At 43.4% G+C, this 134028-nt stretch overlaps 1 long non-coding RNA gene across 3 annotated transcripts; it reads left to right on the top strand.

Moving 5' to 3' along the window:
• The first annotated feature begins 89305 nt into the window (after positions 1–89305).
• On the top strand, positions 89306–129077 carry LOC135972505 (uncharacterized). 3 transcript variants are annotated; one of them, XR_010588968.1, is made up of 4 exons: positions 89306–89446; positions 125471–125576; positions 127956–128106; positions 128523–129077. It is a non-coding gene; the product is annotated as an uncharacterized LOC135972505 (long non-coding RNA). The 3 variants fall into 3 exon arrangements; XR_010588967.1 differs by adding an exon at positions 102028–102116 and having other exon boundaries at positions 127956–129077; XR_010588966.1 differs by having other exon boundaries at positions 127956–129077.
• Positions 129078–134028: the final 4951 nt, after the last annotated feature.

Raw genomic sequence — 134028 nt, 5'->3', positions numbered from 1 at the left:
ACCTGCAGATCTCTTGCAAGTTCTGTCAATCTTTATCTTTCAGTTAACAACATTTAACTCTCATGATTTCTTTTTAAAACATTTCTCTTCTAATTGCAAATCTCTAGTGAACAAAATCCTACCCAAATAATTGTTGTTTTGTTACTGCTCCCTCTCTCAGCCACAGCTAAAATGAATCAGAGCGCCCATCTCAATGCCTGAAGAGACAGGAACATTTAATTTTAAACAATTTCCTTTTCATTTCTTTCAGTGCCTTTTGCTAAATAAAACATGATGGAACACAACCTCCATTTGCATTTATGCTAAAATGGGAGCAGAACAATCAATACCAACTGCAGCACAATGCTGCCCAGAGATGAACAGCAGCAAAGAAAGCAAACTACATTGGCAATCTCTCCGGCACAGTAAGCCAGCCAGTTAGTGAGCAACAGCTTATATCCCTCTATTTATCTCTTGCTGTAGTAATGGAGCGCCTTTCAAGTATTGTTAAAAAGAAACCAGAAGCAGCTGTTTCCCTTCCTTCCCAGCATGTAACATGGAGGGTGGGGAAGGGAGAGAGGGAGAGAGCTGGATTTGTTTAAAAGGTTGCTTTTTGTATGTGATTGGGTGTCTTGCACGTCTCTGTGTCTGGAGATCTGGAGATCCCACAGGCAAAGAGCCCCAAGAAGCCAGAGGGACTCCCCCAGCCATAATAGGGGCAGTTGGTGAGGCTTAGGTGGGACCCCATTATTCAGCCCCCACCTGGACCAGACCAGAGGGGGCACCTTTTCATTCAGAGATTCCTCCCAAGACCACCACGCCCCATGCCATGTGACAGACTCTTTTCTTCAGTTGGGATTCTGGATATTACTTTGTCTGCTGGTATTTACACCAGCCTCTCTCCTGGTCCCTTTCCTTCAATGTTCTCCCCCACCCCAAGGCTCACTCTCTCTGGTTGCTACGTCCCTTACTCTCCTATTCATTTGCTCCTTTTAATTCACCCTGTCCTGCATTCCCCTCTCACCCATCACTGAAAGCTCTTTGGGAAAGGGGCAGTCTTCTTGACGTGTTTGTGCAGTGCTTAACACCGGGGGACCCTGGGTCATGACTGAGTGCTACTGCAATACAAATAATGAATAAATTATAGAATAAAGCTAAAACTGGTTTAAACTGCGTTAAGGGATTTTTCTTTAGGGGTTTGCATCAGTGTACCCAATCCATTTAAAATCAAAGTGGTTGCACCAGCATAACTTTTCTACCACAGAGTAGTGTGCTCATGCTTCCAGGTGGGCAAACTAATATATAAGAATGACACTATGAGACCGTAATGCTTGTAGTTATTCTTCAAATGTAAATACCATTGTCCAGTACATCAGCGTAAATTCTGGGTAACTCCACTAGAGTCAAAGGAATTTTTCTGAGAGCAGAATTTGGCAGTTTTGGGTTTTTAAATGCTAAACAGGCCTTCTTCATGCTGTGAAATATCCTACCTGCCAAGAATTCATGGAAAAACTATAGACCTTTAATCTTTAGGCCTTGTATATTGAAAAGATGGCAGTTGTTCACGGCAACCTCTCCATATACTACAGTATGTAGCTGTTCCTCCCATTTTCCCCAGAGCCCAGGAATCAGCAACTGCTGTTATGAAACAGCCACTACCTGGGATGCCAATGAGCACATGAATCTTAGGATGACCATGTGCACGTCACTCCCCAGAATGTATGCAGTGTTGCTATATACTCCTTCAGCTCTGCTACCTCACAGCACTTTGAGCTCTGTGGGCCCACCTTAAAGGTTTGCCCATATTTGTAAGTGCACTGCATTCTTTTCCTCTTGTACACAACCTACATGCCAGAATTGGGGAGGTCATTTTCCTCTTTAGCCTCCATACCAGAATTGAGCTTAAGCCGACATTAAGAGCAATGCCCTAGTGTTGCAATCACTGACTATGTCCTGTTGAGAAGTAGCAACTACTTGAATTAACGCTACTCCAGGGGCCTCCCTGCAGCTAATAGATAGATATTGGTCCTAATGAAAGCAGCACCGAGAAAAGAACTGACACAACAGCAGCAAGCATCATTTTATTTTAATGACAACGTAAGCGATTTAAAAGCAAGCTCAGTATATAGGCAGCAGCTCTCATGCACATCCTTCATCAGAAAGGTCTGTGAAGTGGTAACTTCAAATACTACGGAAATAAGGCTTAGGACATCCTTATTTCCTAGCAAAGGGTCATTTTATTATTAACTCAGGCCTTGAAAGCTGTAACATCTGTCCCCCATGCAACTTTAATAGGGAGTTTTCACGCTGGCTCAGAGACGGGCTAAACAAAATGTTATAAACTAATCATTCCCCTATAAAGCGCTGCTTATTACCATGGCGCTTCTCCCCTGCGATCTCTTCAGCTGATACAGAAGGACTTTATTCCCTACTGTGATGAAAGAAACTGAACCCAAACCAGTCCAGCAGTACATGCAAGTCATCAGGGCAAGTCTGGGCGATTGCACAGGCCACTTAGCCTTTTAACTCTTAAAACGGTTGACTGTCCGAGGAACACGGTACAGAAATGAAAGTCAGCATGATTAAAGATGTATTACAACAAGCCTTGCATCCCTAAAAGAAAGCAAGGTTTGCAGTCCTGGTTTTTAAAAATGTGTGGATTTACTGTTGGTAAAAGGCAGAAGTTTATGGCTACCTATAAATTATTTGCAGATATGCAAATTAGACCAGTTAGCAATTTGCATAATAGGGTCATGGGCCAAATTCCTCCACCCAGGTGCTGGTCAGATGTGCAGGAACTGGGGCAATGGGATAATCCTTCCCCCCAGCCACAGAACTGCTACAGAGATTCTATACAGGAATCCAGTCTCATACGTGTGTAATGGGATTGCCGTCCTTCCAATGCCCAAGGAGCATCCAATTCTGCACCTGTGGTGGAGGGGCCAGATTTGCCTGTGGGTGCATGTGTCCTCAACTCCCTGCAGGGTGCACGGATAGCCTCTCGTAGTACATCCTGGCATAGGGTCAGGCTTCTTAATTTTAGATTTCATGTAAAAAACCCAACTCTTTTAACAAGACAAATCCAGTGAGTTTAAACAGTGTATCCTTCCATTCTGAAAAAATAGTTCCTAATAGGAGGACACAAGAAAGTAGGGAAATGGTTGTAAACACTTTTTTTTTAAAACTAGTCCGAATGCATGCTTTTGCTTCTGATTTTTCTCCTTCCTGAGCTTTTGTGACCATTTTCTGGACTGTTTGGTTTGTTCTCCCATCCCTCAGAAATGTGGTGGTTCTGTCTGCAACTGTTACAGGATCACTCTACAAAAAGAGAAATCGGTATATACAAGTAGGTAAAGTACAAACACAGCACTCAGGAATATGCAGTATTAATAATCCCAGGTTTTGTAGGACCAGTAAGACGATTTGTTGTGCACTTGAAATGGTTTAATATTGTACTGTTTTCAGTTTAATTTTGACAAGAAGAAAGAGCTGGAGGGCCACAAAGTTCTGTGAAAGGAATGCTGGGTACTTGGGGAGAGAAGGAAGTTTACTTTAGCACATTTCCCTCCTCCTGTGTTCCCACCACCAGCCTGTCTCTTTTTACAGCAGGGGTCGGCAACGTTCGGCACGCGGCTCGACAGGGTAAGGACCCTGGCGGGCCAGGCCAGTTTTATTTACCTGCTGACGTGGCAGGTTCGGCCGATCGCGGTCCCCACTGGCCGCGGTTCGCCGTCCCAGGCCAATGGGGGTGGCGAGAAGCGGCGCGGGCGAGCGATGTGCTGGCTGCGTCTTCTCGCCGCCCCCATTGGCCCGGGACGGCGAACCGCGGCCAGTGGGGGCCGCGATTGGCCGAACCTGCCGCGTCAGCAGGTTAATAAAACTGGCCCGGCCCGCCAGGGTGATTACCCTGTCGAGCCGCGTGCCGAACGTTGCCGACCCCTGTTTTACAGGTTGCTTCTTGTACTTAATTCCTCCCCCACTCCACACACCTCCACCTATTTAACACAGTGGAGGATGTGATTTTTTGTAACGGTGAACATTTTTCATGTGAAAGTTGACTTATTTTTTGTAAATCATTTTAATGGAAGTGGCAATAAATAAAAATACTTGACAATTTTGCAGAGCAGATTAAAATTGAATTCAGATACCGAACAGCAGAAAACAAAATACAAAGACCTGGAACACTATTAATAGAGCCATCATTTAGCAGCAAGGGAAGACCATGCTAGCTGAGCTGGGTCTCCTCAAGTTAAATTATAGGCCACCTTTGTAGTATTTGAGACACATGCTGGAGTTAGGTTATGCAGGTGATAAAACACAGAGCATACTAAACTGCACAAGTACCTGCTCAGCTGAATATGCTCAGGTTTTTTCAAACATCCAGTTCACATTGGGCATGCTTAGAGGTTTAACACAGGTAGTAGAAGTCTGATTCATCATTGGCTTGCACCTTGTACCATCATTTATGCCAGTGGAAAACACTGCCATTATGAATGGGTAGCATGTTACACGCTCTTTGCACTGACGTAAATAACTACACAAGGTACAAAGGTGAATCAGGCCGTTAATCCGTACTAACACTACATCACTGCTCTTGCACAGACACTCCCATACCCATAGAATTGATACTGGGTCTTACAATCATTGGCATTAACTTTACATTCAGTAGCAAAACCGTTTTTGCTACTGTGGAACCTTGTAGTTCTTTCAGCATTTGCTCCAGTTACTTGTTTTGACTGAAACATACACATTTACTACTAGATATGAGTCAGCAACCACCATGCAAGTTGTAACCTAGGAAGTGCTGATGTTTTAACTGCAGCATGCTAGCCTGATCCAAAGCCCACTGAAATCGAGGGGAGTCACAGGACTGATTTTCATGGGTTTTGCAGGAGGCTCTCAGTGAATATAGAAGAGGTTGTAGAAAGATAATACATTTACTTTCACTTAGATGTCTTCTAAAGCAAGAAGAATTTTCTATAAGGCAATAATCAAGGATTGGAACAATAGAACCAAACCATTACTTTTATTGGCTTCTTTTTCTTGAACAGCAGATTTTCTATTACAATAATTTTCTTTCAATGTGATGTGTTGGAACTCATTATTTTAAAACTAACACTAAGTAAAAATCTTCCAGAACGTATAGCAGTAGATTTCTTGTACATTTTCTGAATTAAAAGCAATTGCTTTTAAAGACTGAAGACAAATTCTTTTCATATATATTCTAATTAAGTTATGTTGGCTCAGCAATGGAACACACTGCATATTTCTATTCCATTCATGTTTTACATTTTATCCAGGTTAAGAGTTACATCTGTCATATTTCAATAATACAGTACAACAATACAGCAGATTAAAATGTACCAGAAGGCATTGTGCTTTACTGGTTTGAACAAAGGGGGCAGTTTATATCTGTGGAAAGGAAAGGTTGCTGTAAACTGCTACTATTATGATATGGTAGCATTTTATGCTCTTTTTACACTGGTGTAACTGACTGCATCATGTGTAGTCAAATCATGTGGTTCTCATATTAGCTTATACAGGGACTTACTGTGTGACCTTGGTCATGTCACTGACCTCCCTGTTGCCCCATCAGTAAAAAGAGATTGTAATACCTAAAACAAGTGGCTTGTGGGATGCTGTGACTGCTAGACTTAATCCATTAATGTTTGTAAACTACTTTGAGATAATGAGATGGAAGCTCCATTAAAAGAGCTGTATATATTTTATTTTGTGCACTGAGCCTCTTACCTGTATTTCCTTTACAAAATGCTTAATTCTTATTTAAGCACAGAAATGACTGAGAAGGACATAGTGGTCTCTGCTATCCATTTCCCAAAGTCAACATCCTTTACAGCCCTCAGCTCTTCTAAGCCTGTCTACAAACGCAGGTGGAAACTTTAATCTATTGACCCCATAAACTTTTAGCCAATACAGATGCAGTAACTCAGGTGATTCTTTTTTAGCCCATGCACATAAAAATCACAGAACTAATTAACTCTTTAATTGCTGGCATATAATATTGTGCACAATGAGCACTTCATGGAATCATAGAAGATTAGGGTTAGAAGAGACCTCAGGAGGTCATCTAGTCTAACCCCCTGCTCAAAGCAGGACCAACCCCAACTAAATCATCCCAGCCAGGGCTTTCTCAAGCCGGGCCTTAAAAACCTCTAAGGATGAAGATTCCACCACCTCCCTAGGTAACCCATTCCAATGCTTCACCACCTTCCTAGTGAAATAGTGTTTCCTAATATCCAACCTAGACCTCCTGCACTGCAACTTGAGACCATTGCTCCTTGTTCTGTCATCTGCCACCACTGAGAACAGCCGAGCTCCATCCTTTTTGGAACCCCCCTTCAGGTAGTTGAAGGCTGCTATCAAATCCCCCCTCACTCTTCTCTTCTGCAGACTATACAAGCCTGGTTCCCTCAGCCTCTCCTCATAAGTCATGTGCCCCAGCCCCGTAATCATTTTCGTTTCCCTCCACTGGACTCTCTCCAATTTGTCTACATCCTTTCTGTAGTGGGGGGCCCAAAACTGGATGCAGTACTCCAGATGTGGCCTCACCAGTGCCGAATAGAGGGGAATAATCACGTCCCTTGATCTGCTGGCAGTGCTCCTACTAATGCAGCCCACTATGCCGTTAGCCTTTGTCAAGGCTGATTCCCCACTCTGGCACTTCAAATGCAGAAGTTGGGGGCCCGCAAGGATTTTAAAAATTAATACTTGCCACTCCAGGCTTGTATTAAACTCCCAAGGTTACAGCTTCTCTCTGATCTTGGCTTGGTAAACGCTGCCACCACCCAAATGCAACAAAAAACCTTGGACCCAGGAAGGAGCACTTGGGAATTTCTGCCTGTGGGGTACCCTCAAGTCCTTTCACCCCCCCAGCGCCTGCTTCGGGGAAGAGCTGAGAAAGAAAACAAAGGAAATTAGCTGTTGCTACCAGCTAATCAAACAACATGCACAAACCAAAAATTCAATCCTGTTCTTAAAAAAGGTAAATTTTATTAAAAACAAAAAAGAAAGAAAAGAAAAGAAAGAAAATACATTTGGAACTTTGCAAGTTTTAAAAGAGCAATTCCAAAAGTTAAGCAGATAAGTAGTTCTAGGTATGATCTGATGATTTATGATCATACCTGGCTTAAAGCTGCTTACAGTATTGCTGCTCTGTGTCTCTGCTCTCCGGAGAACCACCACAGACACAAAGGGAAAGCCTCTTTCCCAATTTAAAAAAGTTCTAGCCTTCCCACTGGCTTTTTTGGTCAGGTGCCCTTTTTTATACCTGGGGGACAGGTAAAGCAAGCAGAGAACAGCCACCAAGAGGGAATTTATAGCTAACTAACTGGCTGGCTGGGTGTCTATAAAAGGGAGCTACCTTCCCTCCCCCCTTCATTTATTACAGCCTTCTTGGCAACATGGGCACCCTGCTGATTCATATCCAGCTTCTCATCCACTGTAATTCCTAGGTCTTTTTCTGCAGAACTGCTGCTTAGCCAGTCGGTCCCCAGCCTGTAGCAGTGCATGGGATTCTTCCGTCCTAAGTGCAGGACTCTGCACTTGTCCTTGTTGAACCTCATCAGATTTCTTTTGGCCCAATTCTCCAATTTGTTTAGGTCACTCTGGACCCTGTGTCCAGCTTAGTGTCATCTGCAAACTTGCTGAGGCTGCACTCCATCCCATCATCCAGATCATTAATAAAGATGTTGAACAAAACCAGCCCCAGGACCGACCCCTGGGGTACTCCGCTTGATACCGGCTGCCAACTAGACATCGAGTTGTTGATCACTACCCGTTGAGCCTGACAATCTAGCCAGCTTTCTAGCCACCTTGCAGTCCATTCATCCAATCCATATTTTTTTAACTTGCTGGCAAAAATACTGTGGGAGTCCATATCAAAAGCTTTGCTAAAGTCAAGATATATCACGTCCACTGCTTTCCTCATATCCACAGAGCCAGTTATCTCATCATAGAAGGCAATCGGTTGGTCAGGCATGACTTGCCCTTGGGTGAATCCATGTTGGCTGTTCCTGATCACCTTCCTCTCCTCCAGACTGCCTCTGAGTGCATCGTAGATCCCCAACAGCTGGCGCTGCTGTTACAATGACCAGTGAAATATTACTATTAAGCATGTCATCTTGATTAGATTTTTGTCAAGAACATGGAAATAAAAGGTGAGAGGGGTGTACTGGGGTTCCTAATTGATTGCATTATACTTTATGGGCCTGCTTCTCAATGCCTTGCTTTTTGTGAAGTCATTTACACCTGTTAAAAGTGGGTGTAAAATGCTACCACATCAGAATGGTAGTGTTTTGCATGAGTGCTACACAGATGTGAATACACATCTTTGGTTTCCAAAGCGCTCTCTCTCATACACATAATTATATATATTAAATACAGAAACCAAAGAATCTGACCATCATTGCCTCCTACAGGAAAACCAACAGATGGTAGTTATGAAGAAAAGTCTCTGTAAGAGTCCCCTTTTCAAGTTTCTCCCCAATTTTTCCCCTGCAGGGAAGTGAGGTTTGTCCCTCCTATGGAATAGGGTATAAGACCATGTCCAGACCCCATGTATTCTCAAAAGGTTGGGATGGATCCTTGGGAAGTGTCACGAGACCAGAGCCAACCAGCACCAGGGCCCATACATTGTTCCCACTCCGGGTCTCTATCCCACACCTCCCTGGCAGAATGTCTGCAATGGTGCCACTTTGTCAAAGATTTTCCCCATTGGTGGCTGTCCCTCAGGCAACTCCACTCATTAGGAGTTTCAAATGATAGATCAGGATGCACGGAAAAGTAATATAGCAACTGCCCAACACCTACTATAATTCAAGCAGCTTTATGAACAACAAGTATTTGTGTAGCAGCATAGACATGCATGGTATTTATAAATCACTAATTGAATTAGTTTGTCACTATTTATTTATTTTTGGTGTAATTAAACCTCTTGTATGCCTGGCCACAGTCCTTAATGACAAGAAATCATACCTTAGGAAAGAAGCATCAGGCAGCAAGTCAGGTATGAGCCTTGAAGTCACAAAGATTTGCTTTAATGCCTACTTAAAACAACGGAACTAATCCTGTAGGTTTTGCCTGGGACTGTGCTACTGATACCAGACAAGTTCCTGTCAATTATTTTAAATGCCTAAATTACTAATTAAATGAATTTTCACTTGGGTTCCAGCAATTAAAGCTTGTGCATGGAAGCTTCACTGAGTTCATAGTATGTGGCAAGAGAGGGATGATGTGAAATGTGATACCTGGGGTCTGTTACTACAGAATTAGATGCCTGGGCTGTTCTTGGGGGAAAGGAAATTTGATAAGCCAATGAAATGAGGGCATTGTGACACTTATTGGAACCTTGGCACTATCTTTAGCTAGTGCTTTACGCTGGGAGTAACTGCTGTAGTTAAGGCTGCTTAATAGTTTCCATTGTAAGAACCTGTATTCACTCATTTATAATTTTCCAAATCTTTCACTTTTTAGAGTGGAAATTCCAAGTTTGGGCTCTGCAGGAAAGTAATTTAAAAAAAAAAATCTGAGTAAAAAAGTTTCTACCATTTTTGAGAGCAAGGAGATTGTGGGGGGAGGGATATACTTTTGCTACTATAAACAAATCCTTATGACTTCTTTTGGACTAGCTTTGCAGCTGTTACTGCAGGGGGGGGGGGGTAGAAAGATGAAATATAGAACAAGATAGCTTACTCTGAAGAACCTTTGAGCATTCCAGTAAAAATTGGGTTGTATCTGACTGACTTGCCACTCTGTAAAAATTATATGCTGCACATGCATTAGAACATTTTCCATAGGGGTTTTCAGTATGGCTCCAATCCAGCAAATCACTTAAGTATGTGCCTACCAATAACAATGTGAGTAGTCCCATTGACCTAATTTCTGATCATTTCAATTTATGGCTGCTAATGGGCTAGAGCAGCATAGATGGGTTAGGTTGGGGACCTACCTGTTCCTTTAGTTATTCCTTCTAAAAATGGGGATTAATATTAATGGGATAGTGATTTTTCATTTGTAGTTCTCCAAAGATGAGCACATGTGTAGCTCAGTTTTGCAGATGGAGTAACTGGCACAAAGAGGTTAGGTGTTATGTCCAGTTACAAAAAATAAAAGTCTGACTCAGGACTAGAACTCAGGTCTTTTATCCATCTGGCAATCTGCATCTATTAATATTGCAAATACATGCTTAATTTAAAAACCTGCTTAAATCCATCCCTATTCAGACAAGTTGCATCATGTTCAGACATGACTGCACCTTGCTTTCCTCTGCTCTGAGGAATAACATTTATAGCAGAATTTGGGAAGCAGAGGCTCGTATCCCTACAGGGGCAAAGTTAAAGATGTGGTGTGTAGTCTTGTGCTGACTCCCTGCACAGGGTTACATTTCATCCATAATTCTTGTTGTGTGCAGATAATGTAAATATGTGTATACAGCATTAATGAGATGCGATAAAGGATGAGTCTTTGCTATAGCACAGTGGGGAAACCAAAAGGTTAGAAGGATAAAGCAGAAAGAAGAACCTTCACTTAGACAAGAAGGTGAGTGTGAATGGTAAGGACAAGCAGTGGGGCCCTCAAATGTCATGCCCTACCTAATACTGCAGCCAATCCCCTGGAGTTTTTTAACATGGATTTCAATTTTGTCCATTTACTTATTAAATGACATCAAAGGTCCGGGTGAAATGCACAAGATGCATGAGACTAGATGTGAGGATGTATGTGTAGGTGAAGGCATTAAAGGTCACTGACAGTGTTGTCTAGCTGATGTGCTGAAAGGTATCTGTGGAGGCAAGGTTTGGTGGGTGCATGTCGTGCAGTAGGGAGACGGAGAGAGACCACCATGATTGGAGCCACCTGCATGAACTATAAATCACTCAGCATGTCTCACATTATGCATTTTAAAATTCAATTGGGACCCATTTCCCGTTCTCCTTATCCTCATGGCCAGAGCTCTACATCCCACATGTCCGTTCTGGTTGTCATTACAATCAATCATGAAAACGAGGAATCAAATGAAGATTGTGATGAGAAAGAGAAATGGAACTCAGCTAATCTGTTCTTGTCACAATCCTGTAATTTGTGGTCCTGCTCATGTTTTGCTTGAGAACCCAGGGTATATTTTCTCACAATATAAAGACAGAGCAACTTTAACAACCACAGTCTGTGAAAAGAGAAATCTCAGTACTTGGGTGTATGCTTCAAACAATATCTAGTCCTAATGTAACACTGACAAACCCTGGTTGTTAGCAGGTAGGATTGAACCTGGGACCGCTGGAGCTTAGTGCATGAGCTGCTCCCACAAGAGCTAAAGGCCAACTGGCTGTTAGCTAAGGCCGTAGAGAACACTCATTTTATATCTCTCTCTAAGTGGTCTCAGTGCCACTGGATGGCACAGAACACCACACCTAGAAGGTGTGTGGGTTGCACTAATAAACCCTTTTTTTCCCACCCAGGACTGAGAGTTTAGGTAAAATTTCATAGTCAATATTAAAGAAATCCCTCCCTGCCTACAACCATGTTGTAATTCACTATTTATTTCTATGCTCATCCTGATCCCTCTTGCTCACTCCTGGGAACTTGTGTCTGAGGAGTATAAAGCAGAAGAGAACAGACTATGCTGCCCATGTCAAATGGTGCAGAAGATCTGGGGCAGGAGAGGAAGTAGGAACTGATTTAGTTAACATAGTGGCAATCCTCTTGGTGTTGCTGGAATCTTCACCAAGCTAGGGCTGGCTGGAATTATTTTTGGGGGTAAGAATTTCCTAACGTTCTTAAGATCTGAAAACAGTTCCAGGGAGAGGCAAGGGTGGCGTGTGCATGGGGGGTAGGGAGAAGAGGTGGAAGTCTGCCCCACATTAGGTGCTGGGCTCTTTACAAACATCTGGCCATTGCTGCCACAGCAGCAGCTTCTGGGGGACTGAGTTCTTTTGAAAGCATTGCCCTAACTGTGGGTACTGAGGGCTGGGAAAATCCAGGCTGGCTCTGCATGGGTACCTTTACAGATTCTCAAATCGCATGTGTTACATACCAATACATGGTACTTGGAGTGTCATGGAGGGAGTATCTTATTATCTTCCATGGGAAGATATCTAGCCTGATAGTAAGATAATTTTTGCATCTGAAAAACCTGTGTTTAAATATTCAAATTCTAAAACAGTTCAGAGCCTATCAAAATGAGACCATAGAAAAAGCAGATAAGCTGATGCATGGCCAGAGGTTTCCATTCACTTTGTCATTCAACAGGAAGATGACCTTCAAGTACCAAGCTGATTCAGTCATTCTGGCTAGTGCACCACGGGAAAATGGTCATGTAAATTGAAAGTAACATTTCTGCTATATGCCAGCAAAGGAAAAAACGGCAATGCTGATGACACATATTTCATACTCATTGGCCAGATTGTGATCTGTTACACAGGAGTAAATCCAGAGTAAGGTCATTGAAGTTAAGGGAGTTATTCAGGATTTACACTGGAGTAACTGAGATCAGAATGTGGCCCGCTGCATATGTTCTTACACAGGCAAAACTCCCACTGACTTTAGTGCGTGGGCTTCCCTTTAGATAAACTTGAATGGGAATTATGCCTGAGTAAGGACAGCTGGCTCAAGCCCTGCTGTGAGTAATTAGTACACAGGAAGAGATTGTTTTGCTTGCACTTTATCAAACCTCTTGGTAAGATTACATACTCAAGATAATTAATCATTACATTTCCCTATATACATAATTACATCCACCCTCTCGCTCCCTCACCTCTGCACACACAAACAATTCTTATACGTGTACTTAGAGAGTAATTACATGGTGAGTATGCTGTGATTAAAGGCAATATAAACTGTGTTGCCTAATTAAAAAAAACCAACAAAACAAATTAGAACACGGGTAGGAAACGGCAGAACTTGTTTAGGTGAATCCAAAATGTCTTTCTTTTTTCACACTGAGAAATAATCCCAGCTGTGTGTCTGACACAAAAAACTGTCACGTGCTTGTGAAAGAGCCATCCCCGCAAGTCTTTTGTTTGTAAATAATTTAATATGAGGGATGTAAATCAGAAAGTAACATCACATGAGACAGGATGAAAGAAATGTCGTCAGAGCAGATTCCATGCTGCTTGGGCCCAGTTCTCTCCCCACAACATGGAAGTCATTCCCATTGATTTCACTTCACCTGGAAATACTTGCATCCTACATGGAGAGAATAATGATCCTTGTGTTTTGTGCCTTGTTTCCCTTTCCCTTGAGTCTTGTGATTCACTCGAAAGTACAAGGAAACAGAGCCCAGAATGCATAGTTATGCATTGGGAGGGGGTGGGGTGATAAATGAAAGGGGGGGAGTAGCTCCCTTTTATGGACACCCAGCCAGCCAGTTAGCTACAAAATCCCTTTTAGTAGCTGTTCTCTACTTGCTCTACCTGTAAAGGGTTAAAAAGTCCATAGGTAAAAGGAAGGGAGTGGGCACCTGACCAAAAGAGCCAATGGAAAGGCTAGAACTTTTTAGATTTGAAACAAGACTCCCCTTTTGTCTGTCTACTCCCTGAGAGTAGGGACAGGGCTGGAACTATGCTGTAAGAGCTTGCGCCAGGTATGAAAAAAATCATCAAATCATACCTAGAAACTACTCATTTGAAACCCCAAATATGTAAGTAGATCAGGAAATGTCTAGGAAGACGTGATTAGATTTATCCCTTTTATTTCTGTAAGGCTTGCAGACTCCTCTGTGCTAACCCTCAAATGCTTTTGTTTTGCTTGTAACCATTAAACTGGACCTCAAGAAAACCATTCTTGAGGCTTAATTATTATATTTTCTCTTTTTAAATCTAGCAATAGCCTAAGTTCCAGATATATTTTCTTACTTTTTGTTTTTAATAAAATGTACCTTTTTAAAGAACAGGATTGGGTTTTTGTGTGTGTCCTAAGAGGTTTGTGCATGTTATTGAATTAGCTGGTGGCAACAGCTGATTTCCCTTGTTTTTCTTTCTCAGCTGTTCCCTGGGGATGGGGTGTGTATGAAAGGGTTTGAGGGTACCCCATAGGAAAGAATTCTCAAGTGCGCCTTCCTGGGTTCCAAAAGGGGTTTTTTTTGCACTTGGGTGGTGGCAGCATCTACCCATCCAAGGTCAGAGAGAAGCCGTAACCTTGGGAGTTTAAACCAGCCTGCAGGGGCCAGTATTAATTTTTAGAATCCTTGCGGGCCCCCACCTTCTGCACTCAAAGTGCCAGCGTGGGGAATCAGCCTTGACAGAGGGTACATCCATAAATTAAAAACACTACCCACCAACAAATCTTTTGCATAAGTACGGAAGACCTTTTATTTTCCTAGTGAAGCTTTGAGGGATGTGGTGAAAATGCCAGCGTGATGAGGGTATCAGCACTGAGATTAGGGAAAAATACTTTGTTTTGCCATGTAAAAACATTCTCACTACTGTTTTAATTGAGAAGCTCTAGCGCACCTCCGTGCTTTGGGGCAGGACATTCAATTTGACACGGAGTCCACCTCGGTATCAGGAATGTGCCTTTTGCTATCCATGTGAAAATTCACCTAAATCTGACCACATTATAAACCTCTGGGAAATCTCAGTTTACACATGCTTAATACAGACTTGTTAGTTTGGCAGCAAAATTCTTCAAAGACTTCATCTGCACTGAGCATGCTCCATCCCCTTTGTGCTCCTACGTGTAATTGGACTGTACATGGGCCATCCCCATGGACCAACTGAGCATGCTCCAGCCCAAGGCTGCAGGGGCTGAGCCGGACTTTCCCTGCAATTGCTCCTCCCAGCTTATGGGGTCTTCTGTGGGTTTGGGCACCAGAACTAAGAGCAGGGTGCCTGTCTCTCTTGTGCTCTCCTTGCTCTGCTGCTGGTACCCAGGCAACATGGAGGAGGAGAAGGTGGTGGTGGCCTGATTCTTGTAACGCAGAGGGATGAGGAGCAGTAAAGTATGGGTGGGAAAGAGAAGCTGGGGGGTGGGTCAGGAGCTGGGGATTGGAGGGTAAGAGTTTGGTGGTGGTGGTGTGGGGGGGCAGGGAAAGGGACACGAACTCAAGGGGAAAAGAGTGAAAAGGCGGGAAAGGGGGTACAGCAGCTGGGGCAAGAACACGGGAGAGAAGGAATAAGGCAGAAGTCGTGAAGGGCCATAGGAGTAGAGGGGTGGGGAACCAGGGGCAGGACCTCAGAGGGATAGTAAATAAGAGCAAAGGAGGAAAGGGACATGCTGGAGGCATTGGGTATGAAGAATCCATAATTACTAGAGAACCCAGGATTCCTGTCTCTCATCATTCCTTTGCAGATAGCAGTGAAACTCACTGGCAAAGTGCCTTTATCATTCTCCTCCAGTGGCTGGTCCACATAAACAAGAACTGCCAACTACTGCTACCAGTTATTCAGTTCAAGCAGGAGATGTCTGTGGGGTAGATCTAAAGGTCCCAACCCAGCTGATGATCCAGGTCAGTGTTAATATGATTCCACATGATGGAATGTATTTGTTCCCCAGTTTGCTTTCTTTAAAGACTTAGGAAATAAATAAATAAAAAACCCACGTTAAATGAACATTACAGTTGAAAAGTCAAGCACTGAACATTTAGTAAATGCCAGAATAAGGATGTCTGTGCATCATGATGTAGTCTTTAATTACATGATAATGTAATTATGTAATCACATGTATCATGATACAGTATTTAATTACATGATCACGCACTATATTTTTTTCCCACTGGACCCCTGACTCATTCAGTGCACCAGGACAGATGATGCTCACTGAATAAGCAGATATTTAATATTTCATTTTATCTTCACCATTTAGTGTGTGACTGTCACAGGCTCATCTGAGCCAAGGGGCATCTCACTAAGTGAGCTCACCTAATTTTCAGGAGTCCAATTGATCTCTAACTCAGGATGGCCCCCTTGGACTTTACACTCCCCCAAAATAAATCAGAAGTCTCTCATTGACCTAACTGAAAAGTGCAGTCAGAATTAGCCTCTGACCAGGCCTTCTTGGGTTGAAGCAGAGGGAAGATGGATCATTCGATTTCCAGCACTGCCATTGGATAGAAATATCTTTTTATCTGGTGGAGTGGGCCCTGATTGGTCTTTGCCAGTTCCCAGCCCTTTTAGCCTCTGGAGGACTAAGTTTTGCTGGTTCCACCAGCAGCTTACCCTTGGAGGCCTTTCTAGGCAATCCCAGATGGTCAGAACTCTCTGCTCTTCTCTTCTTAAAGGACCACTTACTATGATGGGGTGTACCAAGTGTGTCCATTAGAAGGCAGTGAATGCCTGTTATACCCCATGATACTAGCCTCAGGTTATTTACCACACTGTGCTCTGAATATAGAGTTATTAATTTCCTAATGAGCTTTTCTATGGCATTCATCACCACTGTATCTGAGTGCTTCACAAACAACTAATGACTTTATCTTCATAACACCCCAAGGAGGAGAGTGGTATTAATAGTCACATTTTATAGATGGGGAATGGAAGTCAAAATTGTCAAATCTCCACTAAGTTTGGGCACCCAATTTGAGACACCTACAGCCTGAGTTTTGAGAGTGCTTACAAAATGCTTTAAAATGCTACGTTCCGAACAGAACGCTTGTGGCAGCTATGAGTGCTCAGCACGTCTGTAAATGAGACCCCAGGGTCTCAATTTGGGCATCCAGAAAGTGGGGAACACACAATTAATGACCACCTGTTATTTTAATGTCTTGCCCACCATCACAGGAACTCTGTGGCAGAAGAAGGGATAGAATCCAATTCTCAGTCCAGGGCAGCATTCCACGGCCTTATCCATGAGATCTTCCTTTCTCCTTCTGCAGTCCCCTATCTCATTCACTACCATCTTCCAGCTTCGGCAACAAAACGAGGCTGGAGGTGCTACAAACAATATCTTGAGTCACTTATAAAAGTCTGATTCATTCCCAGAGTACAGTTCTGCTTGTGCGCCTAATAAGACATGGCTCCTTTGGGGGGGGAAAAGTAGCATGTGGTCACGGAATTAGACTGTATCATATAATGCATACACACAAGGAGGCTGAATTAAGATTGCACAGGCAGCCTTAATTCTGGCATTTCCTATTTTTCAGTGCTTGACTTTGCAAGCTTAATAACATAAGATTTTTTTTGTATGTAATATTCCAGAAAGCAAACTCAAAACCAAACAGAAATCCCATTACGTGAAAACCATATTGACTCCCTTGATGGGGGTCACCAGCAGGACGAGATCCACTGCACAGACCTCTGCCACTTGAAGAAACAGAGTAACTAGTAGAAAGTGCTTTATAAACTGATATACAAACAGTACACAGGGTTCATTACATGATGGTTTGAAATGCAGGCACCAGCAGGGTGAAATGCAGCATTGTTTTACAGTGCACATATCAACACTGCACAGCAGGGCCGCCCAGAGGATTCAGGGGACCTGGGGTCTTCGGTGGCAGGGGGCCTCCGCTGCCAAATTGCTCCTGAAGACCTGGCACTTCGGCGGCGGGTCCCGGGGTGGAAGGACCCCCCGCCGCAGGTCTTCAGGGCACTTCGGCGGCGGATCCCGGAGCAGAAGGACCCCCCGCCGCCAAACTGCCGCCGAAGACCCGGAGCAGAAGAAGCTCTGGGGCCCTGGGCCCCGTGAGAGTTTTCCGGGGCCCGTGGAGCGAGTGAAGGACCCCGCTCCAGGGACCCCGAAAAACTCTCGTGGGGGCCCCTGCGGGGCCTGGGGCAAATTGCCCCACTTGCCCCCCCTCTGGGCGGCCCTGTTGCACAGCTGTTTAGGAGACAACATGAAGAATGCTCTATCCAATTGAAATCTAGAACAGAAACTGTTCACAGTTGGAACTGGGGGAGGGGTGGAGGGCAATTTAAATCAGTAGAAGTAATTACCTGAGACGGAAAACTTGGCCAGTAAACAAGGGCTAACAAACCTACACTTGCAAAAAATGCTGGAGATCTTTATCACAGCAGAACAGGAGCTCAGTTTTAAAATTCATCCGGAAGAGGACATAGCAGCCTATTGCCCTCTCTCCACCAGGCGGTGCCATTAGCCCAGTAAAGAGCTCAGAGGAAGGGGTATATGTACACTATAAAAAATAGGAAGTTTTTCTTTAAAAGATCCTCATTGTTAGATGCTGGGACTATACATGATTAATACTAGATATTATTTTAAGCAATTCATTGTTTATCTGGGTTCATGCATAATGTTTATACTGCTTGAAAATCTTTAGTAGGGATTTATCTGTTTACAGATAATACATATTGGACACTGAACATGTAAATCTTTTCTTTGCAAAGTGTGGATTTATTTATAGTAAGGAATTTTTCCAGCCAATTAGATACAGCGTATAGTGGTTTTCCTTCTCCAGCACAGAGGACAACTGAGTATATTTCTGCTAAACATTAATACCTTCTCTAATAAACTTCAAACTGTAAATTTAAAGAAGAAACAGCAGACCAACTTCATCCTTGGGTTTACACCAGAAGTGAATTTGCTCAAATGCTGTTCAATTTTTGTCAAACATATTTGGACACATACTCACAAACAAACAAAGCCAAAACAAAACAGCATCGCCACTAGCAGCCAAAAACAAAAAAACAAAAAAGAAGACATGGGCCCAATCCTTCTTCCATTGAAGTCAATAGGAGTTTTTCCAATGGGAGCAGACTTGCAAAGAGATAGGCACATGTCAATGTGGGTATAAATATGCGCAATTGTATGCATAAATCGCACACAAACTTACCACAATTGCATGTTCTAATTGGTCACTAGCAATAATTTTAAGCAAGTCCTTCATCCGCGGTGACCTCCCTTGTTTTGAGACCAGCACTGAGAGAAGGCAGCAGCCAAACTTGGTCAGAGGCTGACAAGAACACTGTAATTCATAAGTATATCCACCCAATATTAGAAGGTCTTGGTGATATTTTCAGATATACACTAAGGTATCTCACCAAACAGTAGCAGACACTTAGTCTGAGAACCGTATGGGATGGGCTCTTCTGCTTTGAAAATGTGTCCAATTCCTATTGCTTCCAGCTTGTTCACATTTTTTTAGCTATCAGTTTCCTCTCTCCTCGACAATGTTCAGCTTCCATCTAAAGGGAAGACAGAGAATCTGGTTAACAGCTCTTCAGGCTTTGTGTTTTAGAAACAATGGAACTGATCCTGTGAGGCTGAAAGCCACCTGCAAGGTGCTTGAACTGTGGTAGTTGGGGATTGCAGAACCTAGGAAGATTAGGCCCTATGGTGATCCCTCTCTAAGGACTGCAGCTAAAACCCCAGTCCAGACACTGAGCCACAGTGCGTTCATAGCCCTCCTTGTCTCTGCAGGTGACAGTGCTAATTTCTGAGGAGGAAGTCTCCTCTCTAGAGTGGCCACAGAAGGCCTGATTAGGCATTCCTTACAACTCCTTTCCCAAGAGTAGAGTTTGAAGATTGACGCCATGTGACCCACCTGATTGAATCAGAGCAATTATCTAATGCCAGTCTTAATGAGCAGAGCTGGGTGAATACCTCCCAAGTTTTCTCATGAATATTCAGTTGTAAAACCTGAACTTGCTTCTGCTATATTGATGCCCCTTTTGCATTAGCTTTCAGTAGATATTGCTGCCTGTGGATTTACCGGCAGGAACGTTCACAGAAACAGTGAGCTGTAAGTACGAGTATTTGTGCAAAGTTAATTTGGAGCTCATGCATGTGTGTATTTACTTTATTGACTTGGTAAGAGTTACAGTCATCCAGCAGGTAACAGAAACAATGTGATGCGACTTACGTGTCCAATCAAAATAAAAAACACAGCTCAAACTTTCAAATACCAAATATATTACAGAACACTGCTTGGAAGCAATTAACAAACTAGGAATTATTTTGTGAATACATTTTGAATATTGAAGTAGAGTAAACTAAGTTGGTCATGGGATAATTTGTGACCATCCTTGGCTAACTTGAACGTCAGCCATCTGAAATATCTATATATAATTCCTGAAGCAAGTCCTGGAGAACTATTTCATACCATCCATTGGCTATTAGGTTTCCTGGTGAAGATGGGGAGGTAAAGGTTAAATAGCTTTACTTTGAATGTTAATGAAGTTACAGTACAGGCACATCAAAGAAGTTGGGAAATACCTTACATAACAGTATTATTGCAAGTGCAGTTTATTTTGGAGCACCCAAATTTGTGGTAGATATCTTTCAAAACAAGGTAAGGCAGCATCCCTGCCCCGGGGAGCTTACAAACCCAAATTTGGTGACATTTTAAATGTTTTACTATTTTACAAATATTTCTTATCTACTCAAACATTTGATTCAAAGTCCACTGAAGTCAATGAGGGTCTTTCCACTGACTTCAGTAGGCTTTGGATCAGGCCTCAGGTGCATAGCTTGCATCAATATGAGAGCTATTTTACACATGTGAACTATGGGAAGTATTATTCTATTCTATGATTCTATGATTATAGACCACATAATTTGTTTTTCCAGGAGTTTGGAAAATGAGTTGTGTAAAATCTTACCCTATATATTAGTTTTACATGCACATATGTAAGTGATTATAGTGATGCAAAAATATTTGCAATTTATTGTGAGGAAAGGTTTAAATTATAGAATAATTGGGGTAAGTCCAGAACTGGAAGGTAATGCAGTAAAGGTCTCTCTTAAGAAGGAAGATTAAAAGCAATGCTTTTCTATAATCCATGCAAGACTTTGAAGTCAGAAGTACTGGGAATTTAGGGTTATGCTACAAATAATCCTATAATAGTTTGTGCAGGTTTTATAATCCATAGTTGTCTCTGGAGTTTTGACCATATTAACAAACACTGAATGGATATATTGGCAAGATAGTCTATAGCTAAGAGTGTTTGAAAATGGGGATTTATTAGACCTCCTTCACGCCACAATGATGAGGTTTGTGGATTATAATCACGTTTACTATGAACAGGATGATTAAAAGTTATGCTCGGTAATAATAATTTTTGGTAGAAATAATTTCCTATTGTTAACTAAAATTCAACTGACTTTGCACCAGCAAAGCTGAAAAATGCTAATGAAATGCCTCTCCCTGACACCCACTCCCTTGAATACTTTTTGGAAATTACTCAATACAGTATAATAATAAATGCCGATGTAAGGGTTTTTGCAAAGAATGGAGGAGATAGAAACTATCATTGAGTTCAGTGCCAGAGCAAAACCAGGGACAAAAGATAATCCTCGTATAAAGAGGTTCATTCATTTTGGAGTGAATACCAAAAAAAAAAAAAAAAAAAGACAGATGATCCCTGTGGAGAAGAAGCTCTTAATAAAGTTAAAAGGGCTATGAATTAAAATGACCCTTTGGGGTATGAAAGGGAAAGAATTACATGGAGAATTGCTAAAAAGACCAAGAGGATTTCTTGGTAAAACTGCTGCAATGGAATAATTAAAGGTAGACCCTCTGTTAGTGCACTCTTCTTGTCCCAGAATGCAAAGACTAACAGATTTGAACAGTTACAAATAAATGAAATATGCATCTACACAGCAGCTTTCATCCAAGGATCTCCAAGCACCTTCCAAACTTTAATCTCCAAGTATCCCTGTGAAATAGAGATCAATAGTGGCATTTTATAGACGTTATGTGATTTGCCCACAGTCACACACAGAATCCGAGGCAAAGTAAATGCTCCTGACTCTCAGTGGCCTGCTCTACGCGCTAGACAATGATCCTTCCTTTTCTGGTCAAAAGGCAAAACTTTGTAAATACTGTTTTGGCATGATCACCGAGAAGTCTTTGCTAGAGTTCTGCCTTCAAGGAGGTGGATCTTCTCCTGGAAAGGAAACTTCCTATTCTTTACCTGCTCCCATTATGAATCCTGATGCAGAGCTGTGTTGTGGTTCTTAGGGTGGTATGTACTGCCAAATCACCCCATCTGGAGCAGAGGGAGGCATTGTACCTTGTGGAAGCACTAAGACTCTCAGAGCTTTCTAGTCAGCAGGACAAGTACCTCCATGGCTGAGACCAGTGGCTCTTGAACTCTATTGGTTCATGTACCACCTGGAAAAAATCATTGTGAAATGAACTGATAGAACATCGAGCTCATGTACCAGTAGTGGCACACGTACTACAGTTTGGAACCCCCTGGCCCAGGCCATTACTCCACCTCCTTCTTGCCAGCTTTGGGATGGCTGCTGCCTTTGCATGGGCGCCTCTTCCCAAGATGGAAGATTTCTTGAGTCTCATCTACCACCCGCCCTAAGAAGAGCCAGCCACAACCTGGCCCATTCGATGGCAACATAAGCACTTAAAAGAACCCACCTTCCTCTCTCTGCAGCACAAAGGCTGCAGGAGATAGCCAGCAATGATAGGGTTAAAGAAGATCTGGGAGACAGCAGAAGAAGGTGCCACAATGTGGTGCACATGCTGAGTCTGCGCTCCAAACAGAAAGCACTTTAGCACAGAGACTTGAGATATCTTTTCAAAAGACGTGCAGTATCTTTCTTCCTGCTGGTGTTCATTTCAGAGTCCAGTGCTATCTTAAAGAAAAGAAGAAGGGGGCGGGGGAAGCCCCTCTTTTCTTTGCAACACATTGCACCAACATTAATCAATGTTTGGAGGATCATTCTCCCTAGCCGCCCCCTAAAACACCTTGGTTTTGGCCCATGCTGAAAATATTCTGCGCCAGGCTGATGCATGAACTGTGCAAAAATCTCTGTTGAGATTCCCCCGACCCTCCCGTAAACTTGGCCATGAGTAAAGGCATCAAGCACTCGAAGATACTTGGGATACTTGGTAAAAACTTAAGGAAATGTTCTGTACCTGTTCAGCATGTTGGGGCTGAAATGAAAATAATTATTACTGCCAAATCTTTATAACTACTGTGCAGTCCCCTCACCCTGGAAAACAGCAAATACATTTGGATAATAATAAGTTTAATTAATAGATACTGGAAGACACAACCCTGTTTCAGGCATAGAAGTCTGGGAAAACTGAGGTTCAGAGAACAGAGGTTCTGAGGTGATTGAATGGCTGAATGACCTGCAAAAGTGGGATGATTTTTTCAGACTGCTGATGGGAAGAAGCAGGCATCAAACTGAGAAATATCCAGGTACTTATTTGTCTTTTCTCATCAATGTAAAACTGAAATAAGTGAGAGGAGAATCACGTCTACAATTTCATAAAGAAGTTAATATCATGATTAGATCTGTGTGAATATTGGGTTTTGGTGCATTGGCAGTTCTGAAAGAAATGTAAAACGTTGTTTTGGGTCAACCTGAAACAATATCTGGGGCAAACTTAAAAATTTAAAATAAAAGTAATTTTGAGTGAAACAAAACATGTCATTTGACTCGAAAATGAACATTTTTTTAAATGTCAGACCTTTTCTCATTGTTTTGCATTTAAAAAAATTAAATTGAAGCAAATTTCTAAATGAAAAAGCATTTCAACTCCAAAAATTGAAATGCTTTCACTTTAGAAACTTTTTTTGTTTTTTGTTTTTTCTGGCCAAAACAATTTGGTGTCACCAAAACTGCAATTTTTGCTGCAAAAAGGTTAGACAAAAATATTCACCTGGCTCTAATTATGATGGTAACTTTTGGAAAAAGTACTCCGTCAAATCCATGAAGTTTGACATTGAAGCTGGGAGTTTTGCATGGGATCTTGGCTAGTATTCTCCCTTCATAGTTTCTAAAGTCTGAGGTAGTGGGGAGCTTTTGAAGAGCACAGAATGGCTGCTGTATTTGCGCACATATGGCCTGCTTTTCAGAGTAGCAGAGTACCAGGAGCTCCCAGTCAAGTAAAAGAACAGCCATTATATTGCTAATTGACGTATCAAGCGGGTTGAGGCACCAGGAGCATGAGAGGAGTTATAAAACCCAATTGAGGATCTGTAACCCAACATCTTTCTTTAGAGTGGGTTTGGTCAATCATTTCACTGTCTGTTTGAAGACAGCTCCCTCTGGGGAGGATTATTAGCCTCTGTGCTCAAAGTGATGATGGAATTTATATTGATATCAATAGGATTTAAAATGATGCCCGTTTTAAGGCAATGGAAGGATACCTATAGAAATCAATGGGCCTGAGCAAACACCCATTAGTTCACCTGGGTAGTAAGCTAGGTTTCAGAGAGAGAGAGAGAGTAACATGGGACTTAGCAACATAGCTTTTTTTTTTTGACAGATAGTAACCCCGTCATTGGACTGGTACACCCCATCACCCTTTGGGAGAAGGGTGAAGGGGAATTATGGCCCCACAGCTGAGTTTGAATGACCGTCCCTAGTCTTGGGGCAGTGTGGTCTAAGGTTCGGGGACTGTCCAGGTAGTCCTTCAATGCCGGGTTGGGCGGCTCAATGGCCAGATTCAGTATGGTTGCCCTCCCAGCTGGGGCTGTGTGGCCTAATGGCCAGAGTCCATAAAGCTGCCCTGGTGGTTTGGGCTGTGCAGCCTAACAGCCAGATCCATATAGCTGCGCTCTTGGTCAGGGCGGTCTGGCCTAAGGGACAGAATCACTATAGGTGCCCTCTGCCTTAGGGTCACGTTGGTTGGAGGGGGTGGGTCGCCACCTCAGGGCAGGTGGTGGCCAGGGTAGGGGTCTTGGGCCCTCTCTACTCCAACAGTTCCCAACCCAGGGCCCTGGAGATGGCAGGATTGCCCACTACCAGCTCAGACGGGATCCCACTGAACCACACCGAGCTAAGCCCAGTTCTACGACTGATTCCCCGTTAAGTTCCCCTGTGTCACTTCCTACCCATTCCTCCGTAGCTTGTCATCTCAGGATTCCCACAGCCTCTCCTCCCTCTGTGGTGTCGGGTGCCTGGGGGTCGTAGGTTGTCACAGTCTGGCTTGCCTCCATGTTCTGAAGTGCCGACAGTCCTTTCACAGGAACCTGCAGTGCACCTCCATTCCCTTGTGCGGTCAGCTGCGAGTGAGCTGAGCTGCTCCCTTTTATATCTGTCTTCCATCTGGAGCATGCCTAGCAGAGCTGAGGGGGTGTGGTCTCCTTGGCCCTCAGAGTCGGATTAACATCTGCTGAGCCAGTGTGGGGCTGGTACACCCCATCGCACCCTCATACATAAGCATTTGTGAGGACATATGCCTGCCTGCTGAATTGAATCCAATCTGCAGTTGCAACACCTGTTGGTAACCTTTCATAGAAAAGCTAGCCTCTCCCCCACAAAAGACGCCAAGAACAGTTAAATTGCAATGACTGGGGTGTTTCTGACAAGATGACCTTAAGCAAGGATATTCATTCACTGGGACTGTGGGAGCACGGGGGAGGCTGATTGATCTTCTACTTCAAGGATCAAATGGCCTTTCACAGAGTGGAGTACGATGCAAATAAAGCAAAGGCTAACATAGCCTCTATGGAGTGGAGGATTCTCCTCTGCTCTTGATGTGGGAGACAGGACTTTAACCTGGATTAAGTCCCTGGGTGGATGCATCATTTTAACTCGTTCTGCTTCATTAAATGTGGGGAAGGTGAGAAAAGGCACTGAGGCATAACTTAGAATGCATTGCGTCAGCAGAACTTTTTCACAGCATTGCATGACGATGGGAATTGGCTTGTGAGCAGCAGTACTGTACCTTTTTTTACTAATACGTTACTATCATTACTCCCCACTGCAAAGGAGATCTTTTCCAAACCAATGACAGACATCTATTCTGAATTCTACTGGCAGATACTGAGATATCACCGCCTATCATTATATCATTCCGAGCCTGTTAGACAATCAGAACCTGTTAGCCATCCGCCCCCCTCTGATCTACACTCTTTACATTGTTCAGGCTCTGTAAAAAACCCGAGTGAACTTTTGTGTTGTAAATTTTTACTATTAAAGTGTAGTTTTTTTTATTATCATGCTTTGTTTTTACTAATAAAACTTTAATGCTGTCAGCTGGCAATTCCCTAGGAACCCAAATGTGTGACAACAGTTGTAGATTTATACAGAGCTAGTTTAATTGCAGGTAGGCTCTGTGGAGAAGAGGATTTAGTGTGTGTATGGAACTGAGGGTGCTATACCTATTAGGCAAATTTCAGGGACCCAGAATACTTTAAATTTGTGGCAGATGCCACTAGTTGTATTTTAACAGTTGCCATTAAAAAGAAATTCTCCCTGGAAACAGCAATTGCAGAGAAATCTATCAAGTTAATTTGTCAGGCCTTACGTTGTAAATTCTCCAGGGTGGGGGCATCTGTGTAGAGTTGCCACCTGTCTAATTGCTGATAATTGGACCCCCAGGTGCCGGCCCTGCCCCACCTCTTCCCCTCAAAGCCCTGACCCCTGCCATGCCTCTTCCCCAAAGGCCCCCCCCATCACTTGCTCCTCTCCCCCCCCCCATCGCTTGCTGGATCGTCTCAGGGACCCTGCCTGCAGGTAGGAGGCATCCCCAGCTGAGCAGAAGCTGGCGAAGGTTAATGACCTGATGCGTCTCCCAGCCCGTGGTAGCCAGCTTTTGGTTCAGGTAACATTTAAGGTTGCTAGGTCCCCTTTTCAACTCGACTTTCCAGTCAAAAACCGGATACAGAAGCCAAAAAATGAACTATCCAGGTAAAACCCAGACAGGTGGCAATCCTAATACAGAGCCCAGCACAATGGAGTGCTGATTTTTACTGGAAATTTTGGGTGCTACCATAATAAAAATAACAGGAAACAGGGAACCTCCATTTTCGGTGAAAGGCTTTTATTTAACTGTTTCATCAACAACTTTATGGATGAGACCAAATTCAATGTCCTCCTCGGAGAGCTCTTCAACTCAACCTGTCTCTGTATCTCTGTCTAGCCTACTAGCTGTTCGATAACTTGGAAAACATTAATCATGAACTTGGTTATCTACAGAAAAATCTTATTTTTTTATCATCATATTTAAGTGTCTGCCAAGTTTTCTTAGATCTGGTCTACACAGGTTTTTTTTTGTACCTGTATAACTATTTCAGTTAGGGTAATGATTTTTTTACCAATATATTTGTAACACCACAACCCCTAGTGTGGAGACAGTTATACCAGTGTAGCTTATTCCACTTCCTGTATGGGAATAGCTAAACCAGCCTAACTTAGTCCACACTACGGGAGCTCTGCCACTTTAACTATATCAGTATCATTAAAATGGTAGAACTTTTATATGTAGATAAGGTTCTCTCTCTGGGCTGACCAATGGCCATCATCAGAAGTGCTCTAAATCTGAGGTGACACTTTGTAAGTTCCTATGAGTATAGCAAAGCACTAATTACATTGAGTACGGAAGATAGCGTGTGTCTGGCATAAGGGGTATCATAAGGCATATAATATAACTCACACTTTTTTGATAGACTGATGAGATCAGTTTACAGGAAGGATAGGTTGTATGTGCAATAGGGCTTTCCTCCCCTAAATTTTCCCTCCATTGCTCCCATTGGTTCAGCTCCACCAATTGTAGCAATAGGAACATTGGGTGCTTGGTACCATGTGCGTAGGGGGATGGAGGTGGGAAATCAGGCCATAGGTGTCAAGATTTGGGCATCTGAACACTGAAGAACCCAAATTAAGAGGGCACTTTTGAAAATGTGGCCCCAGGCAACTTGCCCAAGATTGCACAAACACATTGTATTTTAACTCGGGGTAATTCAACCATTTCAGACATCTCCCCCTCAAACTTGGCCCATTCTTGTGCATTTATTTACATCGGTCCAGCGTGGGCATAAATCATTGCCATTCTAATTTAATAGTGTTTTACACCCAGTTTGCACTGGTGTATCTAATGGGCATGGCAATGGAGAATCTGGCCCACTAAGTCTAAAAGAGAACTGGGCCGATCATGGATCAATCTTTATATCATCATAAAGAACATCAATGAGTATGATTGATTGATTATGTGCTTTGGGTTTATGATCTTTCCAAACCATGGTTTTAAAACCAATGGCAAAACTGCATGATACGGCCAGGTGCCGAACACCCTCACCTCCAGTTGAAGTCCATGAGAGTTGATACTCAGGAGCAAGTTCTATTTTAGCAGTGAGGTGTAAGGTCCAGTAGACCAGCCCTTTTTTCTGTTGCTCCTCTAGCCAGGGCCGTCCGGGGGGAGGGGGGGGGGGGCAAGTGGGGCAATTTGCCCCGGGACCCACAGGGGGCCCCACGAGAATGTCGGAGGCTCCCCCCACCTCCGCCTTCCCCCATCCCCCGGTGCCTCAGCGCGCCGCGTCCAGGAGCTGCCCTAGACAGCGCTGCAGCGGCGAGGCTTGGGCGGGGCCTGAGGTCCTCCCGCTCAGAGCCGCGTGGTAAGGGGGTGGGGCTGTGTGCTCCGGGGGGGGCCGAGCGGCAGGAGCTCCTGGATGCAGCTCGCTGAGGCTCTGGGAGAGGGGGGAGGCAGCATGGTAAGCCCCTCTGAGCCGGGCACCCCCCGACCCCCAGCTCTGAGCCTAGCCCCTCTGAGCTGGGCACCCCCCCGACCCCATCCCCCCCCCACAGCCCTGACCCCCCAGCTCTGAGTCCAGCCGGACACCCCCGACCCCATCCCCCGCCGCCCTGACCTCCAGCTCCGAGCCCAGCCCCTCTGAGCTGGGCACCCCCTGACCCCATCCCCCCAAAGCCCTGACCCCCAGCTCTGAGCCCAGACCCTCTGAGCTGGGCACCCCCCGACCCCATCCCCCCCAAAGCCCTGACCCCCACTCCAAGTCCAGACCCTCTGAGCTGGGCACCCCCTGACCCCATCCCCCCAAAGCCCTGACCGCCAGCTCCAAGCCCAGCCCCTCTGAGCCGGGCACCCCCGGCCCCATCCCCCCACAGCCCTGACCCCTAGCGCCGAGCCCAGCCCCTCTGAGCCGGACACCCCCCTGACCTCATCTCCCCCACAGCCCTGACCCCCAGCTCCGAGCCCAGCCCCTCTGAGCTGGGCACCCCCCAACCCAGAGCCCAGCTCCCCACTCAGCCCTGGGCAACAGTAGCGCCACCCCAGGCAGCGACAGCCCATTGGCACCAACCATCACTATCACCCAGCAATAGCCCATTATGTAATTGCAAATATATACATACCATTAAAGCATTTAATGTTTTTAAATAATGTATTTTGTGTATTTTCAAATTATTAAAAATTAATTTTTGAATGTATTTCACTTGTTATTTTTTACATTTCAAAATACATGTTACTAGAGTATTGCAACATTTTTTTATGGAAGGGGCCCCCAAAATTGCTTTGCCCCAGGCCCCCTGAATCCTCTGGGCGGCCCTGCCTCTAGAACACTGCTGCATTGCCAATACCCACCAATATCCCAGAGTAGCTCTGCCTAGAATATTTAACAGTATTCAAGCGGCAAGTATACTGCTATTCCCCCTGCTCCTCACCATGAGTGAAGAAGAGACCCTTTACGCATTAGATGCAATGCCACGTCTCCTGCTTCCTTTCCACAATACCAAAACCAATCACCCTCCCCCAATAATAAAGTGAATTATTTCATTTTTTCAATGGATATTTTTCATGAAGTGGCAGCTTCTACTGGTGTTTACTTCAGGATTCAGGCTATTTCACAGAACGTTCATTATAATTAAATGAATACAAAACCCGCTGCTCTGTTCCCTCTCACACACTAATTTACATAATTTGCTCTGTAGGTAGAATATTTTGAATTCACACAAATAAGATAAAAGATGATGGTTTTGGTGCCCAGCTTAACATTTGTTTATTTCATTCCACTGAACAACTGCTGCCACATGATGTACGTCACCTTTCAGGTGCTCAGAGATCACACTGATGGGCGTGGCATTCAAAACAGGACATAAGACATGCAAGAACTCAGGAGGAGATTCTCATTTAAACTAAGTCCTCTTTATGCTGCTCTGGCTCTGACAGCATAAAGGGGCTGTAGAGTGTATGTAGTTATTTGCACCTGCTCTGAGGCCCCTCTCCACTGCCAGCGTAGTGTGAAGGGGTCTTCTTGTAAATGAGAATCAGGCATCAATCTTTGCAGGAGGGAGCAGAGGGGTGTTTGAATGAAATGCTGCCTCCACAGTGCTTCTATTGCATTGAAAGCATCCACACGTGGAGGCACAATGAAAAGCATTTTTTCCCCACCGTCCGATGATAACCTGGCTGTAAACTCCAGAGGACTTCAAGCAATTATCATTGCATAGAAAGAGCTCAGCTATGAAGTGCTATAAATGACTGTCTACTGTGTCAAGCAGCCCCTGCCCTTTACCTGAGTTTCCAGTACAGGTTTCTGCGATATTGGGGTTTACCAACTGGGACACAGAAAACAGTCTGAAATCTTTCAGAGGGGTAGCCATGTTCGTCTGTATCAGCAAAAAGAACGAGGAGTCCTTGTGGAACCGTAGAGACTAACAAATTTATTTGAGCATAAGCTTTCGTGGGCTAAAACCCACTTCATCGGATGCATGCAGTGGAAAATACAGTAGGAAGATATATATATATATATATATATACACAGAGAACATGAAAAAATGGGTGTTGCCATACCAACTGTAACGAGAGTAATTAATTAAGGTGGGCTATTATCAGCAGGAGAAAAAAAACTTTTGTAGTGATAATCAGGATGGCCCATTTCCAACAGTTGACAAGAAGGTGTGAGTAACAGTAGGAGGGAAAAAATTAGCATGGGGAAACAGTTTTTACTTTGTATAATGACCCATCCACTCCCAGTCTTTATTCAAGCCTAATTTAATGGTGTCTAGTTTGCAAATTAATTCCAATTCTGCAGTTTCTCATTGGAGTCTGTTTTTGAAGTTTTTTTGTTGGAGCATTGCGACTTTGAGATCTGTAATTGAGTGATCAGGGAGGTTGAAGTGTTCTCCGACTGGTTTTGAGTCACCGTGACTCAAGCAATGGTAGCAAATATTCTGAAAGCAGCCAAGAAAGGCAATGAGACAAACATTGGCTAGTTTTCTCCACAACATATATTTCAAATAAATATTTAATCATATAAATGCATCATTGCTCTTATTCATAGAGACTGTGCAGGAGAGTTGAGGCCACCAAAGTTCATAGGATCCCAGGGTCAATTTAGTGGATCTACCTTGCATCCAGGTTGTAAGAGAATATGAACTCTAGGCTTTTGCACGTCTTTTGAGATGCTGAACTTCCTACTCCTCCCACTCTCTTGTTTCCATGCCATGGAAAGAAAATATCCCTCTGCCTCTCAGAACTCAACCTATTTAGCTTAACAAAGACAAGGTTAAGGGGTGACTTGATTACTGTCTATAAATATCTACATGCAGAACAGATTTAACAATGGGCTTCAATCTGGCTGAGAAATTTACAATATGATCCAATAGCTGGAAGTTGAAGCTAGGCAAATTCAGGCTGGAAATAAGGCATACATTTTTAATGGTGAGAGTAATTAACCATTGGAACAATTTACCAAGGGTCACAGTGGATTCTATAGAATGCCAACTTTTAAATTAAAATTGGATGTATTTCTAAAAGATCTACTCTAGGAATTATTTTGGGGATGTTCTATGCCCTGTGTTTTACAGGTCAGACTAGATGATCACAATGGTCCCATCTGGCCTTGGAATCTATGACTCTTTCACAATGTTAATAATACTTGCAGTTACACCTGATTAGTTAGTAAGACTAATCAAACCTCATGTTTCAGGATCTCAGATGACTGATTGCCTGTGGGGTCAGGAAGGATTATTTCCCCTCTTGCATAACTGGTCAGGTGCATTGTGGAGGGTTTCAACTTCCTCTGAAGCATCAGGGATTGGCCACTGTTACAGTTAAAATATTGGAACAGATGGACCAATGGTCTGATGGGATGCAGTGAGCACTGAATACAGCATTCCACAATGTTTAATTGTCAGGATCCTTGCTCATATTTTAAACTGATCCTTATATTTGTGTTTGGGAGCTATCCTGTTTCTCCTTCCCCTCCCTCACCAAATTGTTCTTAACTAATTATCCCTGCTCCTGTAGGCATATCCCACACACTCCATCACTTCCCATTGCCATATAGTGTCAACATTGATGGCACCTCTACCCTTCCTAGCTTCTATTTTTCTAATTTAATTGGGGATGATACCCATTTTTATTTATTTATTTGTATAGCATTCATTTCTTATATTCTCCTGAATTTGAAACCATTCACAGAGGGCTCATCTCTCCTGATGCCAACAATAATTTAGCCTTAATGTAGTTTAATATTTTCTGTTCAATAAGATTATTTTAAGATTGCCAAGCCATCTTCAGATATATATTATATATATAAGCAGCCATAGCTGACATGACAGCATACACACACACAGCAGTCATCTAAGCATGACAGAGACATATCTGGGCAGATACTATAACATCATACTCTTCAGACAGAGGAATGAAGCCATCATTCTTTCAAGGACTATCTCTGCAAACATGGCATCAAAGCAGATGCAATAGCGCAAATCCTAAACTACTGTGGTTTCCAGCCCTGCCCAGGTGTTCCAGGAGCATCAACTAAGGCTGCTGTCAGCCTGGGCTTTCCCTTCTATTTCATTTTTCCTCTCTGTCACTGGATTTCGTTGTGGGGCTGCATTTGATGCTCTGAGAGCCACGTATCCTGCTTACACCTTGCACATACTGTAGCCACTTGCTGATTATTCCCCGGACACCAAAGGAAGTCCTCTGAATTTCATATGGTGGCACAACTGCCTCTGCCCCTTCAACTGTGTGAGTGTATGTTTGTACATGTGAGAGAGATGGGTATTGAACTACCTGGAATTGAAAGTCTCCAGGGGCTTGCTACAGTTTAGCCTACTAACCTTGAGTCCATCCTGTCTAGCTTCCTCACCATCTGGTCATGCTGCCCCATTTATTTGCAATATACTCCCTCAGATCCACTTCCAAACCCTGCAGCAAGAGCTGGTTGTGAAATTGATAGAAAATGTAGTTTCCACAAAACTAAAAATTTCCACTGAAAAATGTTGACTTTGTCAGCATCTTGATTTTTCCATAACAAAAGAATCAAAGTGAAATGTCTTGTTTTGGGTTGACTTGAATTGAAGCATTTTAGTTTGTTGAACCAAACATTTCATTTCAGCTTGGTTTGACATTAAACTGTGTCCAGTTGAGCTGCTGCCACACCTCATGGGCTTTATAGTTCATGTGCCTCATGCTCCCCATTCTCCTCTATGGGCTGCTCTCCGTGGGTGAACTTCATCTCCCATCATGCACCCACTGTGACATATCATGGGAGTCACGTGACCATAGTGGCTCATGGGAGATGTTATCTGAGTGGGGAACCTGGCCCATAGATGAGAATGGGGTACTAGACATCTGAACTACAACTTGTATGAGGCACTGTGGCAGATCAGGCAGATACAGTGTAATGTCAAACTGAGCTGAAGTGAAACTTTTTGATATTTTCTAATTGAAGTTGTTTGGAAGTTTTCTTTTTGGAAAAGAATTCAATATTTTGACTTTTTGTCCTGGTTCATGGTGAAAACAAATGTCAAAATATTGGAATTTCCATGTAATGGAAATTCAGATTCCGGAGCAGCTCAGCCTGCAACATTTGAAAGCAGTATTTTGCAAACCTGATGTGTAGCTATATGCTCAAGAGCCTTCCAGAGATGCACCTCCTCCATCCTGATAACTTTTAACTGTTAAACTAACATGCAAGTAAGAAACCACATCTGAAAATGGGGCTACCTAATAAACATCTGTAGGAAGTCTATGGCTCTAGGCCTAAACAGGTATTGAGGGCTGATTCTCCATTGCCTTGCACATTGGGTTGTTATTTTCACTTATGTAAAGTGACTTGCGTTCTGGTTTGGTAGCACTGTTTAAGTGCTGTGCACAGGTGTAAACGACTACACAAAATGCAAGGTAGTGTGAGGCCTTGTGCCTATAAAATTGATAGAGGTGGAGAGTATACTGCTTCCCTTTCTTTAACTTTTGCCTTCAGACCTCTGGCAAAGGTTTATTCCTTTAGATAAAAAGTGATTCTTTTTAAAGTGTGTTCTGAGGATGGCTCTGCATGAAGGATGCTTTGGGAAATGTGAAGTGTATTATATTGATTTGATTGGGGGGCAGAGTTGTGTCAGTTTCATAAGGCTGATCAGCTGGAGGAAGACACAGCAGGAGGGCTTAGTGTCAGTGACTTGTACTGTAATTTGCATTTATGCCAGTGCTTTTGAACTCAAACTTTCAGACATTAATTAAGCCTCATCAGCTACCTATGAGATAGCAAAGTACAGATAGCCCTCTTTCACAGTCGGGAAACTCAGACACACGGCTTGTCTGTATGAAAACTTAGTTTGCGGCAAACTGAGGTACAAATCTACCTTGCAACATTAAGTGTCTGCGTGGACCCTGCTGCCATGCACTAAAAGTTCCATATGCACTTTCATCTACTCTCTTTCAAAATGGGGTAGATCAAAGTGCACAGGGAACTTTTAGTGCATGGTAGCGCGGTCCACAAGGACCCTTAGTGACTTAGGCTAGTGGGAGGTGGATTTTCACCCCGGCTTGCTGTGAACGAAGTGTTTGTATAGATGAGTCCACAGAGGGGTTAAGACCAAGATCCGTGGAGGGACTTGGGCGCTGCAATGCAAAGTGTTGCCATACCCAACGTTCAGAAACCTAGAAAAAACAATGGAGCTACGTTGGATTTGACAAAGCCTGAGCTAGGTGCTTAGGCTCCCTATACACTGCACGAGTCCTTAGAGTCATTGGAGCAGGGGGTGTAGATCCTGGTCTCTGTCCTCCCAGGTGGGTGCCCTCACCAATAGGCTATAGAATCACTGTTTCTTGATTTCTCTCGCCCAATGACTATTTATTTATCCAAAGAGGAAGAATGTTAACAGAAGAGATTCCACCTCAGCCTAGCCCAGTGGTTAAGGCACTCTTTTAAGGGGAAGGAAACCCCTGTCTTAGTCCTTTCTCCACCTCAGGAAGAGTGCAGAATTGAACCCCGGTCTTACCTGTCTCAGGTGCTCTTACCACGGGGCTAACAGCTACAATGGAGACATCACCCTACCTTCTCCTTTGGATGATTTTGAATGGGGCCCAAACCTATAGGTGTGCTCCCTGGATTGGGTTCTACGGGCAAAATAGGTAGTGTCAGTGGGAAAACACCGATCTTCACACTGCGTCTCAGGTGTGAGATAGGCACCCAGACATGTAGAGTGAGGCAGCAGTGCACGTGCACATAGGCAGACACTTGGAAGTGTAGGGAAATTTTATAACAAAATGTAGGCTCTGAGTGAGTTTAGGCACCTGCGGGGTTAGGCAGAAGCTGAGCAGGGGTTTTATGCCGAAAGCTGGGACTTTAGCATGTAAATTTGGGGTTTAGATGCCTAAGTCACTTTGTGGATCTGGGCCTAAGGCCCTAATTCTTTCAGGTACTTAAGCTCGTGCCTAAGTTTAAGCAAGAGAGGAGTCCCATTGACTTCAATATTGTGAATGATGATGGCATGTAGGTCCCTGGCTATTGGCTGTCATTCAATTCCCATATCAAATTTCCTCCATTTATAAATAAAATGATTCCCCCCGAATTGTCATCATTGGAAACTTAAGTTGAGATTGGAAAGCTAAGCTGGACTCCTGCTGGCTTGTGGTAGGAGTTGTGTGTCCTCACCAAATGCCACACCAGAAATGGGGGATTCCAGATTGCTGGCAGGCATACAGGGTCAGAGTTAAGGTGGTTTGGAGGACCTTATTTATGAATTCTGATTTCACCAGGTTTTTTCTTTAAAAACAGCCATATGCTACCATAATGTTTTAATTTAAATAGCTGTTTATAGCCATATGGGAATAATGTTTGTTTGAGAATATTATTTCAATACCTTTGAGTCCATTTCCTTTAATACATTAGGGACTTTGCTCTCACTACTTATAAACATCTATACTAGCTCTGAGCAGTTTTGGATTGATAGATGAATCAATCGGTACGGCTGTCTTTGCACTACAAAAAATTGTGCAGAATTCAAATCACCATCTTTCAGGAAAGCTCTGGGAGCCAATGTGCCTGATTCTAAACCATTGACTTACGTAGAGTTACTCCTGATTAACAATGGAGTTACACCAGTTTTAAAATGTGTGTGAGGTCACTTAGACCCAGCTATATGAATGTGGATACATATTAATTCATGAAGTTATCATGGTTTGCTATTATGCTTATTCGCGCTTATGTTTATTCAGTAACTAATCAATGTTCATTTTTATTAAAATGGATGATTTTCATTGCATATACAGTAGAAGAATAACTTTACAGCATAAGTGTGTATGATGGAGCATATTGGAAATGTACAAAGGAAGAAATTCAACTATTTATCACTATCTACAGAAATAAATTCAATTGCCTTTACATTTAAAGTTACATCTTTGTGTGTGTTGTTGATATTAAGGCCACTAAAATGGTAACATTGTGGCATCAATTATTGCACTGAGATGTAATACTTCACAGTGTCATTATTATTATGCATTGTTGTAGTGCCTACTGGTCATGGACCAGGGCCCCATTATGCTAAGCACTGTAGAAAAACTGAACAAAGAGAGAGTCCCCCAAATCCTTAAACTTGGGGCCAGTTTCTCCACCAAATGGCACCTCCTGCAATCATTTAGAAAAGTGCAAAGAGGGTGAAAATTGCTACCTTTCAGATTTAGTGTTGTTTTATTCCCACTTAGCACAGGTGGTAATGCCTGTGCAAGTTATAGGGCAGTGGATAATCAGACTCTAGAAAACAATAAGCAATTTTGGAGATAATTATTAAGTTTAGGAAAAAAATAAATCAAGCATGTATTTCATACCAGCAATAACTATTTTCAGACTGTGAATTCCTGGGAAATCCATAATTGCCTGGTTAAATGGCAGGGGCCAGTGTCAAGGTATACTACTGTCCTGGGGGGCTGGCCTGAGATATTAAATAAGGAGAAATACAGATAAAATGCTTTATTCTGTTTACAAGATTTAAAGTAGCCCAAGATTCCAGATTTCAGGAGCAGGAGTAACAACAAACCAGGCTTAGTATAACAAGCCTGTTATTTATGGTAAAAGGGATTTAGTTATAAAGTTACAGAGGTTGTGATGGTTCTACTCTCTGATCCCTTAATCTTTTTCTAAATAGAAAGGATGTTGGAATGAACTATCTGTTAGAAGGTGCCAGGAACTTCTCAGGAGAGAATTTCTGTTTAAAGAGACAGTGTCCCAATTCAATCCAAAAATCAATGTGATGGTGATGACTATTGCAATGATCACTTCTATATCAAAGATGGAAGTTCAGTACTACTGCACCATTCTCTTCACTTCTAAGAAAGCAAGAGAGCTGCTTTCTCTGTCTCACACAAAGTTTCTTCTGCTTTAGTAGTTTTCAGTGCATTCCATGGAAAGCGACTGCCCTTTTCTCGGTGACATGCTGACCAGTGTTCTCATGGACTTGTGGCAGCCCTTTGTTAAAATAGTGCCATCAAACTAAAAGGCAGTTGGAGGTGATTCCCCTGTCTCTGATGGAGTCATCTAATCTCTCAGTAATACCAAATAATCCCTTACATATTGAAGTTATTTGCTAAATTGGTTTTCTATTTTTTGACCAGCTCTGCTGTTGAATTTTCATTTGCTCCAGGCTATACTCATGTCACAGATTCATCTGGAAGCATAGGGTTTCCAAAAAACATTGATTTTGTGCCAGGGTTGTACTTTGTACATGTCCTTACCAAAGGTGCTGAATGCTCTTAGGATCTGCTCTGCAATTTGCTGCCCCTCCGTCTCTGGAGACACTTTTTCCTCCCACTTTTTCTAATGATCATAGAGTATCTCGAGGTGAGAGACTAATGGATTTGACCGGGACTCAAGCCTTCTGCAGACATGTCAAATGATCTTTCTTCTGGGCAAAACCTGATCTGCTAAATTGGGTGGCCTAACCAATATCTGGTCTATGAACATTCTGCTGTGTCCCTGTCCCTTTGCCTGGGAAGTGACATGGTGCAACACAAGTAGACAGGACTAAACAGAGACATAGGGGATGTCTATACTGCAATTAAACATCCAACAGCTGGCTCCTGTTCACATGGATTGACCCAAGCGACTGTTTAATTGTGGTGTAGACGTTCGGGTTTGGGCTTGTGCTCAAGCTCTAGGACCCTGCGAGGTAGGAGGGTCCCAAAAATTGGACTCCAGCCCAAGCCCAAATGTCTACACCACAGTTAAACAGCCCCCTAGTCCGAGCCCCTTAGCCCAAGTCAGCTGGCACAGTCCAATCACAGGTATCTAATGGAAGTGTAGACATATCCATAATGACGTGGCTTCAAATTGAATGGAAATGCAATTTTTGCAGACTCAATATTCAAAAGCTCCCAGGTTTAGAAACCTATCCTGCTGCCCAATGTGTAGTAAATGCTAAAGGATATGAGATGAGATTAGAAATAGCTCTTTGACTACCTGCATTGCTTTAGACTAGATCTCAAGAAAAACCAGGGGCAACAGTTCTGCTCACATGCACCCATGGAACTTACTAAGAGTAGAATTTGGACTGTGCTTAACCATGAGTGTACTAAACAAAACATAACTGATTATACAAATTAAAAATGGATTTTATTATTTGCATTCAAATTACAGCAGAGGACACTGTAAACCGCCTGGTTTGAATCACTTAGAACTATTATAATGTAGGGGACACAATTGTAGGACCCAATTCTGCACCCATTGAAATGGAATTGGAGTATTGCCACTGACTGCACTGGGAGCAGGATTTGGCCTCTGTATTGGAAGTGGCAGATGTCCTAGATGGCTGAGGGCCAGGTTTTTAGACATGGGCAAATGTCATTTCCACTGGTCTAGCAACCCAAAACTATTTTAAAAGGTTAGACAGAACCTATGGGAATCGAAAGGCTGTGAACTAGAACTGTATCCTACCAGTGCTGAGTGCCTTCCACTTCTTCCAGTGTCTATGGGATCAGAAGGGGCTCTGTATCACGCCCAGAAGGAATATATCACCAACTAGCAAAACACTTCTTAATTGTGGAGTTCATTAGCATACAGCATTTTATAGCAAAAATATAAATGAAAACTATCACTGCATACGTTGGTATATTGTTCGGCAATATTTTTTTTAAAGCAGAGAAAGTATTTGTCTTTTTCCAGTATAATCTCTTTCCTCTCCTTCCTGTTATAGTTTTCTTAAAAAGGAGCCCAACAAATTAACATTTCAATGAAAATAAAAAAACTACTAACTACGAAGAGACAGAAATCTGTAATTAAACTATCTGTGTGCCAGGAAATGTATTTGGCTGGGCACGATGGGCTGCAGCTGCTCTGCTGTAGCCCCATAGACAACAAGGTACCCACAGAGACTGCCCGCCCCCTTCCTCTACATTCAGACCTTGTTGTAAAGCTGCCAAAACAAAGAAATTGCCCAGTGAACATTTTATGTGAGGCCCTATCACCCACATCACGAAGGATACTCGTTGCCTTCTAGTTCAGAGTTACGAGGCGTTTCTAGTAGCGGCTTTGGTTTGTTAACTGACCAGTGCACTTCCAAGACACTTGACAATAGAGTGACCAGACCGCAAGTGTGAAAAATCGGGACAGGGGTTGGGGGGTAACAGGAGCCTATATAAGAAAAAGCCCCAAATATCGGGACTGTCCCTATAAAATCGGGACATCTGGTCACCCTACTTGGCAACATCACCACAGAGCTCCTCTGTGGTTTGATACATCCTAGCCTACGATGGATAAAGATGAGAGAAGGATTAAAGAACTCCCTTCTGGGAATGAAACCCTCTCCTGTTTCTAGGGGGTTTGTTTTCATTGGCTCTGAAAATCTATTACTTCTCTCTCTTTCAAGTAATTCCTCTGCAGAGATGCAATTTGAATAAAGCTCCGCAAAATGGCTGAAGCTAGAGGGGAAAGCGCTTGTGTTGGGATAGCTTCAAAGGGAGCTGCTTTCATTATGAGCCTGCTCTGCTTTTCCTCTGATTTCATTTTTCATTTCTGCTGTGGCGCCAATCTCGGTGCATTTGTTTTTTAATTTATTGTTCTCCCCGAAGAAAAGGGATATAATGCGGAGTCCAATTTATTTGGAAGCCCACTGTCTCAAGGGGAGCCTGGACACGTATCTTGATGTTTTATGCTGCAGTCTATTCTGTTTAAAGCGATGAATACGCTGAGTGTGTGATCTGCTCTTCTCATTTTACTGTGTGCTGCAAACGGGGATTAATCACTTAAATAAATAAGGCTTTTTTCTCTTCTTGTCACTGCCTTCTACCTGTCCTACCCTGGTAAGGTATCATGTGGGTCATCCAAAAGGGCAATCGTCATGGCAGGAATGCTGCTGTGGGACCAGGAACAAAACAATGAACGTTCATTAGACGTGTCTTAGCCTGAGAGTACATTTCCTGCCCATCGTATTTAAAGGGAATCAGCCAAAAATCATACATCTGGTGGATTCCTTTGGAATGTGAGGGACAAGGAAAGAACCTTTGGTTACTAGCAACATAAGCTTTGCCTTAATGGATCAGCTTATTGGTCCATCTAGTTTAGTCTTCAGGGAGTGAACAACTAGGCCAACTTTTTGCCCTTTTTTAGCTTTGGGTCTCTTTGTAGGGTGATCCCTCTTCCCACTCCTCCTGCATCCAGCTGAGTCTGGCATGGCCGGTGACAATGATTAGGAACTGGAGACCCAGTAATCCCCGCACTAGTTACTTCTCATCTGCCAGTTTATAATACTGAGCTAGGTTGTGTCAGGCCTGCAATGGGCATATGGGGAAGGGGACAGGGAAAATTATTGCCCCTTTCATACCCTCCATGCTTGAAGGAAGCATACAGGCTCCCTCCTAGAGCCCCAGGTCTGCAACCCAACCCGGAGAGGACATGGAGGAGATGGGACCATGACACGAGCCTGTTCTATAGTGGCCAGCCCTGGAGATGGGCGAGCATGCTGCTCCATCATTAGGATGTTGCAGCTTGTGCAGTGTCTCTCATTGATGGGGAATTCCAGGAAGAATTATGCCTCAGGCTCCCAAACATCCCAGTGATGTGCATGGTATAAGAACTTGAATAGGAGATGATCCTCTGCAGCGCTTCCCTCTGGATTGGCATGGCTCCACACGCTCCTCTGCTCCAACACAGGGCAGTGGGTGTACGATACTGTGTGGCCAACTCTTGAAATTTTATTTTGAGTCTCACAACATTTTGTATTTGTCATAGCTCCTGTACTTGGAGGCAGCCAATGTGGTGAGAGTCTCAGCTTTCATTAAAAACAACAACACCACATTTCTAGCCTTTGTGATGGTGGAGAAAAACGTTAAAGCTAGAGCCTCAGAAACCAGAAGGTAAAATTACCCCTCCCCACCCCCATTTATTAGTAAATACCATTGTGACGTTGCACTCCATATGCTTTATAAAAATCTGTTTATAAGTGTGAATATGATGTAACTGGAATGTGGTTTATGCAAAAGGTCTCTTGTAAGGTGTCATTACAAAGCTTATAATCTATTGAGTGTAATCATCCTATTTGTATGAATGTATCATTCTTGTATCTGAAACTAGGAATATGAAGTATAACTCTGAGGTCCTATTGTAATTATGCAAAGAGTGGGCCATTAATGGTGGTTTGGAATCTTGATGGCTCCCATTGACTAAGACAATTGGTTGTAAATGTCTCTGTTTACTTGCACACCTTCCGGGGTATGTGCGGGCCAGCCCAGGAAGAATGGAGACTAGGGGTCTCACAGGACATGTGAACATGTCACCTGATACTGGAATCCATCTTAAACCTGGTGCTTTTCCATTTAGAAGGAGGGGTGGGGACCCAGAGAGACAAAGGATTCCCACCTTTGCTATAAAAGGGGGTGGAACAGAACAAAGGGGAGTCCCAGTCACAAGAAATACCCTTCTTTTCACCTAACATGCCTGCTGGAACTAACAAGGACTGTACCAGGGGAAAGGATTTGGCCCAGACTAGGAAGGAGTCTAGTCTGTGAAAGAAACTTATTGGAACATCTCTGAGGGTGAGATTTGCCTGTAATCAGTTTCTTAATGTATTAGGCTTAGACTTGCGTGTTTTGTTTTATTTTGCTTGGTAATTTACTTTGTTCTGTCAGTTATGACTTAAATCCTACTTTTTATACTTAATAAAATCACTTTTGTTTATTAATAAACCCAGAGTAAGTGATTAACACCTGGGGGAGCAAACAGCGGTGCATATTTCTCTTCAGTGTTATAGAGGGCGGACAATTTATGAGTTTACCCTGTATACACTTTATACAAAGTAAAATTATTTTATTTGGGGTTTGGAACTGGGTGTCTGGATGCTGGAGATAGGTGACCTGCTGAGCAGTTTTTTGGGTAAAGTCTGCAGCTGTGGGGGCGAGGACCAGACCCTGGGTCTATGTTGCAGCTGGCAGGGAAAATGGGCTCAGAGGTAGTCTCAGCACATCAGGTGACAGTCCAAAGGGGGTCTCTGTGACTGAAACCATCACAACCATCTCATAACTGGTTTAAATCTCATAACTCGTGGTGCCTGACTCATGATTTTTGAAAGTTTGGACTTGACAATGCCGATTACATAGGCAGGCCCTTCACGAGCACTCTGAACCTCACAGACTTGAGTATAAGTTGGTGGTAAAGTAAACTAGATCCCCCATCGGTTCCCATGGGAACTCTAATCTCTCCCAATGCCCATTTTGAATGGGAAACATATTTTGATTTGGCAGCACTTGTCAAATTTTCAGAGTTGCGGAGAGAGAAGTGATCGCTGTGGCTGGCTTGTTGTTGATGTCAATAAAGCAGAGCAGACATGTTCTGTCATAGAGCCCCAGCGACATTTCCTGGCAGTGGGAGACATTTGAATTACAGATTAACACAAAGCAGCCTGTCGTTTTCTTATTTGCATTGAGATGTTTATTTGTGGAGAATAAAATATACATATAAAAGAGAGCAAAGTAAAAAGCAGGAGGGTGATCCCAGGTGCTGGTGAATGTATTAGACTGTTGATTCTGCATTATTTTGCTCTGCGTGAATGTATGTTTTCCCTGGAACGTCAGGCCCCTGGAGCAGTGCTTTAATAATCAGTGTACTCAATTATTCCAATGGACTAATAGGATTGGTAATCCTCTCCCTTGAGAGATGCCACTTCCATGCTGAGCGTGCAGAACCTTCGTAAGTGTGTGGTTTTGGTATCAGTGGGTTCAGAGTTCTCACCCTTTGAGATCCAGGGTTGAAATGAATTAAATAAGTAATTCCCTTCACCTCCTCCATGTCTCAGATTCTTTCCTCCTTCACTCCAGTTTCACTCACCTTTTACCCGTCTCTTTGAGTCAGTCTCCTCCTGACCCCCAGCTCCTCTTCCATCTCTCTCTCACTTGGCCTCTTTCCTCCAGCCTTAAAACATACTTAGGTATCCTTTATCCAGAAACCCCCTTCCCTTAATGCCACTTACTTCCCCATTCACCACCCCAAACGTGCAGTCTGCTATCTCTGCCATGACTTCCCCTGGACGGGTTCATTCTTTCAATTTCTGTCCTCTCCATTCCACTGAAGGAAGGAACCGAGCAGTGGTGGAGGAGAAGACAGCCCAAATGTAAGGGAGGGCAGAGTTGCACAGAGTGTTAAACGTGAAGATGATAATAGTGAATTTAAGGCCTGATTCCAAATCCACTGAAGTCAGCGGGAGTCTTCTGACTTCAATGACCTTTGAATCAGACCTTTCAGGTGCCAAGAAAGAGGTAACCAGTGAAGGCATTCACTGAGAAAGTGACAGTCAGACAGCAGGTGAAGATAATGATCCTGATGGTAGCACAGTCGATGTACAAAAGTGGCTCCAGGGGGAAGTCAGGGTGGCCAGAGAGGAGGTTACAGTAGTTAAGACTTGATAGCCCAGATCCTCTAAAGGTATTTAGGCACCGTTTTCCCATTGATTTCAATGGGATTTAGGTACCTACATGCCTTTGAGGATGCGGATTGATATGATCAGGGAATGGACCAGAGATTTGGCAGTGGAGAGGATTAGGAAATGAAGGATGTTAGAGATGCTGTAGAGGAAAGGACTTGAGGCAGCCTGGATGGCTGAGGAGGAGAGGCTGATGTGACATGACTGTGAGCTTGGAGTAACAAGGAGGAATTTTTACAGCAGATCCGTAGGACATTTTGCATGCTTTTTCTCTGCCCTTTGAAAGCCTTCCACCACCTTTTTCTTACTTTCTCCTGACAAAGTCACTCTCTGTTCAACCCTTCCCCTCCCAGCATTCTCAACCTACCTTTTCTCCCACAAAGGAAGAATAAAGCCCTTTTGGAGCGTTTGCTCTGGCCAGTGATATAAAAGAAGCTGAAAGTTTTATCTGTTTTTAGATTTTATTCAGATTAGTTTTTCAAATGATCACAAGGCCACCTCTCCTGCTAAGGCGTCTCTGATGTCACTGCGAGCTTGGCTGATCACAAGCAACTTTCATTATTAGGCCAAGCGATGCAGAGAGCCGGGATATAACTTCGATCTTCAGCTTCACACACATGTGCACATTTACAGACCATTTCAGAGTGAATGAGCCTCTTTGTGCTGGTAAAATGATCTTATAGCAAGACGGGGTGGGGCGTGGGAAGGGAAATCCTTTTTTGTGTGTTTTATTTTTAGTACCAGGCATAAATATTCTCATTTTACCAGCTTCCAAATTAGTAATTTGTTTCCCATAGCGTCCACAATGTGCTAGGTGCTGCACATGCACAAGAGAAGACCCAGTCCCTCACTACAACAGTTTACTATCCTAAAATTCAATGCCAAGTTTTTCATATTGATCAATTTTTAATCTTTTTGATAAATGAATATTCCTATGCAAATGGAATTTCTTTCTCTGATGCATCTCTCTGGAAAAATATCATTGCAAAGGATAAATAGATGGACCTTGCAAATCGGATTTGTGTAAGCAGGCTTGATTCACATGACTAATCAGTCATTGGGTTAAGTCCTGGCCTCTTTGACACCAATGGGAAAACTCCCACTGACTTCAATGGGGTCAAGACTTTACCCAATTAAGCTAATCACTAGTTAAGAGTTGAAGTAGGGATGGATAGAAAGTGTTTTTTTTTTTTCTTCAGAAAATTCTAACTTTTTGTCAAAAAAACCTCAAAACATGAGTTTCCAGAGAAAGACACTTTTTTGGGGGGGAAGACAACTTGATCAAAACCCCTATTTTTCATCCAAAAGTTTTGAGAAAATTGGAGCAACCCTACATTACAGGATTGAACACTAAATTGTGTTGTACATCTTCACTCCCTGTCCCGCACAACTTTTTGTCATGTTGTTGCCACTCTGTAAAGTCCTGATCCTGTTAACATTTATATACTTGCATAGCTTTCCTCACCTGAGTAGTTCCATTGTGTCCCAATACTCAGATGAATACGGCTCAGTATGGGCATAACTCTCTCCAAGATTGTGGCCTTATTGGCTATAACTATCTACAGAAAAATAAATACAACTGAATTCAAGGTACTTTGTAAAAATCAAATATAAGCCTCATATTTCAGTTTTTCTGCAGTGCACTTGAACCAATGTAATCAATCGATAATTGCCAATGTCCATTGTCTGTTTTAGCACCAAGGACATTATCTTTTCATTACTTTGCATTTGCTTGTTCCATTCACCATATCATTTATTCAGACTGGTACCAAATGTCTTCAGGAAATCTGTTATGTACCTTTTTATTATTATTATTATTACAGAAAAGAATGAACATTGAAGGTCAGCACTCTTCATAACTGTTCAAGAATACCAATATTTTCTTCAGATACCAGCTAAGAATCCTTTTTTAAAAAAAGCAAAAATATAGATCTCATAAAATTGTATTCCCCATAGGCTGTTCAGACAATGCAAAATGAATATTAAACCTCCTCCCTTCCACACTCATTCTAATCAAGCAATTATTTTGCTGTAATGCTAGGTTTCTATTCTCTTGACAAGATGCATGTTATGTTCTAATGTCCTGGGAGTCATTAAAGTCTATTGCTAAATGCAAAACCCTCCTCCTAGTGTTTTTTAATTATCTTGTATGCAATCTGCTCTTGCCCAGCGTTCACCTCTATCAAAGCGGCACAGCACAGCTCGGAGCATGCTTCACCCCCTTGTAATTATTGGCACTGTGATTTTTGTCTCATGCTGACTTGTTATTTCAATTTGTCTCTGGTTATTGACAGCAGCGAATAATGCTTTTAAAGGAATGTATAGGCTGGTTAATATTAATATATATGCAAAAGGAGAATGGAAAAATAGCTTAATACTTATCCTTTGTATGAAATCTTTGTTATCTCACAGTTTCTAATGCTTCCTGTCATGAGATTTTTGAAATCAGTCTTTAAGAGCAAACAGCATTGACCATCCAGATTTGTAAACTAAGTCTTGTTTGGGTTTTATTTTAGTGGTTCCTTTCAAAGCAAAACCAGGGATAATGCAACAGAAAAATATTCCAATGGTCTTGGATTTTGCAGATATTTTCCTTTTCATTTCCTTAAAGTCCTTTACATTTTAGAAATTGTGTCAGCAAAGGAAACAAACTGATTCATGTTGCAAACCAGCAAGTGTGCTGGAGTTCCACGTACAATGCATGGTTTCCGCTTTCGAAGCTATATACATCAAAGGAAATCTGGAGCTGAATTCGGATCAGACTCCGATCTCATACAGTAGGCTGGATCACCAGCAGCACTGACAGCCACATCCTCTGTCCACTGAAGTCAGTGATAAAGCTTCCATTGACTTGAATGGTTCAAAAGCACTGTCTCCATTTCTGCAATGGAGTCAGGGCGTCGTGAACAAGTATTGTAAACCCACTGGGCCCCTGGTGGTGGAATAATCATCCTTTCTGGTAGACAGAGGGGGCTGCCAAAGAGATTCAGATGCAGGGTCAACTCTGGCTTCTGCTGCACAGGTGCTTAAATCAGGGGAAGAGAGCACAGGAGCTTTTACACTCCTTGTGCAGCCACGTTCGAGTGAGATAGAATGCTGCCATTCGTGCTCCCTGAGCCATCTTGGAGTAAGTACTAACTTGACCAACTGTGCTCTCTGACCCAACAGGACATGATCAGCCAGCCAAGGGGGATGGTCAGGCTCAGAACCCCTGGACACACCAGCTAGGTAACGGAAGCATCCTCTGCTTAGTTCAGAGGTAACAGTTTGGTATACCAAATACGAAGCTGACAGTGTCCCTAACTCACTGTTAAGAGCTGGACTCAGGAAGCCACATGCAGCACATAACTTCATTGAACCCAATAATAACAGTATCAGAGGGGTAGCTGTGTTAGTCTGAATCTGTAAAAAGTAACAGAGGGTCCTGTGGCACCTTTAAGACTAACAGAAGTATAGGGAGCATAAGCTTTTGTGGGTAAGAACCTCACTTCTTCAGATGCAAGAAGTAATAACAACAATAATAACAGTGTTTCATAGGCCTCTTTATCAGTGGATGGTGCTGTCTGCATTAAACTACTGCCTACAGACCAAAGCAATAATGTGGGAGAGGTAGGAACTTTTATTGGGCCAACTTCTGCTGGTGAAAGAGACAAGCTCTGGTCTTTGTTTCTTGAAAGCTTGTTTTTTCCACCAACAGAAGTTGGTCAAATAAAAAGATACTACATCACTCACTCTGTCTCTCTAATATCTTGGGACCAACACAGTTGCAACAATACACACACACACACACATCTTTTCTGTAACACTCTTGTAACACTCATCACTATGGTACCTGAGGGCAACTGATTACTGTCACTTCACCTTTGCCATTCTGCCTGGATCTGCTGCTCAAAAAAGGCAAAATGCCTTGTGAGCAGCTCTCCTCGACTGCTACAGCCCTGCGCCCCCATTTCAGTACCTTTTTTCCTTAAGAAATGCTAGATTTGGCACATACATTTAGATTCAGCTCAACGTAGCATTAGACAGGACTGATTTCCAACAATATTGGAGAATGTTCACAGACTGAGTTTTGGATGCACAAATGCAAGTCTCCACACCAGAAACCAATTCTAAGAGCTACTCAGATCCAGTCAGAGAGCTGGAACAATCCCATGTGATCTGTGTCTAATCAAGCCAAGTACAGCTTGCACTTTGAATACCGCAAGAAACTGTTTGCAAGCGATCTCTACATCAAGTTATTCACAGAATTTATCCAGCAAATAAGTTTGAACAACGAGTTAATGAGAAAATTGGAACAACAGCCTGTTAACAGAAAGAGGCAAACTTCAAATTAATGATATTCTATGGGTGATGAATTCACCTCCAGTATTAAATAAGAATAATCAGAGAAATGATAATAGCAATAATAAGTGTTGACCAAAACTGAAGCATTTCTCATTTTTGAATGTAGATAATATTAAAATAATTTTCTAATCTTAAAAGTGACTCCATAACAATAGCCTTGTTGAGTCCCACATTTATTATCTCACCAATTCATGTACCAAATATGCTGTTTAAAAGCAAAATGGTTTTTCCTACTTCCCAGCCTTACAGACTCCAGCTGGGATCTAAGAATCAAATATTTTCCCCTCTCATCCATGAATAAAGGCACTACAGGCAGAATTGAGTCTTTAGTGACACCTGTGAAGCCTTCTTGTCTTCGAATCATGTCCTCAGCGATGCCTGGGCAATGCTCTAGCTGTGACTGAGTTTGCACAGGTGTAACTGATTGGAGTTGTGTAAACAATTGCACTAATTGGGCACAAGGAGGAATAGAGTCCAGCTCAGGTTCTTTCCCGGGGTTGGCTCTGGAGGGGTAACGGGAGTAAAAGTCAGCAATCTGGTACGACTGAAGGTAAAATCCAATCCACTAACATGAAGTACTCAGACTGTATGTATATATTTGTTGTGTGCGGGGTGGTTGGGCAAGTCAGATTTACCTCTTCTCCAAACCGGGGCCAGACAGTGTAATCCTGGCCCCACTGAAGTTAATGAGAAAATTCCCATGGTGTAAACTCTGCTGCAGTTTATGTTCCAGTCTGTGGGCTGGAGTAGCAAGCACTGTTCTTCCATGCTAGTTGCAGCCACTGGATCTAAATGTGGATCTGCTACTCCTATCCTAGCCTTGGGGGGGGGGGGGGCAGCAGGGCAATCCCTTCTGTAGCTGATGGTCCCTTTTGTGGGACTTAAGTCAGGTGAAGGAGCTTGTGCTGACACAGCTAAAATAAGGGTTAAGTAGACTTAAGTGGTTGATAGTTTGTGTGCTGGCTCCCTGCACAGGTGGAATTTTGGCCCCTAAGCTCAAGTATGTGTATATGGCCTAGTGGATCGAGCAGAGGGTTAGGACTCAGGAGATCGGGATTCTACTCCTAGCTCTGCTGCTGGGTGACCTTTGGCAAGGGTGCCTCAGTTTCCCCATCTGTGAGATAGTGGTAAAGCTTCTGATCTTCTTTGTAAAGCACTTTGAGATGTATGGATGAAAACACTATACATGAGCTAGGTGTTCTATTTGGTTTCTCTCTTTTTGTCTTATACATTTTCTCCTTGAACAGCGTTTCTCTTCCTTGTTAATGTGTGTAAATATGATTGTAAAGAAATTGCTTCTCTTTTATGGGACATATTCGGGGTGTTGGCTTCAAGTAAAACAAATATATTGAACCTACTTTGGCCTGCTTTTGAGACCTACTATGCTAAAAGAAGAGGCCCAAGAAGTGCCCTGGGGAGAGATCAAAAGTGGGAGAGGCAAGCAATGGAAAAACTGAATAGTGTTTTCTAGAAGCCCCCTGTTGCCAGTAGATCGAGTCCTTGAGAGCGAAAGCTCTGACTTGAGAACTCGCGGGATGCAGCAGATGTGGCTGGTCATAGGGCCAGTGGCCCCCTAAGCAAATCACTTTTCTGAGCTGATAAAAAGGTTAATGATATATGTTATTTTCCTCTTAAAAAAAAATCCTACCCTTGGGAGATAGCAGCTGGAGCATACAGTGGAGCCATGAATAAGATAGTTTGTCCTTTATCCCTGTGCATGTCTCTTCTTGCCTTATCTTTTTTATTTCTGTTACTTTATTCCCTCTCTGTTCTGCTTGCTCCCTGTGTTCAGGGCCTGATTATGGTTCTGACAACCTGAACTGGGCTGGGAATGTGGGAAAGAAGTGTATTGGCCATAGGATGGTGGTTAGGGGCATTATGTCTGTATAGGGCAGGAGCAGGGAGAACATCTCCAGAGCATGCACTGGTGACCTTTACGTCTTTTGGAGAAGTTATAGCTTGTGAGTCTCCAAGTGCAGTCCTTCAGATGCTCCGGAGGCAGATGGCTGGCCTGACCCCACCCCATCCTGGCATCTCCTGTCTCAGGTACTGAGTGCTGTTGGGAGCGCTAGTCCCACCTTGTACTCAGGGAGCAAATGCACAGCTACACTGTAGTTAGATCTGGGGCTGGAGTAGTGGGCAGACATGGGTTCTGTGGATGCTTCTCCCAGGTGAGAGAAGCCAGACTGTAACTACGTTTCATGGAGTATGAGCTGACTGCTGTCACTGGATCTGCCTCTTAGTTCTGCTGCAAAGCTGTGATGAGGGAAATATCAGTATTTCTCCCCAGTGGGCCTCCTGTGAGACAGAGTGCGGTTCAATTAGCCTAACACTGGTAAATTATCTTTATGTGTTGGCTATTTCTGACTGCACACAGATTAGAAACATTACTGAGAAGGTCACAGAGGGAGAAGGTGCAAGACTGCTCACTGCCATGAAAACTGAGAGGCCAGTTCTGCTTTCACACTGGCAAATCTAGGCTAACGCCATTGAAGTCAGTGGGGTTACATAGGTGTGAGTGATAGCAGAATTGGGCTCTGGCAATTTACATGAGCTCCTTTAAAAAGCTGTGGACAGTCCTTAAAAAAATCTGCACCTTTGTTTCATTTTATTTGGAAATTAATGGATGGGAGGTTGGAGAGTTATGAAACAAATAGGACCTCATCCTTGTTAACATATAAGCAGGCACTTAAAACAACATAGGGCAGGGTCCCTCAGAGAGCCCTCAGCAAGGAGAGGCACTAGATTTGCAAAAGAACAGTGGTCCCTTTTGGAATGTAACCAACAAAAAATGATAATGAATAGAAGGTTACTCATATCTGTGGGTGGTTTTGGTACAGATAGGCAGATGTTATCAGACCTCATGAAAACTTTCATTCTCAGAAAAATCCCTTCCCCAGCCCTTCTGAAAATGCTATAAGCTATGATTTTCTATAATAATAGCCCCAAAACACCCACAACGCAGATTCTCCAATTTATTCCAGCAGTGCAAAGGGGCCAGAAAGTGGATTGATTTCCCAGCACCTATGATACTCCACCAATCTCTTGCAGCCCCCACTGTAGGAGGAGTGTTGGAAGTTGGAAAGGACAGAAGTAGCTAGAATGCTATTGTGCTCTGGCAGGTGAAAGGTCCCATGTGGGTCATAGCCAGCTGACACAGATTAGATGAACCCTTTGGCTGCTCTAATTTCCACTGGGGCTGGCCTCAGAATCAGGGACCAGTACACAGCTCTTCTGCAGTCTCTGCTGAACTGTATTAATGAATAGTGGGCACAGCTGAAGATCTAGGCCCACAATTTATAGCAATAGCATATGATTATTATTCACCACTTGTGTTAAAGTAGTGCCTAGAAGTCAAGCCCCAGCCAACAATATCATGATACTAGGGACTGTAGAAACACATATTAGAAATGGTCCCTGAAGAATTTAGTCTAAATAGACAAGAGAAAGGGTGAGTGAAAGGAATAAAAACAACGGGTTGCATTGCTTAGGTCAAGGATATAGCAAATGGATTTTATTATGTGAAACTGGGTAACACAGCATGAATAATGGCAGTCAAAGAACAACAAAATGTGTCGTGTTGCCCCTCCTGATCAGGTCTTGGTGAAACAAGTTTAATGAAAATCCTCTCCTTTTCAGTACCTAGAGCGGGAAAGGTGCTCTGACTCCATGGTGATGGGCACCAATAGAACAGCTAGGTGGAAATGCCACCCAATCCTTCAGTGCTGTTTCAGGCAGGAGTCTCACAGAGGTGAATGAGAGTTCTGCTTTCATCAGGACTGTAGAATCAGGATCTGATTCTGATGTCACTAAGGCCTCGTCTAGACATGGAAACTTAACCAATTTTACTGATATAGTTATAACATTATAACCCCCTTTGCTCATACTCTTCATCCAGTATGAGTGGCTTTTTCAGTTTAGCTTAAACTCCTTCCCAAGTGACATAAGCTAAACCTATAAAAGGCACTGTCATATCAGAATAAAAGCATGCACACAGTGATTTATACCAGTATAACTAGATTGGCTTATATTCACCCTTTAGCTTACATCAGTGTAACTTTCCCACGTAGACAAGCCTTCGTTCTAGCAGCGCCAATCGTGAATTATGCCAATGCTTGGTACATCAGCTTAGAAGCCGGACCCTGGTCCTTACCTCTTTGTTTAAATACACTTCTACTGTTTCATCTGTCCACTGATGGTAGATTATTTTGATGACAGTGATTGTGGGTGCATGTGCAAGCAGAGATGCTGCTTTTGTTAGTAAGAATGACATCAGCTGACAGAGAGTCTCTTGGTCTTTATTTGCTAAGGAAGAGACTCTTACTTTAAGAGTCTAAGTTAAGATTTGTCCTTTCAAGCTGCAAAATAAATCAATCTCGTGCTGTGTAGTTACTGAGGCGAGACGCTTCAGTGTAATACATGAATGCTGTTTTACACATGGAAATGGTACACCTTGAAAATCAATTTCATGCCACAGCATGGTGATGATGGTTTTTACTTATCATATTTGCTCTTAACAGTAAAAACAATCACATAACATCTGATAGAAACAAGTCTACTTCATTTATATAGACAATTATAAATTGTTTCTTGCAATATTAACAGTAGCATTTGCTTCATTGATGTATCGGTAATTTACCTTATGGGCTCAAGGCTGAGCATCTGTACTACATTTAGATCCACAACAGGATTAAAACATCTTTACAGTAGAGGTAACTGGTTTTGTAATGATTTGTGGGGAATGGAGCATGTTCTATTCCTTGGTAATAGTGCTGCCCCTCCTTCAGACTACCTAAAGCATTTCTCAGTGATTGCTGTCTATTGCTTTGGACAGAAGTGTACACTAGACCAAGATTTTCAAAAGTGGCTCCTGAAACGGAGACACTTTTTAAAGGAACTTGATTTTGAGAGATTGGCTGCTCAGCACTTTTCTGAAGATCAAGATCGTTTAAGATGTTTCAACCTGGGCACCCCAAATTGCTAGTCACTTTTCCTGGCCCTCATGTATAGGAATAACAGAGATAAGCAGACCTGGTTTTAAAACATGAAGGATGGGGGAGAGGAAAATTTCATAATCATTTTCACAAAAACGTCCATTCTTTCTCATCACAGAAATTCAAATATTGATTTTTTTTTTCAACCAGAACTACAGGTAAGCTAAGAAAAACCCATCCTTTTGGTACCAGCTTGGAATGTATGAGGATCTGGGAGACAGGGACCATTATTCTATTTGCTATTTGTGGGAAGGTTTTGGCAGCTTTTATAGTGAATTTCTACATCCTTGAGTTCTTCATTGATTTTGGTTCTCGATGTATCCTACATAAAAACTATTTTAAACCTCAGAAAAGGTTTGCTTAGAGATTTGACTTGAGTTGTAGAAGACTTGCAAGGACACTCCTGTGAGACCTTATCTGGGGCTGAAGACCTGTGGGAACAGCTGTTCTCATAAGATACTGGATGTATTTGAAGTGGGTCTGAACTTGAACCAGAGCCATAGTGATGGGTTCAGATCTAGGAATTCATAGAGATTTGAACATAAGAACGGCCGTACTGGGTCAGACCAAAGATCCATCTAGCCCAGTATCCTGTCTACCGACAGTGGCCAATGCCAGGTGCCCCAGAGGGAGTGGACCAACAGGCAATGATCAAGTGATCTCTCTCCTGCCATCCATCTCCATCCTCTGACAAACAGAGGCTAGGGACACCATTCCTTACCCATCCTGACTAATAGCCATTAATGGACTTAACCACCATGAATTTATCCAGTTCTCTTTTAAACACTGTTATAGTCCTAGCCTTCACAACTTCCTCAGGTAAGAAATTCCACAAGTTGACTGTGCGCTGAGTGAAAAAGAACTTCCTTGTATTTGTTTTAAACCTGCTGCCTATTAATTTCATTTGGTGACCCCTAGTTCTTGTATTATGGGAATAAGTAAATAACTTTTCCTTATCCACTTTCTCCACATCACTCATGATTTTATATACCTCTATCATATGCCCCCTTAGTCTCCTCTTTTCCAAGCTGAAGAGTCCTAGCCTCTTTAATCTCTTCTCATATGGGACCCATTCCAAACTCTTAATCATTTTAGTTGCCCTTTTCTGAACCTTTTCTAGTGCCAGTATATCTTTGTTTAGATGAGGAGACCACATCTGTACGCAGTATTCGAGATGTGGGCGTACCATCGATTTATATAAGGGCAATAATATATTCTCAGTCTTATTCTCTATCCCCTTTTTAATGATCCCTAACATCCTGTTTGCTTTTTTGACCGCCTTTGCACACTGCATGGACATCTTCAGAGAACTATCCACGATGACTCCAAGATCTTTTTCCTGACTTGTTGTAGCTAAATTAGCCCCCATCATATTGTATGTATAGTTGGGGTTATTTTTTCCAATGTGCATTACTTTACATTTATCCACATTAAATGTCATTTGCCATTTTGTTGCCCAATCACTTAGTTTTCTGAGATCTTTTTGAAGTTCCTCACAGTCTGCTTTGGTCTTAACTATCTTGAGCAGTTTAGTATCATCTGCAAACTTTGCCATCTCATTGTTTACCCCTTTCTCCAGATCATTTATAAATAAGTTGAATAGGATTGGTCCGAGGACTGACCCTTGGAGAACACCACTAGTTACCCCTCTCCATTCTGAGAATTTATCATTAATTCCTACCCTTTGTTCCCGGTCTTTTAACCAGTTCTCAATCCATGAAAGGACCTTCCCTTTTATCCCTTGACAACTTAATTTACGTAAGAGCCTTTGGTGAGGGACCCTGTCAAAGGCTTTCTGGAAATCTAAGTACACTATGTCCACTGGATCCCCTTGTCCGCATGTTTGTTGACCCCTTCAAAGAACTCTAATAGATTAGTAAGACACGATTTCCCTTTACAGAAACCATGTTGACTATTGCTCAACAGTTTGTTTTTCTATGTATCTGACAATTTTATTCTTAACTATTGTTTCGACTAATTTACCCGGTACCGATGTTAGACTTACCAGTCTAATTGCCGGGATCACCTCTAGAGCCCTCTTTAAATATTGGCATTACATTAGCTAACTTCCAGTCATTGGGTACAGAAGCCGATTTAAAGGACAGGTTACAAACCTTAGTTAATAGTTCTGCAACTTCACATTTGAGTTCTTTCAGAACTCTTGGGTGAATGCCATCTGCTCCTGGTGACTTGTTAATGTTAAGTTTATCAATTAATTCCAAAACCTCCTCTAGTGACACTTCAATCTGTGACAGTTCCTCAGATTTGTCACCTACAAAAGCCGGCTCAGGTTTGGGAATCTCCCTAACATCCTCAGCCGTGAAGACTGAAGCAAAGAATCCGTTTAGTTTCTCCGCAATGACTTTATCGTCTTTAAGCGCTCCTTTTGTATCTCGATCATCAAGGGGCCCCACTGGTTGTTTAGCAGGTTTTCTGCTTCTGATGTACTTAAAAAAACATTTTTTATTACCTTTGGAGTTTTTGGCTAGCCGTTCTTCAAACTCCTCTTTGGCTTTTCTTATTACATTCTTGCACTTAATCTGGCAGCGTTTACGCTCCTTTCTATTTGCCTCACTAAGATTTCACTTCCACTTTTTAAAGGAAGTCTTTTTATCTCTCACTGCTTCTTTTACATGGTTGTTAAGCCACGGTGGCTCTTTTTTAGTTCTTTTACTGTGTTTCTTAATTTGGGGTATACATTGAAGTTGAGCCTCTATTATGGTGTCTTTAAAAAGCGTGCTTGCAGGGATTTCACTTTAGTCACTGTACTTTTTAAATTCTGTTTAACTAACCCCCTCATTTTTTTGCATAGTTCCCCCTTTTGAAATTAAATGCCACAGTGTTGGGCTGTTGAGATGTTCTTCCCACCACAGGGATGTTGAATGCTATTGTATTATGGTCACTATTTCCAAGCGGTCCTGTTATAGTTACCTCTTGGACCAGCTCCTGCGCTCCACTCAGGACTAAATCTAGAGTTGCCTCTCCCCTTGTGGGTTCCCGTACCAGCTGCTCCATGAAGCAGTCATTTAAAGTATCAAGAAATTTCAACTCTGCGTTTCGCCCTGAAGTGAAATGTTCCCAGTCAATATGAGGATAATTGAAATACCCCACTATTATTGGGTTCTTAATTTTGATAGCCTCTCTAATTTCCCTTAGCATTACATCATCACTATCATTGTCCTGGTCAGGTGGTCTATAATAGATCCCTAATGTTATATTCTTATTAGAGCATGAAATTTCTATCCATAGAGATTCTATGGAACATGTGGATTCACTTAAGATTTTTACTTCATTTGATTCTACATTTTCTTTCACATATAGTGCCACTCCCTTCCCCCACCCCCCTCCCCGCACGACCTGTTCTATCCTTCTGATATATTTTGTACCCCGGAATGATTGTGTCCCATTGATTGCTCTCAGTCCACCAGGTTACTGTGATGCCTATTATATCAATATCCTCCTTTATCATGAGGCACTCTAGTTCAGCCATCTTATTATTTAGACTTCTAGCATTTGTGTACAAGCACTTTAAAAACTTGTCACTGTTTATTTGTCTGCCCTTTTCTGATGTGTCTGATTCTTTATGTGAATGTTTATCATCTGATCTGGCCCTTACATTATCCTCCTCCATCCTCTGCTCCTGACTATAACCTGGAGATTCTCTATCATTAGACTTCCCCCTAAGAGAAGTCTCTGTCCGATCCACATGCTTCTCTGCAGCAGTCGGCTTTCCCCCATCTCCTAGTTTAAAAACTGCTCTACAACCTTTTTAATGTTTAGTGCCAGCAGTCTGGTTACACTTTGGTTTAGGTGGAGCCCATCTCTCCTGTATAGGCTCCCCCCATCCCAAAAGTTTCCCCAGTTTCTAATGAATGTAAACCCCTCCTCTCTACACCATTGTCTCATCCACGCATTGAGACTCTGAAGTTCTGCCTGCCTACCTGGCCCTGCGCGTGGAACTGGGAGCATTTCTGAGAATGCCACCATAGAGGTCCTGGATTTCAGTCTCTTCCCTAGCAGCCTAAATTTGGCCTCCAGGACGTCTCTCCTACTCTTCCCTATGTCACTGGTACCTACATGTACCACGACCACCGGCTCCTCCCCAGCACTACACATAAGTCTGTCTAGATGCCTCGAGAGATCCGCAACCTTCGCACCAGGCAGGCAAGTCACCATGCGGTTCTCCCAGTCATCACAAACCCAGCTATCTACGTTTCTAATGATTGAATCTCCCATTACTAACACCTGCCTTTTCCTAGCAACTGGAGTTCCCTCCCCCCAGAGAGGCAACCTCAGTGTGAGAGGTAACCCCAGCACTATCCGGAAGGAGGGTCCCAACTGTGGGAAGGTTTCCCTTTGCTCCCATTGACTGCTCTGCTTCCCTGGGCCTTTCATCCTCCTCAACAGCACGGGGGCTTTCTGAACGGAGGTGGGACAATTCTACAGTGTCCCGGAAAGCCTCATCAACATACCTCTCTACCTCCCTCTGCTACCCTGGCCTCCAAAGTCCGTACGTGGTCTCTGAGGGCCAGGAGCTCCTTGCACCGAATGCACACATACGCCACCCGCCCACAAGGCAGGTAATCATACATGCTGCACTCAGTGCAATAAACTGGATAGTCCCCACTCTGCAGCTGGGCTTCTGCCTGCATTGTCTCCTAGTTAATGAAAGGGTTGTTTAAGGAAAAGGTTTTGAATGTAGTTTGGTTTATCGGTTTTATGGGGAATAAGTTTGGATTCAAACTTTCCTGTATTGGCCCATCTACATGTGAAAGTAATTAACAAATAACAAAACTATGTAATAACTAGATTCAACCAAGTATCTCTAAACCTGCCAGCTCGGTTGCAACTTCCATGATTTCATAATACATATAAAACATGTGTTGTATGATATAACTAAACACCTATTGGCAATTGTCTGGTGCTGCTCTTTCTTCACAATAGCAGTTGCCGCAATAATGGTTCTGATTGCCTTCCCTATCTTCAGTAATCGTCCAACTAGGAGGATTTTGTCCATAGTGACCAATCCTTTCTCTGACAATGTCCCCAAGGTGAAATTCACCCCTGTGCAGAGGGTCAGCAGAAGCTCTAGGCACCCCTGAGCCTGTGTCGACACTGCAGTGGGCAGATTACCAGCCCTAGTGAAGCAGCAGTCAAATGTTAGCCTATAGTCCCAGAGGACCCAGCTAGCTTGGACTGAAATCACCAACAAACTCAGCTGAGTGTGTTTTGTATGTGGATGAGGCAGGGGATTAGGAATAAAACCCAAGTAAGAGCCTGTGTTAACTCTGTCGTGCGGATATGACCTCGAATTCCATGTAAATTCTATTCTGAGACCTTAAATGGGATTTATGTGATACATCGGTTTTGATCTAGCCCTCTACACAAGTGTGGATTTCAACTAATGCAGGCAGGAATGCCAGCAAAACTCAGTCTCTCACATATTTGTGGGAAGCAAACAAAACCTGTTTGCAAGTCACTCCCAACATTTTCTTCCCCATGGCTATGCACTTCCTTATGATTCTGCCACTAGTTTAACAGCAGTTCATTATCTTCACTAAATAGACTGTGGTTTGTTATAGCTTTATGGCTCTTACACATTTTCCCTGGGATGAATTTTCTGTTTATACCATTTTGGTGGAGGGGAGGTTTTTTTGATTGATCCATGAAACTGAAAAATTAATTATTTGTTCTACCAGAGTGTTCTGCCTTTCATGGGACCAGGCTAATGGTTTTATAAAAGCAGAGCTCCAAGTACTGACCCTGCACTCCCCAATTTGAATACCCGATGAAACCTCCTCCGTCCATGTGGGAAAACTTTGTTGATTACTATCTTTCTACCTTTGATTTTCCTTTCCTCCTCCCATCTGAGACTTTCTAGAATTCTCATGTGCTGTTTCATATTTAAAGCCTTTCCAATCTTAACCTTTCTGCTCTGCACCTCAAAAGAAAGTCAAGGATGCCCCCCTCGGAAACACACATTGCTCATCACTGTATATGCATTTTCTATCTTGCTTCTGGGTATTTATTCATCATTTTACAAAGCTAAAAACCTTATGCTAATCACTTTTGAATATTAAAGTTGGAAGGCTCTTGGGACCTCCTTCGAACCCTAATGAGTTATCCAGGATGTCAGATTTCTGGTGTACAGATTTCTGCTTTGCTCTGTTTTTATGCTCTATGGCAAATTTCTTGTGGCTCTGATGATTTGGTGACTTACCTTTGTATGAGTGTTGTCTCTTTCTCACTGATTGCGAAGCCATTTGAATATTAATTATGCTACTGATCTTAGAGGGAATGTTTTTATGCTATGACATCTAATCTAGTTTCAGTTTTCATTAAATTCTACGTTGGCCTGACTCCTTCCTGCACGGAATTCTTCCTTTGTGATCATGAGAAAATTATTTTTCTTTGTTTGTTTCTTTCTGTCCAGTATACCAAACTCTTAAGGTGTCACTATGGTTCCATGACTAAGTTGGAGTCCAGCACTGTAGATGCTTCAGCAGCTAAAACCTTGTAGGTGCTAGGCCTACATAACCACTCTGACACATGGCTAAGTGACAGTGTATTTCACTATGGATGGAAGGAAAAGGAAAGGTTGCAGATACCGTTAGATACCAGAGGCTAAACAATTACAGTTCAAAGTGAGCAACAGTGGTTCTTGTTTGGGCCCTTGGGGCGGTCCAGTCAAAAGTCAAGGCTCTTCAGACCCAGTGCCTGGGATGCCCTCTCCAGTCCAGTCCCTATACCAAGCAAATAGGGACTTGCAGTTTTCCAGGCCAGGCTTTTCTCTCATGGGGCCCATCTGCTGCTGCTCCCCTGAAAGTCTCACACAGACCTGCACCCAGCTGTAATGTTTGGCAGTCACAGCCCATTCCACACACGGCTCTGCTTATGGTCAGCTCTGAATTCAGCTTCTCTCCAGTTCCCTGCTTGCCATGTGGCTGCTGCTTCAGCTTCCCTGCAGCTCCTGGCTTGCCATGTGGCCACAGCTTTCTAATGGAGCCTGGACACTTCCTGGCTTATGACCTTCCCTGGCTTACCTGCCCAGGGAAAAGGGAATGCTCTTGCAGTCCTCGGCTTAGCAGATCCATCAAACTAGCACTGACTGCAAGACATTGAGTCTGTAGGAACCAGGGTTGCCACCTCACAAAAAAACAGGACATCTGGGATGATCCTTGGCCCATAAAACTGGACCGCTGGCAGTCTGTAATGAACACCTTTACAGATTTTCCAGGAGAGCCACCTCAAAAAAGGATGATCCCGGGAAAACTTGGCCAGATGGTAGGTAGGAACCTGTGACTGTTGATCTCCATTTAAGTCCCACTTAACCCCTCACCCATGATACATGGGCTTAGTGAATTTCACCCAAAAGCGCCGTATGTGAAGTATGGCTGCTCTTTGTTCTGTGGTATCTGTGTTAGGCCATCAGGGCGGGAGGAGATCCTGTCTGCCCATTTAACGTTTAAATACCTTGAGTTTTATTTGAAAATAGAAAAGTAAAGGTAAAGAGTGGTGTTTCCTGTCATGGGCCAAACACTTCCCTTAGCCAAAGGGCACCATTAGATAACGAACTGTGTCTTCCTTCATGCAAGCCCAAAGCCTACCTCCCATTGGCCTAAGTTCCAGATAAGACAAGGAAACTCGTTTCTTGAGCCCTCTGCCTAGAGATCCTTTCTTGTTGACTCACACTGCTAGATTCTGTCCCCACAGTGCATAGTATGGGGCGCGTTAATTCCCTCAGCCCTGCTAGCCTGTAAATCACTACAGTCAGATAGAGGATGACATTCTTTCCTGCTGACCTCCTTAGAGGGTGTGCACAGCCCCTCACAGTGACTTCAAATGGAACTGGATGGCGTCTCTTGAGCTGCTAACCTGTCTCTTGCCTCGTAGGCAAGGGGGCATTGCTCAGAAGCCAAAGATTTGTCCATGGGGAACACACTTCTTTCTTTCTGCTACAAATCAGAGTTGAGGCCTGTAGAAAAGCATGCAGAGTCACTCATGGCCTTACTCTACATGTTCTGTGGTTATGTATACTAAGGAACATGAGGCTTCAGAGTGGAGCCCCTTAAACGAACATTGAATTCTTTTAATGAGATATTATTTGGCTTAAGTTTGATTTGAACCCTGGACTTGTATTTATTGTCTTCTACCTGGGTGGGTAACACCCCCTTCTCTCTTTGGCGTTTTGGTTCTTTGCATTAGGACTCCAGCATAAGAGTCCGTGCTACTGGAGCTCTTCGGTGGATAAGATTGAGTAGGCCTGTCATAACTGCCATTTGTCCTGTAGCTTTTGCCAATTCCTTACACAGTGATTTGGACTCCATGTTTTTTAGGCAAGAACCAGTGTCCAGGAGACAGTGTTACAGATGGAAAGGAAGCTGGACAGAAGAAGAGAGGAAGGCAGGAAATTCACAGATTTTTTTTCTGAAATGAATTGGGCAAGTTGGCATGCTTCTTGTCATAATCACGTTAAACTACTCAAATTCCTGCTCACAGGAGCCTTCCCCCCCCCCGCCATTTTCATGTGTTCTAACTTTTTTTCACATTTGTTCCTCTCCTGCTATCTCCATCTCTGTTATTTATCTGTCTAACTTTATTTGCCTGATCTCTCTCAATCTGTGGGCATTCATAAAACGCCTATCATGATAAAGGTAGTATCAGCATTGTATCTGGAGGTAAATTGCCACTGACTGTCTATGGATCACATCAGTACCATTCCCCATTGGTATTATGGGGTAAATTTTCTGGAGGGCTGAATAATATGCTCCCTTTCCAAAAGAATTTCAGGTGACACATTATTCCAACCACTCGATTTATAAAGTTATAGCCCACTCCACCCCTCTCTGGTGTGGTGGAAAAGCAGGCTGATCCAATGATTAAGGTGCTTAGCCTGCCACTTAGGCGATCTGGGTCCAAGTCCCTGCACTGCTAAAGACTTCCGAAGTGACACTGAGCAAGAAACGTAGCCTTTTTGTGCCTCAGTTCCCCATCTGTAAAATGAGGATGATAGCCCTGCCCTACCTCACAGGGGTTTGTGAGGATAAATACATTACAGATTGATGGGGGAGCCATATAAGTACTTCAGATAGGTGAGAACATAAGACTCGCCGGACAAAATCAGAGCAGTGATCTATCTAGTTCAGTATTCCACCTCAGGCACTGGCCAATGCCTGAAACTTTAGAAAATTGTGCAGGACACCCTGTAATGGATTAATGTACTCATGGATTAATTTTCTTCTAAACCCTTCTGTTCACTATTCATTTAGCCCTCTTCTTATTTAATGAATGTACCGAAGTGGCAAAATTTGCTGATGACACAATTATTGTGAGGAACTTGAGGCAATTGGGCAACATGATAGTAAATTATATTCACTGTAAACAGCTGCGAGGCAATGCAAATTGGATGAAACACATTAATCTACCTATATACATTGATGGGTTATGAATTAGTTGTTAATTTCCGGGGTGGGAAAAAAAATCTATTGACAGTTCATTGAATATATCTACTCAATGTGCAGCATCAGTCAGAAATTAATAAACTACTGAGTTGCATCAATGTGGGGATAGATAAGAAATAATAGTGCTATTATATAAATCGTATGTCACCAATCTGGATACTAGTTAATTTTGAGCACCTCGCCTTCCTTTAAAAAACAAAAAACTCCTAGCAGAAAATAAAATAATTATATATAAAAAAAGTCCAGAGAAAGGCAGCAAAAACTGTATACATGCAGGCCCTGATCCTGACATAAGGAATATGCAGGCAGCCCTCTGCATTTGTGCAGAGCCCTAGCTGAGTCAATGCAGAATGGGTTCAGTGGGGAACTGGCGTCTCTGTGATCAAAGGATGAAATGGCAAAAGGCCAAATTCAGTGTTGATGTCAGAAGGTGCTACATCATTCAAGTGACTGGACTTTGCCTGCTCATGTGAACAGTGAATTTGGCCCTGAGAGTGTAAGTCTAGGGGAACCCCACCCTTCAAAAACCCAAACAAACTAAGAAGACATTAAGCCCTTTGGGGCAGGGACCATCTTCTGTGATGTGTTTGTACGGTGCCTCGTAGAAAGGAGCCCTGATCTTGATTTATGGGGCATAAATTGACCACCCGCTAGGCCAGGAAAAATTCCCCCCCATGGTAATGCATAGTGTTGGCTGATTAGGTACATCTGGAGAGTTTGTCTTTCTCTGAAGCATTGTGATTTGGTTTCTATTGGAGACAGGATACTACAGAAGAGGGGCCATTATGCCAATTCTTATGTTGCTATGAGTTTGGGAATTATAACTTGATCACATTCCTTCCAGGAAAACACTTCTGCTTTTAGCCCCTTAGATAGCTGGATGTTTTCTTCCCATCCTTGCTCATTAGCTGTCTCAGAGCTCCACAGCCACTGTCCGTAAGTGAATAAATTAGGCCAAATTCTTTCTGCTTACTTTAATGAAAGACAACGAACTTTAAAAACATGTCAAGAAATAGTGACCAAAATGAAAAGCATGAAAGTATTAAATACTTCCACCCTGGAGTAAAGGTGACCATTAACAACACAAAGCTAATGCAATACTAGACTGCACAGCAGGGAAAGTTAGCAGCCCATGAAATTAAATTATGCATTTAGAAATGGCTCAGTCTAGCACTGACAGATATTAATTGCAGATATAATTGTCCACATTTTAAAGACATTCCCTCACTTCTTGTTCAACAGAATAGCTCACTGTGTACATACTGGTTTCTGTCTGCTGACGTAAGCCACCTTAAATCCGCTTCTGAAAACTAGTGGTAACATAAAGATGTGTCACGATAACATTTATTTCCGTGTTTATTATTGAGCAAATAAAACTAGCAGGGTATAGATATTTTGTGCTGGCCTTGCTTAATAGGCATTGTAGTTTAGCTCTGATCTCACAAGATGCTGAGTGCTCTCAAGCCTCATTGAAGTCAGTGCATCAACAACCCTCTGCAGCCTTTATAGATCACTCATTTTGAAGCTAAGCAGATCTCAGAACATTCCTCAGTGGGCCGCCTCCTGTAACTAGCTTGGCTCTGCATGCAGAGGCAACAGCTTGAGTTTTATGTTTGCAAATTCAATTTTATTGTTACTGAATTAGATATAATGCATATTGGATCAATGTCTGGCCTTTAATATTTGTGCACAGTTTCCATTGACCTCAAAGGAAACGTAGTCAATATGACCTAATCCTGAATTTCTTGTACATTTAAGGCCCCTGCAAACCTCAGTGGGAGTTTTGGGTGCTCAGGGAACATAGGATGAGGCCCATCATAAACATAGAGCAGATATCTAGAATGTGGCCTCCATAGCGTTGCCAACTTTCTAATCACACAAAACCGAATACCCCTGTCTTGCCCCTTCTCCGAGGTTCTGCCCATGCCCCTCTCCTTCTGTGAGGCCCCGCCCTCAATTTGCACCATCCCCCCTCCCTCTGTCACTCACTCTTCCCCACCCTCACTCACTGTCACCAGACTGGGGTAGGGGGTTGGGGTGCAGGAGGGGGTATGGGCTGGGGGGTGAGGAGTTTGGGGTGCAGGAGGGAACTCCAAGCTGGGGTAGGGGGTTGGAGTGTGGGGTATGTGTGGGGGAGCTCCAGCTGAGGGTGGGGACAGGGATGAAGGGTTTGGGGTGCGGGGAGAGGTGCGGGGTCCCAATGTCATTTACCATGGCTCTGGCCAATGGGAGCTGCAGAGCTGGTACTCGGGGCAGGGGCAGCATGCGGAGCCTCCCAGTCCCTGGCCACCCCAGCATCTAGGGGCCGCAGGGACCTGGCGACCGCTTCCGAGAGCAGCACGGAGCCAGGGCAGGTAGGGAGCCTGCCTTAGCCCAGGGTCCCCACTGCACCACTGACCAGACTTTTAATGGCCTGGTCAGCGGTGCTGACCGGAGCTGCCAGGGTTTCTTTTTGACCAGGTGTTCCAGTCAAAAACTGGATGCTGGCAACCCTAAGCCTCCATGTTTGGGCAGACATAATCTGACAGGTGTATAGTTAATGTCACTGTCACTTGGACATCTAAGTACTTTAGTGCACCAGGGATGCCTCTGTGCTTGGTCTATCCTGCTTATGGTGAGAGTTAAGGGTGGAGGGGGCAGGAGCTGTGCTCCCTCAGTCCACTTTTGCTGACGTCTGTAAACTGCTCTGGAGAAACCATCAAAACAAAGACAGGCAGAAAGAAATGCATGATCAACTTTTATGGAGTTATTCTGGACTTACACCAATGTACCTGTCATAAACATACAGCTAAGGGTAGCATAAAATCCTTCTTTACCCTATAATGGGTTAATTCCTCTTTTACCTGGGTGGCAACTGACTGAAAGGACCAATAAGGGGAGAAGATACTTTCAAATCTGTGGGGGAAGGTTTTTTGTCTGGGTCTCTCGGAGCCAGCCCAGGAAACAGGGCGGGGGAAATACATCTCCCTAAGCTATATATGAACTAAGCATCTAGTCTTGCAGAAATAATAAGTAATAGCAGAAAAGAAATGAGTTAGATTATCTTTTGTTTTAGCTTGTGAATTTTCCCTGTGCTAAGAGGGATGCTTATCCCTGTTTTTGTAACTTTAAAGTTTTGCGTAGAGGGGAAATCCTCTGTGTTTTGGAGTCTTTTGTTATTTTGTATAGTACTTACCATCCTGATTTTACAGAGGTGATTCTTTTACCTTTTCTTTAATGAAAATTCTTCTTTTAAGAACCCGATTGATTTTTTTTTTCCCATTGTTCTTAAGATTCAAGGGTTTGGGTCTGTGTTCACCTGTACCAATTGGTGAGGATATATTCTCAAGCCTCCCCAGGACAGAGGGTGTAAGGGCTTGGGGGGGGATATTTGTGGAAGGTAGGGCTCCAAGTGGCCCTCCCTGAATGTTTGTTTAAATCACTTGGTGATGGCAGCAATACTAAGGCAAGGAAGGAATTTGTGCCTTGGGGAAGTTTTAACCTAAGCTGGTAAAAATAAGCTTAGGGAGTCTTTCATGCAAGTCCCCACATCTGTACCTCCGAGTGGGGAAGAAACCCTGTCAGTACCCAAGACCGAATTTGGCCCATTGGGACACAGTGTGGGAAAGAAAACAGATAGACTGGTGTGTGTTCAGGGGAGGTGGAACCAGAAACCAGCAGACTATGTTAGCAGTTCCTGTGCCTGTCTCCAATCAGGAGCTCAGGGCTCATGTGTGGTTCTGTGTTAGCAGCAAGGCATAGAATTTTACCCCAATGCTAAACTACTCTTTAGAGTTAATTGAACTATTAAGAATGGGCTGTACTTCTGACCTGTTTAATTGGATTAATCATGTTTAATTAGATTTAATATCATATTTCAATTGACAAAAGGTGCCTACTGACATCGCTAGAGAGCAAGAACAAAGAAACCAAGAGCCTCACTGCCCCCCTGATGTACACTGATACCTAAAATGATGCTGAGTCTAAGGGTACGTCTTCACTTACCGGAGGGTCCGGCGGCAGGCAATCGATGTTCTGGGTTCGATTTATCGCGTCTGGTTAAGACGCGATAAATCGATCCCGGAAGTGCTTGCCGTCGACGCCGGTACTCCAGCTCGCTGAGAGGAGTACGCGGCATCGACGGGGGAGCCTTCCTGCCGCGTCTGGACCCGCGGTAAGTTCGGACTAAGGTACTTCGAATTCAGCTACGTTACTAACGTAGCTGAATTTGCGTACCTTAGTCCGAAATGGGGGCTTACTGGGGACCAGGCCTAACTTAATATAGTGGGGAATATGGAATTGCATGCTCCAGCAGAGAAAATTGCAGTAGCATTTTCTTGTCTTTTCACTTGCTTTGGTCACCAGGCCCAAAGCTGAGTGCTGTTGTCTGTGCCTTCGACCATACGTGCCAGTGGAAAAATGCAAGGAGGGGCACAGGGTGCCAGGTGGTTTCCCTTAGGGCGTTATCCCTGGATTATTCTGTTGCAGGGTTTGCCTCCTCCAATGGAATGGGCAGTCGGTTCAGCATCCAGAACTTGTGGATCTCTGCAATTCACGCGTTGCTCAAGGAATCCATTGGAAACAAGGGCCTTTGTGACTCTGCAGGAGGTCGAGGGCTCCTTGTCCCCTCCCTGGCAGTGCATGGCTATTGCAGTTAAAATCAGAACGTGACTCCGATTATTTAGGAATAGACTGTGACCTTGCAATCTGCCCTGATTATAGGGCAGTGTGTAACTGCACGACCACAGGTGCAGACCAAAGAACAATTTGTGACTGTCACCACTCCCCTGCTTTTCACTTGCTCAGGCTGGCAAATCAGTTGCTTCAGTCCTATTCATGGAACAGCTCATTCTCTCCCCCTCCCCCCAGTATGGGGCCAGAGCTTCTCCTATTTCTCCACTTCCCCCTCCCCCTCCTCCCACCCACTTGCTTGCTGGGATTGAGTCAGGTAAGTAGCCTGTGACATAACACTGAGGGCCTGTGTCACCCTTGCCTCGCAGCACTGAGTGCCTTACTGAAGAAACTCCTATGTGAGCCTCTCACAAAGAATCTTCCAGCATGCAACCCACACTCTGTCTGTGTGTAACTGTAGCTGCCAACCACATTTGGGTTACATTCTGGTTCTCACCAGCCTGGGTTATTCTGCAGGGTGACCCTGACACCCCTCCACTACTGGATTTCCCCCCAGAAATGTATGTCCTGTAGTGCCCAGTCCTCTCTTGGACAGTACATGTTTTTTTAAAATCCATTATTCCTTTAAGGGAATAATATGACAGTTTATCACCTCAAATAGTTATCCAAATACTTCTATTTAAACACCCTGGATTAGATGAAGTAGTAAAACAAGTTGGTTAATTACAAAGAGAGAGATTTTAAGTGAGTACAAGTAATGAGGCATAAAAGTCAGAAATAGTTACAAGAAAAATAAAGATAAAGCATTTACTAATGCCTAATTTAACAAACTATATCCACTTCAAGCAACGTTTCTCAGCACTTGCTCCAGCAGATTACTGACCAAACTCTCAGGTCAGGACCCCTCACAAAGAATCCAGCAACTGCTTCTTTTGTCCCTACAGGTGCAGTGAATGCAATGGGTAGGGGGAGAGAAACGGGTGCTGTGGGGTGTTTGTCCCTCCTGTTTATTTTTTCAGTCCCCCTCTTGAAAAAACATTTCTAGCTGAGACCCTGGAGACAAAGAGTCTGTGTGGAAGGCAACAGAGGGTCCTGTGGCACCTTTAAGACTAACAGAAGTATTGGGAGCATAAGGTTTCGTGGGTAAGAACCTCACTTCTTCAGATGCAGATGTAAGCAGAGTCAGGATAAGCTCTACCCTGACATCTGGGGATGAATTATGGTGAGGGTTGAAAAGAACTTCAGGGGCTGACCTTGTTTGCATAGGCACACCTACCCGCCTAGCCTGGGACAACAACAACTGAAAGTGGTTACTTTGGCTGGTGTGGGATCCCCAGTTTCTCTGTTGTTGGGGTAGGAAGAATAAAGTGTTGTTACCCTGATTCGGTGAAGCAAGGCCAGTGGAACTGTTGTATGACAGAGAGACTCACCAGTAATTAAGTAGCACTTGCTAGACAAGGGGCATGGGTTACAAAACCCAGTGAATGGAGAGAGGATGGGGACAGGTATTTGTACCTGATGGTATGGGCCCTCTTTGAGGGCTTGAAACACCAATTACACCACCTTCTCTCTCCATTGTTGAATGTCAGAGCTAACTTTGACTCCATTAGGAGTCTAGTTACAGGCTGTTGAGCTGAATTCACTTTGGGCCAATGGTGCACCAGCACTGGGGCTCCCCTACTATGAGCTGAAATTGCTAAGAGCTGAAATCACGAAAGTGCTAAAGTTATTAAGAGCTGAGATCACTGAGTGCTGTGTTAAATAGTGGGGGAGCCTGAAGCTATATTGCTAAGCGGCTGGCGGAGCAGTGAGTGGCGCGGGGATGGTTGGAGCGGCCCAAGGAACGGCGAGCGGAGCTGTTTGCGGGGACGGCTGGAGCGGCTCACAGGTCGGTGAGCGGAGCGGAGCAGCTCGTAGAGCAAAGCAGTTCGTGGCATGGCAGAAAGTGGACTGGCTCGTGGTGAAGGCTGCGGCGGAACCCTACGGAGAGACAGCCGGCTGGCCTCTGATCACATAAGGTGCCCCTTAACACCCTGTGTGCCCCCATTTTACTCTGGGGCTGCACTGACCAGGGACAGAGACTTTGGGGGTTGTTGGACTTTTGGGACTTTGGGGAGTTGCTGGACCCAAGAGACTTTGAGGGTCTTGGACTTTGGGGACTCTGGGTGATTTTTGGGTTGCTGGATTCAAGAACCAAAGGGAAAGGACACAGCCCAATTTGCTGGGGTGGGTTTTTTGCTCCTGGTTTGTGTTATGAATCCTGTTTGTGGTGTTTTTCCAATTTAATGCTGATGTCGTTTACCTCATGTTATTAAACATTTTCTGCTACGCTCAGACTCCGTGCTTGCGAGAGGGGAAGTATTGCCTCTTAGAGGCGCCCAGGGGGTGGTATGTAATTGTCACTGGGTGGGGGCTCGAGCCGGTTTTGCGTTCCGTTATTGAAACGGAACCCCTAGATACAGAACCCGGCCCTTGTTGCTGCCAACTTAGATGGGCAGAAGGGTTACACAAGTGTGGAAGGATGTTCCCTGCTGCCTTTTTCTCACTTGTTTCAGCTTTCTTTGTTTCCCTCCCTGCTTGATGACTCCTTTTACTGCTTAAATCCAAATTAAGGCAAGTACACATTCCTTTGTCTAGGACAGACCTGTTTGCCAACTTCTGTTTGGGCATGGCTGTGGGGTTTGGGAAGTGTTAATAACATCATATAGGAAAAATCTTATAACTTTACATACAATGTTTCCACACACATTTTATTTGGAAGATACTGACCAGTAAATTATGAGTTTTCAAATGATACCCTGCAAGACATTCCTTGTACAAAAATGATTCCAGTAGTGTGTATAGTGTGAATACAGGGATAGCTCTTCTCTCCCCTCTAGGGTGACCAGACAACAAGTGTGAAAAATCGGGACAGCGGGTAGGGGGTAATAGGAGCCTGTTTAAGAAAAAGACCCAAAAATTGGGACTGTCCCTATAAAATTGGGACATCTGGTCACCCTATTCCCCTCTGATGCTGGGTTTACGACCTGAGCCAGAGATTAAGGTGGCCTGGCTCCCCATCATGACTGAGTAAGGACTGTGAAAATCTATCCCATATTCTCTACTGGTCAGAAACCAGAGAAGCAATCCAGTGCCTTGTTAAATCTATAGGAGTCTTTGTTTTGACTTCAATGGGTTTTGGATCAGGCCCCTCATGAATGAGTTTATATTCTCATTCAGACAATGTGATGGATTTCCTTTTCACCTCCTTTATCACTTTGTAACTTCATACCCAATTCTCAATAAGCCTTCACTGTGATTGTATCGTTTAATTGGGACTTTGTCAGGAGACTTTAAAATGCCTCTACAGTGTATCTGTCAGAGGCTGAAACCAGTAGCACAAGTAGTATACCAGCTTCTATAAATTCACTGCTTCTTTCTTGCCTGGGAAAAACAGCAGCTGCTTTAGCAGGAATGAGGCAGATGTGCACTTGCGTAGGGGATCCTCTGAAAGGACCATGCTCAAATAGAAACACTGGGGGGAGGAGGGGGCGGATGCAGTGCGAGTGCTTCAGCTCTATTTACTGTAGGTGGCTCACACCATTAGATTTATAGCTTAAATTTACAGGGCAATACTGCTGTGAGGAAGAACGCATCTGAGGCTGCATGAAAACCAGATTGGGAATCTTTCAAAACAGCAAACAGCAGGAGTTGTTCATTGCTGTGTGTGTTCAGAAACAGGAATGAGAGATGCTGAAACTCTCGACTGTGGGATGCAGTTGCATTTTTTATGATGATTTCTAAGCATTGTTTCTACTCTCAAAGCTACCATATGACAGGTTTACAGGAACATGGAGTGGCAGATGAGACCAGGGGTGGGCACTGTTGATTAAGCTGTTAATAGTGTCATCCTCTCTCTATTCCTCCTTTCTTCAAACTTTTCTATTAGATTTTTAATGCTTCTTTGCTTGACAGTCAACTATCATTGCCTTTTTTATGGGGAAGTAACTTAGTTCAGAGCTTGCCAATTCCAATTCTGCCAGTGATCAGCATTCTGGGGCCACCTCGCATGAGCAGCGCTGTTGACACAAGGCTCACCAGCCTACGAATTATATCTGTGTCATTATGAAGCTACTGGTCCATGCGTAGAGAGTCTGTATGTATTCAGCTTGGGCGTCCAAGCTCATAAAGCACTGTCCTGCTTCCAGTCCAACAACCGGTCACTTTGCTTTGAGCTTTTATTTAGGAGATGCCGGATGGAGTGCTTCCTATTAACAAAGAAGGGGGGTGGTTGGGTATTTTTATTAGAGCTGGTTTAAAAAAATAAAGCAATTTTAAATTTTTGTTTTTGACGTTCGAAATGGATCCATTTCTTGGAATTATTTTCAATTTTTATCCAAACACTTCAAAACGATACATTTTTTTTCATTTACCAAACCCCCCAGTTTTCATGAAAAAAATCATTTGGGGGGGGGGGGGGGAGGCCATTTTCTAATTTAAAAAAATCATGTTTTGATCCGCTCTCTTATTCAGTTTCTGAAACATGGCGTAGCAAATCAAGCCTGCCCAAACAGATTCATTGCATGAACAGAATGGTGTAACCTGCATTGCAGCCTTTACTCACATAAGTAACTCCATCAGATTCACTGGGGCTACTTCTGAATTAGGACAGCAAAATCAGGCTCAGTTTTAAGTCCTGCTCCCATTGGAGGCAACGGCAAATTGTTGATTTTAACAGTGCAGAAGCAGGCCCATAGTGGGCCATAATATCCATATTTTTTCTGAGAGGTCTATCCCATAAGTTATTTTCATCTTTTCTCTCAATACTATTTGTGTGTCATTATTGAACAGGTGCATGTGACTGGCTGGGTAGAGCAGGGCCGGCTCCAAGCACCAGCCCAGCAAGCAGGTGCTTGGGGCGGCCAAGGGGAAGGGGCGGCACGTCGGGCTATTTGGCGACAATTCGGCGGCGGGTCCCTCTCAGAGGGAAGCACCTGTCGCCGAATTCCCGCCGAAGAAGAAAGCGGCACGGTGGAGCTGCCGCCAGAGTGCCGCCTATTGCAATTGCGATCACGACCTTTTTTTCTTTTTCTTTTTTCCCGCTGCTTGGGGCGGCAAAAGCCCTGGAGCCGGTCCTGGGGTAGAGTAGGAAAAGGCGCTGCATATGTGGGTGGAATTTAAACATTTTTGGAGAGTGGCCTTCGCTCTAAAGCAGAAGACTCCTTACTCAAAGACTGGTCCATTATCCTCAGGAGAACACTGCCTCCCATTGGGCTGGCCTGCCCTCTATTGTGGCTACACCTACAGGAGAGGGAAGAAGGGGAGGAAAACCCAGTGAGATGTTCTCAGAGTCTCTCCTTGATTGTACTGTTGAGAGGCAGAGTTTGCCCTCCCTGGAATGAGCTGTGGCTTTAGACTTCAAGCCCCATATTTCCCCTGGGGTCTGCAGAAAGCTAAGGTACTCCAAACAGAGGCCCTGCACCCCATGCTGCCTCTGTGTCCCACCATACTTTCTAGCACTGTTGCTCCAATTGAGCCAAATGACCACTAATATGCCCTCCCAGTCACAGCTGCCTCTGCAATCCACCTTGAGAAAGTTTTCTCAACCACACAAGAGCTCTGCAGAAAATAATTTGCTATGGAATCTATGGTGGGCTAGAGGGGAGATAATGAGCATCTCCTACTAGTCCTGCCTCCACCCAACACAGGACTGCCCACTTTCTATGCTCACTTCTATGTTTACCCGCTTTCCTTATGGAAGTCTGTGCGGACTTGGGGAACTGAGGACAAAACTCCTGTCCCTTCTGTGTGCTAGGGTTGCCAGATGTCTGGTTTTCAGACTTTAAAAGTCCAGTCGGTGGTGCAGCAGGGATAAGGCAGGCTCCATGCCTGCCATGGCTCCCCGTGGCTCCCGGTAGCAGCGGCGTGTCCTCACTCCAGCTCCTACATGTAGGGGCAGCAAGGGGGCTCCACGTGCTGACCCTGCCCCAAGTGCCAGCTCTGCAGCTCCCATTGGCTGGGAACCACAGCCAATGGGAGCTGCGGGGGCGGCACCTGCAGATGGGGCAGTGCGCAGAGCCACCTGGCTGCGCCTCTGCATAGGAGCTGGAGGGAGAACATGCCGTTGCTTCCAGCAGCTTCTTGAGGTAAGCGTCTCCTGGAGCATGCCCCCCTGCCTCGCTTCTGTGCCCCAACCCCTGTCCCATCCCTAATCCCATTCCTCTCTTCCGAACCTCTCGATCCCAGCCCAGATCACCCTCCTATACACCAAACCCCTCATCCCCAGCTCCACCCTAGAGTCTGCAGCCAGAGCCATTACCTACTCCCCTTGGACCCCTGCCCCAGCCCTGATCCCTCTCCTGCTCTCCAAACCCTCGGTCCCAACCTGGAGCATCCTCCTGCACCCCAAACTCCTCATCCCCAGCCACACCCCCAGCCGGAGTTCTCATCCCCCCTCCCACCATGCCTCAACCCACGGCCCCAGCCCTGATCCCCCTCCCGCCCTCAGTCCCAGCCTGGATCCCCCTCCTACACACCAAACCCCTCATCCCCTGCCCCACTCCAGAGTCTGCACCCCCAGCCAGAGCCCCTCCCACACTCCAAACCCCTCAGCCCCAGCCTAGAGCCCCCTCTTGCAGCCCAAATCCTTCATCCCCAGCGCCACACCAGAGTCCAAACTCCCAGCCAGAGCTCTTCCCCTCTCCCCCAACCTCCTGCTTCTGCCTGGTGAAAATGAATGAGTGAGGGTGGGGAGAGTGAGCAACAGAAGGAGGGGGGATGGAGTGAGTGGGGGTGGGGCCTCATAGAAGGGATGGGGCTTTGGAGGAGCGGCGGGGCAAGGGTGTTCAGTTTTGTGCAAGTAGAAAGTTGGCAACCTTACTACGCACATACCTTGGAGACCATTATGGGGAAGGATCGCAACATTTACAGCAGGATTCCAGCCAAGTCTAAACTGGCAGTCTAAAGTGTGCCTCACTTCAGCCACGTTCGACAATGGAACCCCCTGGGATGTCTTTCAGTTGCAGCCCTCTTCCAAGAGATTCTGTCTTGCCTCTCATTGCCAGAATCAGCCCTAACCTCCCCATCATCCATCTCTTTCATGACAACGTCCAGTTAATTCCCCACGACGGACCCAGCTCTGCAAATCCTGACACATCAGGCAACTGAGGTCCTTCTTGCAGAGAGAGTGGATTAAACCTTCCCATCTATCCCCAGGATGCGCTCTTCAACCCATCATGACCAGATATGGCATAAAACATGTATCCAGCATTACTAGTCACATTTGAAAATATTGGCTGCACTGCTCTTTATGTTGGGTTCTAGTTGTTAGAAATATATTCTAGAGTATGCAAGCCAGTTATGGGAATCACAAAGGATCCAATTACAAGAAACAGAAGTAAAAGAAAGTAAAAAATACAAAAGATCTTGGTCCAACTTTCTGGCTGTGGTGGAGGAATAATACACTGCAAAATTCTAGACTTTTTTTCAGTTTCTCAGTTCACTCTGCAAATGCAGGTGTTGCTGATGTTAGGACCAGGAGTGTGAATTTCATCTTTTTGTTGTTGTTGTTGTGCAAAAGTCTCTGCCAACCATGACTTGCTTTATAGCCAGTGACACAAAACTCTAACAAACCCAGCCATTTTCACAGCATAGTCTCAGCACACACACTATTCTAGCAGCAAATTACAAACTGCCATGTTGGCATGTAGCTTGGATGGAATTTACGCCAATGACAGCCCTGAACTGGAGCTGCCTGCAACTATTTCTGTTGGTTCCTTTTCTTACCAAAAATCAACATTCTCCTTGGAACAAATAATGACAATGGAAAATAAAACAAATTGTTGTATTACAATTTCAGTGGTCCAGTCCTGCAAGGTGCTGAGCAGTCGAATCGCCTCGCCTTCATTTTACGTCACTGTATCTCCATTGATTTCAGTGAGGTTAGTCCTGTTTTACACCACTGTGATAGGAGAAACAGACCCATTGACTCAGGGCATTCAGTTACTCCTAGGATCATGCCTCCTAATTATGCATTCAGAGAAACTAGTTATGATTTCCTGTCTCTTCTCTCCCCCCCCCTTCTCCCCCCCCCCCCGCTGAGATTTGCTGATGCAAATAGCAACTGCAGATCTCAGGATAATTTATACTGGGGATGGGTGAATCAGATTGGAAAAAATAAGACTAGATTTGTGTCTTTATCCATCTCTTGTACCAACCAGAATAAGCTACTGTGTATGTTCAAAAACAGAGTAATAGAAATGTAGAGCTGGAAGGGACCATGAGAGGTCCGCTGGTTCAGTCCCCTGTACTGAGGCAGGACCAGGTATCTAGACCATCCCTGGCAGGTGGTTGTCCAACCTGTTCTTAAACATCTCCAATGATGGGGATTCCATAACCTTCCTTGGAAGCCTATTCCAGAGCTTAACGACCCTTCGAGTTAGAAAGTTTTTCATAAAAACAACAAGGAGTCTGGTGGCACCTTAAAGACTAACAGATTTATTTGGGCATAAGCTTTCGTGAGTTAAAACCTCACTTCTTCGGATGCAGTTTTTCATAACAACTAATCTAATTCTCCCTTATTGCAGATTAAGTTACTTGCTTCATGTTGTACCGTCAATGGACATGGAGAACAATTGTTCACCATCCTAATTTTAAGAGTCCTTAACATATTTGAAGACAGTTATCAGATCCACTCTGTCTTCTTTTCTAAAGGCTAATCATGCCCAGGTGTGTGTGGGTTTTTTTTTTTTTTTTTAACATTTTCCACAGAGGTCAGGTTTTCTAAACCTTTTATCATTTCGTTGCTCTCCTCTGGACTCTCTCCAATTTGTCCACATCTTTCTGAACGTGTAGCACCCAGAACTGGACACAATACTCTAGCTGAGGCCTCTTCAGTGCCAAGTAGAGCAGGACAATTACCTCCTGTGTCTTACTTCTTATGCTCCTGTTAATACACCCCAGAATTATATTAGCCTTTTTTGCAACTGCATCTATTATTGCTTCATATTCATTTTGTGATCCATTATAACCCCCAGATTCTTTTCCGCAGTACTACCACCTAGCCAGTTATTCCTCATTTTGTAGTTGTACTTTTGATTTTTCCCTTCCAAAGTGTAGTACTTTGAAGTTGTCTTTATTGACTTTCATTTTGTTGCTTTCAGACCAATTTTGTAATTTGTCAAGGTCATTTTGAATTCTGAACCTGCCCTCCGAAAGTGCTTGCACCCCCTCTCAACTTGGTGTCATCTGGAAAATTTATAAGCTGCATTCTATTATCCAAGTCACTGATGAAAATAGTGAATAGTACCAGACCCAGGACAGATTCCTGTGGGACCCCACTAGACATGTCTCCTGAGTTTGACAGCAAACCATTGATAATTACACTTTGAATATGGTCTTTCTATCAGTTATGCACCCACCTTATTGTAATGTCATCTCGACCACATTTCCCTAGTTTGTTTATGAGAATGTCATGTGGGACTGTGTCAAAAGGCTTACTAAAATCAAGATATATCACATCTACAGCTTCCCCCATCCCCGTTCCACTAGCCCAGTAACCCCATCAAAGAAGGATATTGGGTTGGGTTGGCATGATTTATTCTGACAAATCCAAGTTGGCTCTTACTTATTTCCCCACTATCCTTTAGGTCAGGGGTTTTCAAACTTCATTGCACAGTGACTTTCTTCTGACAACAAAAAATACTACATGACCGCTGTAGGGGGACCAAAGACTAAGCCCCCCCCCCCCCCCGAGTCCCGCCATCCCTGGTGTGGGGGGTCAAAGATAATTAATGGTTCCAAGATTGCTTCAGATAGTTCCTTAAGTACCCTAATGGTGAATTTCATCAGGCTGTGCTGATTTGATTACATCGAACTTATCTACATAATCATAACCTGTTTTGGATTTTATTCATCCTTAGCAATTTGTCCATGTGTCTATATTTTGTAGAATTCCTTTCCGATTTTCAAGTAATTGAAGAGCTCCTGATAGAGCCACATTGGCCTCTTATTGTTCTTTCTATCTTTCCTTCGCATACAGATAACTTGCTGTTGCACCTATGGATAATCTGTTTGGTTTTTCCATTTTCACACATCTCAGCTCTTCCTGGTTTTGCCCAGGTCCAGAAGCAGCACTTTTGAAATCCTGCACCATGGAGCCTTACAGTTCCACTTGTCCTGCGGAACAGTGAGTAAATTCCTGACCGTCTTGAAGTCAATGGCAAAGCTCCTATTGACTTCAGTAGGGTCAGGATATTGCCTTATGTAGTAATCTAAAAAAGGGCAGATCAAGTGGCTTCCAATAATACAGAAAAATTAGAGAAACAAAGGGAGAGAAGAATGAGAGTCACAGATGAAGGCAGCTGCCTTAAGAGGCCAGCACGCACTGAACAAAATCATAAAATGTAGTCTGGAAAAAAGAGACATTTTTGGAGGACAGTTTTTTTTCTACCCATGTGTAGGATTTGTGTGATATCCCTTCAGGTAGTTCCACCCTGTTAATATAAATTGGGCATATTCAGTCACTAGGGCTTTTGCTCTTTTGGTGTCTTTAATTTTCAGAAGGAACCCGGTCATTAGCTGCTCCTTTTAGACCTTCACTTTTGGGACAAATATCAATTGACTGAACATAAAGGCTCTTTGCATTATGCTCTTTAGTTCCCCTACAGAAGCTCAAGGGACTCTGCTCATAATACAGCCGAGTAAAAACAATATTATCTATTTCTCAGAGATGTCTGATAATTAATTTACAGTTTCCATCTCCCTTGCAACTTAGGGAGGGTGGTTTTCTAAAGCCAAATATCAACTTTCAGTTATTTTAGGCCCCCATAATGCACTTGGGCCCACATGTTTAAAGAAGCATAAAGAGACTTTCCAACCTCTGAACATTTTGGGGTTTACCCATCACTTATTTATACTCACAGGGCCAAACCTTGCAATCTTTAGTTTGTCCTTCACTCTTATTGAATTGGAATTTTTGCCGGAGTAAGGACTGCAGAGTATAGAAATCCAGGTGCCAAAGATTTGTAGAGTGTAAAATACTCATTTGTCATTGAAATCGTATAATGCTTAGCCTTCATCACAATTTGATTTGGGTTTTAAGTCTCATAGCTTTCGGGTGTTCCTTAGTTCCGCACCAGCAGAATCACATTTTGAGTTGCCAGAATGTTTAATTGGTGCACTCCATTGAAGCCAACGGTGTCAGTTTACACCAGCAGAGAATGTGGCCTGGATTCTCCATCTTCATTTCAAACATATCGCCCATATGGAATGCAGAACTTGGCTGTTTCTTAAGAGTAACCAGAGCCATTGTCAGCATTTAATTCTCCTCTTTTTCCTAACTCACAGCATTCTGTCAGCATCACCCTGTCTTGCTAGTCAGTAGGGTATTTCGATGTACTACAAAACATCATTCACGTTGTTGAGTAAAGTCATTCTTCTGCAGGGTTACTCACTTAAAATGGTGCATCTTTATTAGCCCACTGTGACTGTCTGTCAGTCAGTCCTTGCACTGACTCATTGTCATAGTAGGAAAAGTACTGCTAGAGCCAGAGGTGCTGGCTAAGGCAAGGAAGCCAAAGGAAAAAGCCAGAATGGAACATTTGCTGTTCTGTATTTTCCTACAGCACAAGTCCAACACAAACCAAAGAAACCCTCTTCCAATAAGAAAGAAATGATTTAAACTGAAATCACGGGTAAGGGGAAGGCAGCAAATCACAACATATTCCCAAGGATTTGGACTTTTCATTACAAAACTTTTTAAGTATCCCGTCTAGATAGATGTCATCCCCAACTCCATCATTTCCTCCCACTATCTTCTTCATGCCTTCTCTCATGGTTGGGCTGGCCTATCTCTGGCCCTCATTCCCATGGGATCTGAGCTCCTCCCAATCTTTAATGCATGTATCCTCACAACACTCCCATGAGGAAGGGAAGGGTTACCATCCTAATTTTATAGACAGGGAACTGAGACAGAGGCCAAACGACTTGTCCAAGGTCACAGAGGGAGTCTTTGGTGGTGCAGGGATTTGAACCCAAGTCCCACACTAGTGCTCTAGCCATTGGACCATCCTTTCTCTCCTAACTGGCTGCTGTACTTGACCTACAATAAATAAACCTCTTGAAGGTTGCAGTTAATGTCTGTGGGACAGATCCTGACCCCATTTCCCCTGGTGTCCATCAGTGATTTCAATGGAGCTACTCCTGATTTACACCCACATAAACTGAGATGAAAACGTATCTTCATATTTGGCCTGAACCAAGACTCCAGGTTAAACACTCTCAGACTGCAGTTTCTTGAAATCCAGCTCCACAGTTTGTGACTTGTGCCTATGGCTAGTGATTTATTATGATTTATTTTTGTATTGCGGCAATGCCTACAAACCCCAGTCATGGACAGGACCCAAATGTGCTAGGTGCTGTACAGAACAAAAAGACATTCTTTGCCCTAAAGAGCTTCAAATCTAAACATAGTGCACAATCCATTTTCACTGCTTCTAAAAGCTTGAGATTTTACACCAGATGACTGACTTTAATGGATTTCCTTGTGAATCAGGTGCCAAACCTGGATGAAGATTCCTAGGCCCTTGTGCTGAAAGTCAGAAAGCACAGGGTCAATGTGTGCTGCTTATGTGTGGTCACATACACAGACTTTCAAGTTTTCCAGCTGAGAGCACTGCTGTCATAACAATTCACGGCTGTTTATTTATGCAGTATTTTCTCCCTTTCCCTTTTTATTGTTTGTGACAACTCTCGTTATATAACTTAATGCCAGTGCAGGCCCTCTTCCATATTTCCTTAATATATTCCTTAATTCTCTTTAACTCATTCTTCTCCCCTTTAAAGGTTGTTTTTTGTGTGTGTGTGTGTGTGTGTGTGTGTGTGTGTGTGTGTGGAATCGGCTAGTAACAAAGGAATACAGTGAGAGCCACATTTAGTATAAAATCTGTGTCTGTGCAGTAAAGACAAATGCTAATAGATCTTCCATTGCTGCAAACAGACATCATTCCACTGACTTCCACCTTGAATGAGATGTAAGATCTTTAGCCATTAAATATCTGAGTCATAAGACTCTGCAATATGTACAGTTGTTTGGGTTTTTTACTCCTGCATTATCAGATCCTGGTTAATACCACTTAATCTTATGCCTAACACACTGCATAAAGTCCTAGGAGAAGGGAAAAAAATATACTAGTCACCAAAACACCCTCTTTCTAGCAAGTCCCAGATACGGACTCACCTATGTGGCTAAAGAGAAATTTCATGGGAGGCTCCAGGACATAGAGACCACCATTGCCCCCACAAGAAGTGGCCATTTAAGTACAGATCCCATGGATCTTAGGGGGTCTAAGGTAACCTTTGGTTCATTGTGATTCATAAGAAGGCCTGGGAATCTTTTCTTTAATAAGGGGAAGGGAAGGTTCTGTTTGTGTTTTTATTTTAAAATGATCACAAAGGTCGTATCTGTTCTCCCATCATTTTGCTGGAAGATGCATTGGAAGACTTGGAGATGGGATCTGGTAGCTTTCTTAGCCCTGAGTTGAATGGCTGAGTTGTTGAATATTTAAGATATATATCTTTTATCCTAGGTGTTTCTCAGGCATTTGAGTTAAATAGGTGTTAAGAAATAAAATCCCCTCATCGTTTTAAACAGTGCCAATAAAAATCTCTCCCCTTGGGTGTCATATCCATAAGTTTGTTTATATCATAACCTCCCCAGTCATCCATAGAGTTTTTCAGGTAAAACAAGAACTAAATATATGGTGTAAGAAAGAGTCCCACTCAGACAGTAGATGTTCCAATTCATTCTCTCCAATTTCCTGGGATCTCTGGCCCCCAGTGCATTCTAGGAAGTAAAATCTGAGAGCGCAGGAAGATTGAAATGAATATGAAGTCTAATAAACATTGACTGCGTTGCATGCATAGCTGGAGGTCTGGCCATGGGGGAAGACATAGTTCATGTGAAGGAGCAGCCCATGTACTTTAACTGCTGCTTCAAACCCTTTCATGGAAAATGGACACTTCCGAAGCTGTGCACCCAGGTAGTCAGTGTTTCATGCATTCTTCAGGAAATGTTAGCCTGTATATTCACGATATGCTAGTCTGAAATTGATATGTCTTTCACAAGATCAGTTCAGCTTCCAGACCTGCCAATGGAAGTGATACACTCTTTGAGGACTATTTATAGGCCCTTTTAGACACTTTTTACAATTTCTAAAAGGGGGGAGGGGGAAGCAAAGGATATTTTACCTTTAAAAGCAATAGGAAAAAATCTAGCTCAAGTTTTTCAGAAGTATAATTCAGAGACTGAGCTAGGAAAGTTTCGCCTGGAAGATGAATCTTTCAGAAAGTTTTAAGTATGCAAAGCTGCACTGCAGCATTAACTACAGCATTTGCTACCCAGCAAATGCTTTAATACCACACCGTAGTCATATTATTTCCTTGTTCTGGAATAGCCAGCTGAAAGCCAGCTAAATTCAAATGATGAAACATCAGCGGTGGGTTTTTATTTTTGTGAATGATTATGTTGAAGAAATTCTGTTTTCCCATTGAAAAATTACCATTAACTCTATCTCAAAAATCCTGAATAATGTAAATCCCAGTCTGAAATCCTGCCTGAGAGAAAGAGGGTAACTTCTATTATTCATAAATAGTGCACTCTCTCTGGAAATTAATTATCTACACTCCTTCATTTTACTCTCCTCTTCCTTTTCAGGCCTGTACTAGGCAGCCAAGGAGAGCTAAGTGGCTTTACCTGCGCATTCTAGTAAAGGAATAATTCCCCCTCCCCACCCCTCATTTTACCTTTATGGTTCTCCGCCATTATTAGAAGACAGAAAAATGCAATTGGCCTGATTGGCTTGTCCACTGCTTGGTGTCTCTTGCAGTCCTTCATGTCTGTGCAAAGTGAGTGCAAAACTCCTTGATCTGGGAGCCATTCACCATCTCTCATATAGTGATTTACACCCACATAAAGGTGCAAGGCAGAGGAGAATCAGACCCAGGAAACCATAGAAAAACCTTTTCCCTCCTTCAGTGTCATCAATATTCTGTACAGAGCTCTGAGGTGCTTCATTTATACAGCTGGCAGGGAAATGTTTATTTGTTCCTGGGAAAAGTTTGAAGAAAATTGAAAAGTTTTCATCACAGATTCTTCAAAAGTTTTCAGGTTTTCATTGAAAATATAAAAACTAGGGCTGTCAAGCGATTTTAAAAAAAATGAATTGCAATTTAATCGTGCAATTAAAAACAAAGAATCATGATTAATCGCACTGTTAAACAATAATAGAATGCCATTTATTTAAATATTGTTGGGTGTTTGCTACATTTTCAAATATATTGATTTCAATTACAACACAGAATATAAAATGTACAATGCTCACCTTATTTTGGATTACAAATATTTGCACTGTAAAAAAACAAAAGTAGTAGTATTTTTCAATTTCCCCATTACAAGTACTGTAGTGCAATTTCTTTATCATGAAAGTTGAACTTACAAATGTAGAATTATGTACAAAAACCCTGCATTCAAAAAAAAACAATGTAAAACTTTAGAGCCCACAAGTCCACTCAGTCCTACTTCAGCCAATCGCTCAGACAAACGTGTTTGTTTATATTTGCAAGAGATATTGCTGCCCGCTTCTTATTTACAATGTCACCTGAAAGTGAGAACAGGCGTTTGCATGGCACTGTCATAGCTGATGTTGCAAGATATTTACATGCCAGATGCGCTAAAGCAGGGGTGGGCAAAGTTTTTGGCCTGAGAGCCACATCTGGGTATGGAAATTGTATGGTGGGCCATGAATGCTCATGACATTGGGGATTGGGGTGCGGGAGGAGGTGTGGGCTCTAGGGTGGGGCAAGAAATGAGTTCAGGGTGTGTGAGGGGTCTCTGGGCTGGGGCAGGGCATTGGGGTGCAGGTGGGGGGATAAGGACTTTGAGGGGGGCGCGGGTTGGGGTGCAGGAGGGGTTTGGGGTGCAGGCTCTGGGCAGTGCTTAACTCAAGCAGCTCCCAGAAGCAGCAGCATGTCCTCCCTCCGCCTCCTACGTGGAGGCGTGGCCAGGTGGCTCTGTGCACTGCCCCGTCCGCAGACGCCACCCCTGCAGCTCTCACTGGCCCCGTTTGCTGGCCAATGGGAGCTGCGGAGGCAGTGCTTGAGGCGGGGGCAGCATGCGGAGCCCTCTGGCAGCCCCTACGTGTAGGAGCCGGAGAGGGGACATGCCACTGCTTCCGGGAGCTGTCTGAAGCAAGCCCCCGACCCCACTCTCCAGCAGGAGCTTGAGGGCCAGATTAAAATGTCTAGAGGGCCGGATGTGGCCCCCAGGTCATAGTTTGCCCACCCCTGCGTTAAAGATTCATATGTCCCTTCATGCTTCAACCACCATTCCAGAGGACATGCGTCCATGCTGATGATGGGTTCTGATCGATAACAATTCAAAGCAGTGTGGACCGACGCATGTTCATTTTCACCATCTGAGTCAGGTGCCACCAGCAGAAGAACAATTTTTGGTGGTGGTTTGGGTTCTGTAGTTTCCACATTGGAGTGTTGCTCTTTAAAGACTTCTGAAAGCATGCTCCACACCTCGTCCCTCTCAGATTTTGGAAGGTACTTCAGATTCTTAAACCCTGGGTCAAGTGCCATAGCTATCCTTAGAAATGTCACATTTGTACCTTCTTTGTGTTTTGTCAAATCTGCAGTGAAAGTGTTCTTAAAATGAACAACATATTCTGGGTCATCATCCGAGACTAGTATAACGTGAAACATAGGGTAGAATGTGGATAAAACAGACCAGGAGGCATACAATTCTCCCCCAAGGAGTTCAGTTACAAATTTAATTAATGCATTATTTTTTTAATGAGCGTCATCGGCATGGAAGCATATTCTCTGGAATGGTGGCCAAAGCATAAAGGGGCATACGAATGTTTAGCATATCTTGCAATGCTGGCTACAAAAGTCCCATGCGAATGCCTGTTCTCACTTTCTGGTGACATTGTAAATAAGAAGTGGGCGGCATTATCTCCCGTAAATGTAAGCAAACTTGTTTGTTTTACTGGTTGGCGGAACAAGATGTGGGACTGAGTGGACTTGTAGCACACGCAGCTCAACTCTTCTATTAAGTCAGGGGATAAAAGAGACTCCCATTTAACTCTTTAATTCCTAATTTCAAATATATTGATAGCTGTGAGTGGCTCCTCCACAGTGATCCTCGTGTAGTTAACAAAAGTACCAATCAGCTAAAAGGGAACAATCTTACTCCTTGCAAGCTGTTTGCAGTTGGGAGAGCCTTCCGGAAAACACACATGGAATTGTGCTGCTGCTTCAAAAGACCATGTGCTGTACCAGAGCACTGCTTCATGCTTTTTGCAATAGGAACTGCACTCAGTCAGCAGAACGACCAAGTAATCCGTGGTTAAACAATATAGTGATCATGTGCTGTTTTATTTCAAGAAAAGCACAGGGAGAGCAATGAACAGCCTGCTGACCAAGTAGAAGGATGTACTATTAGCAATTACAGCAGCACCGGGAGCTGGGCAAATTATTTTGTACAAAACCTTTTTTGGGTGAAAAATGCAGATGTGGTGCTACTGAAACATGTTGTGAACTTGTGTTTGAGTTTGCTCAATTATTTTGATAAAAAACCAACCCTGCCCCCAAACACTCTTAAAAGTAATAAAACATTGTGTCCATGTTTTCAAAACAAAACATTTTGATTTTTCCTTTTGAAATGACTTTTCACTTCAAAAATTCCTTTAATGTTATTTAAAATAATCATTTTTTCAAAGTGTTCAAAATCAAAATGAAATGTTTCATGTTGGATTGACCTAAATGTTTCATTTTACCTGCAATGATATTTTTAACTCTTAGTCTCAAAAAATTTACAAAAAATGGTTATAGGTTTGACCTAAAACTATATATTTTTTTTCAGGCATGCTAATGAACTGGAAAATCCATTATTTGCACAGCTCTCCTAGAGATGTTGCCTGAAGTCAGGGCCCCTTTGTGCTAGGTATTGCAAACACATCGTGGGAACCAGTCTCTGAGCCTAGATCTAAGATACAATCTAATGGTTTACACTCGAAATAGACTGGACAGACAAAGGCTGAGGGGGGAGCAAAAGGACAGATAAGTGCCGTGAGATACCCAAGGTCACATGGCAGTTAAGAAGCCGCACTGGGGACAGTGAGTGTGAGTTAGTTTGCTGGTACGAGCAGTTTGTCATCGCAGGTGGATATGGTGAGGCAGCCCATCTTCATCCCAATTCTTACCCAGTTTTAAAGTATAAATAGACATAGGCCATGTGGCGGGAGTTTGGACCTTTCGTTAAAAAGAAAAATGATATCTAGATAGCTGGCAGCTAGGATTGTGACATCAGAAGTAGCTCTGCGTCCATCAGTCTGCCCATTTCTCCTCCTTGTCCTCTCCCCTTTGCCTCCTCCCAGCTCGTCTCTCTAGCCCCACTGCCCTTCCTCACTAGCTCCGCTTGTGGAGCAGTGTCCACTCCACAGCACAAAAAGCTACCACCAGCAGGGGCATTCATTGGTAAAATATTTCAGGCCAAGAAATGAACAGACATGGAGACTGAACTAATCTTTCACTCCTCGAAGCAGCTGCTGCAGGTGAGGGCTAAGGCACATCGGCCTGGTGATACAAAAACTTTGCAGTGTTGCTGCTGCCTCTCCCTGCACTGCATCCATCCTGCTGGTAACAATTTACCAAGGGCTATGGTCTGTTCTCTAGCACCAGCAGTTTTTAAATCAAGGGTGGATGGTTTTTTTAAAGGTCTGCTGTAGGTCAAACAGGAGTTAGTTCAGGGAAGTCCTGTGGCCTGGGTTATACAGAAGAGCAGACTTGGTGATCACAGTAGTCCCTTCTGGCTTTGGGAGCACTGAATCTCGCTGATAAACAGAGGACACCAGGCTCCAGTGCAGACAGTCTTTACAAGCACTAAGTTCCACTTAAAAAGAAAAAAAAAACAATACAAATCAGATGAGTAATAATCAGCTCTGGATAAAATGTGCCCTGTAAATGTTTTCCTTATCGTGCCAGATGATACATGCTTTTCATAATCGCCTGTAATGTTAGTAGAGCAATATGCAAAATGTGATGCAACTCTAACAGCTTCTCAGTTAGATACACCAAACCAGGGAAAGATTAAAACCTCAGTTTGGGGGGAGGTGGGAAGGGAAAGGGGGAAGAGGAGGCAGCAGGAGTCAAAGTAAAAACTCTGTTTTTAATTAAAGTTCTGATCTTATATCAAATACATCAGTAATTCATATTTTAAAAGTAGCAGAGTGCCTCGATTCAGGTCCAGAGAGCAAGATTTTCAGTTAAAGCCATAGGATCCTCCTCACCAAATGCTTGCTGCTTGTAAATATCATTCAGGTTATTAAATAAGCCTTCGGGTCTTACTTCTCTCAGTCAGGCACATAATCATTAGCCACCGATCAAAAAAGCAAAGAACCAGGAACAATGCTCTTCTGGGTGAAACTGGGACCCTGGATTTAATTTCTGTCTCTGCCACAGATTTTCTGTATGACCTTCGGCAAGATACTGGGGGCGGAAGGGGGGATTTGCAACCGTACGAATAGCACATAGGTGCCCAGTCCCATCTCTCCCTACAGCTCTTTGTGCCTCAGGTCCTCATCTGTGAAATGGGGATAGTAATGCTTCCTTTCTTCCACACTTTGTCGTCTTGTCTATTTAGATGGTAAACTCTTTGGGATACAGACTGTGTCTCACTATACATTTGTACAGCGCCTGGCACAATGGGGCCTTGATCTCAGCTGAGGCCTTTTGGTGCTATTGTAATACAAATCAATAACAAGAATGTAAACTGAACAACAGTTAACTAATTTGCTGTTCACAGCAGCAGTCCAATTATGGATTCACTAGTGCCCTGTGTGGGGGGAATGCGGACTTGGAACTCCAGAGGACTGGGAGGGAAGGTGTCATAACACCTCTGGTGCTAAAATTGAGGAAATCAGTCTGGCTCAGAGAGTATCCATCCTCCATGTTTCTTGTTGGGGTTTGACCCAACCATACAGCAGGAAGCTCCAAGAAAGGTGTACATGTGAGAAAGAAGCTAGTCCAGGGCTTCTCAAACGGGGGGTTGGGATCCCTCAGGGGGGGTCACAAGGTTATTACCTGGGGGGTTGCGAGCTGTCAGCCTCCACCCCAAACCCCGCTTTGCCTCCAGCATTTATAATGGTGTTAAATATATTAAAAAGTGTTTTTAATTTATTAGGGGGGGGGTCGCACTCAGGCTTGCTACATGAAAGGGGTCACCAGTAAAACAGTTTGAGAACCACTGAGCTAGTCTTTGATGGTGAGTGAAAGCCAGTGAAGGAAACCTGGGTTCATAGCTGACAGATTTTTGAGAAGGCCATCTCCTGACCTCCATGGAGAGTGAAATAGTCTGGATATTTCTCAGGGAACACATACGTGATGCCAACAAACTCTCCGACTCCTACCATCTCCAGTCCCCCTTTCCTGGGTAAAATTGTCCAAACGCCACTCTCCCTGTGACCCTCCACTGTCAGACTTGAGAACGGGACAAGGCCTGGCAACACCCTGGATGAAATTGATGGTTGATCGCTTTATGGCTGCTGCAGAGAGAACAAACATCTTGGGGCAGGGTCTTTTTGTTCTGTGCTAGACCAGCACCTCGCCCAATGGGAACCTGGTCCATGATGGGCGCTATCCTAGGCACTATGATAATACTAATATCGGTTCTTGAACTGTTGGAGCTTCCAGCCCACTTGATCGTAATGTGCTGCTGATCCCCATATTCCCCTTCCACTTCACTTTGTTTATTTCTACATCATCTTATTTAGATTAGCTCCTCTAGCAGGGACCCCATGCATATTATTCATCTGCAAATTGCCAGGCACAACTATGAAGTGGCATAAATAAATAATCATACATTTTAATGTTATTTTTGTGTTGTACCCTCTGTCCAGGTGAATATTTGGGGTACTTATCAATAAAGTATTGCATTCTAAAAAGTATTTTTTCTTGGTTTCATTCTAACTCATTACCACCTGAAAAAAAAAATATCTGGAGCAGACAGATAACTACTTTTATTCAAATTGAAATCTCTTAATGACATCCTTGCCACTAGCAACAGCCTTGCCAAAAACCTATCCAGGCTTGAATTTATGTGCATTGCTGAGCTCTACCAGGCTGTCCACCCCCACTAAGCAAATACCTGTAACAAGCTGTGTATATATTATCTAATAGTTCTGGGATTTAGCTAACCTTTCAGAGCGTTCTCACTGAAGGAAACTGCTTTTCCTGGAATGCTAGGTATGAAAATGTGCCACCAAATCATGTCTCATTAATTATGTAAATTTCAGAGGAATTGGAGCTCTAGTTTGGCTTCCGCTTATTTCACTTTTCTTGAAGTTTAAGATTCCAGTCCTGTACCAGGCTCAGCCATTCCTATTTTACAATTTAGCAGCATCTTAGAATTCTAAATATTCCAGGTGTATCAGCAGTGAGGCATCAAATGCTCCTATCAGAATATTTGCCATTAGTTATCAAAGATATTTGACTTACAAAACTATTCAGTCATGTAAAAAGGGGAGGATTATTCAAGTTCCTGGGGTAACTGCACCTCTGATCTCTTCCTGGCCTCTTTGAGGCATCCACGTAGGTTTCAGGTCAGCTTTTTTGGGGTGGAGTACCAGGACTCTGTCCCTTGAGACTGGGGATTTTGGCTGTACTCCACTGTAATAATCTTAGCAAGTCTGATTTTAGTTCAGCCCCTGCAGTCCCGTTCTCTCAAGGCCGTGCCAGGTTTTACCAGTGAGCAGCCAGCATTCATAAAGCAAAGTATTTATTCAGAATAAATGCATTACCAAGAAGAAATAGCAATATTTATTCAGTTGCTACAATAGTCTTTGAATAATCCATGTGTTCATAGTATGTTAGAATGAGCTGGCCCAGGTAACTTAGAACTTTGTACATCTTCATTAAAGTTTGCAATTGTAAGGAAAAAAAATAACTTTCCATCCTGTGATGGGGTGGCTGCCCCTCACTGGCAGAAAAGGGGTTAAAAGCAGCCCTAGGGAGTCTGCACTGGAGGAAGCCAATTAGAAAGGGGCTGAGAGGAGTAGCCAATCATAGCCAGGCAGGCTTTTATAAGAACAGCTGCAGGACAGAGCAGGGTTCAGTAGCTGACTGGAACTTGAAGGGAGGAGATCAGGCTCCTAGCAGGGTGAAGAAGCCCCAGCACCTGGGACAATTCAGTGCTGCAAGCAGGGATTGGCTGGGGGAGCTAGAGAGAGCTCCTGGTGGGCTGCTAAGACCACAGGTTGAGGCCCTGAGGTAAGGGTAGAAAAGGGGGCTGGAGCCATATGGGAAGTGGCCCTGGGACAAAGGACTGCAATTGCCGCTGAGGTCAGAGCCGTCCCTAGCTATTCTGGGGGCCTGTGGGGGTGTGTGTGTGGCCCCAGGCCTCCACGGGGGGGGGGGGAGGGGACTGGCTTGGGGGGCAGGGAGGAACTGCCACCCCAGCACTCACTGGCGGTGCGGGCGGGGCCGGGTTGCTGCACTTCCCGCTGGGAAGGGGAGGAGAAGGGTGGGGGCTTTGGGAAAAGGGTGGAGTGGGGGTGGGGCAGGGGTGGAGCAGGGGGCAAGAAGAATTTGGTGCCCCAAATTTCCTGGTGCCCTACGCAGCTATGTACTTTGCGTATGGTTAGGGATGGCTCTGACTGAGGTAGTGGCTGGACAGAGATTGCAGGTCCCCCGGAAGGGGAGAACATAGAGTGTGGCACAGCTGGAGGGCAGTGTCATGAAGAGGACGCCGTGGTCCTGGGCGTGATGTGGGTCCAGGAGCAGAGGTGACAGTGGATGAGACACCACCAGATGAGGGCGCAGAGCTAATTCCCAAAACAGCCAGTAGGTGGCACCGCAGTGATGACTCTTACCCCGACACACATCCAGAAAAATTTATTCTATCAGAAGCTGTTCAGGGCCAGGACCCTCTCTGATTCTACTTTTGTACATTGCTTAGCACAATACGGCCATGATCCTGATTGGGACACGTATGTGTTACTATAGAACAGGAGTTGGCAACCTTTCAGAAGTGGTGTGCCGAGTCTTCATTTATTCACTCTAAATTAAGGTTTCGCATGCCAGTAATACATTTTACTCTTTTTAGGTCTCTTTCTAGAAGTCTATAATATATAACTAAACTATTATTGTATGTAAAGTAAATAAGGTTTTTAAAGTGTTTAAGAAGCTTCATTTAAAATTAAATTAAAATGCAGAGCCCCCCGGACCGGTGGCCAGGACCCGGGCAGCGTGAGTGCCACTGAAAATCAGCTCGCGTGCCGCCTTTGGCACAAGTGCCATATCTTGCCTACCCCAGCTATAGAATAATTGATCATAATGGTGGCAAAGGGGTTTGTTTTTATCTGACACACATTATTGGCCATATCCCCAGCTGTCTTTAGCAGCATAACGCCAATGAGTTCAATAGAGCTGTTGATTTACCCCAGGGGCTTGATCCTGCCAAGTACTGAGCACTCTAATTCTGATCCAGCAAGGTGCTTAAACACATATCTAATTTTAAGCCCGTGAGTACCCCTATTGACTTCATTGGGACAGATCACATGTTTCAGGTAACGAATAAGCTTAAGAGCTTTGCTGGTTCAAAGCCCACTGCTCTGCACTTTTCATGCCCCAGCCAAAGATCTGTCCCTCTGCTGTGTTTAGGGTTACAGAGTCAAAGACATATGGATAAATATTTTACAGCTGAGGTAAACTACTAGCGCTGGTTGGAAATTTTTCAGTGACACTTTTTAATCTATATTCAGTTTGAGAAAATTTGAGAACTTTTTCGTCCAGATTCAGAATGGGAAAATGTATTGAAATCTCAACACTTCTCGTGGAACGGGAAACGCATTTCCCACCTATCTCCAGGGGCATCATTTCAGAAAAATTGTGGGAGGGGGAAAAGCTGTGTCAGCAGGTAGAGCATTATATGTGATTATATTGTATCCTGCAAAGTCGAGGGAGGAGGGGAAATTGGTGCATGCAGGCCTATGAAAAGTTGGAGCAGGCAACGAAGGTTGGGGGAAGGGGGTAGCTGCCCCCTCAGGCAGGGGCACAATTTGCCATTGGACAATCTCTCTATGCTATCTCCTAGTGCTTCAATTTGATGTTTCATATCTGAGACCACTTCTACCCTTGGAGCAAGAAGTGTGTTCCCACCTCATGTAGACATACTCGCACTAGCTGTCAGTGAGCTAGCATGCTAAAAATGGTGGTGTAGCCATGGTAGCACAGTAAGCAGCAGCATGGACTAGCTGCCCTGAGTACAAAGCTGACTGGATCCCATGGGTACATACTCAAGGTGGCTGGTCCATGCCGCCATTCACTTCTGCCTGCGCTACTTTTTTAGCTTGCTAACTCAATGAGAGCTATGTGAGTATGTCAGTGTAATCTGGGAATCATAACCCCAGCTCCAAGTGTAGATGTAGCCTGAATCGGAGAATTTTCTAGTTGTAACCTCTCTGCCAGGGGGTTAGCGGCAGCAATGGGGGCCAGGTTCAATATATCTGGGATCCCCGTTGATAAACAATTAAATCAGCTTGAGCCCCACCCCGTCCAGAAACCTGGGAAAGCTAAACACAACCTCCCTTCACAGGCAGAACTTCCCCACTTGCAATCACTCTGATTCCTCACAAGAGAATCTTTGTTAGTGGAAAGGAAACACAATCACAAACTTGGGGAAACCCAGCCCCGTAACAGATATGCAAATAAAGAGTAAAATACCCCCTTCTCCCTGAGTAGTTTTGGCAGCAGTTCGTCTAGCTCCCTTCCCACCCCCTAGCGAGGATGTCCCACCTGTAATCATCCCTTATCCACACATCATCCCTCCCCCAAGCCCCACTCTCAGTTTGGAGCAGTAAGTAGCACAGTCCAAGAGTCTCTCTGTGGGTCTGTCTCCAGCCCCAAGGGAGCTGCTTGATGGGTCCTACCAGGGGGTACCACCACAGAACCCAGATGAGTGATTCAGTTTTATGAAGGTGCTGGGTAGGTGGAGCCCACTCAGCTCTGCTTTGCTGCTACCCTCTGTGATGGCTTTCAGCGTGAAATCCTCTGAGCCATCTCTGGCTGCAAAGTCCCCACAGGAGGGGAATCAAGACTTAGGACTAAAGTTCAGTGAATACATTTTTTTTTATTTTGGTTCACTGGCTGTACTGAAATATTGTGGGGAAAAATGTAGTTTTGGGTTGACCTGAAACAACATTCTTTGGTAAACCAGAAAGTAAAAAAAAAAAAAAAAAAAAAAAAAAAACCCTTCTGATTGAACTTTAGTTTGATGCAACACAAAATATTGTGTCATTTCTCAGGTATTTTTAATACATTTTAAAAAATAAAGTTGAAGTACATTTTGAAATGAAAAGGCATTTTGAACTGGAAAAAACATTTTGAAAATCTTAAAATGAAACATTTCACATTGTGTGTGTGAAAATTTTTCATTCTATTTTTTTTCCCAAGCCCACCAATACGACAAATTTGATACGAATTCACAAAACAGTTCAGATGACCGAAATTTACATTTTTTTTAACAAAGAGTTTTGACCCAAAACATTCGCCCAGCCCTACTTAGGACCCTTGAGCAGATTCCTGGCCAGAGCTTAATTTGGATGGGGGTTTCCTGAGACTCAGCCATGGCACCTCGTCTGTCAGTGGTGTGCGAGGCCACGCTGTGTGGAGGATGTAGAACCAAGTTGTATCCTCCACGCTGCATGACCTCACACAGATGGTATGCGTGAAGTCACCATCATTACTGCTTGATCCCTGGCACCTCTTTCTTCGCAAATTAAGCATTGGCCTTAGCTGCTTGGAAAGGAGTTCTTTACGCTTTTCCCTCTCACTGAGCCTCTCTGGGAGAATACTCTGTCCCCCAAATCTAAGTTGATGCTTAGTTGTGGTGATTAGAGGAATTGTGGGTAGGTAGCCTATGCAAATGCAGATCTCTCCGTTAGCACTTTTCCCTTTTCATCAATAGACCAAATAGAGAGTTCTTTCTGGTCTGCGTCTTCTGGCCATAGGACTTGTATAGTTGAAATTGTGATTGCTTGGAGAAAAACACCAGACAATTTTGAGAATCGTGTAGTGTACAGTAATTGGGTAGTATCCCTTTAAATAGTTGTTAGCCCTCTAGTGGCACTCATTGTGTTCCATGTTTTAGAAATCAGCCAGAGCTGTAGAATGTAGATTAGGCTTTTTATGCTATATATGGTTAGTAAACACTGTTATGTGGAACCCAATTGTGTCTATGTGGTTCCTTCATATTGTGTTTGCTGTGCAGAGAACAAAAGATACAATGAATAGTCTTCAAGATTCAAGGCAGAATTCTGCTCTCACTTGCACAGATTTTTTTCACTGCTGTAGCTCCTTAAATAGGAAAATTGTGTGCATGACAAAACAGCTGACAGCCAGCATGTAATGTAACAAGAGATGGGCCAAACCCATAAACTTCTATTGAAACTACTCTGAATTCTGTGGAGCGGGTGTGTGTCTGAGTGAGACAACTGGTTAGGGACCCAGAAAATACAAATCTATACAGACCCAAACTGTACTCAGATATAACAACTCCATCTCAGAACACTGTAGTGATATAAATAAAAGAAACCTCTCAAGATCTGACTTGGCATTTTATGTCAGTAGAAAGCATTTGATGGGATTAAAGTCTTATTGGGCCAGATTTCCAGAAGACCTCAATTCCCATATGGTTAAATAAGGGCCATATTTTCAAAGCTACTCAGCGGCCAAGGGCTCCCATTACATACATGTATGGCTAACTCTTTGGAAAGTCTAGCCCCTTATTTTGGCGTCTAGATGAGTATGGGTGGTTTGGAAAATTCTGCATGGTGTGAACAGTTGCAGGCACATCAGTTCTCATGCTATTAAATTGCCAATAGTTCTCAACGTTTTCATAGCATGGACCAGATCTGAATAGAAAGAGGTTGTGGACTCATCTCCCCTGACATTCCCAGTTGCATTCATCATCTCCCCACCCATCACATAACATCTCTGTAGGAACAACAGATACTGCTGACATGGAAAAGTAACATTAGGAGAGCATTTGGGGCATGCTTCGCTTCTTTTAGTGTGATTTAGAGTGAGAAATAAGGATGAGAACAGGTGAAATTCTGGCTCCATTGATGTCAATGGCAAAACTCCTTTGGATTTCAATAGGGTCAGGATTTTGCCCTAGGTGACCAGCTACCTCTCTTCAGCATGTGCTACACTAACTACAGTTGAGAATCTCTGGATTAAACCAATGGCCCTTGCATGCGGTAAGAACATATTTTGCATATTCTGCTTTATTTCACATAGCAAATGTTCTACAGAAAGTTCATTTCTGAGCCCTGGAGCTTCCCCATGACTGCAGAAATCTCCTTCCTGCATCTGGAGAAAACAAAATCAGCCAGAGTGACAGGAAGAGGCAAACAGGAAGGAAATGCAAGTACAAAAATAACATGTAAGCACCTGGTTGATACAAAATGAAAACAAAAAAACCATTTGCTATATTATTAAAGAGGCAATGACCCATGATAAGCGGCAAGAAGTCTGTAATTAGCTCAGAATAGCCCATTGCTCCTTTGTAATTTAAAATGACTGGAGTGTAGGAAGTTTGATGTCTTTAATTGTACGTAGGCGGAACAGTTGAGTTGCTATGGAGCCTGCTCCAAAGTCCATTGAAGACAATAGAAGGACTCCCACTGACTTCAGTGGGCTTTGGATCAGGCCTCTGGTGACTTGGCAGTGGTAAACTGGCATATGGCATGCCTGACCATGAGACTTCAGCCTTAGCACTTTGTATCCATAGGTTAGCAGGGTGTGGACGCATTCTGTGTCGGTCTCTTTCTCAGTGCCAAAAAAGTCTACCATTTATCTTACCCTTCTGACCAACAAAGACAGCCTAATACAGGTGGACACAGAGTTAAAATGGGAGGAAAGAAGGGGATCTCCGAAATGATGGCTATGGATAAAATCTTTAGAGCCGGCAACAGAGCAAGCTTAAATGGGGTCAGAAGGGAGTCTGATGACGAGCCCACAGGCCATGGAGTGGAGTGTTCCAGATACTGCCTGACTAGGACAGCTCACACCAATGAAGAGGGCCTAACCCTGTTCTTGCAAAAACTTTACACCACAATGACCCCACTAATTCCAGTGGAGTGACGCTGGATATAGGGCCCAATTCTATTCCTGTTAGGCCCATTTCTGCCACCCCCAACTCATTCTGAGTTGTACTTTACCCTGGTATAAGTACCACTTACTTCAGGGGACTGCTTGCAGCATATACTCAGCAAGATTAAGGATGGGAGAATCAGGACCACTGAAAGTAATGGCAAAGTTCCCATTGACTGCAATAAGAGCAGCCTTTTGTCTTTACACCATTACTGGTGTAAGTCAGAGGAGAATCAAGCCCAGAGTATTCTAAATAGTGAATGAAGTGGACACAGTTCACTTGTAAATGCAAATTCCATATCTACTTTGGGGAGATGCTCCTATCTTTAAAAGAGAATGCATGGGGTACATTTTGAGATTCTGCTTCCTACCAAAGCTCAGATTAGTGATCAAAATGCAAAAGGCTATGGCATTTCATTCTTCTGGTTGAACTATCCTACCTTGCAAAACAGCCTGTGACAGTAATGCACCATGAGATACAGTGCAACAGAAAGAGGATCAGAAAAGTATTGCACCATTCTCTACTGAATTTAGAGAAAAAAATCATCTTGCCAGACTTCTAAAGTATGAACCATGGCTTCTGTGTGGCTTCTTAAAACTGCATGACAGATCACACAAGAATATACTACACCAATAAAGGGTCTGTTTTATATAGGTTGGAACCAATCATACATAAAAATGATGGAGATTCTAGGTCTGATAAGAATCACCATTTATGACAGGATTTGATCCTCCCCTTTCTGTTCAGTTCTGCTAAATGTCCCTTCAAATATTCTTTTTCTGTTTTCTCCAGAAATTATTTATTTTCAGATAAAACACATTATTGATGTATTTGCATTACTGGATTTTTTTGTGTGTTTTTTCTTTTTTTTTCTTTTTTTTTTTTTTTACAACCCATTAGGTTTCTAAACTCTCTTTTATCTGCCTGGTTCATTTACTGAAACGACAATAGATCATATGGGACTAGTTGCTTAGCAACTTTTTGCAGGCAGAATCTATTTAGAAAAGAGTACGCTGCTCAAACCAGAGGTCAGAAAAATTTATAATATGGTAAGCCAGCCAGAAAACGTGTTCCAACAACAGATATCTTAGGAGGTTTCCTTTTGCAGTTAGAGAGGGTTACAGACTTCCACTGGGATATTTTCCTGGCAAAAGGGAGAGGTGCACACAGAAATCTGTTTTTCTGAATGCTAAAAGTCCATTTTGAAAATGTTTTAGTAAGTCTACAGGGCCTGATTCCAAGCTCCATTTGCTTTTCCCGGGTCCCTCTGTACAAAGGAGATTCAAATTCAGTGATCTGCCTACTGGAAGAGTCTCTTAATGGAATCCAATGCTCCTTGTGCTAAAATATTCTTGCTTTACTCTTACCCTGTCTCTTCTCTCCCTCATGTGTTTGTCTCATCCACCTGTTGCATTATCTGGTAACCCAGATTGTAAACTCTTTGGGAAGGGACTGTCTTTTTTTTAAGTAAGTATTTGTAGAATGCATAGTACAATGGGGCTTGAACCCTGATTGGAGAACTTAGATGCTACCACAGTAACAACAAAGGCCACTTCCCTTCCCTGCTTCGGGACATTGGGTGGTGGACTCTCCATACTCCATCAATGCCCAAATGTCTTTGGTGGCTGTGGGCAGCTGACATGGTTTATAGCTGTTCTAAAGTTCTCTTAACTATTTTGTGGACTAGGCTGGTACTGAACATGTTCCATGCCCCCTTTAGACTCTTTCCTCTCTTGCACTCAGAAGTTACTAGCCAGAGCTGAATATCTGACCCACTGTCTGATTACTGACACCAGCAATGAGTTATTGATGGGTGGTAACCCCAGCAGAGAGGGGCAGTTATGGCTTTTAAAAGCATTAGCCACCAAAGAGGAAAAAAATGTTTCTACAATGGTGATGGCTGAGTTAGAGGGGGCTCAGCACTTTTCAAGAGGCACTCACCACAACGCAGCTAGGCCCTTTATATCAGATATCAATGGCTGGACCTTAAAACCTCTGTTAACATGGCTTTTCTTAATCCCAACCTCCTGTTAAAAAGACTTTTGGTTGGCTCTCAAATCACAGTGCTAGTGGCTAGTTTTCCTTCTGGATAAAGAAACTTCCAGACATCTGCAGAAAAGGAAAATAAGGGTGACGTGTTGTTGAAACTTAGGGTATGTCTTCACTACTGGCTGGATCGGCGGGCAGCGATCGATCCAGCAGGGATCAATTTATTGCGTCTAGTTTAGATGCGATAAATCGATCCCCGAGCGCTTTCCCGTCGACTCCTGTACTCCATTGCCGCGAGAGGTGCAGGCTGAGTCGACGGGGGATCAGCAGCAGTCAACTCACTGTAGTGAAGACACCACGGTAAGTCGAACTAAGTATGTTCATTTCATCTACGTTATTCACGTAGCTGAAGTTGCGTAACTTAAATCAATCCCCCCTAGTGTAGATCAGGGCTTAGACAATGATGAGGAAGTAAGGTGGCAAATTCCTCATTATTTTATGACAGAAACAAAAACCTGGAAAAGAGACTAGCTCAGATATACACATGGGAGAAGACACCTCTTTATAATTCTAGCCGGCACAGGGTAATACATAGGAACAAAAGTGTGCAAGTGTCATTGCCTGGGGAGATGTGCACCCAACTGCCATTACAATACAATGGGAGTTGGACACCTGATTCCCCTAGGATCATTTGAAAATCCCAGCCCCAGAAGTTAAAACTGACATTTTTGAAATTAGGCATCTAAACTAGGATTTTCAAAGATGGGTGCAGGGCTGTCCTTACCCATACGCAAAGTACGCAGCTGTGTAGGGCACCAGTAATCCTGGTGCTGTTCCAGCCCCTGCTCTGGCTCTTCCCAAAGGGCCCCCACCCCTACTCTGCCCCGCCCCTGCTCAGTCCCGCGCCCACTCCCCATAGGTCTGCAGCAGGGCCAGTGCAGTGACCCTGGCCCCAGCCGCACTGCTGGTGAGCGGTTTCCCCCTGCCCCCCAAACCGGCCCCGCACCCCGCAGAGGCGTGGGGCCCGCTCCACCCCCCCACGGAGGCCTGGGGTCTGCTCTCCACCCCCCCACGGAGGCCTGGGACTTGTTCCTCGCGCCCCCCCATCCCGCAGAGGCCTGGGGCCCCACACACACCCCTGCGTGGGTGCTGCGTAGGGCCCCAGAATAGCTATGGACGGCTCCAGATGGGTGTCTAAAGGAAAACACATGAATCCACATTTAGGCCCCTAAATAAAAGTAGTTAGATTTTCAAGAGTACTGAGCCTTCACAAATCCTGCAGAAGTCAGTGGAAGCTGTGTGGTGGTTAGTGCTTTGGAAAATCAGGCCATTTTTATTTAGCTGTCTAGATACAGATTAAGAAGCTTAACTGGAGAAAATCCTGCCGTAATCCATATTCTGGCACCTAAATAAATGGCCCCGCTTTCCAAGCATTTACAACTCCTATGAACTTCCTAGAAGGTATAATGAAAATAACATGCGCCTAGACTAGAAAATAGGCATGACTGTTTAAAATGTATTATCTACTAATACTCGAGACCACCTTAAGTGCCGGAGGTGGGTTTTAGAAAAAGAATACAATTGGGTGTTATTTACTGGCTATTGATATTATCTCTCTGAGTCTGAGAATTTGCATTACAATAACATCAAGAGATTGTATGAAGTGATGGGTTTGTATTTTCTATCCGTGAGACAAGAGGAAGGACAATGTAATACAAGGAGACTCCTAGAGGTGCAAAGATGGAAAAACATAAGACATTGACAGGGGAGATGTTTGGAGTGTAGAATTATTATAAATGGAGTGTGGAAATAATTGTGGTAACCCACTAAATGTGGGTTAATAGAGGTCAGAGTGTGATTAGATGGTATACGAAAGGATCCCCAGAACAAATGGATGGAAATTGACTCCCCCGTGAATAATGTATGTATAGCGTGGCTAGTGAGTAACTCATGTGTCACGCTGTCTGGAGTGGCTCACGACCATGAGTGCCTACCTCAGGACAGACTGTCAGAAACAGGGCGGGCAGACACCCCAAACTGGTGGTGTGTTCTATAATTAGATTTCACTACGCCTGTAACAAATGTGAATTCCTGGATCACAGTAACAGTCTGACTAACTGGACTTTGTGATAAAAGGTCACTTAATCACACCACATCAGTTGCTCCCAGTCCCAAGACACCAGTCACCCCAGATCTATTGGTACCGTAGATCTTTCAGAGCAGACCAAGGAGGCAGACCCTGGGGATCTCTGGTTTCAGATTAGAGTCTCTGGTCCTTCAGAGTTCAAACAGCCAAAAAGATGCAGTTTCTTTTTGTCAGGGATTTTTTATTCTCTTCCCCGCAGAGTTCAAGATGTTGGGATGAGTTCACATGCACGTCTCCTCTTCATGGGGGTGGGGGGAAGGAAGGGACAACAGGAAACAATTAACAAAGTTGTCTTTTTCTTCTTTTTGTGGCCTTTCTTTTCTCAGGCAGACGATAGCACCTCCTGTGGCAAACTAGTATTTCACACTTGGTAATGTTTCTCTCCTGACTGGGGGTTTCCAGTTTCAGAGCAAACACTTTTACCGTTACAGAGCATACACTTAAATATTACCTGATAACATGGGATATAGATATTATCAGTGAGATAATACATGTAGCAACGTACAAACATTTCATAGAGTCTAACCACTAAATGCATTCTTATGTAACTAATACCTATTTTGAGCAAAACTAACATACAGCTGACCTGGTCTGGTCCTCAGGTATGAGGTTATTAGTTCTTAGCTAATGCCTGCAGCCTGGACAAGAGCTGGCATCTGGCCTGCTAGCATCACATCATGAATGAATGACTCAATAAGGATGAAATTCACCCAGACGTGGAGGGTCCGCACAAGCCCCACTGGACCAATTGGACCCTATAGTGGAATTGTGGGGTGAGGGGTCTGTTAGTAGAGTGAGGCCTTGCCAGTGGTGGAAGGAATCTCTGCATTAGCCCAGCAAACACCAGCAGTGAGACGGGAATGGGGGAAGGACCATAAGGTCTTTGATGCTGATCTACTACACTGTACAGAGGAGCTCTAGCTGGAGCATTGGATATGGAGGTCATATAGAAGCACCATGCCCTGAGTTGAGGGTTGGTTGTATTTTCCCTTCCAAAATCCCACCACTCACATCACTCACATGATGTCTGATTAATCAGGCTAAATGCAGTATTATGAATTTCATTCTCAGTGAACAGGACTGTGATGAGTTACTACAAGTCTGGCCAGTTTTTACTTTAATTTTCGGTTCTGTTCAAACCTGAAGCTTGGCGTAAACTCCCTAGTGTACATGAACTGAAACAAACATGAATCCATGCTAGAACTGCTGTACTTTGCATATACAGTGAGTGGATTTCAGATGAATTAAAAGTTCAGCTAGACAGTGTCCAGCGCACAGAAAGGAGGGAATCCTGGGAGAAGTAATGCGTAATAGCTAAGGGAGTTGAGAGGTGAGAATGATAGGGGAACTCTGAATACTGTATATGAGGAAAGTTTCTGCTGCTTACTGATTCAGTGCGTAACCCCTGCAAAATCCTTCTGTGACTGAAACGCTAATATTTTAAAATAGAAAATAAATCATCTCTGTAAAATTGTCTGGTTTTCCCATTGGTATGGGACAATCTTTACTCCAGAGGTCTTAAAAAGCCCCAGTATAAGAATAGAGGAAAACTTTTAAATGGAAATTGAGACATATAAGTAACACCTAATCTGTTGGAAAGAAGGCAGCAGTTTGCTTCTACAATCCCCAGAAAGATAGACCCTCAGTGTCTGATCCAAAGCCCGTTGAAATCAAAGGGAGTTTTTTCCATTGACTTCTTTGGGCCCTTATTTATTTTTTTAAACGGAAGTCATTTGATCTAAATAAAATGCCAATAAATAAGTCAAAATTATATAGGCAACTCAAGTCACATTCTTTTCTCATTATTATGCATTTGAGCATCAACTCATAGTCCAGCCTCGTTAAGTTGTTGACATTGAAATCAGTCACTCTGCAGAAATAAAGGGATGGAAATGAAATATTGCTATTTTCTCTCCAGATTCACATGAGCTTCCTCCTAAGCACTTAACATAATGAAAGCTTTTCATCTAATACTTTCACTCCCTACATCTTTTCCCTGGGATTGAGTAAAATAAAATAATATTGGCACTTTAATAAAGGAAAATAGGGCATCATTGGAGAGAAAATGCTGTAATAGGTAAGTATTGCAACATAGAGAGATACAGTTAGGATTGTAATAAGACCTTTTTGATGACAACAACTTCATGTAAATTATGTTAAATTGTACATTGAAATTGTTGGTGTTCATCGGGAGGGTAGATGGACTTGAAGTGCTGTTGGGTATTGTTGGGTGAAATTTTTCATCTGGAACATTTTTGCTGAAAAATGCAGCTCTAGGTTAACTGAAACTTTTCACCAATTTGTGTTAAATTTGCCAAATTGAAAAAACAAACAATATTTTTTTGAGAAAATTGAAATGTTACTAATTTGATAGCCATTATGAACCAGGCTGTTCTAAGCTGGGGAGAGCACAAATGTGTATTCAGAGGATGTTCACATGGATAACCCGTAAGCCAAGTGGACTGTGTACATACAGACAACACACATACTTACAGTAAGAGATTTCTCGCAAGTAAGTGTTAATTATTTTACCCTTACTTTTTAAAATCTATCTTTCAGTGTTAGCGAAGCCCCCGCCTGCCCTTGCAGCAACATGCAAATTGTATTTCCTGCCGACTCCCTCATTAACAAGCTTATGTTTTTTCCAAGTAAGTCATCTTCTGTGTATACTTATTTTTCTGAGGTCACGTGTAGCAAATGACAAACAAAGCCCTGCAGAAGATTATTAGATTGATGAAGATTTGAACGCACAAGCCTGTTTATCTAAAGCTTTGATTCATGTCACTAAGCGCAGAATGGAGATATGATTGGCTGAACATTTTATCTTCATTAACCCAACATTATTGGTTAAACATTACTCTTGACTGAGAGCTCTGCATTGCTAGTCTGACGGCGAGGCTGCAAATCTGCCCCAATATTATCCCTTTGCTTGTAAACCTAAAGCTGGAAATATCCTGAATATTGGATGAAAGAAATCTCCATGCTTCAAATTCATGTATCATTTATGGATTGCAGGGGTTCAGGGTTTGCTGACTTACAAAGCAGCTGTGTATTTGGAATTTCACTTCTCTTGACAGGGTACATCCTCTCTCAGGAAATTTGAATAGCCCTTCAATGTAAATACCGATGTGCTCTTGGACACCATACTGCATGACATCATTCTTAAGGGCCAACATTTTCCCCACCTTTCCTGTTGCAAGGACAAGTACAATGTCCCCTCAGAGTACATAGCAGCAGTAGAGCCACTCAGGGTTTGTCTACACTGCAGTTAGACACCCACAGCTGGCCTGTGACAGGTGATGCAGGCTTGCAGGGCTTGGGCTAAGTAGTCACAGATGCCTCCAAAGACCACCTACCTTTGTGACTGAGATCAGCTCCATGGCACGTGGGGAAAGTGGACTGCTAGCAGGCTCCTCATACGCTGGCCTAACCCTGGCCCTGCTTGGTGGACCCCCAGAAATCCACTTGTGGCCCCTCAGGGGGCCCTGGTTGAGAACCACTGGTGTAGTGGATAGGGGAATAAACTGGGATTGATTCCCAGCTCAGCCACAGACCTCCTGTGTGACTTTGGTAAAGTTACTTAGTCTGCCCTGCACCTCAGGTCTCCGTCCATAAAATGGGATTGAGGCTTCCCTATCTCACCAAGACATTGTGTGGAGAAGATCCATTAATAAATGTGAGGAGCTAAGATACTTTGGTGATGATGTCACATAAGTACCTAGATACCTATTTGGTCAAAATCTGAGTAATGGGACAATTTAAAAAAATCTTTATGAACTACTGCTTGCAGAAAGAAAACCTCAGTTCGTATTCAGTTTTATACTGGAGAAAATCCTCTGCCAGGTTCTAGTTCTTGCTCATGTGCTGGGCTAGGTAATTCAAATAACAGGAAACAGACGGTTCACCTTGTAGTAATTGAGAATCTGATTGAGGACTGACACTCCTTGAGTATATCTTTTGAGTATCCCAGTTATTACATTAAGTTTGTCTTCCTTCTGCAATGAAGAACCACACCTTCCTGGCCTTGTTTTAGCAACCAGGGCTAGATTAAGGCAGTCAAGGGCCTCATGCACACATGGCCGTCTTGTGCTGTGTTCCTGTCTCCACCTGGAATAGCAGTGCAGGGAGCCCCTTCTCCTGCCAAAGTGGCTGGGGCAGCTGCATGGGGTCTTCTCTCCAAGTGGCCTTATGAATTCCTTCTTTGTCCTCAGAGGCACAGTAGCAGATTGGCATTCCAATACTTATCCCAGCAACCAGGTTGTATCAGCTTGGGTGGGTAAGTCAGATCCACTAAATTCTTCTCTTCTTGCCATACATAGACTCCTCAGGGGTGATATTGGCATGCTGTCCCTCCCTCCACCCGGAGCAATGGGGGTCTTGCAGGAAACACCCCATTGAGATGCATGAGGGCAAGTCACCCTTCTCGGAGCTATTGTTAAAGGCTGTCTGCAGACTCAGGCAAACGTCCCCGTATCTTTTACACTGTGGTCATATTTTCAAGTTTTTCTATGCAACCACGAGGCCTAGAAATTTATTATTTTAAAATGAAAGCTGAAATTTAACTCCCATCATGTGACTGAAAGAGCTCGGGTCTCAGGTCTGGGCCTATTGAGTTTATACCTTAATCCAGCACCTCTTCTTCCTCTAGATGATACAGCAAGGTGGGTGTGGTTTAGGAAAGATCTCTTCTGTATTGTACCGCAGTGGTTTTCTCTAGTTTGTGGAGGAGTTTAGTTTCTGGTTTGTGTACAATTAAAGGAGTGCCAGGAAGAAGGCCAAACTTTTTCCTGGTGGCAGAGCTGTTGTGACCAAGGGATGAAAAGCAATGTGGTAGTAGTTTGTATTCACTAGCATCTGATGGCCTTTGTGGGTTTGACCTGGCTGGCGTTGTGGCACAAATAGACACGTTGCCAAAGTAAAACCCTGCGATTACTAACCTGTAAACTTCTGTGGTTGGACCTTCAAATAATAAGATAAGTGTTTCCAAGACTTTGTTTCATTAGTCCTGTCAAAGTCTTTTAACACAAAGCTATTTCTCTTGCTTCCCTTCCTCCCTCCCGTACACTATAAAGGGTTAGCCTGAATTTCCTGCTTGGATAATAGGATGTTTTCAAATGCCATAGGTTATGGCTAAAGTCATAAAAACCTTCAGCTACTCCCTTGGTACTCACCCCAACACAGCCCCACGTTATAGGGTGAATCCTACCCCAATGCCCAAAGCTGTGCATGAGAGGAGACTCCTGTATAAGGGGAGAGGTTCTGCAGAGGGTGTAGCTTGCATGCCCACCACAGAATCCAGTTTCACAGTGAATCCCTGTGTGACAGTATAGTGCTGGGGCATATGCTGCTATGTGAAGCTGCTGATCCTCCCCGTAGCCCTGTGGAGGGGCAGCGGTAGCAACAGAACAGCAGCTCACCTGGACGCCCTCCTTCTTCTTTCCTGCCATACTCATTTCTCTAGCACACAGCCCAGCTGCTGAGGACTGGGTTTGGCACTGATGTGGTATAAAAGAATTGCCCAGAACCTCTGCTTTAGGATACATTTCACTTCTGAATGCTCTAAGCAAAACCTTTGGTGTTAGTGATTGCTCCCTCGGGAGTGGGAAAGGGGGCAGAAAAGAGAACATGTCTTTAAAATCAGACTTGCGTTCGCTTTGTACTCATCAGCTCAGGCCTAAAACGCATCCAGTGCACTGAGACTTCCGCTTGTGAAGCCTGTAGTGCGTTGCTTGTCAGTTCCTTACCATTTTGTTCTGGGATATGACCTTGAAGATGACACATACTGCTTCCAAGTGCTGCTCGGTGCCTACAGACGTCACACAGTTGTTCATAAAGGAAGTACAAGTACTGCACTAGAACAGTAGGAACATTTACAAGGTTGTCTTCACAATTCCAGTCTCTCTGGCAGAGACAGATCATTTTGTATTTGCTCACCTCGATGTTACTGTTAAGTGCCTTGAGATTTCCAGTGATGCACATGGAGGGCTTCATGAATCTGAACTGCCAGGGAAGTTGTTCTCGGTGTAGTCAGTGAAAGACATCAGCTTTGGTTTGAATAGTGGTTTTTTTCTCAGTTTAAAAAAAAACAAGTTAAACTAATACTATTAAGGTTGCAAACCCAAGCACTCAGAAGTGAGGCAATGACAGAATTAAGGCTGCCCATAAACCTTCATTCAGCCCCATGTACATATGCATTATAATAGAGATTTTAAGTACATGATCACACACTATCTTTTTCCATGTGCTGCATTTGGTGCACAGCATGGATGATGCTTGGGCAACTATTCAATATTTTGTTTTGTTCTCATTGTTCAGCGTGTGGCCCCAGACCCTATTCATTGCGCTCATTTCAAACCGTGCTCTGAAGACACAACTGTTAATTTCCTCATGGGCTTTTCTACGGCACTCATCACTATAGCATCTTCGAGCTTCCCAAATCTTAATTAATTTATCTTCAACCCCTCCCCCGCATGAGATGAGGGAGTGGTATTATCCCCATTTTACACATGGAAAGCTGAGTCTCACAAAAGTATCCACTAATTGTCGGTGCCCGATTTGAGACACTAAGGGCTTGTCTACACTTGAATTGCTGCAGCTGCATCGCTATAGTGCTTCAGCGTAGATACTACCTACATTCTCCCATCATCTCCCCAAGAGACAGTAGCTAGGTCGACAGAAGAATTCTTGTATCGACCTAGTGCTGTCTACACTGGGGGTTAGGTCGGTTTAACTATGTTGTTCGGGCGTGTGGATTTTTCACAGCCCTGAGTGATGTACCTGGGTCAACCTAATTGTTAGTGTAGACCAAGCCTTAGTATCTGATTTTTCAGAGTATGTAGCATTCTGCCGCACTTTATCTGTTCAGAACACCGCTCCCGTTGACTCCAGTTACAGCTGTGAGTGCTCAGCACTTCTACAAATCAGACCCCAGGATTGAAAGTTAGGCACCTAGAAAATGAAGAACACAGAATTAGTGACCACCTATGAAAAGTTTGGTTTAAGTGACTTGCCCAGCACCACGTAGGAACTCTGTGGCAGACACAGGAATAGAATCCACTTGTCCAGGGCAGCCTTCAACTGCCTTAACCCGGAGTCTGTCTTTTCTCTTCTTGCACACCCCTCCCTCATTCACTGCACAGTTTCCAACTTCTGCAACAAATGAGGTAAGGGCCCTATAGAGCAGTGGTTCTCAACCAGGAGGCCAGAGCCACCTGGGAGGCCATGAGCAGGTTTCAGGGGGTCTGTTAAGTGGGGCCAGCATTAAACTCCCTAGAGCAGAAAGCCAAAGCCCCGCTAAGCAGGACTGCAACCTGGGCCCCAAGCCCCAATACCTGGGACTGAAGCTGAAACCTGAGCATCTTAGCTTCACGGTGCCCCTTGTGGCACGGTGCCCCGGGCAACTGCACTGCTTGCTGCCTCTTAACGCTGGCCCTGACTTTTATATGGAGAAAAACAGTTGTTGTGGCACAGGTGGGCGGTGGAGTTTTTATAGCATGTTGGGTGGGCCTCAGAAAGAAAAAGGTTGAGAACCCCAGCTAAAGAGAACAGCCCCCTTTACTACACAACCCTGCTTAATTCTCAGAGTAGAGCTATCTCGTGCTCTAAATCAGGCTGCGGTCCTGTTTGAAAAATAGTATGTGATTCTGTAATTCAAGTCTGTATCATAGTGCACGGTGCTGAATTAAAGAATTTTGGGGCCCTGTGCACTGTGAAAATGGTCTGCCGCCCACCTTCTTTAAGATACTTCTTTAAGCAAAATACTCTGTAGGTGCCCTTGTTTTTAGGAACAAAGTCTTTTTAGGAAATATACATTGAGTAGAAGTTGCTGTTGCCCTTCTCTTTTCTTGTTGAAATGTGAAGAGTCTAATTCTAAAGTGCACCATTTCGCCCCATCCGTAAGAAATACATTTCTAGGAAAACTTCCTGTAACCCCTTTTACCAAAGATTTTACCCCTGGGAGCATTCAAAACCCAAAACTCTGTAGGGATCAACTCCTTGCCATTACTGTAACCTTTTATGGCATCTCACTTCAAGAGGAACTGGGGTGGGAGACTTTTCTCCCTATTCTTCCCTATTCTTGTAATAAATTACTGGCTCTTTTGGTCAAAGAGTTTGTACTTCCCTCCCCACTGCAGGCAAGTCTCCTGTGATCTCAGAAAAGATGTGAAACTAGCTCTCCTAATTATAAATGCCTTCTTTTCCACCACTGAGATGTTACTAGCCTCCAGCATGATCTGGAGAACGATAATCCCTTTTGGGTGACTCATTATATCACTAACTGTGCAATATGGTTATTTTATTAATCTCATTAGTGTACACTAGTAACACTGATGTACTTCTATGCCTTAACAAAAGAATTAACTCATTTGTCTCATTAAATTTCATATTCTATTTCCATGATGCTTCTCCCAGGCAGGAAGAAGCTACCTGCTATGGCTGATTAAGTATGTTATTGGTTTAGCTATTAAAGTTGCTGGTCTTGGTTCTGCTTCATTTGCACTATTTTCACCATCTCTAACAGCTGACAAAGGAGAAGCACAGGTTGTATCTACATCTGGTCATACATATCACCAAATAAAAATATCTCTGGGTAGAAGAGTAATTTATTGAAAATTTAAGAATAACAACAAGTAGTGATGAAGATGGTCTTGGGATTAAGGCACTGGAATAGGACTCTAGAAATGTGGCACTTCCTGGACAGTGAAATCTTGTACGAATGTAGTCAATAGGAGTTTTGTCATTGACTTCTCTTGAGCCAGGATTTCACCCTTAATATATTTGGGCAACATTTTCAAGAACATCTGTCATTAGGCATTTTGGAACCTCAGTCCTATTGAAAGTCAATGGGACCTAGGTGTCAATATGCCTATATCATTTTTGAAAGTGGGATTTAGGCTCCTAAGTCACGTAGGCACTAAATTTTTTTATCATTTGTGCTTCACTTCCCCTGCAATGTAAAATGGGGATAATAGGACTTCCCTCTTCACGCAGGTGTTGTAGAATTCCTTTATTAATGTTTGTGAGACTCCCAAATACCTATGGTACTTGGGGCCATGAAGTACCCAGATTCAGAGATACTCATTAAAAAGACTCAATTATTTTGGCCCATTCTTTGTAAAACCCATAGAGGAGTTTTCTGTTATACTTTTCAGGATCCTACATCCCAGTTCACATATCCTCCACTTGTCCAACTCTTAGTGATAGACTTGACGAAAAGGTAGCTCAATGCTAGGTGAATGGATCCACAAATGAGGTAGGTTAAGAAAAATCAAATAAGAGTGTAAACTCCTTAGGATAAGGACCTTCTATTCTTAACTGCTTCTAAAATGCTAAGCTCAAATAAATAAATAATAGCCCATGTCTTCCAGGACTGGTAAGGGTCTCTGGATTGAGGAGTACATTTGCTACCTTCACCTGGAGACGTGAAAGCAGCAAAGACATTGTAATTTACAAAATGGTTTAGTTAGGCAGGTAGCAGAGTGAGATCTTCCTGGTCCTTTGTAGAGCTGTGTTTAAGGTTTGCATCGTTTTATTTTCCATAAGTTTCACCTACAGGTTTTTGGGTTCATTTGAAACCTAACATTCAAACAGAACCTTAAAGGAAAATTAGTTCTTCTTCGAGTGCTGTCCCTGTGGGTGCACATTCAAACAAAAGGCCCAGTCTGAGTACTTTATTTGCAGCCCTATTCTCTTCCACTTGTCTACGTTACCCGCTGGATCGATGGGCAGCGATTGATCCAGCGGAGGTCAATTTATCGCATCTAGTCTAGACGCGATAAATCGATTGCCAAGCGCTCTCCTGTCAACTCCGGTACTCTACCAGTGCGAGAGGCGCAGGCAGAGTCAACGGGAGAGCATCAGCCGTTGACTTACCACAGTGAAGATACCGCGCTAAGTAGATCTAAGTATGTCGACTTCAGCTATGTTATTCACGTAGCTGAAGTTGTGTAACTTAGATCGATACCCCCTACCCCCAGTGTAGACCAGGCCTTAGTCACTGAGAGTAGCAGCTTATCAGGAGAGTAGTCCAATTGATTTAATTGATGTCAGTGTCAATTCTCACCTACAAAGGTACAACTCCTGGTGGAATTGGGCACTTAATTTTATATAGTCTTTACTCATGTAAACTCTCATGGGGATTAACCTGTGTAAAGGCTGTGTAAAAGCTCAGGACTATATTCTGCCAATGTAAATCCAAGGTAACAACACTGACTTGGGGGTAAGGCCCCTAGGATATGGCCCAATATGATTTGGTGATGAGGAATATTGTGTGAACTCCTGGCCCCATTTAAGTCAATGGGAGTTTTGCTATTGATGGTAGTGGAGACAGCATTTCATCCACCATGTGCTTATATTAGGTGTCATGTGATTTCCAATGGCCCCCAATCAGTTGACTTAGTCTGGACTGTAATTTCCTCTACTCACTGATATAAATTAGTTTCAGATTGCTGCAGTATGCAACTTGTTACACCCAATGCAAAACACAATTCCAAGAGTCATTGAACGTCAGTAATCATATTTTCCTTTATTTCCTGGTGGGGTTTTTCTCTGGACTTTCTGTATAACTTAAAGCTGTGGATGAGACCTTCAGAATATGGACTGACCAAACCCTTTCAGTTCTCACTAGCATTCAGACAACCTACTTTAATAATGCAACAGAGCACAAGAAACAGTGACATTATAACAAGTAACATATTGGGGAATTGTAAATGTTCTAGAGTCTATAGCATATTTTTGTAGAAAGCCCCCGATAGGAATACTGTTGGAAGTAATTTAATCCTTGCCTTGTTACACCATAGGCTAATCTGGAAACTCATTATTTATTTGGCACAAATTTAGCATAACAAATCAATTTAACAGGGCACATTAGACCAGGTAATTCAGAATGAAAGTCAAAGTCAAGAAGGAAAAGATTAAACATTTTTATTTCTAATAGCAGCATAACGTGCTAATGACTTGGAGAAGCTCAATGGCATTCTAAATACATGGAGTTAAAAGCTGTTAGGTCATCTCAGGAACCCCTTAGTAAAAGTCCACCATCAACTGTTTCTCTGCCTTTGATGGAATCACCTTCTTGTTACCGAAATATCGGGTCCACCTAGCTGAGAGCCAATAACAGCCAGACAGGGATAAGGAAGAGTTGCTTTATCCTGCAGAAGAAAGGAGAGCTTTGCACTTTAGTACAAAAACTCTGTTTTACACACATTTTACAGATTTTTTTATACACATTCAGACAAAGGTCCTTGCAGTGTTAACACTTGATTGGTGGTTGTCAGACCCGTGCTTTTGCTATCTGGTCAGTGAAAACTGGCTTGGGACTAGCTCCAACTACTTTAAGGCCTTGAAGGGAAGACAGTTGAAAAGTTTAGGCTACTGTGTACTTCAAGTGTCTGCTTTTTTCTAATGGCTACTGGTTGACATAAAGGCTGATTTGTTAAGGGGGGGTCACTAGTAACTTTCACATTCTCAAGATAATTCCCCACAGATGGTTAGTCACTAGGGTGCATAGAAATAATTTTGAAGAGCACATTTTTTTTAGCCTCTGAAACTGGCAAAATTGTACCCAATGATCAGACTTTTCCAAATAGATTTCTAGGGAAGGATCCTTTTGGATCCCCAACAAAATCTTCTCACACGCTCCTCTCAAGTAGCCTCTTCGTATTTATATGACTTGTGCTACACAATCAATACAATCAGTATATTTTCCCGCAGACAAATTAGAAGCATTTCCAACTAAGGGCTATTTGATGTAAGTTTGTTTGCCAGATGGCACGCCCTCTTTTGTTAGACGTCAGAGTTTTTTAAAATAAATATTTGTTTATACAAAAATATAGATCCTCTTGTCCATCATTTTTCATTTCCATGAGAATCTGGGCCCACATCTCAAGTGATGAGGGCCTTCTTTTTTTCCGTTGGGGAAAATAAATTGGTGTGGTAGCCAATATGCAACTAAAGGGGAAAGGAATGCATGTACCAACCAACTGGAATAAGCATTCGTGTTAGAACTGGTTGGAAAATGGAGGGACATATGTTGCAAAAATGTTGGTGAATATTTCCTTCTCTCCCTCCCTTCCCCCGCCCACACACACACTTTTGGATGAAACATTAAGACTCGTGAAATTTTCCGAACAGCTCTACACACCATTTTCCGAACAGCTCTACACACCTTTGTTTAGACTAGGAAAAGTGATGGAGTTTAGATCAGGTCAAGGGGAAAGTTAATGCCAACCACTGCACCTGGGCTGCATCTGCTCTGCAACTATAATTTTCTTTTTACACCAAGATCACTATCTTGAGCAGCCAACGCCATGTACAGTCCTAGTGGATGTAAGGGGCAGGTAGTTTTGTGTATATATTGCACAAAGACAATAAAGTGCCTGACTCAGTTGCCATTAAAGCCAATGGTAGTCTTTCTGTCCGCTTTAAAAGCAATTTGGTCAGGACCCTAGCCACCTCTCCATGGTACATTGCCAGCTGAAGGTCTAAGTGCCCTGATTCAACTCTTCCTGATGGCAGTGGTTGAGTTGGATCGGACCTAAGAGAATGAAATATTGTGATGCCTACTGATGGATGTATCGCAAAAGGTTCGGCGGTACAAGTTCACTTTAAATAAGTATCCACCTGCACAGATAATTATCACACCTCCTGAGGCTTCCAGGTTGGACTGCAAGTCTGTTGACAGCAAGCTTTCTATTTCCAGTGTTTTCCATTCCAATCAGGCTGCATATACTACGGAACTGCTTTTCTGGTCATATTTCAGCATTTTGATTCTGGTTGTGACCAGAATGAAAATGTAATTTAAAAAAATAAGCATTTTTTCCCCCAGGCTCCAGGAGTGTTTGGTTCAAAGTTTGGGAAGAAAGTCTGTGGTTTTTGTTTGGTTTTTAATTTTATCTCAACCAGTTTAACCATCCCTCGGGTGATCAATAGGAATTATGGCCAAATCCTGAGTTGGTGTAAATTTTTTCAAGTCAGTGGAGCTACACTGACTTGCACCAGCTGGTCTACATATCTATTTTAAAGTTCCATTCAGCTTCAGGGTCTATCACAGACTGGACTGTGTCGTTACACTGGATATTTGCAACAATGATTGCAGGCATCTGCCAGCCAACGTGGCAACTTGAAAATCTCCCTGAAAAGCTTGATGGGAGCCATAAATATTTACAAAATTTCCTGTGAGATCTCTTATGCCTAGTCACTCTGTTTTCCCCTCTGACTTATTTTACATCAGAAAACCCACACTGAGATGTATTTAAATTATTCTGTATGTTAGGGATGTGACAAATTGTTGAAACATATTCAAATCGGAAACCGCTACAGATGTTTTCCAAGTACTTGGTGGAATAGCAGCAGATCCTCACATTGTCAGGAGACAGACTGCTTTCCAAAACAGTCTGATGTTTGTTTCTCTCACTCACGTTATCGAATCCCAGCAGAGGCGCATTGGGCTACACCAGTGTACATCAGCTGATGATGGGGCCCATAGTAATAAAGGGAAATCACACATCTAATGCAGGTAGAATACTGGAAGGAGACTGTAAGAACCTCTAATTTCAGTCATAGTGCCTCCTGGAGTCGGTGCTGCACCTCTAACACCCCTTACTTCCACTGTGCTGTACTGGCTTGTCCTTTGTCTTTTGTTCTGTGGTGTAGCCTTCCAGCCAAGACACATTTCCAGTCTTGTTCCCTACTGGGGTATCTAAAGTCCAATGGAATAAGCTTCAAGCAATGGTAAACAAAAAGGTCCTCTGCCCTTCACAGGCCTCTCTCAAAATTGCCAGCTTTGCTCTCAGCTATCCCTCAGGACTTCTTCCATGAGCGCTTATCTTGGTCTCAGGCCTCCCTCAGGACGTCTCTCACAAAAGCCTGTGTCTTACTCTTGGTCCTTCCCAGGTCTTCACTCACAAGAGCCTGTCTTGTTCTCTAGGATTCTCTCCTTGCGGGAGAGTCCTACCTTCTCTGCCATCTCTATCCCCCAGGTGAGTTCCATCAGGCTGCTCATAAAGTCCAGGTGTTTGATGGCTCATCACTTAGTTCTGCTTCCTCTGGCTGAGAGTAGGGTGACCAGATGTTCCAATATTATAGGGACAGTCCAGATATTTGGGGATTTTTCTTACATAGGTGCCTATTACCTCCCACCCTCTGTCCCGATTTTTCACACTTGCTGTCTGGTCACCCTAGCTGAGAGGTAATTTGTCACCCCACATGTCTCTAATTGTTTCTCCCCTTTTATGGTAGGTGATGGGGTAAGAACATAAGAACGGCCATACTGGGCCAGACCAATGGTCCACATAGCCCAGTATCCTGTCTTCCAACAGTCCAGTACCAGAGCTTCAGGGAGAGGTTACAGAATAAGGCAGTTGGAGTGATCCACCCCTGTCTTCCCCCTCATATCTTCTGGCAGTCAGAAGTTTAGGGTCATTCTGAGCAGGGGTTGCATCCCTGACCATCTTGGCTAATAGCCATTGATGGACCTATCCTGTTGCCATTGATGGACCCTAGTCCTGTATGAACTTATCTAGTTCTTTTTTGAACCCAGTTACACTTTTGGCCATCACAATATCCCATTGCAATGAGTCCAACAGGTTGTGTGCGCATTGTATGAAAAAATATTTCCTCTTTTTTTATATTCAACCTGCTACCTATTAATTTCCTTGGGTGACCTCTGCTTTTTGTATACTGGGAAAAGGTAAATGACACTTCTCTATCCACTTTTTCCAGACCATTCATGATTTTATTGACCTCATATCATATCCCTCCTTAGTCATCTCTTTTCTAAACTGAATAGCCCTATTGTTTTTAGTCTTTCTGCATATGGCAGCCATTCCATAGTCTTAATCGTCTTTGTTGCTCTTCTCTGAATCTTTTCCAGTTCCACTATCTCCTTTCTGAGACGGGTGACCAGAACGGCATGTGGTAGTTAAGGTGTGGGTGCACCATGGATTTATATAGTGGCATTATAATATTGTAGGTCATCTTTTCTACTCCTTCCTAATAGTTCCTAATATTCTGTTAGTCTTTCTGACTGCTGCTATTCACTGAGCTAAAGTTTTTTCAAAAAACTCCCAGATCTCTTTCTTGAGTTCGCCCCATCACATGGACAGAATAAAGGCTTGCCACTCCACACTATACCATGTTGATGTCTGTACATGTATATCACTAGCCACTATTGGGTGTGTGTATCAGCCTGCTCAAGTGTTTATAAATTCACGGCCTTGGATCAATGAATGGAGTAGTGCACTTAACCACCATAGTAGAAGCCTCTGATTGTGGAGCTGAAGGTTGTGTATCGGCATGCCTCGTACCTGACGTAGCTTTGCCCTGTTCTGTCACCACATACAATATGCACAGAGGCAGAATGGTTGTCAGATAAACATTAATCCTTTGACACTTAGCTGAAGTTTGAGGCAAGTTATGTTTGCAGCTTACAGGAATGTTCTGAAACAGGATCTGAATAGAGCAAACTTTTATCTGAAATTCCTTAAAAAGGTACAAATACAGATAATAAGATGCCTCCCCTACTCTGAAACTCAGAGGCCCTCCGCTCCTCCCCCCGGGTATTTACATTTGGTGTGGGTGCAGATTCTGTGTTCTTCCATTCCTGTAGGAATGGAGGAGGTGGGGAAAGGTGATTTGAAGCAATTGTTGGCCTCCAGTATTCTCGTCCAGTATCCCTCATCCTTGTCCTCTGCTAATATGGGTGCAAGGAATGTCAGTGTAGAGTCATTATGTGAGCTCTTTGTTCCCCCTTAGGTTGGGAATAATCCCCCGGGATTGTTTCTATCCCCTTTGTAACCTCTTTGTTCCACAGGAGTAGCATAAGGGGGTGCAGCGTAATAAAGAGTCTGGCCCACCAATGTGAAAGCAGTAAGATGATTCAAAAACTAGAAAATGCAAATATTTTGAGCCACTGCTCTTTCCCTTGAAAATGACAGTATCTGCATTTTATAACTGTACACTCAAATCTACTGACTGAAAGGGCTTTAAAAGGTTCATAAAAAGCAAAAGACGTTTCCAGATACAATCAGGAGTGCTAAAGGGTAGTGATATTTTACCTCCGTCTTTCCATTAGCTTTTATGTTCATGCATTTAAAGAGAAAAGTAGGAGCTGGAGACTATTCTCTTTGTTGCAAATAATTTAGATAATTGCTGCTTCTCATTCCTATAGTTCTCAGAGTCTATGCAGGCCACTTAAAGGTGAGAAATTGAATCCCTGTTGTAAAACTGGGGAAAGAACATTCTCTTCAAGACCCAGTAATGGGGATTAGTGGAAACATACCTATGATCATAGTCTAAATCTTAGTTTGTTTAACTGGCAGTCTAAGGGCTTGATCTAAAGCCTATTGAAAACAGTGTATGGGTATGTCTACACTACGAAATTAGGTTGATTTAATGGAAGTTGATTTTTTAGAAATCAATTTGATACAATCGATTGTATGTGTCCCCACTAAGCGCATTAAGTCAGTGGTGTGCGTCCACAGTACCGAGGCTAGCATCGACTTTCAGAGCATTGCACTGTGATAGTCATCCCACAGTTCCTGCAGTCTCCGCCACCCATTGGAATTCTGGGTTGAGCTCCCAATGCCTGATGGGGCAAAAACATTGTCGTGGGTGGTTCTGGGTACATGTCATCAGGCCCCCCCCTCCCTCCGTGAAAGCAACGGCAAAAAATCGTTTCTCACCTTTTTTCCTGGGTTACCCGTGCAGACGACATACCACGGCAAGCATGGAGCCCTCTCAGCTCACTGTCACCATATGTCTCCTGAGTGCTGCTGGCAGATGCGGTACTGCAGTGCTACACAGCAGCATCCCCTTGCCTTGCCTTGCAGATGGCAGACAGTACAATATGACTGCTAGCCGTCATCGTCGTCCCCTGGGTGCTCCTGGCTGACCTTGGTTAGGTTGGTCGGGGGCGCCTGGGCAGACATAGAAGAGAATGACCTGGAGTCATTCCCTTCTTTAAGTTTCGTCTAATGGAGATTCAGTCCTGCCTGGAATATCATGCCAGCTGGAGGCTTCTGCCTCAGGCTGCTCTCCCAGTCGTCAGCACCACGCGGTCGCACCTACCCCAGCCTACCCCCTGCTTGCATGGCTCATGAAGCCTGGACAGTAGTAAGGAGCAGTTTAACTATAGGCTGAGCAAGTGCATAATGGTGGTAGAATGTGCCTTTGGACGTTTAAAAGTGCGCTGGTGCAGTTTACCGACTCGGTTAGATGTCCCATCGTTATTACTGCTTGCTGTGTGCTCCACAATATCTGTGAGAGTAAGGGGGAGATGTTTATGGTGGGGTGGGACATTGAGGCAAATCGCCTGTCCGATGATTATGCGCAGCCAGACACCAGGGCGGTTAGGAGAGCACAGCAGAGCGCGCTGTGCATCAGAGAAGCTTTGAAAACCAGTTTTATCACTAGCCAGGCTAGGGTGTGAAAGTTCTGTTTGTTTCTCCTTGATGAAAATGGCTTCGTCGTGTGGACGGGTGCAGGGTTCAACTGATCTAACGCTGCTAAATTCGACCTAAACTCGTAGTGTAGACCAGGGCTAAGTCTCTCTATTGACTTTGGTGGGCTCTGAATCAAGCCCTAAAAACATAAGGCTTGGGTTCTACCCCCAGATAGACTCATAGACTTTAAGGTCAGAAGGGACCATTATGATCATCTGGTCTGACCTCCCGCATGATGCAGGCCACAAAGCCGTCCCAACCCTTTCCCTTGACTCTGCTGTTGAAGTCCCCAAATCCTGGTTTAGAGACTTCAATTAGCAGAGAATCCTCCAGCTAGTGAGCCCCGCCCCATGCTGCAGAGGAAGGCGAAAAACCTCCAGGGCCTCTGCCAATCTACCCTGGAGGAAAACTCCTTCCCGACCCCAAATATGGCGATCAGTAGAACCCCGAGCATGTAGGCAAGATTCTCCAGCCAGACTCTCATTGGCCATTATACTATTTACCTGCCATGGCACGCTGTTCCTTTGACGAAACTCATGTTATCCCATTAAACCATTCCCTCCATAAACTTATCTAGCTTAATCTTAAAACCAGACAGGTCTGTCGCCCCCACCGTTTCCCTCGGAAGGCTGTTCCAACATTTCACCCCTCTGACGGTCAGAAACCTTCGTTTAATTTCAAGCCTAAACTTCCCCACGGCCAGTTTATATCCATTCGTTCTCGTGTCTACATTCGTACTGAGCTGGAATAATTCCTCTCCCTCCCTAGTATTTATTCCTCTGATATATTTAAAGAGAGCAATCATATCCCCCCTCAGCCTTCGTTTGGTCAGGCTAAACAACCCAAGCTCCTCGAGTCTCCTTTCATATGACAGGTTTTCCATTCCTCTGATCATGCCATTGACTCTCCATGTGACCTTGGTCAAATCACTTACCTTGCTCTGCATCATTTTCCCACACCTGTAAAACAGGGATGACAACACATGAAGTATCTATCTGCTTTATATGGGTGTTATAAATGTTTGTTAGTTGATAAAGCATTTTAAACATGTAGAGTTGTATTCTCTTCTCAGTTACAATGCAGTAAATTCAGAAAAATGTTTGTGAAGTCACTAACGTTACACCTCTATAAAACTTGTGAAAGTCAGAGAAACATCAGGCCCATAAAGCACTATATAAATACTAAAGATGACACAATTAGGCTAAGAGTCCTTCTAGTACAGTATCCCATTGCTGACTGGTCCATATCTGATGTGTCATAGGAAGTCATAACCATACTCCACTCCTCTATTGCATTTAAGTGAGACCATATCATAGTGGGGAGAGTGAACATTTTTTTTCCTGACCCCAGCCAGTGATCAACTTTTTTCTATGAAGCCTTGTGGTTGATGAGTGTCTTTATACTTTCAGTTCCATAACTACAGGCACAATTCTCATACACAGAAAGGTCAACGTTTATTTTGAAACTCACTATGTTGTTTGAAAGAACGTCTTTCACATCCAAGAAGTCTTAAAAAAATTGTGTCAGATTCCAAAACCAAAAAATTAATAAGCATGCAAAGGCAATGAATAACATACCACTGCCAAGGCTATCACCTAACTGTAGGAGTATGAGTGATTCTGTCTTGTGAAACTAAATTTCATGTGCCTTGCTTCTCTTCCAGACAAGTTGCAGTGCAATACAACCTCCTGGAGTGAGGTCATCTCCTGTGATCTTTCAGTGGTGACATGTCATTAAGTAATATGGCACATTTGAGGGCAGGGACTTGCCAGTCAACATTCCAGTGCAACCCGTTACATGAGAAAACTTCCATCTTGTTCCTTTGCACATTTAAATGAGAGAAGGAAGCCTGGTTTGGCATTCCTTTAGCCTCTGAGAGCCCATGGGATACTATAACAAACAGGATGGAATTTGAATGACCTAATGCTGTACAAAGTACCGCCAAAGGATCAAGACAGACACAGGTATAACACAGGAGACTAACAAGAAGATGTCCTGGAAGCTGGAGTCACCACAGAAAGCACCCAGTCTTGATCCTACTGAAGTCAGCAGCAAAATTCCCAGGGACTTCAAAGGAAGCAGGTTCAGGTCTAAAGACCCTGATTCAGCAGAGCACTCAGCCTTACATAACTTTAGGCATATGCTTAAGTCCCATTAAAAATTATGGGATTTAAACATATGCTTAAAGTTAAGCACAGTCTTATTGCTAAATCAGGGCCTAAATTAGGATGTACAAAGATCTGGGTGAGATGATGACAAGGAGATACATTCTCCTGTGGAAGAAGAAAAAATTGTCAGACTGCTAAAGATTTTGGCTCCCTTCCAGGAAGATGTTCCTGTAAAATATATCACAATTCTATGAAAATGTTCATCAGGTAAGGGAACCTAGAGCATCACTCCCAGTTATGACTACTCAGCAAATCAACTAGCAGATCAGCTCTTCTGCATTGCAAGACCTTCTGTATTAAGCACATGGATATCTTGATATCCATTACTTTTCTGAATGTGCCAGAAAGTTGGCCGTAGCCGGCATCCATGTTGATTTATGAGCAAATGAGCAAAACATTAAAAAAGCTTCCAGCAAATATAACATTTATCAAAAACAAGGAGGAGTCTGGTGGCACCTTAAAGACTAACAGATTTATTTGGGCATAAGCTTTCGTGGGTAAAAACCTCACTTCTTCAGATGCATAGAGTGAAGAAGTAAGGTTTTTACCCACGAAAGCTTATGCCCAAATAAATCTGTTAGTCTTTAAGGTGCCACCAGACTCCTTGTTGTTTTTGTAGATACAGACTAACACGGCTACCCCCGATACTTGATAACATTTATCATTTGCTTCACACACCCTACAGCATAAGCTGTGCTGAGCTGAAGCAGCCGTCCATGGCCAAAGCAATCAATATGAGCTGAAAGTTGGTTGGATGTTTTAAGTACTCAGCCACAGTTGTCTCAAAATTCCTTGAAGACTCAGTCTGCCTTCAAATTGGCTAGAAGAAGAGTGACTCCTAAATGAAATTTGGTCTACTGCCCACTGCAGTGTGTGATCAGCAACAGATGGACTCTTTCACAGAAGTGAGAACAACCATTTCTCCCCTGTGTGGATGCATAGGATGAGTAACAATCTTGCCCTCAATAAATAATTTTTCAGATTATATTACTGGCTGAATGGCTGAAAAAGTGCAAAATTTGTGCCATATTGCATGGCTCTGATTAGTTACGTTATTCTTTCTGTTCCCTGATTGGCTGTGTGATGCTAGTAGACCACACCAGAGCTCCAGGCCAATTCACTTGTGTGTTAGTATAGATCAGAGCGACTGTTAAATGTATAAGAGTGCATCTGGTGTTTAAACTTCATTGAAACTAGTGGGATGTTACTTGCATTGTTTTCACTTATCGGTAGCAAACATTTACATTGTGTATATCCTGTAACTAAATAGCCAATCAAAGGAGAAAGAAGCCTTGTGGAATGCAAATGAAGAACTTCAACTGAAAAATGCTAATTTCAAAGCAAGTGGTCATTGTGTGTGATGAATGGAGGTCAAAGACTCAAAATGCATTCCTCACTCTCTATGTAGTGACCCTGTCTCTTGTGTTCTGTGAGAAGAAGTATAAGCTTGGATTCTGGGAAAGATCTTTCATCACTAGACTGTTTGAACTCTTAAAGGGAAGTCTCCTGGATGCAAAGCGGAGATCCCCTGAGACAGTCTGGGCACCCTGAAAAGATTGTTGGGAAACTGACAGTTTATTACATCACTGCCACCATTTGGAATTACAAACTGTGACTCATCTATGAATATACTTTACCTGCTTTAACCTCTCAGTAACTTCCGTTTCTTAGCTAATACACCTTTAGTTAGTTTACTATAGAATTGGCTACCAGCATTGTCTTTGGTGTAAAATCTAGGGTACGAATTGATCTGGGATAAGTGACTGGTCTCTTGAGACTGTGAGCAACTTTGTGATGTGATTTGTGGTTTAAGTGACCTTTTATCACAAAGTCCAGTTTATCTGGGTTTCAAGATAGACTGGAGAGCCTAAGGGGACTGTCTGTGACTCCATGGTAAGACTGGTACAGTGATCCAGGAGTTCATATTTGTTACTGGCATGGTAAAATCCAATTATAGAACACACCACCAGCTTGGGGTGTCTGCCCTGTTTTCTGAAAGTCTGCCCTGAGGTGGGCATTCACAGTCATGAGCCACTCCAGGGGGCATGACAGGCCGAATAAGCAAGCACTTCTGGCTCGAATACTTGCACATTCCAATGTAAAACTGGGTTTCTGTAAAGACCTGTGTGGTTCCTTCTGATGGTAAATGTAATTGCCTGCATGTTTGTAGAAGGCAGAGATAAAAGCACGTTAGAGGAGAATTAATTTCAAACTTCACACTTTTTTGGTATTGTTTTTCAAGAAGTAATATCTGTGTGTCTCTGATCGAATCTATTGCAATTTACAAGAATTTCCTCTCTTTCAAGCATCCTTGATAATTTGGACCAGATTGGGATCCCCTTAGTCATGGTGAATAGTACCGTAGGCCATGAATAGTTCTGTTTGAAGCAATGTGGAGTAGGATATTACTCATTGTATTCAATAAGGGTCTCACAATCTGTCCCTTAGGATACATCTATTCTCCAGTTAAAACCCCTTGGATGGCCCGTGCCCATGTCAGGGTTTACGGGGCTTGGATTAAGGGGTTGTTAAATTGCAGTGTAGACCAATGGTTTTCAAACTTATTTGATTGCACCACCCTTCATTTAAACAGAGCCATTCAAGTATATAATATATAGCTCTTCAGCCACCCAGCTCTGAAGGCAGCACCACTATCAGCAGCAGTGCAGAAGTCAGGGTGGCAACACCATACCATGCCACTCTTACTTCTGTGCTGCTGCTGACGGCGACTCTGCCTTCAGAGCTGGGTGCCTGGCCAGCAGTCACCGCTCTCAGCTCTGCCTTCTCATGCACCCCAGAATACATTCTGTGCCCCCCAGGGTGGCATGCACCCAGTTTGAGAACCTCTGGGGTAGACATTTTGTACTTGGGCTGGAGCCCGGGGTCTAGGACCCTGTGAGATGGGAGGTGCCAGAGCTCAGGCTGCAGCCCGAGCCTGAATGTCTACATTGCAATTAAACAGCACCTTTGCTCGACCTCTGTGAGCCTGTCAGCATGGGCCAGCCGCAGGTTTTTAATGGCAGTGTAAAGATACCGTTAGTGAACTCTGGTGATCACTTTGGTAGGTCCTGGTGTTTTGGAAAATTGTGTGCCTCATTTAAACTTCGGCTTCTCCTGTAGCCATCACTGAAAAGCAAAGCCCACATTTGCAGGTGCTGTGAAGTCTTTCAGAGTCTGGTTTGCACTTGCCAGGCAGAACCATCCACTGGAATGGAGATTCCCTGCTGAGCTCTGCAGTTACCTTCACTGCACCTGCAGAAATAAATGATACAACTTGTAGCGACGGCTGCTATACATATTTGGATTTCAGGAGAAAAGACACAATTTGATCCTTACAAAATCTTTTTAATTTATAGCAAAGCCAGCCAAACTGCTCCAAATGCAAAACTGCATTTTTCACATGACACTGGAAAAAGTATCCGGTCTGATTCTTTCCCCTGGTCTAGCTGTAGGTTTTAAATTGTTTTACTCTGTTGTGTCTATATCACCTCCATAGCACAGTAATGGTCTACTAATCTAGACTTGATATAAGAGAGAGAATTTGTTGAACTTCTCAGTTTCCTGGAAAAGACCCAATCTGTTTTTGCTTGCTGGTTTCTTTTTAAACAATTCTAATGGTTAAAGACCTGGGGTGAAATCCTGGTTCTATGGCAAAACTTGCATCGACTTCAGCGGGGACAATATTTCACCCAGAGGACTCAACGTAATGAGAATTGAGGGAATTTTGCATCTTTCACTCTTCAGACACTAAAGTCCTGATTCAGTAAAACATATACGGCCGTACCTTACCTTGTGAGTGAAGTTGCAGGGCAGCAGCAGGTCTAGCTACAGGTGAGTTCTGCAGCCAACTCCTCACTGCTGGAGGCAGCCAGCGGGCACAGCATGTCCCACAGAGCCCGGGTCCCGGAGGAGGGCAGAGCCCAGGGTGTCTGCAGCCCGCTGGCCCCGGCCGACATGACTTTGCTTGGTGGTGGCAGTAGGTGGGCAAGGACCCTGGGCCAAGGGAGCTGCTGGCGGACTGAAGCAGAGACTGCCCCTATCTCCTTCAGCCTGGCTGAGCAGGCCAATGAAATCAGTGCCAAATTGGAGTCCGGTTTCACTGAGGTGACGATGTTCTTTAGTAATCAGATTGGGGGACTTGCACCCAGAACTTCTATTCCCAACTCTTTTAGTCACTTGCTGTGACTTTTCAAATCACTTACACTCTCTGTGCTTTAATTTCCCCCCTCTGTAAAATGGGGATAATAAAACTCTTAGGAAATGTGGCATTGGGAGGCTTAGTTAAGGAAGGTTTGTCTTGCAGAACACTTTGAGATCCTCTGATGAAAGCTATTAGAGAGGAGCACATTTGGATTGTGGCTGTGGCTTAGAAGAAACCCTGTTCAGTAGCATCAGGGAATTTAAAATGGAAAGATGGAAAGAAGTAGTTAATAAGTAAAATATTTCTGGCACATGAGTTTTATTCTTTTCTGGGAAGTCTGCATACCATTACTCAAGTACTTAGGCTTGAGGAGCGAATGTGTTCAGAAATGAAATTATCTCCTCGGCATTAGCACTGATTGTGGTTGGCAGTATTCATCGGATGAGTCTACAAAGTTCATCTTGAAGCAGCCATCACAAAGTATCACTAATTAATTAGATAAAAGACTTTTCCTTCTCTTTATTTCTTTCCCTTACACTGGACTCTGTAGGCCACATCAAGGTAGGATCACATTTTCAGCAAGCTAATCATGCTTGCCTCAGCCACTTCATAAAAACAATGCTGAAATAAAACCTAAAGAGCTTGATTCTCCTCTCAGCTTTTCTGCTGTAATCCTGAAGAAATCAGGGTGTAAAAAGAAGTGTTAGTGAGATCAGAATCTGGCCAAAAGCTTTTAGACAGGTCAATCTTATTTCCATTAAGACTGTGAACCATGGAGTGCTTAGAAGAATACAAAAGTTCTTTTAGTGAAAATGGTACAGTATGTGCTCGTTTGACTGTTTGTGGTAGCCTCTGGTTTTTAAAGACACCTGCAAGGATTTTAAGACTGCTATTTCTCTAGTTAGCCTATTGATCACTATTTCTGTGTCCATTTTACAAGATGCCAGAAGATTTAGAGAACACTGTTAAGAGGAATTTGATGGTTAATTTAAATATTAACCTGATAAACACTACCAACTTTTCAGGGTCTTTAAAAAGACCCTGAAAACCTTCAAACATGCTAGGCCTTGAAAATAGTTCACCTGTTTTTCAGTTATTCTTTCTCTGTTTCCTAATTACTATAAGCAACACTGAATCCCAGCCAGGTTATGTCTAACTCTTGCAGATTCTTTCTGCATAACATCTTTAAGATATGCCCTTTACTATTGATCCATACAGTTAAGACTCTTGTCCAGGCTTTCTTCATCTCAATTACTTTAACCTGGGCCATGACAAATGCAAATATTTGATCTTGACGTATGCAAACTTACCCTGCTCATGTCCATTCTTATAGGTGCTACAAAGATCATTCTTCTAGCCTGTCACCTTGACCAGGTCACCCCTCTCTTTGAATGCTCCCTCTGGTTCCCCCTTCTCCATCGCATCAAACATAAGTTGCTTGTCTTCACTTCCAAGGCATTTGAGGCCTGTCCCCACCCTACCTATCATCACTCAATCACTATCAAAATATTGATTCCTGTTTCTGATTGGCCTGTGATGCCAGCCTCAATTGCCCACTTGTTAATTTTCAAACAACTTCCTTTGTGTTTTCTCCCATGCTGCCCCTCACACTTGGGAGGCACTCTCTCATTATGCTCCTTTAAATCCCTCCTTAAAACTCACTTTGGCTGTGAGGCCTACAAATCTTTGACAATGGTTAGGTTGCTGGTGGGCAGAGACCACTGCCTGTCATGCTGACTAATATTGTCTCATTGTTTCTTTGAACTCCCCCCTCTGTTGGTATCCATCTGTTGTCTCTTGCCTTATATTTACATTACAAGCTGTTTGGGCCAGTCTTTGTGTTCTGTTTGTGTCTCAGTCTATTCACACCTCCCTTCCCTCTTCCCTTTCTTCAGGCCAGCATCTTTAAGGTTTTTTGGTCTCTGAAGAATACACCTCAACATATTACCCCCTCTTAATGGTTTCCCTATTATTTCCTCAAGGACTCTTGTATTAATTGAGATGGAATAAAGGGGCCCAAAGAGTTAACTGTGTTAACATGACCCTGAAGCTGTCCAACACCAAGCAATTTTAAACAAGGTTCGTGATTTGGAATACCAAGACCTCAATCTGTTTAGTACCATGGCAAACACCATTAAAATACCTGCTACTAAAGGTACAGAAAAGAAAGAAAAACAATGAAAATGTTTGAAATGTAAAGACTTACGTAAGGATTTTGTTTTAACAATATCCCTTGTTCCCTTTCCCTGTAGCTGTCAAGAGTCTTTAAAAGAAAAACACCCCTTGTTTGGCATCCAGGATGGTATCAAAAAAGACAATAATTGTCCTTTCTTGGGAAAAGGGAAGACATTATTTGAGGTGAGCTGGAGCTGTTCTTGTTGCTGCTGCTGTTGAATTCTAATCCCTTTTCCTAAAAGACACACATGAGAGAGGAAAGGAAAGAATAGCAAAAATAGAAAATTCAGCTTTTGTCTCTCATGTCAACTCTCATTTGCAACTTCACTGCTGGGAAAACACAGGCACAGCACATGCTCTTATCAGCCACTCTGAGACCTGGCAAACTACTACCAACATCAGGCTGCTTAGGACATTACGTTCAGTTGTCCCTTTCTGGTCACAGCAGTGTTGCAAAATATACAGTTGTAGCTGGCAAAGCCAGACTCTTATTGGACAGAAAGTAAAAAGAGAAGTAGGAAAGAGAAGAAATAAGGTGGAGAAGAAAAAGGACACACTGTGTGTGTGTGTGTGTGTGTGTGTGTGTGTGTGTGTGTGTGTGTGTGTGTGTGTGTGAAAGAGAGAGAGAGACACACACACATCCCAGGTATTGTTTGTGATTTAGCAAAAGCTAGTGGAGGTAGCGATGCCATCTGGGTCCCTCTCTCGGTGTGGTCTGATCAAGGCGTCTCAGGATTAGCACGAAGAACATCCGGGATCCAAAAGAGGCTGGCTGTGGCAGCCAAGATGATGAAGCCCACTCTTTCCTCTTCTTTTAGTCAGCCAGCATTGGTGCTAGCCAGCCTTCCCCCAAAGCTTCTTTCTGAGGACCTCAAAAGGGCATGATGGGCAGAATAGCCCATCCATAATTGGGGTCGGCCTCCAGGGCAGATTGGCAGAGGCCCTGGGCGTTTTTCGCCTATCTACAGCATGGGGCACGGGTCACTTGCTGAAAGCTTCTCTGCACTCTGAAGTCTTTAAACCATGATTTGAGGACTTCAATGGCTCAGACACTGGTTTGATACAGGAGCGGGTGGGTGAGATTCTGTGGCCTATGTTGTGCAGGAGGTCAGACTAGATGATCATGCATCTGAAGAAGTGAGGTTTTTACCCACGAAAGCTTATGCCCAAATAAATCTGTTAGTCTTTAAGGTGCCACCAGACTCCTTGTTGTTTTTGTAGATACAGACTAACACGGCTACCCCCTGATACTTGATACCATGCAAGGCACTAAATTTAGCCGTATGGAGTGGAAATCCATCAACCTCAACAAAAAACTTGATTGGCCCTGTCAACACTGGTTCTCCACTTGCGAAGTAATTCCCTGCTCTCCATGTGTCAGTATATAATGCCTGCATCTGTAACTTTCACTCTATGCATCTGAAGAAGTGAGGTTTTTACCCACGAAAGCTTATGCCCAAATAAATTTGTTAGTCTTTAAGGTGCCACCAGACTCTTTGTTGTTATAATGGCTATGATTCACTTATTATTTTCTTCACTAATTAGGCCTAATACCTGAGGCATCCATTTTTGTTCATTGATAGCCAGTCCCACACTTGGGTTGTTCTCCAGGCATGATCTTAACACCGCCCTTGAATTATACCACTAGGCCTTTGGTTTGGACTAATTCAATTTTTGTCTTTCTTTTGCACCATTTCCCGTCAACATTTATTGTTATGTTTAGTGTAGATTATTGTGACATCTTATTATCTTTCATTCACTTTTCACAGTTGTGCTTAGTATTGGGGTACATTTGTAGGCCCAGTCATCACAACCTGAATCTTGGTATACTGTCTCATAGCACTGTATCTTTGCTATTGTTAAATTTCCTGTTGGTTTCTCCCTTACAGCCTCCTTTGATTTAACTCTATGCACTCAGCCAGGATAATAGTACCTGGGTAACCCGAGGGGCTTGTAGCATTTATAAAATATACTACCCATATTATACCCTTGTTCACAACATTTGCCAAGAGAAGTTGTCCCTAAACAAGTCTCCGATCCATAGGAAAGACTCCCACATCATTTACTTCACACCTTCCGACAAGGGCCTGATCTGAAACCCACTGTCATTCTTTACATTGACTTTACTGGCTGTTGGATCAGGCCCACGTTGAGGCAAGATAGCATGTGATCATATTAAAGACTGTCCCACACAAAGGGCTAGGGGGATGATTGTGAGGGGACAATGGACCTTTGGGTGCTTCACTTTGGAGCTATAACTTCCTTTTAATACTTTTTCTTTACTTAAGGATGCCTGAAATGGGGCAGAATGCAGCCACCCATCCTTTCACATGGCGCTGTGACAGGCTCAAGACGGAAATGTCCCATCTGTGTCGTGTGTCCTGTGTCATGCCGGGGTGTGTGTGTGTGTGTGTGGGGGGGGGGGGAGCGGTGGGTCAGGCTAGATGATCACAGTGGTCCATTTTAGCCTTAGAATCTATTAATCTTGATCTGATTTCTGTGATATTTTACCTGTGCAGCCTTCATGCTGCATTAAAATAGTTTTCCCCTTGTTTTTCCCAGGTATCTGATACATGAAGTGGACGCCATGTTTATTTGAACTATTTCCTCTTGTGTAACCCAGAGTGTTGGAATCAGGCTCTGAAACTATGGTGCATGGAGCAAACAAGGTCCAAGAAGAGCTGGCTTGTCAAGAAGTGCATGATTCCACCAGGTAAACCACATGAAAAGAAGCTACAAGTACATACATCACTAATGGTGCTTTTCCATGCAAGCAATTGCTGCAGTAGCCACAGGGACTTTACCCCAATTCTGGGCCTACATTAGGAAAGTAGGGTGAGATGATCCAGGTGTGTGGGAATAGAAATAGGAAATCTATGGGGCAGCAAAAGCTCATGGAATCCTTGCAACAGAGAGGGAGTATGGCCTACGGGAAAGAACACTGCGGTAGGACTCAGGAGACCTTAGTTCTATTCCCAACCCTGCCACTAATCTCCTATGTGAACCTGGGCAAGTCACTTCAGTTCTCTATGCTTCTTTCTCCCTTCCAATGCTTTGTTTGTTTGTCTGGCCTATTTAGATAGTAAGCTTTCTGGTGCAATGACAGTCCCTTGCTATGTGTCTGCACAGTGGGGACTGATCTTGAGTGCAGCCTTCAGGCTCTACTGAGGATGGAAAGCACTGATTGTGTCTGCAAGATGATCTTTCTCTGTTAAGATGCACTTCCCATGAGGATGTCTGAGAACCCCTGTTCTGCTATGTTTTCACTGAACTGAGAGTAAGTAATAAACAGAAATGTAAAAAGTGAGGATTTGGTTTTCTGAATTGTTCTTATTGGTATTTGATTTAAGGAGTGGAACAGATTCATTAAGGAATTGCTGGAGCATGATGATCATCATTTCCCCTCGTTATTTAGGAAAGCAGAACAGTAATGTGATGGAAGTAGGGAACGTGAATCTAGCCCAGGGATTGGCAATCTTTGGCACACGGCCTGCCGGGGTAAGCCCCCGGGTGGGCCGGGCCTGTTTGTTTACCTGCCGCGTCCGCAGGTTCGGCTGATCCTGGCTCCCACTGGCCACGGTTTGCCTCTCCAGGCCAATGGGGGTGGCGGGAAGCCGCGGCTAGCACATCCCTCCACCCGTGCCACTTCCCGCAGCCCCCATTGGCCTGGGATGGTGAACCGCGACCAGTGGGAGCCATGATCGGCAGAACCTGTGGACACAGCAGGTAAACAAACCGGCCCGGCCCATCAGGGGGCTTACCCTGGCGGGCCGCATGCCAAAGGTTGCCGATCCCTGATCTAGCCTGTCTGGATTAATAATAAGCAAGCTTTTTCACATCTGAGTTTCTCCAGTAGGTTCTTTTCAAAGGTGTCCGTTCCCTTACTGATTACACTTCTCCACTTGGTTTGATCAGTTGCTAGGAATTCCCAAGCGTCAACTCAGCAGCCATGCTAGCATCTTTAAGTGAATGCTTGCGGCTGTCTTTAATATACTGTACTGCACATGCAGGTAATTGATTGACTATACTGTTTTTTTCTTCGACACCCTGTTACACTGTTAATGTGATCTGAATCTTGATTAGTGGAATACACCTCCAATAGTCTACTTTACTCCAGCTGCTGAGAAAGTGTTTACCATAAATTACTCTTGTACCAGGTTAGGTAACACTGAATCTAGATCTTTGGAGGAGGGGAATGCAGTGTTAAAACCTGGGAGGAGATCATTCTTCCTCCAGATGAAACATTTTTGAACCTTAATGTGCAATTTACAGTGAAGTCTGCTGAAATATTTTGCCATACTAAAAATGCACCAATAATCCTTAATAGCAGTTGTTGTTTCCCTGCTCCTAGCTTGTACAGGACCTTCAGCGGTGGTCTGTTTTATAATGTGACATCAATAACAAATGATGTACTAAAGATAATGAGGTAATTTGAAAATTGGAGCTTCTGAAGATGCTCCCAGCATAGAGTGAATGAATGTAAATGGCACTGTCACTTGTACTTCAGGCATTATTCATCATTTGACATTGGTATCATTGGGTAAGGTGATAAACGTGCCTCCATCAAGTTTCCTCCAGAGATATAAATTGTATGGCTTTCTTTTTTATTTAAAAATATGAAGTTGCATCAATTCTTCCAATTGAAAAATTTCCGGACAATCTAAGGGTGACAATTGCACGGCTTCATCAAAGTCAGAAAAAGTTGTTTAAACAAATCTAAATTTCATTCCTGTTAAACTGCCATTGGGCTATGTCTTTGAAGGTTTATGCAATGTATTTCTCTTGTGATTTCATGGGACAATGAACCTGCATTTCCTTGTTAGGACTACCAGTGTAGGAAGTTGGAGAGTTTCAGCTTACAGGGTATCATTCAGACAGCATTTCAGCTGAAACACCAAAGTTTAGCTGAGCTTCAGATCAAAACTTAATGTTACATATGTTTTTCACAAATTATCAGGTGTTTGCTTGAAGGTTGGCCTAAATTCTCTGAAAGATTTGCAGACGTTCAGGACAACTAGGCCAAGTTTCAGATTGCAATATATATATCTCCTAATTGGGAAGACTTTGGGGTTTTCTGGGAAGAAGTTGTTCAAATTGGAACTGGCTGCTGATCATCCACTCTCCGGGACTTAACAGGTTTTAATATTATAAATGGTTCCCAAACTCCTTGTGGGACACAAAAATAAAGCAAAAGGAATTAAACAAAGGATATATCTTCATTGCAGAGTTACCCGGAGTGATTGACATTTGGGTTAGCCTAGCCTGGGTATAAGCATTCCCATTGCAAAGCCCTACCTGGCTTACTGTATCCTCAATGCTTCTGCACTTGCCTGTGTGCATCCGGGATGTATCCAAGAGTTCACTGAGTTGTGATACTCTAGGACTCTTTCCCAGTCAATTGTGGGAGAACTTGTCAGTCCTTCAGGGGAATTGTGGGAAGGGCATTGGAGGACTAACAGTACTTGAGTTATTTAGCCTGCATCCTCACTGCAAAGTGGGTGGGTTCCAGCCCGAGATAAAGCAGTGTGCAAGGTAGCCCAGGCTTAAAACACCTCCAAACCCAGATTGGAGTTTTTAATGTGTGAACAGTGTGGGGGGAGGGGAGTTGTTGGGCAAGAGCTTGGGTTAAAATTCAGTGAAGACATATCCTAACTTCCTTTTTCTGCTGAACAGCCTACATTAATAATTAATAAACAACCTACGGCCATGAAGCCATTTTCATCGCCCTGCATACAGCGCCCTTTCTATATCTGAGTAAGCATTCATTGTCTCACTTTGTTTATAGTAAGGACACACTCTAAATAATTTTATAAAAGGTTAATAAATTATTAATAGATGTTATAATTAGGGCTAGTCTATTTTTTGTACATGTTTTTTTAGCTCCGCATGGTGCAGAGTTACAGGAGAATGCTTTCTACACGCAGCCATTCGAGCATGTACCAATGTGTGACCCTAACTTGTTAATTCTCATAACGCTCTATGAGAGGGCTAGACAGGTTGGTGATAGTGAAAACAATATCCTGTTTGGTTATACTTTGCAATCTAGCCACAATGTAACTACCATATATTTGTTATAATTACACCATAATGACTCTGTGGTTATGCTTTTTGATATATGTAATTACCACTAATTCATATAAGTTCATGTCATGAACTTATAGTAAATGTAAATACAATGTAGTTAATAAACCTGGATTCTGATAATATATGTGTTAAGAACATTGAAGGGTTCTTAAGTAATAAATGTATCAGTCCGATAATTACTTTCTGCTTGTAAGATTTAGTGGTAATTGCAGGCCAGAAAACAAAGCCACGGTGGACTTACACTGTAACTGCAATGTAATTACACTGTAATTAAAATACCCCTATTATAAAGTGACTTGCTGTTCTTCAGCATCATTTTAAAGAAAGTCTTCCATGAAACTGTTGAGAGGAAGGGAACTCTTGTGGCTATGGTACAAAGACATGAAATAAGGAAAGCTATGAAGGACTTTGGGCAGGCCAGTTACTTTTTGTGCCTCAGTTTCTCCATTTATAAAATGTAGATGATGATGCTCCCCAGCTCATTATTGGGAAACTACATTCATTAATGTTTTGTAAATATATAAAGCAGAGCTTTGAGATACTGGGATGGAAAGAGCCATGGGTGGGATTTGTACCTTGCAATCTAGTCTAAGGAAGGGGCAGTACACAGAGAATCACAATACAAAGCCAGCTTCCTGCTTGCTCCATGGGGAATGTGAAGTGTTCTGGAACATGGGATGGGGGCAGAGTCCAGGACCTGTCCACTTCCCTGCTCACGGGTGCCTTATGCCCACTTCCTGTGTAGTATGAAGTATTTTTATTAACAATGGGCCAAAGGCATTAAGGACCCACAGTAAAATATGGAAGAAAAAGAGAGAGAAGAGGTGAGAGTTAAATGTGTTTTTAGCTCAGTACTGAGATTTCTGTTAGCATCTCTGAAATGTCCCTGCTGGTTTCAGAGATAAACCTAATTTTTCATCACACATTATCCTTGTCCCTTCTCAGTTTGCTCCTCATTAAAGACTCCAATCTGAATGGTAAAAAAAAAAAATGTCAAATTTGTAAGTAATTAAGCTTGATCTTTAAAATGATTTCATTACTCAAAGTGACCTGAGTGAATAGCTTTCAGTATCCTTAGTGCCTCTTTACCAGAGACTCTCTGGTTTTAGTCCTTCCTCCTAGATTTAATTTTGAGAGTTGATCCCTATGACAGAAAAATATATGCTCTTTCTCCATATGACAACTCCGCATGTGGGGACCAGTGACAGGTGCAGCACTGGACTTGCACTTGCTGATGGAGCAAACTGAGGGTGTAAAAATTGTAGCAAGTGTACACGTGGTGCATGTAATTCAGAATGATTTACTGTCAGTCTGCAAGAGTAAAACCTGCCTTTCACTTTCATTGCACTTTCCCAATCTTGCAAGCAGGGACTTAGTATTCCTGGAGAAGAAACATTTTTAATCAAAACTCATTCCTCTCTGTGTGAGTGCTTTACTGCAGCACTAATGGCTACCAATTTACTGGGATCCATAAACCCAGGACTAGCATGGCTCAGTGTTTCTGGTTATCATTATATTTGTCCTAGGAGTTACTCAGATTTAGGGCAAAATTCTTCTCAGGCTGGGAGCAGTGCATGGCAACATCAAGGGGAATGTGACTCTGCCAGTAGCTAGCGATGCAGAGGGCTCTTCACAGTCTCGTCTGTCCACAGAGCTTCCAGCTATATGGAAGTAATGGAGATGAGGCACAAATTGTGACACTCCTCCCTTGTATGGGTAAGACTTCCCTCATACCCGCTGGTGATGGTGGGGGAAGGCAGCACTGTGGTGGGGGGCAGGGAGGAGACTGACTCCACCTCCCAGCTTAATCTGCCTGGGTGCTGGTGGAGGGAGCTGGGGAAGAAAGACAGTGGGAATGTGCTAATGATGGAGCCTTTGGCTGGGAGCTGGTGTGGGATGCAGGGGGATTTAAAGCAGCAGGAAGGTCTGAGCTAAAGCAAGTGGCACCTCCACCTTCTTGACTAGTCCTATTTGGGGTGGTTTTACAAATCTTTCAATGGGATCATTTAGAACTTTGTCTTTTAAACAAAAAGAAAGTCATGAACGTTTGCACTGTACCTGCGCGTGAAAATGATCGCTGGGCACATTTCTGGGCTGGGAGAAGGGCCCTTTGGAAATTGGGCCTGAAGAACTCAAGGACAGCCAGGCATGCAATAACAATGCATAGCTTCCAACAGTAAGCCAGTGACACTCCGTCACACAGCTCATTCGCCACTGCTGCAACCATGGCCACTGAGATGTCAGAATGCCTACAAGAAATCAGCTCTTAGATGAAAAGCAGCTCACGCAAGCTGAACCCAATTCAAGGTCAGAGGTGCTCAGATACTATAGTGATGGAAGCAGTATAAAACGCTAAGCTAGATAGATCATAAGTCACTTAACACGAGGTTTGCGGCTAACAGGGGAGTTTTGTGAGGGAGTTCCCCAGGTGGAGGAGGAGCGATTATGTGACCCTTGGGGTAAGTTTGTTGCCTGTAGTGTGTGCGTGTTTGTGGTGTGCTTGCTGCTTGACTGACATATACCCTATGGTCTGTTTGTTTGGGGGACTGTG

This window comes from Chrysemys picta, chromosome 6, assembly GCF_011386835.1.
Source record: "Chrysemys picta bellii isolate R12L10 chromosome 6, ASM1138683v2, whole genome shotgun sequence".
Taxonomy (NCBI): Eukaryota; Metazoa; Chordata; order Testudines; family Emydidae; genus Chrysemys; species Chrysemys picta.
This window is presented reverse-complemented; position numbering and strand designations above follow the sequence as displayed.